The sequence below is a fragment of the Budorcas taxicolor genome, chromosome 17, assembly GCF_023091745.1.
Source record: "Budorcas taxicolor isolate Tak-1 chromosome 17, Takin1.1, whole genome shotgun sequence".
NCBI lineage: Eukaryota > Metazoa > Chordata > Mammalia > Artiodactyla > Bovidae > Budorcas > Budorcas taxicolor.
In genome coordinates, this window is record NC_068926.1 from 50,875,270 (window position 1) to 51,018,387 (window position 143,118).

At 46.1% G+C, this 143,118-nt stretch overlaps 3 protein-coding genes and 5 non-coding genes across 12 annotated transcripts; 6 read left to right on the forward strand and 2 right to left on the reverse strand.

Moving 5' to 3' along the window:
* Positions 1-35,864: 35,864 nt before the first annotated feature.
* BRI3BP (BRI3 binding protein) lies at positions 35,865-58,421 on the reverse strand. The gene is made up of 3 exons (XM_052654829.1): positions 58,153-58,421; positions 46,730-46,832; positions 35,865-38,717 (listed from the first exon to the last, which is right to left on the reverse strand). Exons 1-3 carry the CDS (start codon positions 58,354-58,356, stop codon positions 38,296-38,298), a joined length of 729 nt encoding a protein of 242 aa, XP_052510789.1. The 5' UTR covers positions 58,357-58,421; the 3' UTR covers positions 35,865-38,295.
* Positions 58,422-62,495: 4,074 nt separating this feature from the next.
* DHX37 (DEAH-box helicase 37) lies at positions 62,496-93,267 on the forward strand. 2 transcript variants are annotated; one of them, XR_008200803.1, is made up of 27 exons: positions 62,496-62,676; positions 65,668-65,837; positions 68,752-68,864; positions 70,133-70,499; positions 73,648-73,796; positions 74,640-74,732; positions 75,889-75,985; positions 76,844-76,957; positions 79,647-79,748; positions 79,912-80,026; positions 80,629-80,724; positions 80,929-81,011; positions 81,837-81,984; positions 82,437-82,513; positions 82,843-83,075; positions 84,833-84,944; positions 86,597-86,703; positions 86,794-86,982; positions 87,448-87,572; positions 87,667-87,783; positions 89,034-89,206; positions 90,004-90,118; positions 90,242-90,379; positions 90,560-90,668; positions 90,762-90,835; positions 92,513-92,610; positions 92,767-92,795. XR_008200803.1 is itself a non-coding variant. In XM_052654594.1 (27 exons), exons 1-27 carry the CDS (start codon positions 62,571-62,573, stop codon positions 92,850-92,852), a joined length of 3,492 nt encoding a protein of 1,163 aa, XP_052510554.1. In that variant the 5' UTR covers positions 62,496-62,570; the 3' UTR covers positions 92,853-93,267. The 2 variants fall into 2 exon arrangements, 1 of the variants encoding a protein (XP_052510554.1); XM_052654594.1 differs by having other exon boundaries at positions 90,574-90,668; positions 92,767-93,267.
* A 4,667-nt stretch (positions 93,268-97,934) lies between these two features.
* TRNAA-UGC (transfer RNA alanine (anticodon UGC)) lies at positions 97,935-98,006 on the reverse strand. The gene has a single exon. It is a non-coding gene; the product is annotated as a tRNA-Ala (tRNA).
* Positions 98,007-98,268: 262 nt separating this feature from the next.
* Positions 98,269-98,340, forward strand: TRNAD-GUC (transfer RNA aspartic acid (anticodon GUC)). The gene has a single exon. It is a non-coding gene; the product is annotated as a tRNA-Asp (tRNA).
* Positions 98,341-100,553: 2,213 nt separating this feature from the next.
* TRNAF-GAA (transfer RNA phenylalanine (anticodon GAA)) lies at positions 100,554-100,626 on the forward strand. Its single transcript has one exon. It is a non-coding gene; the product is annotated as a tRNA-Phe (tRNA).
* Positions 100,627-101,131: 505 nt separating this feature from the next.
* TRNAD-GUC (transfer RNA aspartic acid (anticodon GUC)) lies at positions 101,132-101,203 on the forward strand. Its single transcript has one exon. It is a non-coding gene; the product is annotated as a tRNA-Asp (tRNA).
* Positions 101,204-104,426: 3,223 nt separating this feature from the next.
* TRNAA-UGC (transfer RNA alanine (anticodon UGC)) lies at positions 104,427-104,498 on the forward strand. Its single transcript has one exon. It is a non-coding gene; the product is annotated as a tRNA-Ala (tRNA).
* A 3,042-nt stretch (positions 104,499-107,540) lies between these two features.
* Positions 107,541-114,461, forward strand: UBC (ubiquitin C). Of its 4 annotated transcripts, none has more exons than XM_052654743.1 (3): positions 107,541-107,560; positions 113,015-113,749; positions 113,978-114,461. In XM_052654743.1, exons 1-3 carry the CDS (start codon positions 107,558-107,560, stop codon positions 114,404-114,406), a joined length of 1,167 nt encoding a protein of 388 aa, XP_052510703.1. In that variant the 5' UTR covers positions 107,541-107,557; the 3' UTR covers positions 114,407-114,461. The 4 variants fall into 4 exon arrangements, with proteins under 4 accessions (XP_052510703.1, XP_052510702.1, XP_052510704.1 ...); XM_052654742.1 differs by having other exon boundaries at positions 107,542-107,560; positions 113,015-113,905; positions 114,134-114,461; XM_052654744.1 differs by having other exon boundaries at positions 107,543-107,560; positions 113,015-114,461.
* Positions 114,462-143,118: the final 28,657 nt, after the last annotated feature.

Genomic DNA, 143,118 nt, shown 5'->3' on the forward strand with positions numbered 1-143,118 from the left:
CTGACAGCAACCCAGTCAGCTTCTCCCAAGTAACAGTTTTTTGCAGTGCCGGCATTTTAGGAAGCAACCCCCTCCCTCCACCGCTTAATCTTAAATAGCTCCCATCTCCCAGTCACAACAAATAAACAGAGGTGCTAGCTTAGAACAGAGTGCTTACTATGTTAACACAAATTCCAGACTTTCCCCTTCCCCTGACCTCCAAGTTCTGGGGCCAATTCTAGCTCTGTCCACAAGTCACCTCCTTTGTGAAAGCGGCTGCATCCGTGCTAAGTCACTTGAGTCATGTCCAACTCTTTGTGACCCTATACACTGTAGCCCATCAGCCACCTCTGTCCGTGGGATTTCCCAGGAGAGAATACTAGAGTGGGTTGCCATTCTCCTTTCCAGGGGATCTTCCCAACCCAGGGATCGAACCCAGGTCTCCCATATTTCAGGTAGATTCTTTACTGTCTGAGCCACCAGGGAAGCCCAGAGAAGGGGGGGGAGTCCATCTTAACGCAGAAGGCTCATCTTGGAGGGACTCTTGTTTATATGTTTATTGCTTTAACACTGGACTGCAGATCCCACGGGACCAAACTCCCTGAATAACTGGTCTCCACAGGGTCCCCAGAGCCTGAGCCATAGTAGGAGCTTAAGAAATGTTCATTCATTCATTCAGAAATGTCCAGCAAGTAACTGGTGTTGGCTAGCAAGGGTGGGGGTTGGGGGTCACTGTGTAAAGCATAGACCTAGCCCTTATGGGCGGAGAAGGCAATGGCAACCCACTCCCGTACTCTTGCCTGGAGAATCCCATGGACAGAGGAGCCTGGTGGGCTGCCATCTATGGGGACACACAGAGTCCGACACGACTGACGTGACTTAACAGCAACAGCAGCAGCCCTTATGGGGATTTCCCAGATGGCGCTAGTGGTAAAGAACCTGCCTGCCAATGAAGGAGATATAAGAGATGCAGGTTCAATCCCTGGGTTGGGAAGATCCCATAGAATAGGAGATGGCTACCCGCTACAGTATTCTTGCCTGGAGAATCCCATGGACAGAGGAGCCTGGTGGGCTACAGTCCATAGGATCACAGTGAGTCAGACAAGACTGAAGCTATCTAGCATGCACACAGCCCTCTTGGGGAGTGGAATTCCAGATCTTTACACATAGGTTGAAGTGAAAAGCAAAGGAGAAAAGGAAAGATAGAGGCATCTGAATGTAGAGTTCCAAAGAATAGCAAGGAGAGATAAGAAAGCCTTCTTCAGCAATCAATGCAAAGAAATAGAGGAAAACAACAGAATGGGAAAGACTAGAGATCTCTTCAAGAAAATTAGAGATACCAAGGGAACATTTCATGTAAACATGGGCTCAATAAAGGACAGAAATGGTACAGACCTAACAGAGGCAGAAGACATTAAGAAGAGGTGGCAAGAATACAAAGAAGAACTGTACAAAAAAGACCTTCATGACCAAGATAATCACGATGGTGTGATCACTCACCTAGAGCCAGACATCCTGGAATGTGAAGTCAAGTGGGCCTTAGAAAGCATCACTACAAACAAAGCTAGTGGAGGTGATGGAATTCCAGTTGAGCTATTTCAAATCCTGAAAGATGATGCTCTGAAAGTGTGACACTCAATATGCCAGCAAAGTTGGAAAACTCAGCAGTGGCCACAGGACTGGAAAAGGTCAGTTTTCATTCCAATCCCAAAGAAAGGCAATGCCAAAGAATGCTCAAACTACTGCACAATTGCACTCATCTCACACACTAGTAAAGTAATGCTCAAAATTCTCCAAGCTAGGCTTCAGCAATACGTGAACCGTGAACTTCCAGATGTTCAAGCTGGTTTTAGAAAACACAGAGGAACCAGAGATCAAACTGCCAACATCCGATCAGTTCAGTTCAGTTCAGTCACTCAGTCGTGTCCGACTGTTTGACCCTATGAATCGCAGCACGCCAGGCCTCCCTGTCCATCACTAACTCCCGGAGTTCACTCAGACTCGCATCAATCTAGTCAGTGATGCCATCCAGCCATCTCATCCTCGGTTATCCCCTTCTTCTCCTGCCCCCAATCCCTCCCAGCATCAAAGTCTTTTGCAATGAGTCAACTCTTCGCATGAGGTGGGCAAAGTACTGGAGTTTCAGCTTTAGCATCAGTTCTTCCAAAGAAATCTGCCGGGCGCCAGCGTGAGGAACTCCACCCATGGCAAACGTCATGAGGAAGGAGGCTTGGCATACGCAAACGCGTGATCAAGCCTCAGGAAACTCCCTGTTCCCGAGCATCTACCCCAAAACCAGAGTCTGTTTTATGCTCTCACCTACACCTCTGACTTTACGGGGGGCTCTCCCCCATAACCGTTTCTCTTGGAGAAGGAGTAAACGTGCAGCTCCAAGGCAATAAAAATTCCTGGGCGTGACAAGAGTTCACTCAGACCCACGTCCATCGAGTCAGTGATGCCATCCAGCCATCTCATCCTCGGTCGTGCCCTTCTCCTCCTGCTCCCAATCCCTCCCAGCATCAGGGTCTTTTCAAATGAGTCAGCTCTTCGCATGAGGTGGCCAAAGTACTGGAGTTTCAGCTTTAGCATCAGTCCTTCCAAAGAACACCCAGGGCTGATCTCCTTTAGAATGGACTGGTTGGATCTCCTTGCAGTCCAAGGGACTCTCAAGAGTCTTCTCCAACACCACAGTTCAAAAGCATCAATTCTTCAGTGCTCAGCTTTCTTCACAGTCCAACTCTCACATCCATACATGACTACTGGAAAAACCATAGCCTTGACTAGATGGAACTTAGTCAGCAAAGTAATGTCTCTGCTTTTGAATATGCTACCTAGGTTGGTCATAACTTTTCTTCCAAGGATTAAGCATCTTTTAATTTTATGGCAGCAATCACCATCTGCAGTGATTCCGGAGCCCCCAAAAATAAAGTCTGACACTGTTTCCATTATTTCCATCTATTTCCCATGGAGTGACGGGACCGGATGCCATGATCTTCATTTTCTGAATGTTGAGCTTTAAGCCAACTTTTTCACTCTTTTCTTTCACTTTCATCAAGAGGCTTTTGAGTTCCTTTTCACTTTCTGCCATAAGGGTGGTGTCATCTGCATATCTGAGGTGATTGATATTTCTCCCAGCAATCTTGATTCCAGCTTGTGTTTCTTCCAGTCCAGCGTTTCTCATGATGTATTCTGCATATAAGTTAAATAAGCAGGGTGACAATATACAGCCTTGATGTACTCCTTTTCCTATTTGGAACCAGTCTGTTGTTCCATGTCCAGTTCTAACTGTTGCTTCCTGACCTGCATACAGATTTCTCAAGAGGCAGATCAGGTGGTCTGGTATTCCCATCTCTTTCAGAATTTTCCACAGTTTGTTGTGATCCACACAGTCAAAGGCTTTGGCATAGTCAATAAAGCAGAAATAGATGTTTTTCATGGAACAACAGACTGGTTCCAAATAGGAAAAGGAGTATGTCAAATCTGTATACTGTCACCCTGCTTATTTAACTTATATGCAGAATACATCATGAGAAATGCTGGGCTGGATGAAGCACAAGCTGGAATCAAGATTGCCAGGAGAAATATCAATAACCTCAGATATGCAGATGACATCACCCTTATGGCAGAAAGTGAAGAGGAGCTAAAAAGCCTCTTGATGAAAGTGAAAGAGGAGAGTGAAAAAGTTGGCTTAAAGCTCAACATTCAGAAAATGAAGATCATGGCATCCGGTCCCATCACTTCATGGGAAATAGATGGGGAAACAGTGGAAACAGTGTCAGACTTTATTTTGGGGGGCTCCAGAATCACTGCAGGTGGTGACTATAGCCATGAAATTAAAAGACACTTATTCCTTGGAAGAAAAGTTATGACCAACCTAGACAGCATATTCAAAAGCAGAGACATTACTTTGCCAACAAAGGTCTGTCTAGTCAAGGCTATGGTTTTTCCAGTAGTCATGTATGTATGCGAGAGTTGGACTGTGAAGAAAGCTGAGCGCCGAAGAATTGATGCTTTTGAATTGTGGTGTTGGAGAAGACTCTTGAGAGTCCCTTGGACTTCAAGGAGATCCAACCAGTCCATTCTGAAGGAGATCAACCCTGAGATTTCTTTGGAAGGACTGATGCTAAAGCTGAAACTCCAGTACTTTGGCCACCTCATGCAAAGAGTTGACTCATTGGAAAAGACTCTGATGCTGGGAGGGATTGGGGGCAGGAGGAAAAGGGGACAACAGAGGATGAGATGGCTGGATGGCATCACCGACTCGATGGACATGGGTTTGGATGAACTCCGGGAGTTGGTGATGGACAGGGAGGCCTGGTGTGCTGCAGTTCATGGGTTTGCAAACAGTTGGACACGACTGAGCAACTAAACTGAACTGAACACATAGGTTGACCATTTTTCAGGAACCCAGAGTGGGGGCTGGATTGATAAACCTGACAGTTACTTGATTCATTCTTATTTCTTTCAGCTCAGAGCCACGCCCACACCCACCCCATAGAGGCCTAGGACCTGTAGGGGAAGCCAAGGAAGAAGTAAGCTATAGTCAAAATAACTGGCTATTTGTCCTCACCCTTTGACTGTCTCCAGACACACCTTGGTTGTGCCTTTTCAGGCCCCTCATTGCTGCCTCATACTCTTCTTTTTTGAATTTTAAAAATTTATTTATTTATATTTTTATTTTTTGGCCACACCTTGTGGTATGTGGGATTAGTTCACCTACCAGGGATCGACCCTGCTCCCCTGCATTGGAAGCACAGGGTCTTAACCACTGAACTGCCAGGGAAGCTTCTAACAAGCTTAGAAGGGAGTGAGGGAAATGAAGAGATTCAAGAAAGTTCCTCCCATCTAAAATGAGAACAGCGAGGAGAGGGATAAATTAGGCATTTGGGATTACCGTATATACACTATTGTATAGAAAATAGAAAATCAACAAGGACCTAATGTAGAGCCCAGGGAACTCTGCTCAATATTTGATAACAACCTATATGGGAAAAGAATCTGAAAAAGAAGGAATATGTGTATATGTATAACTGAACCACTAGCTGAATCACAACATCGTAAATCAGCTATACTTCAATGTAAAATAAAAATTAAGTTAAAAAATAAATAAAATGGGAACAGAGCTGGAAGGACTTTCCTTTACTAAAAATCTTAAACTTGCTGTGGGTAACCCCTCTTAGGTCTCTGAAATTCCCATCTTCCCCATCTTACCAGATGCTTTCTTTTTTCTTTTTTGGCTGCACTGGCTCATGGTTGCTATGTGCGGACTTTCTCTAGTTCGGGTGAGCAGGGCCTACTCTCTAGTTGTGGTGCGAGGACATCTCATTGTGGTGGCTTCTCTTGTTGCAGAACACAGACTCTAGGTCTCAGGCTCAGTAGTTGTGGCACGTGGGTATAGCTGCCCAGTGGCATGTAGAATCTTAGTTTTCTGGGCCAGGAATCCAATCCGTGTCCTCTGCATTGGCAGGTGGGTTCTTAACCACACTGGACCACTAGGGAAGTCCCATCAGTTGCTTATGTTTGATTTAAGGATTCAGATGGATACTATTTATACACCACACTCCTGACCTGTGCTTCTCCAGGCTATTCTAGCTGCTTCCAAAAACAAACAACAAAAAAAAGTGAAAGAATATAGACATTTGCCAGACGAAATGCACTTGTCTTATTATCAGAGGGCTGACCTTCCATCACTGCTTTGGAATTTCCCCTATGTTTCCCCTTAAGTTCACCTATGTTCATTTTTATTTTTCCCACTGTGGAATGTGTTCACGTAGATTTTCCATGTTTCAAAGTTCTCACTATTAAATGCTTGACCTTTAACCAATAGAATAAGTTATGTTGAGTCCTCTGGAATATGTTGAAAGCAGTTTCATGTGAAAGGCATGAGTATTTGCAAAAAAACTCCAGTGATCTGGAAGAGAAGTAGCATCCACACTTGACATAGGAGCCAAGATTATCAGAGGAAAGCGCATATGTTTTTGAAACATGAATTTCATGTTTCTCTTATCACTTTCACTTTTCACTCTGAAAGGTTTCTGTTCATTTCGGTAGTTGCATCACCCATGTGCAATAGTCTAGACAAGGGGACCCCAACCTTTTTGGCACCAGAGACCGATTTCATGGAAGACCATTTTTCCATGGATGGTGAAATGTTGGGGGAGTGGCTACAGGATAATTCAAGCGCATTGCATATATTATGTACTTTATTTCTATTATTACAGAAGTTCTACCTCAGATCACCAGAAGTTGGGGACCCCCTAGTCTAGACCATATGAAGCCATCAGCAATAACTAAGGAAAGTCAGATCCCCAAGTCAGGACCCCCTCTGTCACAGCTCTTGTGTCTCAGGATTCCACAAGGACAAAGAGGACGAGAACTGAAGATTCTTCACCTGATGATGTTCGTGAAGAACCTCCCAGACAGAGGGCATAACAAGTGCAAAGGCCCTGAGGCATGCTTGGCACACTCAAAAGGTAGTGACCATATAGGGCTTTGGGAGGCTCTAGGGTAAGGACTTTAGATTTTACTCAAAGTGCAATCAGAAGCCACTTGGAAAGTGCTGAGTAGGATAGGGATCTACATTTCCAAAGGATTATTCTAGCTGTTCTGTGGTCACAGAGTGAATAGGGTTGGGTTTGGGAGGGCAGGATGGGGTGCAAGCAGAGAAACCTGTTAGGCGGATATTGGTGGGAACATGGAGCTGCTGGCAAAAGGGGAGACTGTATGTACATATCATGGATAGGAACACAGCAGACAAGATTACAGCATCTTTTGACATCTCCTCCATGGATTCCACTGGATGACTATCTCGTCATTTACTTATCTCTATTCATATATATGTGTGTATGTGCTGCATGCCTGATAACTCACTTCAGTCGTGTCCAACTCTGTGTGACCCCATGGACTGTAGCCTACCAGGTTCCTCTGTCCATGGGATTCTCCAGGCAAGAATACTGGAGGGGGTTGCCATGTCCTCCTCCAGGGGATTTTCCTGACCCAGGGACTGAACCCACAACCTGGATCTCTTATGTGTCCTACATTGGCAGTTGGTGCCATTACCGCTAGTGCCACTTGGGAAGCCCATATGTGTGTGTGTGTGTATATATATATATATACATATATATATACATATGGAGTGGGATGCCTTTCCCTTCTCCAGGGGATCTTCCCGACCCAGGGATTAAACCCACGTCTCCTGCATGGCAGGCAGATTCTTTACCATCTGAGCCACCAGGGAAGTCCCATAGGTCTATATACTTCTATATAAATATCGGCATCTGTAGATATACATCTCTCAAAGTCTATACATCTCTACATGTCTATATTCTTAAAGAGATGGGAATACCAGACCACCTAACCTGCCAGTTGAGAAATCTGTATCCTGGTCAGGAAGCGACAATTAGAACTGGACAAAGAACAGACTGGTTCCAAATAGGGAAAGGATTACAGCAAGGCTGTATATCGTCACCCTGTTAATTTAACTTCTACCAGTCCATTCTAAAGGAGATCAGCCCTGGGTGTATTTTGGAAGGAATGATGCTAAAGCTGAAACTCCAGTACTTTGGCCACCTCATGCAAAGAGTTGACTCATTGGAAAAGACTCTGATGCTGGGAGGGATTGGGGGCAGGAGGAGAAGGGGACGACAGAGGATGAGATGGCTAGATGGCATCACTGACTCGATGGACGTGAGTCTGAGTGAACTCTGGGAGTTGGTGACGGACAGGGAGGCCTGGCATGCTGCGATTCATGGGGTTGCAAAGAGTTGGACACAACTGAGCGACTGAACTGAACTGATGCGGAGTACATCATGAGAAATGCTGGGTTGGATGAAGCACAAGCTGGAATCAAGATCGCCAGGAGAAATATCAATAACCTCAGATATGAAGATGATACCACCCTTATGGCAGAAAGAGAAGAAGAGCTAAATAGCCTCTTGATGAAAGTGAAAGAAGAGAGTGAAAAAGTCGGCTTAAAGCTCAACGTTCAGAAAACTAAGATCATGGCATCCAGTCCCATCATTTCATAGCAAAAAGATGGGGAAACAGTGGAAACAGTGACATACTTTATTTTGGGGGGCTCCAAAATCACTGCAGATGGTGACTGCAGCCATGAAATTAAAAGACGCTTACTCCTTGGAAGAAAAGTTATGACTAACCTAGACAGCATATTAAAAAGCAGAGACATTACTTTGCCAACAAAGTTCCGTCTAGTCAAATCTATGGTTTTTCCAGCAGTCATGTATGGATGTGACAGTTGAACTATAAAGGAAGCTGAGCACCAAAGAATTGATGCTTTTGAACTGTGGTGTTGGAAAAGACTCTTGAGAATCCCTTGGACAGCAAGGAGATCAAACCAGTCCATCCTAAAGGAAATCAGTCCTGAATATTCATTGGAAAGACTGATGCTGAAGCTGAAACTCCAGTACTTTGGCCACCTGATGCAAAGAACTGACTCCTTTGAAAAGACCCTGATGCTGGGAAAGATTGAGGGCAGGAGGAGAAGGGGACAACAGAGGATGCGATGGTTGAACGGAATCACTGACTCAAAGGACATGAGTTTGAGTAAACTCTGGGAGTTGATGATGGACAGGGAGGTCTGCCGTGCTGCAGTCCATGGGGTCACAAAGAGTCGGACACAGCTGAGTGACTGAACTGAACTGAAATGTCTATATATGCATAGAGCTATTTTGGAAGAACCAAGGGGATGTGTTGCTGCATTAGAATAGCAGTCCTTGGGAACTTCCCTGCAGGTCCAGTGGTTAAGAGTCTGTGCTTCCAATGCAAGGGGGTGCAGGTTCGATCCCTGGCTGGGGAACTAAGATCCCACATGCTGTGTGAAGTGGCCATAAAGAAATAAAAGAAGATGGCCCATGCGTCTCATTAAGAGCTTTAATTCCAATTTTTAAAAAAAAATTAACGCAGTCCTTGGAGCCCAGAGAAGATGAAAACAAGCTGTCTAACAGGAAAACTGATTTTTCCCAAGTCCTAACCAAAGGCGTCATGAAATAAGACTCAAAGAAGAAGAAAGAAGACCTTCTGGCCTGAGAAGCTGGCACATTTCCATTCCCAGCGACGACTGCAAAGCAGGTCCTCCCAGGCTGGTCCAGAAAAGGGGTGAAGGCGTGATTTCAAATGGGGACTCAGCCAAGTTTGCTGAGTTTACCAGGCCAAGGGACTTCTTGTTCAGGCCTCCATGGCATGATTGCCTCAACCATCCCCTCCCACCCATGGGACTGTGGAAATCAGGTGAATGGTACCCAGATGTGCCTTAAGTGATCGCCCGAAGTTCAACCCCTCCACCTCCTCTCCAGCACCCAGGGGAGAGGAGAGAAGATGTGGCCACAGTCCAAGATCCTCACCAGGAAAAGGAGTCAGTAAATAGTGAGAAAGTCACCTGATGGGATCCACAGATGAGATGTTGAAAGACGCTGTAATCTTGTCTCCTGTGTTCCTCTTTTAATAGGGAGAATGTATTCAGTTATTGCTTGCAGTGTTAAAATGTATCATCTTTGGAAATCCCTGGAAGTCTAGTGATTGAGACTCCACACTTCCAGTGCCGGGGGCATGGGTTTGATCCCTGGTCAGGGAACTAGGATTCCACATACTGCGTGGTGTGGCAAAAAAAAAAAAAAAAAAGAAACAAAGCCTCACCATCTTTGTTTACCCATCCATGATCTGGCTCCCCTTGAGAATCTTCGCTCCACAAGGTCAGGGTCTTTGTCAGATTTGTTCAGTATCATAACCTGGCACCCTGAGGATGTGCCGTAAAGATACACAGACTAAATATATGAAGGATCATAGTGTATCTAAATGTCCATTCCAAATGTCCATCCATGTGCAGAACCCTCCACTTCAAGCCTTCTCTTTCCCACAGTCTAGAAAGGAAGATTTCCACTGACACAATTCAACATGGAATTCAGTCTTCCACAAACTGGTTTTGACCCACACAAAAGCCTAGAATGGGACGGGCCAGGAGCTAAGAGACTGTACAGGGCAATCACAGCATACCCCTGCCCCACACACACAGGAGTCAGGGGCTAGAATGAGATGAGGAACCTCAAGGCTAACGCTCAAGTTGCTCTGGCTGGATGTTCTTCAATAGACTGAATCATGAAGCATATTTTCTATATTCAAGGAAAAATCAGAAGACTATATTCTTACTCACTGAAGCTAATTCAAGAAGATGAAGACTAGGACTTCCCTGGTGGTCCAGTGGCTAAGACTCCTCTCTTCCAGTGCTGGGGACCCAGGTTCAAACCCTGCTCCAGAAACTAGATCCCCCGCACCACAACTAAAGATCCTGTGTGCTGCAACTAAGGCCCAGTAATATAATTAAGTATTTTTTAGGAAAGGAAGATGAAGCCATAAAATTTGTTTGTTTGATTTTTTTTAAGATCTTGATTACTTTTTATTGGTTACAAATCTTCATGACAATTTTCCATTCCCAGAAAATTAAATCTGCATGCAAAGAATAATTATTTGCTGTGATTACTGATTTTAAAAATAATACATTTCTATTTATTAGGAACTTCCATAACTATTCCTAAATTAAAATTTTTTTTTCCTAAATACTTTTATTAAACTGCATTGTAGTTGGATTAAATCACTATTCTGAAAGTGACCACAGAAACTGTGACTAATATCAGATGAAGGACACATTTTTAAGAAATTGGTAATATTACTTCACAGTATTTTCCTCATGTAAAAGTGCCAGGTTAGCACTTTTTTCATGATTTCCTTCAGAACTGAAAGCTTTCATGGAGATGTTGAACTTGACATACATTTTGAAGAAGAAATAGAAGAAAACAATAGAATGGGAAAGACTAGCGATCTCTTCAAGAAAATTCGAGATACTAAAGGAACATTTCATGTGAAGATGGGCACAATAAAGGACAGAAATGGTACAGACCTAACAGAAGCAGAAGGTATTAAAAAGAGGTGGCAAGAATACACAAAAGAACTTATACAAAAAAATATCTTCATGACCTACCTAGATAACCACGATGGTGTGATCACCCACCTAGAGCTAGACATCCTGGAATGCAAAATCAAGTAGGCCTTAGGAAGCATCACTATGAACAAAGCTAGTGGAGGTGATGGAATTCCAGCTGAGCTATTTCAAATCCTAAAAGATGATGCTGTGAAAGTGCTGCACTCAAAATGCCAGCAACTTTGGAAAATTCAGCAGTGGCCACAAGACTGGAAAAGGTCAGTTTTCATTCCAATCCCAAAGAAAAGCAATGCCAAAGAATGCTCAAACTACTGCACAATTGCACTCATCTCACACACTAGCAAAGTAATGCCCCAAATTCTCCAAGCCAGGCTTCAACAGTACATGAACCGTGAACTTTCAGATGTTCAAGTTGGATTTAGAAAAAGCAGAGGAACTAGAGATCAAATTGCCAACATCTGTTGGATCATGGAAAAAGCAAGAGAGTTCCAGAAAAACATCTACTTCTACTACTTCAGAAAATTCTGAAAGAGATGGGAATACCAGACCACCTTACCTGCCTCCTGAGAAATTTGTACGCAGGTCAAGAAGCAACAGTTAGAACTGGAAAAGGACCAACAGACTGGTTCAGAATCGGGAAAGGAGTACGTCAAGGCTGCATATTGTCACCCTGCTTATTTAACTTCTGTGCAGAGTACATCATGTGAAATGTTGGGCTGGATGAAGCACAAGCTGGAATCAAGCTTGCCAGAAATATCAATAACCTCATATACACAAATGACACCACCCTTATGGCAGAAAATGAAGAAGTAAGGAGCCTTTTGATGAAAGTGAAAGAAGAGAGTGAAAAAGCTGGCTTAAAACTCAACATTCAGAAAACTAAGATCATGACATCAGGTCCCATCACTTCATGGCAAATAGATGAGGAAACAGTGGAAACAGTGACAGACTTTATTTTGGGGGGCTCCAAAAGCACTGCAGATGGTGACTGCAGCCATGAAATTAAAAGATGCTTGCTCCTTGGAAGAAAAGCTATGACCAACCTAGACAGCATATTAAAAAGCAGAGACATTACTTTGCCAACAAACGTCCATCTAGTCAAGGCTATGGTTTTTCCAGTAGTCATGTATGGATGTGAGACTTGGACTATAAAGAAAGTTGAGCGGCGAAGAATTGATGCTTTTGAACTGTGGTGTTGGAAAAGACTCTTGAGAGTCCCTTCTACTGCAAGGACATCCAACCAGTCCATCCTAAAAGAAAGAAGTCCTGAATATTCACTGGAAGGACTGATGCTGAAGCTGAAACTCCTATACTTTGGCCACCTATGTAAAGAACTGACTCAATGGAGAAGACCCTGATGCTGGGAAAGATTGAAGGCAGGAGGAGAAGGAGACGACGGAGGATGAGACGGTTGGATGGCATCACCGACTCGATGGACATGAGTTTGAGCGAGCTCCGGGAGTTGCTGAAGGACAGGAAGGCCTGGCATGCTGCAGTCCATGGGGTCACAAAGAGTCAGACACGACTGAGCAACTGAACTGAGCTGATTTGAAGAAGGGCAAATACATAGAAATGAAAGGTAGGTGGATATTTGTTGTGATGTGACCTTGTGGAGCTGACATTCTCAAGGGGAGCCAGATCATGGATGGGTAAACAAAGATGATAAGTTTCTATTTTTTGCCACGCCATGCCATGCAGCATGTGGGATCCTAGTTCCCCTGACCAGGGATCAAACCCGTGCCCTCTGCACTAGAAGCATGGAGTTTCAACCACTGGACCACCAGGGAATTTCCAAGAGGCATGCACTGAAGCCTAGGAAGATGCAAGGCTTATTTGGTTAGAAAAAGTGTGAATAGGAGAATGGGATGAAATTTTATCAGGGACTTTTTCATAAAGTCTGTTTTCCGATAAATTGGTGCATCTAGCCATTTCTGCAAATCCAGTAAACTGCTTATTTGGCACACTGGTTTTTTGGCAAATTGGTTTCGGATGAATTGGACCACTTCTGGGATCACTCGACATAGACATTTGTTAAGTTCACATGTCATTCCCTGCAAAAGGCCTTCCCCAGGCAGCCAGCAATTCAATAAACCTTCTTCCCACTCTTCGCCCAGCTACAGATTATTTTATTCTGCTTTCTTCATAGTCTAAGATGAAACCATTCTGATTTTTTAAAAATATTTCTTTATTTGGCTGTGTTGGGTCTCAGTTGTGGCACATGGGGTCTTCGTTGCATCACAAGGGATCTTTTGTTGTGGGCACATGGACTCTCTAGTTGTGGCCCAAGGGCTTAGTTGCTCTGAGGCCTGTGGGATCTTAGTTACCTGATCAGGAATAAAACTGCATCCCTTGAATGGCAAGGTGGATTCTCAACCGCTGGACCACCAGGGAAGTCCCTTATTCTGATTATTAATTTTTTTACTTTTTTATCTTCTCTCTTCCCCCATTTCCACGAGGTTCCTTGAGAGTAGGGAGCTTTCTCCTTGTGTTGGCACATGGCAGGCATGCAGGAAATGTGTCACATGAACACAAATGTCCCTTACAGCTCATTGATCTCTATCACTGTAGGCTCACGGCAAACAGAGGACACAGGCCACTTTCTTGTGCTTTCCGGACGACATTCAGTCACTCAACACCAGCCACAACCCAGAGATTCACTGTCTACAAGGGTTTTAAGACAGTCTCGATCCTCATTAGCTGAGTGCTTCTGGTGAAAGAGGTATTCTGACAAGAAGAAGCCTAATTTAACCCAAGATTTAGACCAGCCCTACAAGTCATCCAAGACTTCCTATGGTTTCCTTTCTAGATTGTTTTTAACAGGGCAAGAAATGGTAACCAGATGAGGTGACTTTCCACCTTCTGGCTTGATTTGGCTCCTTATGTATTTGCAAAGTTCATTCTTCAGAAACCAGGCTCCCAAGGAAAAGGACCAAATTTCATGAAAAAACAGTCTCTAGTGTATTCAACACCGCAAATGTTGAAGGAGTGGGCTAGATGGTGTGAAAGATGGAGAGAAATCTTCTAAAATTTATTTTTATATTAAAACAAGTTTTATTTTTGCAGAGCAATCTTATTTTCACACACTCAGATTTCCTTTCCCTTTTTATACAGTCTCCTGTGAGCACAGTAAAAGGAGGCTGCCCTTTGCTGGGAAACCTTCCCCCATCACGTTACCCCATTTCCTTGTTGGTGGTTACAATTCAAAATACTGCCCAGATTCTCCACCCCATGGCCGTTTTTTTTCCCACCCACAGCGCTAATCACATTGTGAAAGGAAGTCCTTGGTGTGCTTTCAGCAAGCTCCAGAGCCGCACTTGGTTCTTGCCCATCGGTTCTGGGAAGAAAGAAGCAGCTCAATAAACACTTACGGGGAGATTCAGAATTGAGGGTTCAGAATTTGTCTGTCTATATTATGTCTCTATTGGGCATTTCTTTTGGCAATATCGGACAACTTAAATCCTTCATTTATTTTTATTACCAATCTTTTACTTCTGTAGTCAAGATTCTTTTGGTTTTTATTTTAAAATTTTTAGGATGCCAGGAAAGAGTTCGATGGAGCGGGGTCCTTAGAAGGAGGGAAAGGACACTCTGGATAAAGCTGTCCGGCTCTGCTCTTTTTTTTTTTTGTCCGTTTAGCACGACTGCGTTCGTGTAGGCTTCTTCCAGGATAACCTCGCCAGATCCTCCTCCACATCCCGAGATCCTCCTCCACATCCCGTGACCCTCCACTAACCCTGGGCCAGCAGGACCCGCCCTTCCAGGAGCCCGCGCCCGGCTGTGGCGGCGGAAGGATCCAGGCTGCAAGCACGAACCACACTTAGCTCCCACACTGATTGGCTGTCTGGGAGCTGGTCTCACATCAGCTCAGGCGGTCTCACATCAGCTCAGGCCGTCTCACTAAGAAAGGCGGGCCTTGAGCTCCAACCAATCGCAAGGCGTTCCGTTGCATCGAGGCCACACCTCTCAGCCAATCGTAAAGGGGTTTCAGAAAAAGGCGTGCCCAATTGGCGCCGGGCAGCGGGGCGGGGTCATCCTTGACCGCTAAGGCCGAGTGCTGTCACCTTGACAACCTGTCTCAGGCAGGTCACCCTGCGCCAACTGTTTGTCTCCCCCAGTCCCGAAATATTCACCGTTGACCTCACTGAGTCACAGCCTCGAGCTCGACACCTGTGGGGCTAAAGGAAGGGTTTGCTTCTAAACTGTCTGGAACACGCTTATTCTTTCACGTAGACGTGCAGATGCTTATAGAGGGTTCCTAATATTTGCGAGACTCAATGCACTTGGGGAATCAGAGGGAACCCGACCAAGTCGGGAGGGAAGAAAGTGAACAAATTCATCAGGTAACGCAAGTTAGTGAGAAATGTCCAAATATAATAAAATCACAGAACAGAGTGGCTGAGGGCGGAGGTGAGGAGGGGGCTACTTTTGATGTGGACATGGCCTCAGTTAACATTTGGATTCTTTAGGATTACAGTTGTAATCCTTGTTGTTCAACTGCTCAGTCGTGTCCAACTCTGCGACCCCATGGACTGCAGCTCGCCAGGCTTCCTTCGCTATCTCCCGGAGCTTGCTCAAATTCATGTCCGTTGAGTCAGTGATGCCATCCAACCATCTCATCCTCTGTCATCTCCTTCTCCTGCCCTCAATCTTTCCCAGTATCAGGGTCTTTTCCAATGAGTCCGTTCTTCGCATCAGGTGGCCAAAGTATTGGAGCTTTGTGATCTTTACCAGGAGGCACCTTTTCAACCATCCCCTCTACTTGGCTATGGGGCAAGCACAGGTATGGGACATGAAGGTTGGATTCCACAAACACAGGTGCCTACAAGGAGATTTCACGTTCTCCTTGCCTTGGCGTATTAGAAAGCAGAGACATTACTTTGCCGACAAAGTTCTGTCTAGTCAAGGCTATGGTTTTACCAGTAGTCAGGTATGGATGTGAGAGTTGGGCCATAGAGAAGGCTGAGCATGAAAGAATTGATCCTTTTGAACTGTGGTGTTGGAGAAGACTCTTGAGAGTCCCACGGACTGCAAGGAGATCAAACCAGTCAATCCTAAAGGAAATCAATCCTGAATATTCATTGGAAGGGCTGATGCTGAAGCTCAACCTCAAGCTCCAATACTCTGGCCACCTGATGTGAAAAGCCGACTCATTAGAAAAGATCCTGATGCTGGGAAGGATTGAGGGCAGAAGGAGAAGGGGACGCCAGAGGATGAGATGGTTGGATGGCATTGCCAACTCAATGGACATGAGTTTGAGCAAGCTCTGGGAGATGATGAAGGACAGGGAAGCCTGGCATGCTGCAGTCCATGGGGTCCCAAAGGGTCGGACACAATTGAGAGGCTGAACAACAACTGCCTCATTTGGTCCCACCACTCATTACCTCTCCTGAAGACTTGGTTGTGAGACACTATCAATGTGCTTCTTCAGCGCAGGACCATGATATGTGTGTGGCCAGTCCATTCCTTAGGTTCTGCTGCCTTGAGGTAAGGACTGAGGATCTGTGAGATCTTGCAGAGGTGGTTGTGGTCGGATCCCAAAACTGACAATTCAAAGCAATGCTGTGTCTTGTTGGAGACTTCATACCTTCACTGCAGAATGCCACAAAGCCCCCAGGACACCACCTTAGAAAAATGATTGAATTCCTGCTTCACCTTACAGGAATTCATTATTTCAACATTTATGGAGCATTTCTTCTTTAAATAGTAATACACTCAATAGTAATACATTCAATATCACAGTAATCCAAGTCTATGCCCTGACCAGTAATGCTGAAAAAGCTGAAGTTGAACAGTTCTATGAAGACTTACAAGACCTTCTAGAATTAACACCCCAAAAAGATGTCCTTTTCATTATAGGGGACTGGAATGCAAAAGTAGGAAGTCAAGAAACACCTGAGGTAACAGGTAAATTTGGCCTTGGAGTACAGAATGAAACAGGGCAAAGGCCAATAGAGTTTGGCCAAGAGAACACACTGGTCACAGCAAACGCCCTCTTCCAACAACACAAGAGGAGACTCTACACATGGACATCATCAGATGGTCGACACCGAAATCAGATTGATTATATTCTTTGCAGCCAAAGATGGAGAAGCTCTATACAGTCAGCAAAAACAAGACGGGGAGCTGACTGTGGCTCAGATCATGAACTCCTTACTGTCAAATTCAGACTGAAATTGAAGAAAGTGAAGAAAACCACTAGACCATTCAGGTATGACCTAAATCAAATCCCTTATGATTATACAGTGGAAGTGAGAAATAGATTTAAGGGACTAGATCTGATAGAGAGAGTGCCTGATGAACTATGGACGGAGGTTCGTGACATTGTACAGGAGACAGGAATCAAGACCATCCCCAAGAAAAAGAAATGCAAAAAAAGCAAAATGGCTGTCTGAGGAGGCCTTACAAATAGCTGTGAAAAGAAGGGAAGTGAAAAGTAAAGGAGGAAAGGAAAGATATAAGCATCTGAATGCAGAATTCCAAAGAATAGCAAAGAGGGATAAGAAAGCCTTCCTCAGTGATAAATGCAAAGAAATAGAGGAAAACAATAGAATGGGAAAGACTAGAGATCTCTTCAGGAAAATTAGAGATACCAAGGGAACATTTCATGCAAAGATGGGCTCAATAAAGGACAGAAATGGTAGGGACCTAACAGAAGTAGAAGGTATTGAAAAGAGGTGGTAAGAATACACAGAAGAACTGTACAAAAAAGATATTCACGACCCAGATAATCACGATGGTGTGATCACTCATCTAGACCCAGACATCCTGGAATGTGAAGTCAAGTGGGCCTTAGGAAGCATCACTACAAACAAAGCTAGTGGAGGTGATGGAATACCAACTGAGCTATTTCAAATCCTGAAAGATGACACTGTGAAAGTGCTGCACTCAATATGCCAGCAAAGTTGGAAAACTCACCAGTGGCCACAGGACTGGAAAAGGTCAGTTTTCATTTCAATCCCAAAGAAAGGCAATGCCAAAGAATGTTCAAACTACTGCACAATTGCACTCATCTCACATGCTAGTAAAGTAATGCTCAAAATTCTCCAAGCCAGGCTTCAGCAATAAGTGAACCGTGAACTTCCTGATGTTCAAGCTGGTTTTAGAAAACACAGAGGAACCAGAGATCAAATTGCCAACATCCGCTGGATCATCGAAGAAGCAAGAGAGTTCCAGAAAAACATCTATTTCTGCTTTATTGACTATGCCAAAGCCTTTGACTGTGTGGATCACAACAAACTGTGGAAAATTCTGAAAGAGATGGGAATACCAGACCACCTGACCTGCCTCTTGAGAAACCTGTATGTAGGTCAGGAAGCAACAGTTAGAAGTGGACATGGAACAACAGACTGGTTCCAAATAGGAAAAGGAGTAGGTCAAGGCTGTATATTGTCACCCTGCTTATTTAACTTATATGCAGAGTACATCATGAGAAATGCTGGGCTGGATGAAGCACAAGCTGGAATCAAGATTGCCAGGAGAAATATCAATAACCTCAGATATGCAGATGAAACCACCCTTATGGCAGAAAGTGAAGAGGAACTAAAGAGCCTCTTGATGAAAGTGAAAGAAGAGAGTGAAAAAGTTGGCTTAAAGCTCAACATTCAGAAAACGAAGATCATGGCATCCGGTCCCATCACTTCATGGGAAATAGATGGGGAAACAGTGGAAACAGTGGCTGACTTTATTTTCTGGGCTCCAAAATCAGTGCAGATGGCGATTGCAGCCATGAGATTAAAAGACACTTACTCCTTGGAAGAAAAGTTATGACCAATCTAGACAGCATATTAAAAAGCAGAGACATTACTTTGCCAACAAATGTCTGTCTAGTCAAGGCTATGGTTTTTCCTGTGGTCATGTATGGATGTGAGAGTTGGACTATCAACAAGCTGAGTGCTGAAGAACTGATGCTTTTGAACTGTGGTGTTGGAGAAGACTCTTGAGAGTCTCTTGGACTGCAAGGAGATCCAACCAGTCCGTCCTAAAGGAGATCAGTCCTGGGTGTTCATTGGAAGGACTGATGCTAAAGCTGAAACTCCAATACTTTGGCCACCTGATACGAAGAGCTGACTCATTAGAAAAGACCTTGATGCTGGGAAAGATTGAAGGCAGGAGGAGAAGGGGACAACAGAGGATGAGATGGTTGGATGGCATCACTGACTCAACAGACATGGGTTTGAGTAAACTCTCGTAGTTGATGATGGATAGGGAGGCCTGGCGTGCTGCGGTTCATGGGGTCACAAAAAGTCAGACCCGACTGAGTGACTGCACTGAACTGAACCCAAACTTAGAAGCTGAAAAAGGCCCAAGCCACTTACATTTTGGTTTTTTTTTGAGTATAGGAAAAAAAGTGAAGAAATTCTCAAATTGGGTTATGATTTACATGTTTATATTTTATAATATAATGCTTTTAATGTTAATTATTTTAATTCAGACAATGATATTATTTTTGTTCATTTTGGGGTTTTTGTTTGGCTGTCTCAAAGGGTATGTGGGATCCTAGTTCCACAGTTAGGTGAATCCACATCCTTGGCAGGGAAAACTCAGAGTCCCAACCACCAGCCTGCCAAAGAAGTCCCCAGACAATGTTAGAATATGTACACAGAGCAATGTTTTGTGTTAGAGGAAACTTTCGGGATTAAAGATTTTGATTCAATATGTACTTATGATAAGAGAGTATATTAAGTTGCATGATAAAAATGCAACTTTAAACAGAAAGCCTTGTGAATCTGTGACTGTAGAAATAATCACTCTTAGAAATAAATACACAGGCTACTTTGAGGCTTTTGTGAAGATGGGAGCCAGAGCCAAATAATAATAAATATATAAATATGACTGGAAATGCTAAAGTAGAAGAAGGAGGAAAATGACACTCCAATCATATAACTCCAGAAATAAAAAGATAATCTAACCTAAGCTCATAGCTTCTAATTCTGGTAGGGTTACATAACGATGCTTCCTTTTCTGTTATTTTCTCCAGTTCTGTTCTTTTAAACATTTTCTAAACATTGATTATAGAATATTTGTATAGAGCTTATATGTGAATTATCCAATTACTAAAATCAACTCTCTTTAAAATTTTTATTATTTATTTATTTTTGGCTTTATTTTGGCCCTGGGTCTTCATTACCACACGAGCACTTCCTCTGGTTTCAGGCTTCTTGTTGTGGTAGCTTCTCTTGCTGCAGAGCACAAGCTCTAGAGCACAGGATCCTCGGTAATGGCACTGGCTTAGTTGCCCCAGGGCGTGGGATCTTTGAGGACCAGGGATTGAACTCCTGTCCCCTGCATTGGCTTCCCTGTGGTAAAGAATTGGCACAGTGGTAAAGAATCCACCTGCCAATGCAAGAGATGTAAGAGATGAGAGTTCAGTCCCTTGTGGGGAAGATCCCCTGGAGTAGGAAATGGCAACCCACTACAGTATTCTTGCTTGGGAAATCCCATGGACAGAGGAGCCGGGCAGTGCTACAGTCCATGAGGTCACAGAGTCAGACTTGACTGAGCAACTGAGAACACACACACATACCCTGGCATTGGCAGGCGCATTCTTAACCACTGGACTACCAGAGAAGTCCTAAAATCTGCCCTTTTTAATGATGGTATTATTTTATAATCAGTCTTATAAACAGAGACTTGCAATCATTGAAATAAAACACTCCTGGAAGAATTTTGACACTGAGAAACAAATGTAAGGGAGGAAAGAATCCATTGTCATAATGCAGTCAAGTTGTAGACACTCAATATTTATTTATTCACAGATGCATTTTTACCCAGATATCTGATTGAACACAACATAGGGCTGGGGACAGTCTTCTTCTAACTGACTGGGGCCTTTCTGAAGATTTGGGCCACTCTTCTAAAGGACTGGGGCCTTATCTAGGCCTGAAGAGGTTTGATCATTTCATCCTTTCTTTAGATTCCTTTTATTACTCCAATTGGTTGACACAAATGCTGATTTCATACTCTCTTATGAGATAGCTTCTTGTAGCAGTTTCTTTTGCGAATTCTGTTCTTTTTTTATTGCATGGTTTATGATTTACATTTTCCCAATGCTTATGTTTTCTGATTTAATCAACATCCAGTTCAAACACTCAACCAGAGACAGGACGTGGGCCTGCATACCTCTGCCACAGAACAAACAACATCCTACTCCACCTACACCACTGAAGAGTAACCTGGGCCCTAAGTGAACTTGGCCCACCTTAGGGAGCCCTGGGATTAAACACTACTGCTCTTATTTCACTCTCGCTAATAATGCTATCCTCATTGCATTACAATGGGCATTACTACTACTACTACTAAGTCACTTCAATCGTGTCCGACTCTGCAACCCCAGAGACAGCAGCCCACCAGGCTCCCCCATCCCTGGGATTCTCCAGGCAAGAACGCTGGAGTGGGTTGCCATTTCCTTCTCCAGTGCATGAAAGTGAAAAGGGAAAGTGAAATCACTCAGTCGTGCCCGACCCTCAGTGACCCCATGGACTGCAGCCTTCCAGGCTCCTCCGTCCATGGGGTTTTCCAGGCAAGAGTACTGGAGTGGGGTGCCATTGCCTTCTCCACAATGGGCATAAGTAGGACAAATAAAATGTGGGGGGATGGGGGGAATGGGAAGCAAGTTTATCCATTAGGCTAATGATGTAAATGCACCTTTTCATTCAATCTCCATAGATTGGTTTCAAATTTTCTGCAGCAAGGGAAAGATGGGTAAAATGAAATTAACAGCCTTGTTCCTAGAAGACTATAGGCAAAACTAAATACTTAATGATGTTCTATTCTATTCTGTTATATAATAATATTATGTGTGTTATATATTAATGTTACAAAGTGCTATAGTTGCACTGAGTGCAACCACTTGCATAAAAGTCATAGAAACACAATGGGGACTTTTAAAAAATATTTATTTATTTGGCTGCATCAAATCAGTTGCAGCATGCATGATCTTTTAGATATAGTATGTGGGATCTAGTTCCCTGATCAAGGATTGAACCCAGGGCCCCTGCATTGGGATCTCGGAGTCTTAGCCACTGGACCACCAGGGAAGTCCCTAGTATGGGAACTTAAGGTCAATAAGTCAAATTGAACAAGTGCAGCTTCTGTTGATCAGAACAAATTTACTGACATTCTTCATGTCCATCAATAAAGGAATGGTTAAATACAACATGGTATATCCATAAAAATGGGATACCATATGCCAAAGAATGGTACAGAACTCTGAGATATATGTACAAAAAACAAAACAAGGTTCAGAAACTGTATATAATATGCTATTATTGGTTAGATAATGGTACGTACATACATGCGCCTGTAGTCCTTGGCTATCGCTTGCATGAGTCACAAGAAACTGATGAAGGGGTTTGCCTTGGGGAGGAGAAGGTGATGGTCACGGGAGCAAGACCACTAGATATTGTTCACCCAACCCCCTTTTGTTCCTCTGAACTGTGTACTATGTGATTACTTCTCTTTAAAAAAATTTTTTTTATTTTATTATTATTTAAAATTTTTATTTATTTATTTGGGTACACCAAGTCTTATTTTCGGCATTTGGGATCTTCAGTTGTAGCACGTGGGATCTGGTTCCCTAACCAGAGATGGAACCCAGGCCCCTTGCTTTGGGAGCAAGAAGAGTTAGCCACTGCATCACCAGGGAAGTCCCTGATTACTTACCTTTGCCAGCAGGTCTCAAACTTTTTGGTTTCAGGACTGCTAAAAATGGAATGTCTATGTTCCTCCAAATTCATATATTGAAACCCAACCCCCAATGTGAAGGGCTTTGGGAGGTGAGTAGGTCATGCAGATGGAGCCCTCATGAATGGGATTAGTACCCTTATAAGAAGAGCTAGTTGGCTTTTTTCCTGCCATGTCAGGACACAGAGAAAAGACAGCCTTTTCTGAACCAGGAAACAGGCCCTCACCAGACACCACATCTGTGGGTGCCTTTATCTCAGACTTCTCAGTTTCCAGAACTGTGAGAAATAAATGCGCAAGCCACCCAATTGATGGTATTTTTGTTATAGATGCCCAAACAGACTAAGGCAAGGAGCTTTATATATATACACTTTGACTTACTGAAGACTCCAAAACCTTTTGTTTTTGTGCTTTATTAATTAGAATTAGAATCTGTCAGAATTAACAATCAAATTAGAAATAATTACCAAATTAGAATAAAAACTGAGAACCTACACACACACACACACACACACACACACACACACATACACACACACAGTGTTGACCAAATTTCTTTTGGGTTTTTCTGGGTAGAAAATCATATAGAAAAACCTGAACAAACTTTTTGGCTAATCTAATATAAATATAATAGAGACTTCTCTGTCAGTCCAGGAGTTAAGACTTCACCTTTCAGTGCAGGGGGTGCAGGTTCAATACCTGGTCAGGGAATTAAGATCCCACAAGTCTCCCAGCCAAAAGGAAAAAGAAAAAGAAAAAAAAAATCAAAACATAAAACAGAAGCAATACTGTAACAAATTCAATAAAAACTTTGAAAATGGTCCACATTAAAAAACTTTTAAAAATTAATGATAAGTTCATTACATAGGACTGTAAACAACGTATTTTTGGAAAAATAATTACACTTTGCTAAACAAACAAAAAAAATTAGAAGAATGGCATTGTTTTCCATTTTTACAAATCTCTAATGTTTCACTTTGCCTTTGATGTTTCCCAGCAACAGGGTCTTTTCCAATGAGTTGGCTGTTTGCGTCAGGTGGCCAAAGTATTGGAGCTTCAGCTTCAGCATCAGTCCTTCCAGTGAATATTCACGGTTGATTTCCTTTAGGATTGACTGACAGAGGATGAGATGGCTGGACAGCATCACCAATTCAACGGATATGAACTTGGGCAAACTCTGGGAGATAGCGAGGGACAGGGAGGCCTGGTATGCTGCAGTCCATGGGGTGGAAAAGAGTTGGATATGACTTGGCAACTCAACAACAATGTCTCACTTAAGGAAAACAGCAGAATCTTCATCTCTGCTGGCAGAGAGAGAATGCAGCTTCAAGAAGCCAGTGCAGGTGGAGCAGAACCGACACACAGAAGGCTCTGTTTGTCAGAATCACCACTGTCACTTAAGGTGGCCGTGTCATCATCGTCTCCTGTTACCTTTCATGTTGACCTGTGGGACCCTTGGTCTTAAGAACTCATCTAAGGGAAAACTATGCAATATTGCTCTTTACAGCATCGGACCTTGCTTCTATCACCAGTCACATCCACAACTGGGTGTTGTTTTTGCTTTGGCTCCATCTGTTCATTCTTCCTGGAGTTATTATTCCACTGGTCTCTAGTAGCATATTGGGCAACTACCGACCTGGGGATTTCATCTTTCAGTGTCCTATCTTCTTGCCTTTTCATACTTTTCATGGGGTTCTCAAGGCAGGAATACTGAAGTGGTTTGCCATTCCCTTCTCCAGTGAACCACATTCTGTCAGACCTCTCCACCATGACCCGCCCGTCTTGGGTGGCCCTATCAGCATGGTTCATAGTTTCATTTAGTTAGACAAGACTGTGGTCCATGTGATTAGACTGTTAGTTTTCTGTGATGGTGGTTTTCAGTCTATCTGCCCTCTGATGGAGAAGGATAAGAGGCTTATGAAAGCTCCCTGATGGGATAGACTGACTGAGGGAGATACGGGGTCTTGTTCTGATGGGTGGGGCCATGCTCAGTTCAGTTCAGTTCAGTTCAGTCGCTCAGTCGTGTCCGACTCTTTGCGACCCCATGAATTGCAGCACTCCAGGCCTCCCTGTCCATCACCATCTCCCGGAGTTCGCTCAGACTCACGTCCATAGAGTCAGTGATGCCATCCAGCCATCTCATCCTCTGTTGTCCCCTTCTCCTCCTGCCCCCAATCCCTCCCAGCATCAGGGTCTTTTCCAATGAGTCAACTCTTCATGAGAGGTGGCCAAAGTACTGGAGTTTCAGCTTTAGCATCATTCCTTTCAAAGAAATCCCAGGGCTGATCTCCTTCAGAATGGACTGGTTGGATCTCCTTGCAGTCCAAGGGACTCTCAAGAGTCTTCTCCAACACCACACTTCAAAAGCAACAATTCTTCAGCGCTCAGCCTTCTTCACAGTCCAACTCTCACATCCATACATGACCACAGGAAAAACCATAGCCTTGACTAGACGGACCTTAGTCGGCAAAGTACTGTCTCTGCTTTTGAATATGCTGTCTAGATTGGTCATAACTTTTCTTCCAAGGAGTAAGCGTCTTTTAATTTCATGGCTGCAGTCACCATCTGCAGTGATTTTGGAGCCCCAAAAAATAAAGTCTGACACTGTTTCCACTGTTTCCCCATCTATTTCCCATGAAGTGATGGGACCGGATGCCATGATCTTCGTTTTCTGAATGTTGAGCTTTAAGCCAACTTTTTCACTCTTTTCTTTCACTTTCATCAAGAGGCTTTTGAGTTCCTTTTCACTTTCTGCCATAATGGTGGTGTCATCTGCATATCTGAGGTTATTGATATTTCTCCTGGCAATCTTGATTCCGGCTTGTGTTTCTTCCAGTCCAGCATTTCTCATGATGTACTGTGCATATAAGTTAAATAAGCAGGGTGAAAATATACAGCCTTGATGTACTCCTTTTCCTATTTGGAACCAGTCTGTTGTTCCATGTCTAGTTCTAACTGTTGCTTCCTGACCTGCATACAAGAGGCAGGTCAGGTGGTCTGGTATTCCCATCTCTTTCAGAATTTTCCACAGTTTATTGTGATTCACACAACCAAAGGCTTTGGCATAGTCATAAAGCAGAAATAGATGTTTTTCTCTTGCTTTTTCCATGATCCAGCGGATGTTGGCAATTTGATCTCTGGTTCCTCTGCTTTTTCTAAAACCAGCTTGAACATCAGGAAGTTCACGGTTCACATATTTTTGAAGCCTGGCTTGGAGAATTTTGAGCATTACTTTACTAGCGTGTGAGATGAGTGCATTTGTGTGGTAGTTTGAGCATTCTTTGGCATTGCCTTTCTTTGGGATTGGAATGAAAACTGACCTTTTCCAGTCCTGTGGCCACTCAGTGAATCTTTAATCCAATTTTCTGTTGACTGTGGAGCTGTTTTCCCTCCCTGCTATTTACCTGGAGCCAAACTATGGTGGAGGTGATGAAGATAATGGCAACCTCCCTCAAAAGATCCCAGGCAAGTACTGCCATAGTCCATGCCCCCAACCCTGCAGCAGGCCACCAACAACCCATGCCTTTGCCGGAGACTCCTGGACACCCACAGGCAAGTTTCCTGTGGGGTCACTGTTCCTTTCTCCTGTGTCCTGGTGCACAAGGTTCTGTTCATGGAACAACAGACTGGTTCCAAATAGGAAAAGGAGTACATCAAGGCTGTATATCATCACCCTGCTTATTTAACTTATATGCAGAGTACATCATGAGAAACACTGGACTGAATGAAGCACAAGCTGGAATTAAGATTGCCAGGAGAAATATCAATAACCTCAGATATGCAGATGATACCACCCTTATGGCAGAAAGTGAAGAACTAAAGAGCCTCTTGATGAAAGTGAAACAGGAGAGTGAAAAAGTTGGCTTAAAATTCAACATTCAGAAAACTAAGATCATGACATCTGGTCACATCACTTCATGGCAAATAGATGGAGAAACAGTGGAAACAGTGACAGACTTTATTTTTGAGGGCTCCAAAATCACTGCAGATGGTGACTGCAGCCATGAAATAAAAAGACACTTACTCCTTGGAAGAAAAGTTATGACCAAACTAGCAACATGTTAAAAAGCAGAGACTACTTTACCAACAAAGGTCCGTCTAGTCAAGGCTATGGTTTTTCCAGCAGTCATGTATGGATGTGAGTTGGACTATAAAGAAAGCTGAGCAGCAAAGAATTGATGCTTTTGAACTGTGGTGTTGGAGAAGATTCTTGAGAGTCCCTTGGACTGCAAGGAGAGCCAACCAGTCCATCCTAAAGGAGATCAGTCCTGAATGTTCATTGGAAGGACTGATGCTGAAGCTGAAACTCCAATGTTTTGGCCACCTGATGCAAAGAACTGACTCACTGGAAAAGAACCTGATGCTAGGAAAGGTTGAAAGCAGGAGAAGAAGGGGACAGCAGAGGATGAGATGGCTGGATGGCATCACTGACTCAAAGGACATGAGTTTGAGTAAACTCTGGAAGTTGATGATGGACAGGGAGGCTTGGCGTGCTGCAGTCCACGGGGTCGCAAAGAGTCAGACACGACTGAGCCACTGAACTGAACTGAAGGGAAAACCAATTCTCTACTCACAACGTTCTGACCTCCAAATGAGTGGAGTCTCCCCTCAATATTAGGTATTTGCGACAGTATCTACTTGAGGTTGGTGCAGACCACATAGGTTCCAGGCTCAGTCCACTAGACTGCCTCCCACCCCCATTTCAGATGCCAATCAAAAGTAGTGGGTCCCCAATGATAGTAAAGCAATCAAAGAGGTAATATGTTAAGATCTTATCATTAAAAAATAGTTGTGAGGTGAAAGTGAAAGTGTTTGTCACTCAGTCCTGTCCGATTCTTTGCGACCCCATGGACTGTATGTAGCCTGCTAGGTTCCTCTGTCCAAAAAGAGTGGATAAATGTATATGTATTACTGACTCACTGTGCTGTACACCTGAAACTAACACAATGTTTTAAATCAACTATATTCCCATAAAACTTTTTTTAAAAGTTGTGAGGTGGGGAGAGGGACAGTTTAGGAGATTGTGATTAACTTACACACTGAGAAGTAAAAGTGAAAGTGTTAGTCACTCAGTCTCCTTCAACTTTGCAACCCAAAGGACTGTAGTCTGCCAGGTTCCTCTGGCCATTGACTTCTCCAGGCAAGAATACTGGAGTGGGGAGCCATTCCCTTCTCCAGGGAATCTTCCTGACCCAGGGATCAAACCTGGGTCTCCTACGTTGCAGGCAGATTCTTTACTGTCTGAGCCACCAGGAAGGCCCTAAATATATGCTGCTGCTGCTGCTGCTAAGTCGCTTCAGTCGTGTCCAACTCTGTGCGACCCCATAGACGGCAGCCCACCAGGCTCCCCTGTCCCTGGGATTCCCCAGGCAAGAACCCTGGAGTGCGTTGCCATTTCCTTCTCCAGTGCATGAAAGTGAAAAGTGAAAGTGAAGTCGCTCAGTCGAGTCCGACTCTTAGCGACCCCATGGACTCCAGCCTACCAAGCTCCTCAATCCATGGGATTTTCCAGGCAAAAATACTGGAGTGGGGGGCCATTGCCTTCTCCGAAATATATGCTACTCTATATAAAATAGCTAATAAAGACCTACTGTATAGCATAGAGAACCCTGCTCAATACTCTGTGATGACCTATATGGGAAAAGAATCCAGAAGAGAGTAGATATATGTGTATGTATTACTGACTCACTGTGCTGTACACCTGAAACTAACACAACACTGTAAATCAACTATACTCCCATAAAAAAATTTTTTTATAATAAAACTTGAAAAAAAATTTTAGACTAAAACAATGGGTCCCCCAGGTTACCCACACTTCTGTCCAACCTGGCTACAGATCAGTTTCAATGTACCCCGCCTTGGGTTCAATAATTTGCTAGTTTGGCCCACAGTACTCGGGGAAACACTTTTCTTTACTATTACTAGTTTATTATGGAGGATGTGATAAAGGATGCAGATGAACAGCCAGTGATAGCAGTGACTAGGGTAGGGTGGGGTCTGCAAGGGTCCTAAATATAGGAGGCTCTGTCCCTGCAGAGATGGACAACTCCCTCCTGGTACAAGGATGCCTCCCCCAAATTGGGGGTTGCTGTTGTTGTTCAGTTGCTCAGTTGTGTCCTACTCTTTGTGACTCCACGAACTGTAGCATGCCAGGCATCCTGTTGTTCACCGTTTCCTGGAGCTTGCTCAAACTCATGTCCATCGAGTTGGTGATGCCATCCAACCATCTTATCCCCTGTCATGCTCTTCTTCTCTGGCCTTCAATCTTTCCAAGCATCAGGGTCTTTTCTAATGAGTCGGCTCTTCACATCAGGTGGCCGAAGTATTGGAGCTTGAGCTTGAACTTCAGCATCAGTCCTTCGAATGAATATTCAGGATTGATTTCCTTTAGGATTGACATCTCCTTGCAGTCCAAGGGACTCTCAAGAGTCTCCAATACCACAGTTCAAAACCATCAATTCTTTGGTGCTCAGCCTTCTTTATGGTCCAACTCTCACATTCATACATGACTACTGGAAAAGCCATAGCTTTGTATGAACATTTGTTGGCAAAGTAATGTCTCTGTTTTGTAATATGCTGTCTAGGTTGGTCACAGTTTTTCTTCCAAGGAGCAAGTGTCTTTTAATTTCATGGCTGCAATCATCATCTGCAGTGATTTTGGAGCCCAAGAAAATAAACCTGGGTGATGCAGTGGAAATTTCAAGGCTCTAATGACACCACTGGTTCCTTCAAAGGATGGGTGCTTTATTAGTATAAATCCCTGGGTTGGGAAGATCCCCTGGAGAAAGGAAAGGCTACCCACTCCAGTATTCTGGCCTAGAGAATTCCATGGACTGTATAGTCCATGGGGTCGCAAAGAGTCGGATGTGACAGAATGATTTTCACTTTCACTTTCTTTTCCCGTAAGATTGAAAGGGTCTTGATAAGAATAACAAGGGACACTCCCTTCACCATTATCACTAAAGAAATTTCAAAGATTTTAGGAACTCTGTGCCAGAGATGAAGACCAAATACATATTGCACTATCACACCAGGCTTCCCTGGTGGCTCAGATGATAAGGAACCCACCTGCAATTTGGGAAAGCTGAGTTCAGTCCATGGGTTGGGAATGTACCCTGGAGAAGGGAATGGCAACCCACTCCAGCACTTTGCCTGGAGAATCCCTTGGACAGAGGAGCCTGGCAGGCTGCATATAGTTCTGCAGATGGTGACTGCAGCCATGAAATTACAGGACGCTTGCTCCTTGGAAGAGAAGCTACGACCAACCGAGACAGCATATTAAAAAGCAGAGACACTACTTTGCCAACAAAGGTCTGTATAGTCAAAGCTATGGTTTTTCCAGTAGACATGTACAGATGTAAGAGTTGGACTATAAAGAAAGTTGAGCACTGAAGAATTTTGAACTGTGGTGTTGGACAAGACTCTTGAGAGTCCCTTGGACTGCAAGGAGATCCAACCGGTCCATCCTAAAGGAGATCAGTCCTAAATATTCATTAGAAGGACTGATGTTGAAGCTGAAGCTCCAACACTTTGGCCACCTGATGTGAAGAACTGGCTCACTGGAAAAAAGCCCTGAGGCTGAGCAAGATTGAAGGCAGAAGAAGGGGATGACAGAGGATGAGATGGTTGGTGGCATCACCCACTTGATGGACATGAGTTTGAGCAAGCTCCAGGAGTTGGTTGGAGAAGGCAATGGCAACCCACTCCAGTACTCTTGCCTGGAAAATCCCATGGACAGAGGAGCCTGGTGGGCTGCTGTCTATGGGGTCGCACAGAGTCGGACACGACTGAAGCGACTTAGCAGCAGCAGCAGCAGCAGCGGGAGTTGGTGGTGAACAGGGAAGCCTGGCATGCTCCTGGCCATGGGCTTGCACAGTCAGACACAACTGAGCAACTGAACTGAACTGATACTATCACATCATCATTCCCTAGGGCCACCCTCCCCCACCATGCACACCTCCATTTGTCTAATTCTAGCTCTATAATTGGAAATCCTCCACCCTCATCTTTATCTGGTCCTCTAGCCACTTGACAGTGGTTTGCAGAACAGAGGACTACTATCAAGCTGGGAAATCTGATGGTGTGTTTAACTGTCTTGTTATCAGGGTAGATTATCCCACAAGAAGACCCTTTCTAGGCACAGACTCAAGTATACTTTGAACTGTGCAGATGAAATACTGTCCTGAATTACGAGATTCATTTCTTTCCCAACAAATATGACTTGAGGCTCTATGTCTGGCATTGAACCTGTTTTAACTTGCTAAGTAGTGTCAAATTCTCTGTGACCCTATGGACCGTAGCTTACCAGGCTCCTCTGTCCATGGAATTCTCCAGGCAAGAATACTGGCGTGAGTTGTCATTTCCTCCTTCAGGGGACCTTCCTGACCCAGGGATCAAACCCAGGTCTCCTGCTTTGCAGGCAGATTCTTCACAGTCTGAGCCACCGGAGAAGCCCGTGTCTTGCATAAAGATCCCTAAGCTCACATTTCTCTCCTCCCTGGGGACCACATAAGCTCACAGAGCCAGGCATTACTACCAAGATGCTTCAATGTCTTGAGCACAAGAACCTGAGTGATTCATGCTGGCCGTATTCTGGCACTATTTATATTAATATAATTCAGTATAATGAAAGCCACAAATGCAAGCCACATGTGCAATTTAAATTTCCAGGTAGGTAGGGACTTCCCTGGTGGTTCAGTGGTTAAGACTCTATGCACTTCCACTGCAGGCTTCTGCAGGCTTCCTGGTCAGGGGACGTAAGATCCCACAGGCCATGTGGCCTATTTAAATAAAATATTTTAGTAGCTACATTTAAAAATTTTTTATTGGAATATAGTTGCTTCACAATACCATGTTAGTTTCAGGTGCACAGCAAAGTGAATCAGCTGTTCAAATACTCACATACATCCTTTTCCAGATTCTTTTCCCATATAGGTTATTACAGAATATTGAGTAGGGTTCCCTGTGCCATACAGTAGGTCCTTACTAGTTATCTATTTTATTTTTTGGCCGCACCTCACAGCTTGTGGGATCTCAGTTCTAAAAACTAACCACGAGACCACCAGAGAACTAAGTCCCTATCTATTTTATATATAATAGTGAGTATATGTTATCCCAATCTTCTGATTTATCACTTCCCCCCATACTTCCCCTTTGGTAACCATAAATTTGATTTTGAAATCTATGAGTCTGTTTCTATTTTGTAAATAACTTCATTTATATAATTTTAATATTAGATTCCACATATATGTGATACCATATATTCGTCTTTCTCTGTCTTACTTCAGTGTGATAATCTCTAGTTCTATCCATGTTGCTGCAATTGGCGTGATTTTGTTCTTTTTTATGGCTGAGTAATATCTCATTGTATATATGTACCATATCTTCTTTATCCATTCATCTGTCGATGGACACTCAGGTTGCTTCCATGTCTTGGCTATTGTGACCAGGGCTACTACGAATATTGGGGTGCATGGATCTTTATTTTAAAAAGATGTGTGCTCTTGCAAAAGGATGAACCACACACATTAACGCACTCAGATGAGTGATGTTTTCATTTCTCCTTCTGGTCCCTATTTTCTCACCAGCACTGATGCTGTGCCTTATGGCTACATTGTCTTTCAGGATGTGGAGTCCCGGCTTCTGCCTTGTTCTCTCTCCCAGCTAGGCCAGCCAGCGGGCCTCCAGATGACGTCACAATGACTTGCCTCAAACTGTCTTCTGGAGACCACTGTGAGATTTTCTTTGCAATATAAACATTCCCAGGAGCAATACTCTCCACTGGTAAGTGCATTTAATATCACCTGCGGTTTCACATGGCATGGTATGCCTGTTGTCTCTGGGGAACTGCGGGTCTTAACTGCGGGAACATTTGTTCCTGAATGTTGGCTAATGCTAAGGAAATCATTTTTAGCACCCATGAAAGCATCTCAGTTCAGGGTGGGGTGGAGAGCCGTACATCAGTTGCTATACCCTGCTAGCATTGCCTGAATTAGCAAATAAAAATACAGGACACCCCATTGAATTTGAATTTCAGATAAGCAACAGCTCTTTTTTTTTTCCCCCTTTGTTGTGTGTCCTAAATACTGCAGGGCACACACACATACTAAAAAAGTATTTGTTGTCTATCTGACAAATAGACAGGTATCTTGTATTTTATCTGGCAACCCTACCTCCAGTTAAACAATTAAATTCAAGATGGTATGGCCACTCTTCAGACTGGGGAAGAGGATCATGGAATCAGCATGACATGTCAGGACTGGGAAAACTGCACACAGGCTTGGTTGGAAGTAATGAAATATATTTAAGAAATCTGTACACAGAAATTACAATAAACATTTATTAAGATGTAATTTTCACAATATTTTAATTCTGTTCTGAAATTGGCCTACAAATATCTCTACGTAACACCAAAGCCAGTGATTTAATAAATAAGAGAAATGTATGGATTGCTTTGCCAAAAAAAATAAGCCTTATACATTTATGCCTATTTATGATATTTGTAGAATCAGTTTCCCAAGCTCATGAAACTAAAGTGAGCACACGCCACATAGGCACATGCACACACCACTATATTAAAATCAGATGGATTCAGAGTATCAAATCAAATGCCATGTAAAATGTATAACCAGATACACGAAATGTGAAGTTGACTCATGAATACACTGTGGATCATGGGTACCATACCTCACAAATGTGATTTCCAGTTGAGAGGAGGGAAATAAGTGCTAAGCTGGATTTTAAGTGAGCGCTAATCACCATCACCATCACAAAGAAATCAATTTAATTACAGTATTCAAAGAGTTAACACACATGCGGATATTAAGTTGACACTACAATAAAATCTTTAAATCTGCAAAAAGACATTAGAACATATGGTAGAACATATGGCTGAACACCACTAGCTGCCACAGATTTTCAGTAGATGGTGCAAAGGGCAATCAGGTTTTCATACGACCACCAGGGAAACACTGGTCCTGGTGTATCTCCTACTTATCAAGGAATCAGTGAAGAGCAGCGTGCAGATTTCAGTAGGCTGGACAAGCTTTGTTTATTCCAGATCCTATTTATCACATTGATGGTTGTCCAAGTCTAATTTGAAGGCTACTGTGTTAGATCCTGCAAAAGTATATGCTTCTATTATTCACAATAAGGAGCAGTGGTTGAAGTACTCAAGGGGCCATAAACAAAAATGTTGCAGAATGGTGATATATTATCCAAAAAAAGTTGGGGGAGGTGGGTGACACCTTTAGGTCTTGGAAATTCCTTCTATTTTTTTGGCCATGCTATTTCCATCAGGGATTGAACCCATGTCCCCTGCATTGGAAGCACGGAGTCTCAACCACTGGACTGCCAGGGAAGTCCCCAGAGAGCTAGATGGATGGCTGTGTGTGCTCAGTTGCGTCCCCTTTGTGACCCCATGGACTGTAGCCTACCAGGCTTCTCTGTCCATGGGATTTTCCAGGCAAGAATACTGGAGTGGGTTGCATTTCTACTCCAGGGGATCTTGCTGAACCAGGGATCGAACCGAACCAGGGATCGAACCTGCAACTCTTGCATCTCCTGCACTGGCAAGAGGATTCTTTACCACTAAGCCACTAGGGAAGCCCCATACTACACTTGGTCTTAGCCAAAAGGCCGAGAAGTGATGGCAAGAGCTGGCTTTTTGGTCAGTCAGTCAATTCAAAACCCATCGAAGAAGTGATCAGGTATCAACCTATAAGGCAGAGAGCCTTCCTCAAAAGCATCTTAAGTAGCAGCAGAGGGAATTATTTGGCAGTCCAGTGGTTAGGATGGCACACTTTCACTGCAGAGGACCTAAGTTCCATCCTTGGTTAGGAAACTAAGGTTCCATGAGCTATGCAGTGCAGCCGGAAAAAAAGGAAAAACAAAATGTAGCAGGAAGCAAGAGGATGAAATAAAGCAGGATTCCCGATAGTGAGGTGTCTTGTCCATGTTTTAGCTTCTGCACTGGACGTCTGACATGGTATTTCTAACCTCTCAAGAAGGCTACTGAAACACCACCGAAGTGGTTTGCATCTTCCCCACAAGCCAGCCCTGGTGGATAGGTGTACAAAAGTCCTTTCAAAATCCTCCTAAGTACTGACGCCACTCTGCATGTTCACCCTTAGTGCCAACAGGCAACGTCTCCAACTAGCTATTCCCTGCCAGTCAGCAGGCATAGATCCTGCTCTCCTGCTTCTTGAGCCCATGTGTGACAGGCTTCCTGTGGTCTTGAGAGGCATGGTATGCCTATCGTCTGCAGGCAACTATGGGTATTTAAAATCTCTTTCAAAGGCACTAACCTCTCTCCATGATGTCACTCGGTCCCCTTCATAAATTAAAGACCCTAGCACAATTCACAAGGCCAGCTTTCAGGAAATTCTGTTGTTGCATTTTGCTACAAGAAATGATAGGGGGGTAAAAAAAAAAAAAAAAGGCAAGCAAACCAAAAAAAAAAAAAAAAACCCAGAAGGCAAGTAATGCTGATTGGTATTGGAAAATACAAAAATGGAAAATATGAAAGGCTGAAGTGCCACAAAAGCATCTTTGCCAGGATGTCAAGGAAGAGATTGCTCCAAACATTGATCCCCAAATATCCACGGAAATCCAGCAAGCTGGAGTTAACAAATCCTTTTTCTTTGCTGGGCTCTTTTCTGCTCTTGGTATTTACTGTGATACTGAAGCATTGGGAAATTAACACTGATGAACTTGAAGATACCTAAAAAACTGAGTTTTAACTATAAGAGGGATTCACAGTAGTTTTCGTCAGGATGTTTTCATATCACACTGAATGATATGTTACACTAGTGTATTCTACAGCCCTGAAGATATATAAAAATTTCTCTTCAAGGTATGAGATATGATACAAAAATACATTTCTCATGTATAAAAAGAGAGAAAAAAGGAGATGAGGGGTACTGGGGGAGGTCAATTATCCTACAAGCTTCCAAGGAAAGAAGAAAAAAAATCCAAACTATCTGAGGATAAGAGGACGCCCAAGCAAAAGTCAAATTTACACATTAAAAGACAGGAGTTATGCATATTGAAGCTCCGTGACTTCCATCAGAATTTCAAGGACTATTCTACCCTGAAGTGATACTCTTAAGGAACTAACTTTTGTTAAAAATAAAGACATCTTTCATTTGGGTGTATCAGATTGTTCAACTGGCTTCATAGCCTATACTTAGCCAATCCAGAAAACAAGGTGCATATTATTTTAAGTATTTATTTATTCACATATTTGGTTGCATTGGGTCTTAGTTGCGACACATGGGCTTAGTCGCCTCACAGCAAGTGGAATCTTCCTGGACCAGTGATTGAACCCATGTCCTTGCACTGCCAGGCAGATTCTTAACCCCTGGGCCACAGGGAAATCCCAAGGTGTATATATTCTTAACAATAATTTCCAGTTGATGATGAGGCCTCAGTCTACCAGTACCCAGATATATGAGCCTTCCTCAATTTACTAGAAGTTAAAATGATTTTTCTGCCAGGGTCTCAAGACAGCACAGTTCCATCAGGTTTCCAGGTGTGAGGGTGGGCAAGAGAAGGGTAGATGTTGTACCCACACAGTAATTAAAACTTAAAATCTTTGTGCAGAGAATGTCAATTATCCCACTGCCTAACATGAGCAAAGCAAACACCCAGACATGCCAAAAGCAAAGAAGGCAAACACGACCTCTGTGGAGTTCTCTATAATCTGTGTGAAAAGATCTGTCTCTAAGTATCTGCTGCTGCTGCTGCTGCTAAGTCGCTTCAGTCGTCTCCGACTCTGTGCGACCCCGTAGATGGCAGCCCACCAGGCTCCCCCATCCCTGGGATTCTCCACGCAAGAACACTGGAGTGGGCTGCCATTTCCTTCTCTAATGCATGAAAGTGAAAAGTGAAAGTGAAGTCGCTCAGTCGTGTCCGACTCTTGGCGACCCCATGGACTGCAGCCCACCAGGCTCCTCCATCCATGAGATTTTCCAGGCAAGAGGACTGGAGTGGGGTGCCATGGACAAAACTGGAACAGCTTCAACACAGAAACCAAGGATAAAGATCTGCCCAGGCAAATTCTAGAGGACACGTACATAATTTCAAGAACTGAGCTGCAAATGCAAGAGAGTTTGGATCCCGTTAATGTGCACCTTAAAAACAGAAGTTTCATAAACATTCTTGAAAAACACCTGCTTCTCTTTTCCCGGTACTTGCAACTTCAAATAAAGCAGCACAGAAACACAGCACAGGAAGAGCTGGCAGGCAGCCGAGTTTTCTCTGAAAGGATACCTGGCCCGGAAAGTCTTGGTTCTACCCTATCTGCCAGGGGTCTCTGCAAACCTGTGTACAGGGGCTCTGAGAGGGCTGCCAGGACACACAGGTGACCAAGGAACGCTGATGGAGACGGCCATGAAGCCTAGTAGCAAAACCTGGGTGACCCTTTCCTTGATTTCCTGTGCTTGTTTGGTACCCAGAAAGGTCCATCTCCACTAGCCCCTGATCCAAGCCTTACAAAGCCCCCTTTGTTCAGGACCCCCACAGCTGTCTGCCCCCCATGTACTTCTCTTCACCACTAGAGACCACCTAAAATGAAGCCAGCACATATTCCAAACCAAAAGCACCTAACATATATATTGTAAAAATTTCAGATAAAACAAATCTTCAACTCTGGTGGGTTTCTGCTTATTGTTCCTGAGAATGCTTTGTAAGCAGCAACAGACTTGAAAGGTTATTAGCTGCTATGCTTGGTTTTCCTTCTAAGGTCCTGAGTCAACCAAAAACCAAAATGAAATAAGTATACAAAAAACCCTGGAGAGTGTAGCTTTCCTATATCCCCCTAGCTGGCCAATGGTAAAATTAGGACTCAAATTAGATACCTGAATGAGCTTTGATGCTCCCTCAGGCAGTTCTTGGTCTCAAACTCCAATGATATTTCTTTGTCTGGTTCTTGAATTTTCCTTTAGAAAATGGTGGAGGTTAAAATACATCAAAGTACAGAAAGGAGAGGGAATCTTAGGTTTTCTACAAATAATGACTTCTTCAGTCAGAAATCTGATTGATGGGGGCTTGGTTGAATCATCTAGGATCTCAAAGACATTGAGTTTCAACCTTGAAACCCAACAGTCCACATTCAGAAGCGACACAATTCATCAAATCAACATCAACCAAAAACAACATGAAATGAAGGTCACAGTTTTGGAACATGAAAAGGACACACTCAGACCTCACCCACCAATCCCTGTGCTGCAAAAGCAAACACTTGCCTTGAAACTTTCACAAAAGATCGAATTAGCAATTTCTTCCCCTCTGTGTAAAGTTTTAATAAACTCAACTCGATCTGCCTTTATTAAAAAACCTTACAAAAGATGTATTTAAATGCTTGAAAAAATTAACTTTATGCTCTATGCACAGATAAACTTCTCTTACTGTACAGCTAATATGGTTATATCCTTTGTTTAAAAAATATTTTTTTCCACTAATGACACTTGGTGGGTAGTCCTACATCAACGATCTTGTCAGTTCCTCCTGGAAGATGTCCTAAGAGTTGACACGTGGCCGGAAACACCCTCACAAAGCGCCCCTCTCTTGCTCAGGCATGTTTATTAAGGTTGTTTGGGGTTTGGCGTTCTTTTTTTTCTTCTTCTTTTTTGTCTCCGGAGAGAGGGCGCTGGTGCGGGGGGAGCCGGCCGGCTGGCTGGTTGTCACTTGCTGTTGGGGCGGTCAAGACTCTCCAGCACACGGGTGAGGCGGATGTTGAGCAGTCTGACCTGGTTCTCCAGTTGTTCCAGCTTCTCCTCCACGCTGGGGCCACTGGGGCTGCCTCGCCAGTAGAAGCCCATGGGCCCGGTCATGAAGTAGATGGCCACCACGAAACACAAGGGCAGCACGGCATTCTCAGGCTCGCCCTCATACTTGTGCAGGATGTACACGCAGGACATGGAAAACAGAACGACCCGCACCACCCAGAAGAAGCGGCCGAACACCACGTGCAGGGCGCTGAAGGTGAAGCCCAGGGCCAGGGACAGGAACCAGTAGGCCAGGAGAACGACGCCCACCAGCAGGAGGGCCCGGGCGGGGCTGTTGGCCACCGAGCTGGGGTTGAAGTACTGGGACAGGTTTGAGACTGCAGGACAGAACAGAGGGACAGCGGCCAGTTACAGGGAGTCACAGGGCTTCTGTGCGAGTTGGGCTGGGTGGCTCAGCTCACTGGCTGGGCCTCTTCCACACTCTGAGAAACTAAACCTGGCTGCCTGGGTATAGAACCCTGGGAGAAGACAGGGCAACACTGTTCTATCATGGGTTTAAAACACCTTTCAGGTAGGGCAGAGCCTGTACACTGGCCTTCAGCTGCCTTCCTTCCTGTTTTCCATACCCAGCATTAGGCTGGGTGCACAGCTGCCTAGGAGAAGGGTATTTCACAGCCTCCCTTGAAGCTAGCTACGTAACTAAGTTTTGGTCAAGGAGAGGTGGGCAGAAATGTTTTGGGATGGCTTCCTAAAAGTAGTGGTAATAGGCCCTTTACCTCTTCTTCTTCTGCCTGCTGGAATGTGGATGCGATGGCTGGTAGAGGAGCAGCTGTCTTGGGTCATGAGGGAAAGGAAGTCACCTATTGGGGAGTAATAAGATGGAAGGGGCCTCGGACCTGAGGAGAATGTGCTGCAAAGCCACCTACCTGTGAACTTTTCACATAAGAGAAATATAAGCTTCCATCTTGTATAAGCTGCTGTAATTTGGGGGTCTCTGTTACTCACAGCCAAACCTAATTGTAACTGGTACCCACACATGAAGTTCCATCTTAAGAATGGAGTGAAATGGAGGACGTGCATCTTCTGTGTGCCCGACTTAAGAAAATTTTCAAACAGAAAAGTTAAAAGGATGGTAATATAAATACTCCTAATCAAAATTATCTAGGTTGAACAATGTTAACATTTTGCTCCATCTCTAGTCACATATCCCCCCCTTTTTTTAACCAAACCATTCGAAAGAGGCACACATCATACTTCAGCATGCAACTTTCTCTCCCACGTTTATTGAGACATAACTGACATACAGCACTATTTAAGTTCACGGTATACAGAATGACTTGACTTATATTGTGAAATGATCAAAATAAGCTTTGTTAATATCCATCATCTCCACAATAGTGTAAAGCAAATGTGTTGCAATTAAAAATACATAAGCAAAACAAAAAAATGTCCATCATCTCATAGATAGGAAAAAAAAAAAGTTTTCCTTTTCCCGAGAACTTTTGAGGATCTCCTAACTCTAATAACTTCCAACTATACTGCACAGCAGGGTTAAATACAGTCATCACATTGCACATTACACCCCCAGGATTCATTTATCCTGTAACTGCAGTTTGTACCTCTTAACCGTCTTCCTCCAATTCCCCTATTTTCCATTCACTGTCTCTGGCAACCACAAATCTGATCTCTCAATTTATGAGTTGGTTTTGTTTTTTTTTTAAGATTCTATATATAAGTGAGATTATACAGTATCTGCTTTTCTCTGACTTATTTCACTCAGCTTAATGCCCTCAAGGTCCACCCATGTGGTTACAAATGGTAGGATTTCCCGTTTTATGGCTGAAGAATACTCCAACGTATATAGACACGCCAAAATTTCTTTATCCATTTACCTGTCAGTCAACAGTTAGGTTGCTTCCATGTCTCAGCTATTCTAAGTAATGCTGCAATGTACATGACCGGGGACAGGGCGGGGGTGGGGGTTGGCAGTGATGGTGTAGTTATTTCTTTGATGCAGTTTTTGTTTCCTTCACATATATTCCCAGAAGTAGAACTGCTGGATCGTATGGTAGTTCTACTTTTAATTTTTTTTTAAATTTTATTGATTTATTTTTGGCTGCGCTGGACCTTGGATGCTGCATGAAGGCTTTCCTTAGTTGTGGCGAGCGGGGACTACTCTTGGGTCGCAGTGTGTGGGCTTTTCACTGTGGTGCCTTCTTTTGCTGCAGAGCACAGGCTACAGGGCATGCGGGCTTTAGCAGCTATGGCCCATAGGCTTAGCTGCTCCAAGGCATGTGGAATCTTTGCGGACCAGGGATGGAACCTGTGTCCCCTGCACTGGCAGGCAGGTTCTTAACCACTGCACCACCAGGGAAGTTCTCTGCTTTTAAGAGGAACCTCCATACTGTTTTCCATAGTGGTGGACTAATTTACATTCCCACCAACAGCGCCCAAGGGTTCCAACTTCTCCACATCTTCAGCAACATTTGTTCTCTCTTTTGGTAACAGTCATTCCAATAACCAAATTAACATTTCATTGTGGTTTTGATTTGCATTTCCCTAATGACTAGCAATGCTGAATTACTGGTAATACAGTACCTTTTCATGTACCTGTTGACCATTCATATAGAAGGAATGTGTCCTTTTTTTCATAAATATGAAAACATTCATATTCATATGTTTCCTTTTTTTGGAAACAATGTTTATCCAGGTCCCTTGTCATCCCCTCACCCTTTTTTTTCCTGGCTGTACCATGAAGTACGTGAGATCTCAGTTCCCTGATCAAGGATTGAACCCGCACCCTCAGCAGTGAAAGCTCAGAGTCCTATCCGCTAGACCATCCAGGAATTCCCTTTTGTCCACTTTTTTTCTTCTTTTTTTGCTATTGAGTTGTGTGAGTTCTTTATCTGTTTTGGATATAAACTCCTTAACAGATATGTTTGCAAATATTTTTCCATTCTATAAGTTCATTTTGTTGATCGTTTCTTGGATGTGCAGGAACTACTTGATGTAGTCCCGCTTGTTTATTTTCGCTTTTGGTGTCAAATCCAGAAAATCACTGCCAAGGACAAGGTCAAAGAGCTGACTGCTTGTTTTCTTCCAGGAGTTTTATGGTTTCTGGTCTCACATTTAAGTCTTTAATCCGTTTCGAGTTAATTTTTGTGAGTGGTGTGAAATAGAGATCTAATTCCATTCTCTTACATGTGGATGTTTTCCCAGCACCACTTATTGAAGAGATTGTCTTTCCTCCGTTAAGCATGCTTGGCTTTGTCAAATACTAGCTAACCGTATGTGTATGACTTTATTTCTCAGCTCTATTGGTCTATGTGTCTGTTGTTATGTCAATACTATACTGTTTCAAGCTCCATGTTCTTTTAAAAAATATTTTTATTTACTTATCTGGCTGCACCGGGTCTTAGCTGTGGCACAGGGAATCTCTGATTTTCACTGAGGCATGCAAGATCTTTAGTTGTGGCAGGCAAACTCTTAGCTGCAGCATGTGGGATCTAGTTCCCTGACCAGGGATTGAACCCTTGCCCCCTACAGAGAAAGTGCAGACTCTTAGCCACTGGACCACCAAGGAAGTCCCTGCTCTAGCAAATTAACTGAGCAGGAGAAGGAGGTCATGGGAACTTCTGGTTTGCAGCCAGTTGCTCAGAAGCACGGGTGATGTCCTGGACTCATGATGGGCATCCAAAGCGGAGGGTGGTCTTGTGGGACTGAGCCTTTTGCCTGTGGGGTCTGATTCTGCCTCTAGGTAGACAGTGTCAGAACTGAGTTGAATTCTCTGTCACCCCATGGCATCGGCACCTTGCCAGCTGGTGGGGGGAAGTCTACCCGCACACACACACACTTCGGAAGTTGGTCCAGGAACCTTTTTCAGTCGCACACCTAGAGCAGAGTGGAGCTGGTATTTCAAGGTTGACAGAGCCCCCCAGTCCCCGCCCTGTCCTGAGGCAGCCTCCAAGAGGAATCCCTACTTCCCCCGTATTGTCACAAGTGTCACAAGGGCTCCAAGGCTTCAGAGAAAGTCAACAACTTGAAGATGGGAGACTGAAATCCTTCCTTCTGACTCTGGATGCTATTTCCCAGAAAAGTGTCCTCAGCCAGGAGATCAAGGGTGGAGCTAACTATGCTGTCATTACGGTGGACATCGAGCCTGGGAAACATGGCAAGTGCGAATCGAGATGTGCTGGGCCAAATACAGACTAGATTTCCAAGACACTAGTATGCCCCCAAATCTAAGACACCTCATTAATAATTTCCTATTGATTTCAAGATGAGATGACAATTTTTTTTTTCTTGTGGCTGTGCTGGTGGTTTATATCAAATCCACACTCCCTCCAGTGGAAGCGTGGAGGTTCAAGAGAAGTACCAAGATGGCAATATTTTTAATCTATTGGGTTAACTAAAACACCTTATTCATTTCACTGGTTTCTTTTTACCTTTCTAACATGGCAATTAGAACATTTAACGTCACATACGTGGCCGCCATTCTATTTCTACGGAACCACTCCAGGCTAAGGACTCTCCATTTTAACCAGCACCTTGAAACATTCTGAAGCAGGCAATTAAAGGATTGTGCTCACGGATGCATTCTGTACCAGAAAATCCAACTCTGGAGTCCAGTTTCCTGCAAAACCTTTTGCACCTTCAAACATCTCAGGGTAAGACACAGACTCCAGAGGTCTTCAGATGCTTTGAAACTTCATGCATCAAGGGGGAAAAAACCACAACACAGAAGTGAGTTCTTTCACCTCCGAATGTCCCAGCCACCCTTCTCATGAACGTGAGTATTCAGGGCCTCTTGGCTGTGGAAGAACTCTTTGATCTTTGATCTTCACTGTGGCATGTGGGATCTTTAGTTTCAGCACATAGGATCTAGTTCCCCAACCAGGAGGCTGACTTGACTCCAGTCTTTCATTTCAAGCCGAGTGCAATTTCTTGCAGTCAGGTTTGTTTCTCCAGGGCTCATTGGTCAGGGATGGAAATACCGAGCGTTTTAATGATCTGGGCAGGTGGTGAAAATGGATTCCAAGCAGGATTGCACGCAATTGCAGGAGCCAGGTTCCGTGTTGACTCAGCCGGAGTCCCAGGAGGGGCCCTCTGTAGCCCCAGGGGGCTTGGAGCTGCACAGCAGCCTCTCAAATGGCGATGCTGCTGCCTCCGATTCTCTGCCTAAGGCCTTTCAGAGACTGAATTCGGTGGTTCAAAGCCAGAGGGTGGGTTCCCAGGGATGTAGGGGATGACAGTGGGTACGAACCAGGGTATGGGTTTGGGCCAGCTGCCAGCTCAACTCCAAGGCCTGTCTCTGATCTGTAAGGTGGGAATGTCAGGGCTGATGGAGAGGGTTGGGGGTGGTGGATGGATTCAAAGAGATGGTGCGTGGAACTCAGAGAGTGTATTGGTCTCCTCGGGCTTCTGTAACAAATGACCAGACGTGGTGGCTTCAAGCAATAGGAATGGACCCTCACTGTTCTGGGGGCCAGAATTCTGAAGTCAAGGTGTGGGCGGGGCTGCACTCTAGCTAAAGCTCCAAGGGAGGCTCTCTCCCTGCCCCTTCTGGCTCGTCGACTGCACCCCTCCTTCTCCATCTCCGTTTTCACATTCACATGGCCATCATCTCCGTGTGTCTGTGTCTCTGTCCAAATTTCCCTCTTTTTAAAAAATATTTATTTGGCTGTGTTGGGTCTCAGTTGCAGCATACGGGATCTTCGATCTTCATTGGGACATGCGTGATCTTTAGATTCAGCATGTGGGATCCAGTTCGTGATCTTTAGATTTGGCATGTGGGATCCAGTTCCCTGACCAGGGATCAAACCGGGGACCCCTGCATTGGGAGCTCGGAGTCTCATCCACTGGACTACCAAGGAAGTCCGTTCGTCTTCTTATAAGGACACCAGACATTGGATTGAAGGCCCACACTAACCTAGGATGACCTCATCTCAGCTTGATTACATCTGCAGAGACTTCATTCTCCAATAAGGTCACATTCACAGGTGTGGGGGTCTTGGGGGGCACTTTTGGAGAGGGACACAACTCAACTCACCAAAGCAGTGAAGCAGTGGGGCCGACAGGCCTCCAACTCTTACTGACAATGGGCCTTTTTGTACCAGGGGCAGAGCCAGGGCCAAGGTTGCAGCTTGGAGAAGGCATGAAAGACCTTGCTCACGGATCGCAGAGGGGAGATGAGTAACACACACACACACACATGGAAGGAGGACAGGAGGTGGAAGAGCGCGAGTGTGAGAACTGAGCATGAGGTTCCTCACACAAGATGGTTAGGAGGGGCTTCTTGGAGGAGGTGCCATTTACCAGAGAACCAAGCATGGGAAAGATGGGAGCAGGCAAAGGGCTGGGAAGACCGTCCCCAGCAGGGAACGCACAGAGACTGGAAGGCGTCAAGCCGGTTATGTCCAGGGGCTAGGCAGTGTCCTTGGTGTGAACTGTGTCAACTGTAAGTGCATCAGGAAATCACTGGGCAGTTTTAACAAGGGGGACTTAATCTGACTTTTATATTTTGTTTTTTTAAAATCAGTAACAAAAAGAATAGTAATAAAAAAAAATCACTCCAGCTGATTTGTTGAGAAGGGACCCTGGTTAGGAGATAAGCAGGAAAGCGCTCACCCAGCAGGCCTAAGGCCACTTTCCAGAAAGGTTTGCAAGTTGGGCCCTTGGCCAGCATCTGGGAACTTGGATTTCTGGAGTGTGAGATTGGAATGCATAAGAAATTAGTGGCCTCCATCCCCATTTCTGGCACAGGCTCCTAAAACCCTTGCAATTTCCTAAGTGATAAGAGCAATAAAGGTGTCTTGATAATTCACAGCCCCTTTCACACACACCTGTGTTTGTTAATCAGGTGATTCTGAAAAGCCTCTAAAAATGTAGGTTGGTTGCCAAGGGAACCAACTTGGTTATTAGCGGGTTGAGCCTCTCGATTGACCCTCCTGACCTCTTGGGAGGAGGTGAAGGCTGAATCGATCTCCAGTGCCCAGTGAGTCAGTAGAACTCGGAACGTGGAAGCTCCGAGTCCTGCCCAGAAACCCTGCCCCATGCATCTCCTTCACCTGGCTATTCCTGGATTACATCCTTTCATAAAAAAAGTTATCTAATGAGTAAACAGGTTTCCTGGGTTCCACAAGCAGCTCGAGCAAGTTACTTGAACCCAAGGCGGGGACGGGTCATTGGTACTCTTGATCTATACCAGCCAGTCGGAAGCACTGGTGACAACCTGAACGAGTGTCTGAAGTGGGGGCAACTGTGGGACTAAGCCTTTGACCTGTAGGATCAGATGCTACCTCCAGGGAGGCAGGGTCAGAACTGAGTTCAATCTGGGCCTGGAGGTTTTGCACAAACAATGTGGTTCACGCTGATATCTGCTTTCCTTCCAGGAGCCTGGAATTTAGAAGGTGTGAGGCAGAGGGTACCTACGTGACCAGCCCCTCAATAAACACCCTGGGTGCTGAGCCTCGACTGGATGTCCCTGGTTGAGGACACCTCACATGGGGATCAAAGCGTGTCCTGTGTGACACGCCCACCCCCGTCCTGGAGAGGGCTCTAGGAGCCTGTGCCCATTTCCCCAGATTTCACCCCTTTGCTGACTGCTGTGTGTCCTTCCCTGTAACCATCACAGCTGAGGGTACCACCAAATGCTGGCTCCTGGGACTCCTTCTAGAGACTCATGGGACCTGGGGGCGGGGGGTGGTCTTGGCGACCCTGACAGACTGCTGCAGGCTTCCTGGAGAGAGGCAGCAGCCTGGACCAGGGCCATGAGCTGGAACGCAAAGGGTTCCAGCAGCTGCCTCCTGATTCCTGGACCAGCACATTGACTTCCTAGCGATCACACATTGCTCCTTCCGATGATTCTGTGAGCACCTCATTCTCTGTATTAAATCGCTTCCTGTCTGAGTAACTGGAGTAGTTTGTTACGGACCCCAACCACCCAAAGACTCCACCTCCAGTTCCCAAGGTTTGCCTGAGTGACAGTCGTGTCCGACTCTTGGCAATCCCATGGACTGTAGCCCACCAGGTTCCTCTGTCCATGGGATTCTCCAGGCAAGATTACTGGAGTGGGTTGTCATCCCCTTCTCCAGGGGATCTTCCTGACCCAGGGACTGAAGCCAGGTCTCCTGCATTGCAGGCTGATTCTTTACCATCTGAACCAACAAGGAAGCCTAGGGACAGACAAGTTGGCACTATCCACCTACACCTTCTAAGTAGCATCTGGGAATCCCAGCTACTTACAAACACAACTACAATAATAAAATAGGTTCTCTTGTATCCCCTCCACCAGTCTTCTCCTGCACCACCCGCCCTAGATACCACTCCCATAATTTGAGAAGCACCAGAATGAAACACGGCCTTCAAATGAATGCCCCCCAACACATACCGTCGAGTCCAAGAACTTCCAAGAGCTCTGCCCAAACTTTCCACACGGTTTCCACAAACATGTCCACTCCCAGCACGAACCTCTCGGTCAGCCTTGTCAGGAACTGCAGAAATGAGAGAAAAGTCATTATCGACTCGGCCACAGCTTCCTTCTCCCTAGTCCGGCCAAATTTACAGTTGAATGAGAAAACTCAGCCAGCTGATGACAAAGGCCATCCCAGGGCTTGGCCAAATCGCCCTGCGGATTAACGAAGCATGGGACTAGCTCGGGGCGCCAAGAACCACGTGAATATGGTCAAATCTCCCTCCTGGACTTCCCTGGTGGTCCAGTGGTTGAGAACCCACCTGCCAATGCAGGGGACATGGGTTCGATCCCTGGTCTGGGAAGATCCCACCTGCTGTGGGGCAACAAAGCTGGTGTGCCACAACTACTGAACCCCATGAGCCCTAGAGCCTGTACTCTGCAAAAAGAGAAGCCACTGCAATGAGAAGCCTGCACACTGCAACTAGAGAATAGCCCCAGCTCTCTGCAACTAGAGAAGAGCTGCCTGCAGCATAAGACCCAGCATAGCCAAAAATAACAAATAAATAAGAAAAATATATTTTTTAAAAAAAGAGTCTCCTTTCTACAGGTGGAGGGATTCATCAGAGAAGCCAGAAGCCCTCTGCAAAGCTGCTCACTACACTCCTGATTACTTTCAGACTCTTCCTCTGCTGACTCTTGTCAAAGTCCCTGCCTGAATTCTCATTTCTAAATGGTGGAAGGTGTTGCAACCAACCTATTTCACCTGGAGGCCGGGTGCTGCTGCATGGGAGCAACTCTAAACGGCGAGAACGGCAGTTCTCACAGTTGAGTCCCATTGTCACATCTCGGGCACGTGCAAACAATAGAGACGCACCTCCATCCCAGTTTTAAGGACCCGGGGGCCTTGGAGGGCTGCAGTAGCTCTCCCAGTATGAACACATGCAGTTTTATTTCACTTTAAGCGATATGCTATACACATGGTATAAAGTCTCACTTCCTACAACCTGAAACCCCTTCCAGAGACAGCAGTGTTAACACTCGCTTCTGGATCTTCCCTTATATGCCTAGGTGAAGAATGGCACAGACAGGGACTTCCCTGGTGATCCAGCAGATAAGACGACTCTGAGCTGCCAATGCAGGGGGCCCAGGGTTTGATTCCTGGTCAGGGAACTAAGATCCTGCATGCCCTGCAGTGTGACCAAAAGATAAAAAGGAAATGACCCCACCCCCCCACCTACTAAATGATACACTTTAAATGGAAGGACTGTATAGTATTAATATATGATTGATTCCTCAATAAGTTGCTATTTAAAAACCGGAAGGATACTAGCCTAACACTGCAAATCAACGATAATTCCTTTACTTATTTACCGGCTGCATTTCGTCTTTGTTGTAGCACTCAAGCTTAGTTGCCCTGTGGCACGTGGACTCTTATTGGACCAGGGGTGGAACCCATGTCCTCTGCACTGGCAGGTGGATTCTTAACCACTGGAGCACCAGGGAAGTCCTCAACTATACTTGTATTTTAAAAGAAAAAATTTTTAACTGAAATAATTAAAAATAATGGAACAGTTAACATTAAAAAAAAAAAATCATGTGGGAAGGACAGAAGGAAGTATTTATGTCAGGGAGAAGAAAGGGGCCCTGGACCTCTCTTAGATAAGGGTAGGTGGGTGGGGGCATTTTGGAGACTGTACCACCCCTGGAGAGAAGACACACTGGTGTCCATTTAGTTACAATTCTTTTTTTTTGTTAAGAGAGTTTCACTGACGTATTATTTACATACCACAAAGTTCTCGTCTCTAAAATGCACGATTCAATGCTGTTTTTTTTAAAAATCCCCCATAATTGAATTTTAGAACATCTTCATCACCCCAAAAGGAGTCTTGTCCCCATCCGCAGTCGCTTCTCATTCCCTCCTCCCCTCAGCCTAGGCAACCACTAATCTTCCCGTCTCCACGGTTTTGCCTTTCCTGGACTTTCTGTACAAATGAAATCAGGCAATCCGTGACCTTTTGTGCCTGGCTTCTTGCACTCAAAATAATGTCAGGCTTCACCCATGTGGCAGCGTGAATCAGTACTTAATTCCTCTTTCTTGCCAAATAACATTCCCTTTCAGGGTTCTCCACACTTTGTTCCTCCTCTCGTTATTCTTTAAAAGCATTACAATTTGTGCCCATTTGTCCATAGGTAGCAATTTCTACATTTTGTTCAAGTGGAGGAAAAGGGAAAGGACACCCTGGGGCACCTGGGAAAAAAATTAGCAGGCCATTCAAGGGCACCAGCTCCCCTAGAAAGGGTGTACGAAACTAGCTATTTTGGGAGGAAGGGACATTACAGCTTCTGCTGCCACTGACCCTCTCCGTGCCTCAGTTTTCTCAGCTGTAAAATGGGACTAAGGAAGAATGGACATTAGGGAACTTCCCTGTCCACCAGTGGGTAAGAATCCCTGCTCCCAATGCAAGGGGGCTCAGGTTCATTCCCTGGTCAGGGAACTAGATCACAGATGCCATAACTAAGAGTTCGAATGCTGCAACTGAAGATCCCACGTGCCGCAACTAAGACCCAGTGCAGCCAAATAAATAAATATTAAATTAAAAAAAAAAAAAAGACGTGGGGACCCCTTAGGTTGCCTGTGTCAGATCTGAAGACAGCTGGGCAGCAACCCAGTGCATCCAGCAAGGTTGGAGGTCTAGTCCTCTCTCCAAAGGGAGTTTTCTCCTTCCCACCAAACAACTGTCTTTGGGCAGGTGCTGGGAAACCCACTGGCCCGGACAGGACCTGGCTGTGCTTAGAGGAAAGGTCAGGCACACCTTGGGGACCAGCCGGGGCAGGAGAGGGTGATACATGGAAAGGCTCATCGTGGGCCTTTTGGACTGGGGTGGGAACACTCTGCCCCCTGGGGCTGGCATCGCTCACTGTGGTTTCTGCTCCAGCAAGTTAGTCCTTGGCTCTCGGTCTGTGTGAAGACACAGGAGCCCTGAGGGGGTGCTGTGGGCAGCACTGTATTCCTCCAAATCTCAGTGAAGATGAAATGAGGCCAATGTGGAGGACCTGGATCCAACAGGACTGGGGTCCCTACAAGAAGAGATGGGGGGCTTCCCCACAGGTCCTCCAGTGGTTAGAACTCTGTGTGGTCAATGCTACAGGTGCAGGTTCAGTCCCTGGTCAGGGAACTAAGATCCCACATGCTGTGCAGCGTGGCAAAAAAAAAAGTTAACGCTGCTTTGGATGGAAAAAAAAATTTTTAATTTTAAAAAAAAGAAAGAAAATGAGCCCACTCCAGTATTCTTGCCCGGGAAATCCCATGGACAAAGGAGCCTGGTGAGCTACAGTCCAAGGGGTTGCAAAGAGTCAGGCACCACCATGCCCATGTTTAACTGAATCTCTGCTGTACACCTGAAACTAAACCAACACTGTAAATCAACCATACGCCAATCAAAAAATTTTTGAGAGGAAAAAGAAAATGGGGACACAGACATGCACAGAGAAAAGATCACGTGAGGACACAGGGAGAAGACAGCCATCCGTAAGCCATGGGGAGAGAGGCCTCAGAAAGCAGCAGCCTGGCTTACACCTTGATCTCAGGTTTCCAGCTTCCAGACGGTATTTCTGGGTGAGCCAGCCAGACTGTGGCCCTTCTTCAGGGCAGCCCTGCAGACTAAGGTGGGGTTCAGCGAAGCCCAGAGCCTGAAGCAGTTCACAGAAATAGGTGAAAAGCCAAACCAACAGCACGGCATGTTGTTCCTACAACCTATAAAATATAGCCAATATTTTATAGTAACTATAAATGAAGCATAACCTATAAAAAGTGTGAATGTTGTACACCGGGAACTCAAGACTCAACAGCATTGTACAATCATATACTACTGTACATCAACTATACCTCAATCCAAAAATTTAATAATAGAATTAAAACAAACAAAACTTGGGCATTCCCTGGTGGTCTAGTGGTTAGGATTTGGACTTTCACCATGGAGGCCCAGGTTCAATCCCTGGTCAGGAAACTGGATCCCAATTCAAATGAAGCACTTCTGCATAAAGATGTTTTGAGTTGGTCAGGGAAATAGAAAAATGGACTTGGGAGGGTTATTAAAAAATTGTCAGGAGCTGTAATGATGGTATTGTGCAAACCATTTTTGCAAAACGTTTATCTGTTAAAAGACAGAGACTGAAATATTCAAACGTGAACCAATATGTCTTGGATTAGTTTTAAAACACTATGCCAGGCTTCAAACATTTTTTGATGGGGGAAGAGATACAACAAGAATGTCAAAACTGGGTGAAGGGTATAGAGGTTCATCATACGATTCTTTCTACCTTTGTGTCTCCTGGGCAATATTCAGGATGAAAAGCTAAAATTAAAAAGATTCAAAGAGCCAACTCAGGAGGCCCGCAGGTACAGCCAGTCCAAGGGAGAAGACACAATTACTCCAGCTCAGCATTTCATCGCCCCGTCCTAAATCTGGAGGGCGTCCTAAACTCTCCTCACCCCCATTACCCCCAAACACATTTAAACTGGCTCCCAAGCATTTTCAAAAGAAAAGCAGCAAAGGAGCAGTTTAGAGGTTGCCTAAGGATCTGAGGAACAGGAAGTAAGACAAAGTTAATGGGAACTGAAGTGCTGGAACACACAGGAGGATCAGGAATTCATTACAAAGGGGAAAAGGCACCTCTGGGAGGGTGGGTCAAAGCAATGGGACAAGATGACACCATATGTCCTGACATGCTGCCCTCTTAAAGACACAAGGCCCTCAGGTAGAATTCTTACTGGAATGGCAGGTCCTCAATCTAACCCAGAGGAAACAGATTAGATGCATCACAGGACAACTGAAAAACTAACTGGGTGTCAAAACCACAGGGAGAGGGACTTTTCTGGTGGTCCAGTGGTTAAGACTCCATGCTTCCAATGCAGGAGGCAGGGGTTCGATCCCTGGCTGGGTAACTAAGGTACCATGTGATATATGGTGAGGCCAAAAAGTAAGATAAACCACAGGGAGAAACCATGTCAGTCCCACTAGAATGGTTACACTCAAAAAGACAGACAACCATCAACAGGTGAATGGAGAAAGATGTGATATATACAAACACACACACACAAACTGGAATACTAATCAGTCATTAAAAAAAGAATGAAATTTTGCCATTTGCAACAACTTGGATGGACCTGGAGGGTACTCTGCTTAGTGAAATAAGTCAGACAGAGAAAGACAAATAATGAGACGTCCCCGGTGGTTCAGTGGTTACAACTCTGTGCTTCCGCTGCACGGGGTGCAGGTCCTGGTTGGGGAACTCGGATCTGACATGCTGCGAGGCAAGGCCAAAAAGAAAGACAAATACTGTATGATAACACTTTGGGGGGAATCTTAAAAAATATAACAAAGTAATGAATATAACAAAAAAGAGGCAGACTCACAGATAGAGAGAACAAACTGGCAGTTACCAGCAGGGAAAGGGAAGAAGGGGGGTGGACAAGATAGGGGTAGAGGTCTAAGACACAACTACTATGTATAAAGTAAGTCACAAGGATATATTGCATAGCACAGGGAATATAGCTGATATCCTATTATGATAGCTATAAATGGTATACAGTCCAAAGATATTGAATCATCCGGTTGTACACCTGAATCTAGTGTAATATTGTAAATCAACTATATTTCAGCTAAAAATAAACGGAATTAAATATATCCAAGGGGTAGTGGGGAAGACAGGAACTTATGTTGGTGAGGATGGGGAGAAACTGGAATCCTTACATACTGCTGATGGGAACGCCAAATGGTCCAGCTGAACAGAAACTCCTTGAGATGTCCAAGCTGCCATGTGCTTTGCTGTGCTTAGCCACTCAGTTGTCCAACTCTTTGCGACCCCATGGACTATCCATGGAATTCTCCAGGCAAGAATACTGGAGTGGGTTGCCATGCCCTCCTCCAGGGGATCTTCCCAGCTCAGGGATGGAACCCAGGTCTCCCGCATTGCAGGCAGATTCTTTACCATCTGAGCCACCAGAGGAGCCCGGAAATTCCATGCCTAGGTACATACTCCAAAGTAAACATATATTCATGGAAAAACTTGCACATGAATGTTCGGAGCAGCACCATTCATAGTAGCCAAAAAGTGCAAACCACCCAAATGCCCATTAACTGATAAACGGATCAAAGTGAAACCCTAAGAAGGAAGGAAATACTGACAAAAGCTTCAAAATGGATGAACCTTGAAAACATGATGCTGTGTGAAAGAAGCAAGATGCAAAAGACCACCTACTGTCCGACTCCACTCACAGGAAATGTCCAGAATGCATACGCAAATCCATAAGAACAAAGATTATGGGCTTCCAGGGGCTGGGGAAGATGGGGTGACCACTAAGAAATTTAGGGTTTCTTTCAGGCGGGGAGGAGTGATGAGAATGTTCAAAACTGATTGTGGTGATGTACAGAAATGTGGTAAAATGTACAGAATGTGGTGATGTACAACCCCGCTGAGTATAATAAAAGCCACTGAACTTTCAGTGAATGAATTGTATAGTATCTGAATTATAACTCAATAAAGCTGTTAAGAAAAAGAAGACATAAACATCAATGTCATAAAAGCACCGACTCCCATTCCCAAAAGGGTAGAGGGACTGTGATATATTAAAAGGAACTAAACTAAAGAGGCATTAAAACGAAATGCAATGAGCTATTGATTGGGTGCTGTATTTTTTTTTTAAGCTATAAAGGAAATGTGAATATGGGCTGTATATTACAAAATGTTATTGAACTAAATTTAAGTTTGGTGGCAAAGGGGCCATGGTATTATGGTTCTGTAGGAGAAAATACTCTTGCCTGGAAAATCCCATGGACGGAAGAGCCTGGTAGGCTACAGTCCATGGGGTCTTGAAGAGTCAGACATGACTGAGCAACTTCACTTTCAATTTTTACTTTCACGCATTGGAGAAGGAAATGGCAACCCACTCCAGTGTTCTTGCCTGGAGAATCCCAGGGACGGAGGAGCCTGGTGGGCTGCCGTCTATGGGGTCGCACAGAGTCAGACACGACTCAAGCGACTTAGCAGCAGCAGCAGGAGAAAATATCATCATGTCCACAATTTACTTAAAAAAAAAAAAAAAAAAAAACAACTGTGTGTGTGTGTTTGTAGAGAAAAAGAAACAGTTTGGGGAGAATATGGTTATCCCAGGTGGAGTATCTCACTGTTAACTTATTCAATTCTTCCAGCTTTTCAGAGAAAAAGTCAGACATTATTTTGATGATGGTAATGATGTCAGGGGTATACCCATATGTCAAAATTTACTAACGCGTACACTTTTGTCCCACTTTAAATGTGTGCAGTCTATGTCGATGACACCTCAATAAAGCTGTTAAAATGTTGGTGGGGGAAAAAAAGACTGGAATGTGTCAAAGTTATTCTGCTCAAAATATTTTCTTACAAAGCAAAAAAAATGCCAGCCTCTTAAAAAGAAAAAGACTAACAGTTTCAGTAATGGCAAAGGAAAACAAAAATCAGTTCCCAGTAAAGATACCACTGGATTCCGAAAAAGTGAAAAGGTCGTCTATCTCACAATAAAATAATAAAACCAAATAGTTTACTGACACCTCGTTGGAGAGGTACTGGAAAGCAACCCTCACATGTATGATAGGAATGGAAACTGGTGTAACTGGGGAACATTTCAGTAATGTCTCTCAGTACTCAAAATATATATGAACTGGAACTGTCTATAAAGGACACGGCAGACAAAGCTAGAGTTAGGAGAGAGGTTATCTTGGGGCTAGGGGATTGGACCCCTATATTTCCAGTGCGATGTGTGGGTCACATGGGCATGTTTGCTATATGACAATTCATTTCACTGTATACTTAACACAGAAAAGTGCACTTTTTATATTTCAATTAAAAAATTTTTAATGCACAGACCCTTTGGCTCAGCAATTGACTTTCTAACAATTTACAGATGAACTTGTATATGCACGCTCCAAAAAATCTAGATAGAAAAACCTTTACTGCAGCCAGCATTGGAGTGGCCAATCCAATCCAATCGGAAACTAACAAAACATGGACCATCTGGAGGAGCTGGTTAAATGAGGGTACATCTTTATACTAAACACACCAGATGAATCCTTATATCTTCTACCATTTTACTAAATACTTATTCAGTGCCTGGTATTGTACACCATGACTAGTCACATTCAGCCTGCCAATTTACCCCCTTTGCACAAAGGAGACACACAGAGGTCAAGCAACCAGCCCAAGGTCACAGAGCTAGTAAGAAGCAGAGCTGGGATTCGAACCCAAGTCTCTGGGAGAGCAAGGCCTAGGCTCTGAACCAGAAGGGCTGGGGTTAATTTCAGACAATTCCTAGATAGAGCATAGAGTGTCTCATTAAATACCCTCAAACTTGACAACCCACTAAGAAGGTCTGGCTTGTTGAAAACTATAGTTGCTAGTAGATTCAGTTTTCCTTTAATTATAATTAGCAGAGCAATTTCCCCAAGCCTGGCTGGTCTAGGCTACACTCCACAGGAAATGTCAGGGAGCTTCATTTTGGATGCTGCACTGATTGAGGGGCTCAGGGAGAGTTGTGATACCAAAAGAGCAGTGAAGGTACCAGCGTGGACTCCAGACCCACTGTGTACATGTGTGTGTGCATACTCCGTTGTGTCCGACTCTTTGGAGCCCTCCAGGTTCCTCTTTCCATGGGATTCTCCAGGCAAGAATACTGGAGTGGGTTGCCATTTCCTACTCCAGGGGATCTTCCTGACCCAGGGATCGAACCTGCATCTCCTCCATTGACAGGTGGATTGTTTACCACTGCACCACCTGGGAAGCCCCACTATGCCTGGGTTCAAATCCTGGCTCTGCCACCCAGGCTGACTTGAAGCCAGTCACTTTACCACTCTGTGCCTCAGTTTCCCTATCTGTAAAATGGAAATATTAACAGTACCAACCTTATAGGCCTGTTCTAAGGATGAAGTGAGTTATTCTATTTATAAAAGAACTTAGAACAGGGAGCACTTATATGCTAGAAGGGATGTCGCCCGATTCACAAATTGCTGATTAAAGCCAATTATGATCTTAAAAAAAAAAAAAAAAGGCATGGATTTCCCTAGGGGTTCAAACTCTGCACTTCCACTGCAGGGGGCATGGGTTTGATCTCTGGTTGGAGAACTAAGATCCCTCATGCTGCTTGGCCAGAAAAAAGGAAGTGCATTTTAAACAAATGTGCGTGCTAAGTTGCGTCAGTTGTCTCCAACGCTATGTGACCCCATGGACTGTAGCCCGCCAGACTCCTCTGTCCATGGAATTCTCCAGGCAAGAATACTAGAGTGGGTTGCCATTCCCTTCCCCAGGAGATCTTCCTGACCCAGGAATCAAACCCACATCGCTCATGTCTCCTGCATTAGCAGATGGGTTCTTTACCACTAGTGCCATCTGGGGAGCCCTTCAAATATGTTTCAATTATTAACAAATATTAGTTAGTATTATGGTCATCTCTATTGAAAGCATAAACCTTAGTTTACCTCAAAAGGAATTCTGATTTCAAGATTCTCAGATACTTTGCCAGAATACAGATGCCTTATCGATACGAACCCACATCTGAACCCCTAAATATCTACTTTGTATTTCATGTCTGTGAATCTCAGATTCCCAGATAGAATAATCAGCCTTGACATGGTGGCTTGTGCTTAACCCTCCCCCAAAAAGGCCAGACTTCTTTTTGCTGTGAGTGAGTGAAGGTAGCTCAGCCGTGTCCAACTCTTTGCGACCCCATGGACTGAAAAGTCCATGGGATCTCCAGGCCAGAATACTGGAGTAGGTAGCCTTTCCCTTCTCCAGGGGATCTTCCAAACCCAGGGATCGAACCCAGGACTCCCGTACTGCAGGTGGATTCTTTACCAGCTGAGCCACAAGGGAAAGTCTTTTTGCTGTAAAACAAATGATTTCTGCCTTCAAATGGCTAAGGCACACAGCAGGAGGTAGGTGCAGATTCACCCTGCATACTCAGGCAGTCTGGATGGCCATTTCTCTGCACTCAGGTGTTCTGTGCTCTCCCTCTGAAGCCAGCTACAAAGAGATATTCCCCCGCCCCATTTATCCATAACCTTTACAGCCTCTCAGAACACCCATAGGAGAGGACAGTCAGAAGTTAACAGCTTTCCTAACAAATTAACCTATACTTCATTTCATCCAAATAGAATATTCAGCCAGTCTGATTTGGGGTTTAATGTTTTCTTTCCCCTTCATCTCAAGCAGCAGAAAACATTTTTTTAAAACCTGAAAGCGCTGCCAGCAGGGCTAAGCAACCGAGATTTGAGCATTGGCCAGGATATAACTAACAGTATCTGACACTGATTCAGCCATGACTCTGGGCCAAGAAGGGACCAACGATTCATAATTACAAGAGGATATGATTATTATCCCCATTGAAGGAATAAAGAGACTGAGCCTCAAAAAAGTGAAGCCACTTGCCTGAAGCCATCCAGTCAGAGGTGGAACTTTTCTCCACTCCAAAAGCCCACGGCTGGTGCAGAGCAAAGAGCTTAAGAGAAGGAACAGTATGGGCTGTACTTCAGGAACCGCCTGACCACATACAACCGTCCCCCTTATTCACTTCCCCTTGCTCGGTGGACTGTTTAACCCCCAGTGGCTCACCCAGCTGCCTAGGGCAGAACGGGGAAAGGGCTCCGAAGCGCTCAACACCATCCCCAGGGGCCAGGGGCTCCTCAACAGCTCCAAAGTAAATAAAACGCTCCAAGTGAGAGGCCCAGAACACAGTAGGTGCTTAAACGGGTCACTGTGCCAGGTTGCCAAAGCAACGGAGCAGACTGCATTACTCTCATTCTTAAAAAAATTACAGTAAAGTAATAAAAAGCCTAAATATCTTCAAAGCAGAAGGAGGAGGGCCTAAGGTGCTCAGGGGAAGTGGGTCTGCGTTAAGGCTACAGGAAATTCGGGGTTGCTGGGGAGAGCGCAGCAGCGTGGGGAGAGGGCGCCGGCGAGCAGGGCGCCCCGTGGGCAGCCGCCACGGTGCCTGGCTCACAGTAGGCGCTCATTCAAACGTGTTGAATGAATGAATGAGAGGCGCGGCGGCGTCAGGGCTGCCGACGGGAGGGCCGGACCTAGTGCCCCCGCGAGCAAGGTTCAAGGAGAAGTACCGCATGGAACACAGGGCGCGCCGAGGCCCTGCGCACTAGACCTGCGCCGGAACTCGCCCCCAGACACGACGCTGGCCCAGCCCGGGCTCGGGCCACAGGCGGCAAGCCCGGACCCACGCCCCAGACCCGGGCCTCCCTTTTTCTGAGCCCGGCCGGCCTGCAGCCCCGGAGGCCGCGCACGGCCCAGGAGGGCCCTGGGCGCCAGGTGCGCGGCGGCCGAAGCAAGGTGACCGCGGGCGCGGGCCCAGCGCCCACCTTCTGAGCTGCGCGCACGTTGTCCTCGCCGAACAGGCTGCTGACGCTCTGCGAGAAGGTGTTGACCGTGCGGCGGTAGCTGTTCTTCTCGGTGCCGCCGCGGCTCCGCGCCCCCTGTGCGCCCGGGGCCACCAGCCCGAGCAGCAGCAGCAGCAGCAGGAACCCTGTCCGGGCCCGGGGTCCTCCCGAAGCGCGCGCACTCATCCTGGAGCCGGCGGGATGTCGGGTCAGGAAGAAGGACGAGGGCCGCACGGTGGGACGCCGCGGCTCCGGCGGCGATCGCGTTGGCGCGCTAGGGGGCCGCGCGCCGCACCTCTGCCCGCGCGCCGCCGCCGCCTCCGCCGCCGCCGCCGCGCCACCTGCCCCGCCCCTCGCGCAAAGGCGCGACGGCCCTGCCCACGCCTTGCCCCGCCCCCGGACGCGGGACCTGCCGACGACCTGGCGGGAGCGCCGGACAGCTGGGAGGTTACCGATCTCTCCGCCACCCTCCCCCTTGAGCCCTCTGTGACCTCGGTGGCTTTAAATCTTTCCTTTAAAAAAAAACCAAAACTTTATCTTAAACTTTTCTATAAAAAGCAACCCAAGATTGTAAAGGTGAAATAGCCCCAACAGGAACGATGACTACCATTGATCGGGAAATATGAATTATATGTATTTTGCATATCGTTGAATTTATAACACCCAATAATTGGCCGCTTTTGCCGATGGCAGGGCCACCAGCTTACTCATTCATTCTGAAATGTTTAAAAGAAAAGCATTAAGCACTCCCTCCTGCCCTTCTTGAACGAACTCTATTTCAGAGTCAGAAAATAGTTGAGAACGGGAAGTTCTTTTTAGGAAATCCAGGTAGTAAATGAAAAGGGAGTGACAGAGATTAGAAAATAAGTTTGCACCCCTTAGTGAAATGATGGATCCAGGCCATGATCATCAACAGACTGAAACGAAAAGGTGACATGTTGGTGGAGAAATTGAAAATGGAGGGGCCTGGACCCACCAGTCTTGGTGGTAGAAGTACCAAAGCCACCTGTGTGATGGATTCTTCCCAAAACACTTTGAACCCTAACTTGATGTGACCTCCACATCTAACTCACGGTTTACAGGAAACATGGGGGATGGACAGCAGAAGCTAAAGTCAGAATGTGGAACATTCAACAGGATAAATGACCTTAGTTTCTTCAATAACTAAATGATATAAAAATAAAACTTAACTTTTGTCAACCCAGAGTGAAAAGTTACCTTTTTAAATATTTACTTTATTCATTTATTTGGATGCACCAGGTCTTCATTGTGGCAGGCAGGATCTTTCCATTGCAGCATGCGAACTCTGACTTGCAGCATGTGAGATCTAGTTCTCTGACCAGGAATCAAACCCAGGTCCCTTTGCATTGGAAGTATGAAGTCTTAGCCACTAGACCACCAGGGAAGTCCCTATATCTTGTTTTGAACTTACATTTTTCCAGATTTCTGGTGAGGTTTTCCTACATTCACTGGTGTATATTTCATCATCATCATAAAAAAATATTTAAAGTAAACTTTTAAAAATTGAAGTACAGTATACAAGACACCCTAGAGGTTCAGGTGGTAAAGAATCTGCCTGCAATTCATAACTAGAGTTCAGTCCCTGGGTTGGGAAGATCCTCTGGAGAAGGGAATGGCTACCCACTCCAGTACTCTTGCCTGGAGAATTCCATGGACAGAGGAGTCCGGTGGGCTACAGTCCATGGGGTCGTGAAGAGTCAGACACAACTGAGTGGCATACAAGCAGAAAAATACTGTCATAGGTGCTTCTCTATGAATTTAAACAATACACAAGGTGACCAGCACCCAGGTCAAGAAAAGGAACATTATCAGTTTTGCCAAAAGGCTTCCTTTGCCCTCTCCTGTTCACTACGCCCCCTCCAAAATTTAGGGGATTCATTTTGCCTATTTTTGAACTTCTGTGAATTGGATCATAAAATATGATCTTTTGTGGTTGGCTACTTTTGTTCAACATTAAGATCCATGCTGTTGTGTAGTTTCCTTTTTCCTTTTACTTTATGCTGCTGTTAAGTCACTTCGGTCGTGTCCGACTCTGTGCAACCCCATAGACGGCAGCCTACCAGGCTCCCCCATCCCTGGGATTCTCCAGGCAAGAACACTGGAGTGGGTTGCCATTTCCTTCTCCAATGCGTGAAAGTGAAGTCGCTCAGTCATGTCCGACTCCTAGCAACCCCATAGACTGCAGCCTACCAGGCTCCTCTGCCCGTGGGATTTTCCAGGCAAGAGTACTGGAGTGGGGCGCCATGAATGTTCTTTATATCTTCTGGAGGTAATCCTTTGGTATATAATATTTCAGAAGAAAATATAAGAGAATGTACTATTACATACCTAATAGTAACTTTTTATTTACTTAAATAAGCATATTTAAAGAAGAAACTGTAATCTGCTATTATCCTAAGCAATAAAATCCATGAAAACACGTTTGATTTGCTCATTGTAACTTTTCCCCCAAAATCCTTTTTAATTAATTAAAAGAATGTTCATATGTATGCTATCAAAATCCTTTCATTCTCCACCTGTGTGTTTGTGGGGATTTGTTTTTGCGTTTCTGAAGAAGAGGGGAGCTTGTCCAGATTAATCACAGTTATCATTCATTCTTACCTTCGACAACTGTTACTTACCTAATTGGCAGCCAGCTCCTGTTCTGGATTATTCAAATGCTTTTTCTGGGGCAATGACTTTAACTCTCCTCTCTAAAATTCTAAAATAACTTCTAGCGCCTTCACTTTTTTTTGATGATATAATTTATTTACCCTTAGCCATTACCCTTAACCATTTATGCTTTTCGGAGAAGGCAATGGCACCCCACTCCAATACTCTTGCCTGGAAAATCCCATGGACGACGGATGAGCCCGGTGGGCTATGATCCATGAGGTCGCTAAGAATTGGACACGACTGAGCAACTTCCCTTCCACTTTTCACTTTCCCGCATTGGAGAAGGAAATGGCAACCCACTCCAGTATTCTTGCCTGGAGAATCCCAGGGACAGGGGAGCCTGGTAGGAGGCTGTCTATGGCGTCGCACAGAGTCGGACACGACTGAAGCGACTTAGCAGCAGTAGCAGCAGCATTTATGCTTTTAATAGAAAAAAAATGGAGACACAATCAGTTCAGTTCACTCAGTCGTATCTGACTCTTCACGACCCCATGGACTGCACTATGCCAGGCCTATCTGTCCATCACCAACTCCCAAAGCTTGCTCAAGCTCATGTCCATTGAATCGGTGATTCCATCCAACCATCTCATCCTCTGGCGTCCCCTTCTCCTCCTGTCTTCAATCTTTCTCAGCATTAGGGTCTTTTTCAATGAGTCAATTCTTCACATCAGGTGGCCAAAGTATTGGAGCTCGAGCTTCAGCATCAGTCCTTCCAATGAATATTCAGGACTGATTTCCTTTAGGATTAACTGGTTTGATCTCCTTGCAGTCCAAGGGATTTTCAAGAGTCTTCTCCTTTCGGTGCTCAGCTTTCTTTATGGTCCAACTCTCACATCCATACATGACTACTGGAAAAACCATAGCGTTGACTATATGGACCTCTGTCGGCAAAGTAACGTCTCTGCTTTTTAATATGCTGCCCAGGCTGGTCATAACCTTTCTTCCAAGAAGCAAGGATCTTTTAATTTTAGGACTGCAATCATCATCTGCAGTGATTTTGGAGCCCAAGAAAATAAAGTCTGTCACTGTTCCCGTTGTTTCCCCATCTATTTGCCATGAAGTGATGGGATTGGATGCCATGATCTTAGTTTTTTGAATGTTGAGTTAGTGAAGACACAGTATAGCTGTTCTATTCACAAAATAATTACAGAATTCAGAAAATACAATATTTCCGAGTGCAGTGCAGAAATGTGATGTGGTCATGAAAATGCAAAGCTGTCTAATTGATGCCTTCTTTTACTTTTTCTGTCTTTGTAATGAAAATATTTAATGCCTTTTTTACTACACAAATACTGTTGCTTGTAAGAATATCGGAAAGTACAGATAAGCTAAAAAAAAGAGGGAAGAAGACTGTATTAGGAGTAGGTTATATTTTTAAAGCCGACAAAACACTCTCATTCCCAAATTAATATTAGTAGATAATTCAGATTTAGAGGCTCAAACCACATTCCTGCGAACAGCCCTGGGCTTAAACAGAAGACTCTCGGGCACCTCAGGCCCCGCCCCTCCCTAACTTGGCCCCGCCTCGCTCCGCCCCCACCGGCCTCGCTTTTTAAAGTGACCCCGCCTCTAGCCCCGCCCGCAGGAATTCTGTTAGTACCAGCTCTCGCGAGAGCGTAGCCCGGAAGTTTTCCGTCCTGAACCTTGGTGGGAGCCCACGTGGGTTGGGCTTAGAAGTGCGCGGGTCTTGCTAGCCTACCTGCAGGAGCAGGAATTCGAGCGCCATGGGGAAGCTGCGCCGGAGGTACAACATCAAGGGGCGCCAGCAGGCGGCCCCCGGCACCTCTAAAGGCCCTCCCGAGCCGCCCCCCGTGCGGCTGGAACTGGAGGGTAAGAAGGCCCTGGACAGGGGCTGGGTTTCGGGTGAGAGACCAATCAGGGCCTTGGGACCAGGGCTGGCCAGGGGGGCTGAAGGACGCTCGGACTATGTCCTGCTTCTCCGACTCTGGAAGGCTCCCGGAGAGAGGCCCCCCACCTCAGATGATCCAAAGAAAGGAGGAATAATGACAGTTTTCGTTTTAACTGAGTTTGGAAAAATACCTGGAGTTTCTTTCCAGTGTGGTCGTAGTATAGCAACGTGGGGAATTTGGACAAGAAAATAAGGTAATTCCATTCATTTTGATGGCATCAATTATAATCTCCCTACCAGCGACCTTTAAGTTTGTATTTTTCAGCCCAGATGTGTCTGTTTAGCTCCAGGCTGCTTGACATTTCTGCTAAGACTCCTCCGTTTTGTTCAGGAAGACTGGTGTGCCAGTCTAGGAGAGTAACAGAAGATGAGATTAAGGTAGAAAAAAATCCCTGTCGTGCACAGTTTATATGCTTTTGGGAAGAGACAAGTAAAGAAAAACACAGAATATATAGAATATTTTGCATACATTCATACTAAACAGGTAAAGTACAAGAGGTGTTTGGTGGGTTGCAGAGTTTTCGTGTGGTAGACTGGGAAGGCCCCATTGAGAAAGCATTGAATCCTTAAGACCTGAGGGCCATCAGAATGGCTGAGTGGAGATGAAATATTAAGTAAGGGCAGGATGGGTAGGACCTGGTGGGTCATGGTGAGGACAGTGGACCTGCAGGGTTTAGAGCAGAGGAGGAACAAGGCATGGGCTTAGGTTTTAACAGCATCACTCTGGTGCTGTGTTGAGGAAGAGCAGTAGAGGGCAAAGAATCAGGTCGATTGGGTAGGAGGCTGCTGAGTACAGTCAGTAGGGCAAGAGCTGATGCTTGGTCCGGGACAGCAGCAGCCGAGGATGTGAGAGATGGTTGAATTCAAGATGTATTTGGAAGATGGAGCTGATAGGATTTGCTGGCTGACTACACAAGAACAAAGGAGATGTCAAGAATTAATCCCAGGTGTGGGGTCCAGTGGCTGGAAGCTGGAGAAGGCGGGGAGGGGCCCGCTTGGGAAGAGGCCAAGAGCTTGGTTTTGGATATGAGTGTTTTGAGGGCCCTATTAGATATCCAAGTAGAGGGATAGTCAGGCAGCTATTGACTCAGATGCTTAGAAGAGGCAAGTCCAGGGGAGATAGCAGTTTGGAATCATCACTGTGTGTAGATGATATTTATTTAAGTCTAAAGACTGGACCAGCTCTCACTGAGCAGTAAGTTTAGCCCAGTGAGGTGGGAGGAGACCGTTGGGAGTGTGGTTGTCCAGGGACCATGAAGAAGACCCACCATTTGTGTCGTGTTGCTATGGGGTCAGGGAGGGAGAGAAGGACCCATGGATGTAACACCAGGGAGGCCATCAGTGACCTTGATGGGTCCAGTTTCGCAGAAGAGTTGAGGATGAAGTTATTGAGTGAGTTCAGTTGTCTTGCTGGCCCTTGAAACTGAACACACTCCAAAGTTAAACTCATCCGGCTGCTTGTATAGGATCCCTGAAGCTCAGGCTGATTTAGGTATTAGGGAAGAGTGAGCCTAGGTTCTGGAGGTGGAGGGAGGGAGAACGGGGCCCAATGGGGAAGCCTACTTCTCTTCCACACTCTCCTCTTGGACCCTGAAGGCAGTGAAGTTATGGGAAAGATTGTCAAGGTGGGAATCTGGAGTCTGAATTCCCTCCTCAGAAGTTGCAGGGATTGGCTGGGAGTTGAAGTAACTCACCTGACATCTCTGTGCCTCAATTTTCTCTGCTGTCACATGGGTCCAGCAGTTACATGGGGGTGGTATTTTGGGAGAATATATTTGTAACTGAGAATGCTTTAAAAAGTAAAGACAGGCTGTGTCTTTACTGACCTGTCCTGTGATGGGCATCGTTCATTGTAACAGCAGTGACAGCTCAGAAGGTGAGATAGAATGACAGTGAAGTGAGCACAGAGGAGCCTGAGGTCTTTTAGACCCAAAGATTTGAGAAAAGTTTCTCACCCTAGAACAAGACATCTCCATTTATCCTTGAGACTTTTAGGGGCCAGAGGGACCTTATAAGATTATAAAGCAGCTTGCCTTCTGCAAAGAGCCTTCTCTGATCACTGATCCAATGTTGTTACCCTCTTTCTTATTTTTATTTTTAGCATATCCCCCCTTTTTTCTTCCTGTGACACACTGGTTCTCAAATTTTTTCCTCTAAGGACATTTTTAGCGTTCTTAAACATTGAAGACCCCTAAGTGCTTTTGTTAATGTGAGTGCTATCAAAATTTATCATATTAGAAATTAAAACAGGGGTTTAGGGGTTTGGGGTTTTTTTTTGCTTTTGATTGATTTTTGGCTTCAGTGGGTCTTTACTGTAGCACACGGGCTTCTCTTGTTGTGGCACGTGGGCTCAGCAGCTGCAGCACACAAGCTTAGTTGTGACGTGGGATTTTAGTTCCTCAACCAGGAATGGATTTGCACCCCTTGCAGTGAAAGCATGATGTCTTAACCACTGGGCCACCAGGGAATTCCCAAAAATGCCGACATTTAAAAACAGATATAACACAAGCTCAGTACTTAGTCCACTGTACACCCGGAACAGAGTATCTTTTAGAGTTATTGTAAAAGTGGTTTTGATTTCACAGACTCTCTGAAAGCAGGACCCTACTGGGAGGAAGGCACTGGTGTAGTTTATTCCCTCCTTGCTCTGCCTCCTTCTGTCTTCCCAAAACACAAGGGTGGAGGTACCCCGACTCATGGTGGAGGGTGACCTGTGGCAGATGCTGGATGGACAGTGTAGTGAAGGTGCGGCGGGCCTACATCCCCGTTCCTGTGCAGGTGCTTGGATGGCTCGCACAGAGGGCAGAAGGGCCCCCCCAGAGGAAAACAGCATTAAGATAGCATCTTGAGACCCTAGGTATCCTGGCTCTCTAGCCTCCAGGGGCTGTGGGTCAGGCATCATATCTTTTCAGATAAGGACACATTGAAAGGAGTCGATGCAAGCAACGCTCTTGTCCTTCCCGGGAAGAAGAAGAAAAAGACCAAAGCCCCTCCCCTGTCCAAGAAGGAGAAGAAGCCCCTGACCAAAAAAGAACGGAAGATGCTGCAGAGAATCTTAGACCAGAAGGAGAAGAAGAGCCGGGTAGGCATGCTGTGTCTGCACTCAGCCCTCCAGGCTGGCGAGGGATGGGGAGGGAAGGGGTCTGTGTCCCTGACATGATCTCTTCAATAGGACCATCAGGTAGAACTTTTTGGAATGAAGGACAAGTTCTTTGTCTGCAGCATCCAATATGGTGGTCACTCGCCATGTGTGGTTGTTGAGTAGTTGAGGTGTGGCCAGTCAGATCGAGGGGTTGATTTTTTTTTTTTAATGTATTTATTTGGCTGTACCTGGTCTTAGTTGCAGAATGTGGGATCTTTAGTTGCAGCATGGGGGGGTCTAGTTCCCTGACCAGGGATCGAACCTAGGCCCTCTGTACTGGGAGCATGTCCAGCCACTGGACCACCAGGGAAGTCGCAGAGGAATTGAATTTTTAATGTGATTTGGTTTTAATTAATTTAAATGCAAATAGCCACATATAACTAATGCCCCTTGTGGGACACAAAGAATCAGAACCTTCCAGCCCTCGAAGGAGGACATGCTTCTGGGGTGTCTATCAGTCTGGAATGGGTTCAGGTTTGTAGAGACCATGTTTGTTGAACGAGGAGTCAGTCGATCAACGTGCTCACTGTTTATTCTCCACCCCGCATTCATTTTATTTTTTAAACTTTATCCTAGAGCGTTTTGACCTTTTTTACTTAATATTTTCTTAAGGAGAAAATTTTATATTGAGAAATTCTAGCATATATAAAAGTAGAGACATTAGTGTCATGAGGTCCCGTGTACCAGTCACCAACTTCAACAGTTGTCGGGCCCATGATCAGCCTTGATCATCTCCATGGCCAGCCGGTTTCCTACCCCATAGATCAAAGCCCAGGCAGCCTCAATCTGTACTGTTTCTTTGGCTGTTCTGACAAATGACCACCAGCTGGGTGTCTTAAACAATGGAAATGGGTTCTCTTGCTGATCTGGAAGCCAGAAGTCTGAAATCATAAGGGTGGGCAGGGCTATGCTCCTTCTGAAGATTCCAGGGGAGGGCAGTACCTGGCCTCTTCCAAATCCTGGTGGCTCCAGGTTTCCTTGGCTTGTGGCCACATCATTCCATTCTCTGCCCGCATCTTCACATGGGCTGCTCCCCTGTGTGTCTCTCCTCTGTGTATCTCTGATAAGGACACTTGTCTTTGAATTTAAGATTCACCTGGTTATTCCAGTATCTCATCTTGAGATCCTTAATTACCCTTAACTTGAATAAGATCCCATCCTGGGACATGGGCTTCCCAGGTGGCACTAGTGGTAAAGAACCCGCCTGCCAGTGCAGGAAACATAAGAGACTTATGTGTGATCTCTGAGTTCAGAAGATCCCCTAGAGCAGGGCATGGCAACCCACTCCAGCATTCTTGCCTGGAGAATCTCCATGGACAGAAGAGGCTAGCAGGCTTCAGTCCATAGGATCGCAAAGAGTAGGACATGAATTAAGCAACTTAGCATGCACTGGGACATGGATGTATCGTTTTGAAGGGCCACCATTCAACCCATTATGTAGCATTGTATCCCTGAGTGTTTCAGTTTGCATCTCTAAAATAAAGACCATTTCCAATAACCGCAGTGCCTTTAACGCATCCAGATTTTTTTCAAAACACCATCAAATATCCAGTAAATAGTCAAACTTTGTACCATTTCGTTGCACTCCCCACCCCATGTCTTGTCTTTCCCCCTTACCATTTGTTGCAGAGATTGGATTGTCTCAAAGACTTTCCCATGGTCTGGGTTAAATTTTTTTATCTCTGTAATTTAAAAAGTGTTCTTCCACTGTCCAATTTCCTATAAATTGGTATTCGGGTCTGGGGCAGTGACTCAACAGAGACAGTTTTGCCCCCACTGAGACCATTTGGCCAAGTCTGGAGACTTTTGGAGTTGTGACGATTTGGAGGATGCTACTAGCATTTTGCAGGGTAGAGGCCTGGGATGCTATTAAATAGCCTGCAGTGCCCAGAACATCAAGAAATTATCTGACTCTAAATGCTACTGTGTGGAGACCAAGAAACGTGATCTAAAGGCTTCAGGAGACTACCTCCTGACAGTCGTTTTAAATTGGAGTATAATTGCTTTATAATGCTGTGTTAGTTTCTGCTGTATAACAAAGTGAATCAGTTATAAGTATACATATATCCCCTCCCTCTTGAACCTCTCTCCCATCCCTCCTTAGTCTTTCTGACAGGGTGACCACACAGGGTGCTGTGACCACCAGGGGACACACACCAGCCTGCCATTAGCAGCTCTGACGTCAGTCCCTGGAGCTCTTCATCCAGGGGAGGACTCACTGTCCTGTGATTGGGTGCTATTTTTAATCCTGCGAGCATCTTTGCTTGCTGTTTTGTACGTTGTTTTTTCTTTTCTCAATTAAGAAATTTGTGCACATGTGTATATATGTGTGTGTACATATATACACGTATATGAGCACATATTAAAGTATCTATAATTTCAAGAATAGTGAAACAAGCACTCGTAACTCGTTCACCCAGAGGAAGGGGCCCAGCTGGGCCCACCTCTCACTGCTTTATTCCAGATAGCGTGGGGACTACTTCCCATCACACAAAGAGCTATTCCTCCTTTGTACTAACTGCCGGGGAGTCTTGCATTATACAGATGGGCCCTACTTTATTCCATCTCCCTTTGATGGGCATCTGGCTAGTCGATAATCTCTTGTGACACACCATGGGGCAAAGAGAACCTTGTTTATCCAACCACAGACTCTGTAAGGGGACGAGAAGCCACCCCAAGCTCACATGCCTGTCAAGGTTAAGAACACTGTGACACCAGGCAATTGAAGTTCAGCCTTTGGTTTAAAAAAGACTGTGGGTGTTAGAGATGCTGTAAATTTATTTAGAGTCTCAACTTCCCTTCTAAAGAGAGGCTCATGATGCCAAATGTATAACACACTCGTTTCCTTCCCCAGCGAGCTGAGATGCTACAGAAATTGAGTGAAGTCCAGGTTTCAGAAGCTGAGATGAGACTCTTGTACACCACGTCCAAGCTGGGCACTGGAGAACGCATGTACCACACCAAAGAGTAAGTCACCAGGTCCCTCTCTGAAGCCCGTTCCTCCCTCCAGGGCTCCCAGGGTGGGGGAATGTCTTTGGAGTCATGGAGTCTTCTGGGGTTATGAGAAAATACATTTGCAATGACCCATGTGCTAAAATACGTCCAGTGGGTAGAGACCTCACATGCTGCTTAATATGCTGGGATCTTTTGCCCACATGGGGGTCTTCTAGAGCTTCAGTAACCAGGCACCACAAACCAGGTACCTTAACGCAAGAGGAATTTATTCTCGTGGCTCTGATGGCCAGAAGTCCAAAGTCAAGTGTCAGTGGGGTTGTTTCCTGCCAGAGGCCGGAGAATCTGTTCCATTCTGTCCCCCAGCTTCTGGGGGGACAGCTTCTGTCCCCCAGCAGCCCACGTCACCCCAGTCTGTGTGTCCTTGTAGTGTCCTCCATGTGTCTCTCTGAGTCTTCCATGGCCTTCTCCTATCTGGGTCTGGGTCTCTGTTTTCTGTTCTTATAAGGAACCTAACTCAGTTTGACCTCATCTTCATGACATCTGCAAACACCCCGTTTGCACATAAGATCACATTTTGAGTATGTGAGTGACCATGAATTTTGGAAGACAGACACTTCCACAGTCGATATTTAAGAACTAGGAGATTTCATGTTAAAATCCGGGCTCCTCTTCCTGCCCCAGTCTTGACCCGTTGAATGATGTGGCCACACCAGCTGGCATTCCCATAGGGCAGCTGGTCTTAGGTAGGGCCTATGTGTTCCCTCAGCTCCGGCCCCTGCTCGCTGCTCCCTCACACTTGGCCCACTGTGTTCATTTGCAGTCCCGTCCCATAAGACTTGTGGCGCATTTAATGACTGCTTATTGAATGCAAACTGCATCTCAGGCTCTCCTCTGGGCCCTAGAAATAGAGCAGTGCACAAAAATAAAGTTTCTTCCCATAAGGAGCTTGCGTTCTAATAGTGGGGAGATGGGCAGTAGTTAGATAAATACACATAAATCTAGTGCTGTAATTGCTCAGTAGAAAAGAGCAGGGCAAAGAGGATGGAGGGCGTGGGAGAGGTGATTGAGGCTGCAGAGTCAGGGGAAGTCTTCCTGAGAGGCGACCTTTGAGTCAAGTGAGGGAGAAGCTACCTGCAGGGACCATGGACAGCGGGTGCAAAGGCCCTGAGGCAGGAAGGGGCGTGGCCTCTGAGTCCTGCCTCTGATGAGCCTTCAGCAACCCAGAGCTGCCTCAGGTTGGCTGGCCCATCCTAGAGTCTGATTTCTGGCCTTCCCTGCAGGAAACCGGATGATATGGCAGCCCAGGGTCCAGAGAGGATCAGCAGCCTCAGTGGTGCCCACCGGAAGCGCCGCCGCCAGGAGGCAGAAGAGGAGTCTGAATCCTCAGTGGACTCTGAACCCGAGGAGGCTCCAACAGATAATCAGTCAGAGGCCCCAACAGACAATCAGTCAGAGGCCAGTGCAGGGTCGACCCCAGCGCACCTGCCACCAGCTCCGTCTGGGACCAGCGGCCAGAGCCCAGTGCCCAGCGGCCCAGCCGAGACTCCTGCCCCTCTGGCAGCTACTCCTGTGGCAGTCTCTGCCCTGGCCAGGCCCCCATCGAAGCCCGCCATCTTCATCCCTGTGAACCGCTCCCCTGAAATGCAGGTTGGTCACTTCGGTGTTTGATGGAGAGCTTAGGGGATCAGGTCAATACAGTGGGGGCTGTGGGTGCAGCGAGAGGGCATCCTGGGATCTGAGCAGGTTGCATCGCCTTCTGTGTCTAGGTTTCATCATCTGGAAAAGGGGAATAGCTGTGCCCGCCTTGTCAGGCTGGTGAACGAGTGCCTGGCATGTGGTGGAGCTCTTGAGATGGGTGTCAGCTGCCTTTCTCATCTTCTGGTCACTGTCACCTGCAGCCTCTGACCACGGGTCCTGGCCCAAGTGTCCACTCCTCGGGACAAGAGCTTAGGCTATGGAGTCAGTTGGCCTGGAACAGAGTGCTGATCCCTCCACCTCCCAGCTCATTCCTGGGCCCTGTTTTCTTGATCTGTGGAATGGGGGTACCTGTCTACTCACAGGGGTTCCACCTCTCTGCACTTGGTTTCCTTGTCTGGTAGAGTGAGTATCTTACTGGGTTGTCACGACAACAAGATTAAGGGATAGGAAGCTCGAGGCCCATGGAAGAATAGAATAAAAGATATTAGTGCATTGTTCCCATTAAGAATAAGTCATTTAATGAGACTGCTTTGAGGTTGGTGATGCCTCAGGGTTTGGCCCATTGTAGATGGTGGTTACTCCGTCCACCCGCCAGCCCAGGAAGTAGAGCAGTCTACAGCCTCTGGAACTTTCAGTCCAGCAGACAAGACCAAGATGGACAACGCAGTGTCACACAAGGGGAGGGACAAGGTCCATGGAAGGGAAGATCGGGTACCATGAGGGGGCAGTGTGGGAGTATAGGCTTCTCAGGGAGAGTGTCTTCTAGGGTAAGAGCTCAGTGACCAGCTGAGAACAGGGGGGCCGTCCCATACTGAGAACTTCATGAGCAAAGGCCCTGAGGCAGAGGGCTCACGGGTCTCAGAGCAGCAGTTTCAAACCACAGATCAGATCGTGGGAACATATGGGATGTAACCAGCTTTTTTTTTTTTTTAATGGAAAAGAATAGAAAATATTAGTCACTGTTCCATATGAAAAGTAGTAGTTTACTGAGAAGGCAATGGCACCTCACTCCAGTGTCCTTGCCTGGAGAATCCCAGGGACGGCGGAGCCTAGTAGGCTGCGGTCTATGGGGTCGCGAAGAGTCGGACACAACTGAGTGACTTCCCTTTCACTTTTCACTTTCATGCATTGGAGAAGGAAATGGCAACCCACTCCAGTGTTCTTGCCTGGAGAATCCCAGGGACGGCGGAGCCTGGTGCACAGAGTTGGACGCGCCTGAAACGACTTAGCAGCAGCAGCAGTTTACTGAGAGGGCTTCCCAGGTGGTGCTAGTGGTAAAGAACCCAACTGCCAATGCAGGAAACGTAAAAGACGCAGGTTTGATCCCTGGATCAGAGAGATCCCCTGGAGCAGGGCACAGCAACCCACTCCAGTTTTCTTGCCTGGAGAATCCCTGGACAGAGGAGCCTTGTGGGCTACAGTCCATGGGGTCGCAAAGAGTCGGACACAACTGAAGCAACTTAACATACACAGTTTAATGAGATTGCACTTCCTGTCACAGGTACATTTGTGTGCTTATATATGTTAGGTAGTTAGAATAGGAAAAAGGAGTCCAAAATGGTGGTGGCAAAAAGACAAGGAAAGGAGAAGCCCATGAAAATAGAACAAAGGAAGGTCCGAGGACCAGAGTGAACACCTCAGGTAAAACAAACGGCACTTCTGGCTAGCCCAGTTTATATAGGGCAGGCTCAGGGGGAGGAGAAAAAAACATATAAAAAGAAGAGCCGAACTTGGGCCTCTATTCTCGTCTTGTCTTTTGGGTCGCATGCCCTCACGCCTTGAGGATGTATTTTTCTTTACTTTCTGAATAAAACTGAGCTGTAACACTGGTCCATCCAAGGGCTTTTGGCCCTGGTCCGTCCAAGGGCTTCAGATTTTTACTGCGATGAGACAGAATCGAGGAAATTACAAATTCCCTCAACACATACAAAGAATTAGGGTGAGCTCACTGCTCAAACAGACCTTGAAGTGCCCCTGGCTTCATGCCACAAAGGTTTCCTTGTCGGTGATGTCAGAGCCTGATGCTATCCACTGGCAAGTGAGGGGTGTGGGATTCTGCTCCACACATTGATTGAGTGACCCAGGCTCCACCATCCAGCATCCCTGGTGCCCCCCGGGGTTCCTCCCTTGGCCTTTGTGGTTTTTCCACAAGCGTATTCCTGAGCCTAGGTGTATAAGTGGCCTTGTATCATATATGTTTTCCTGCACTTTGTTTTTCTGTTAATCAGCATTATGTTCCTGGGATTTCCTTATCTGTGAAGATGTATGTCACTGAGGTCCATTTGGTTTGGTTTTGAAACTGCTGTAGAGTATTCCTCTGCTTGAACAGAGCACGGTTTAAGTAGTCCTCTCTGGCTGGACATTTGAGACGTTCTTGCTTTTTGCTCCCATCTTCTCTGCTGCTTTACATGTTCTTGTCCTCTTCTTGCCATCACAGATGCAAAACTTTGGGGGACAGGGTTTGCAAACTGGAGGTCACAGCCATCATGGGGTCATGAGATGGCCAGTGCTGTTTTTTTTTTAACCAATAGAATAGAAGTAGAGAACAGAATTTTTAAAATTAGGCATGCTTCACACATAATCAGAGCAAGCAGGGGTTCACAAAACTCCTCCCTCACTATGTAATACTTGTGTGTGCGTGTGTGTGTGTGCATCCGCATACACTCATGTGTGAGTACCTAGCAGAATCACGCCTAGGATGTGACGTTGTGTCTCACATCCTGAATTTTGGTAAAATTAGCACCCGGTTGTTTGCTGAATTGACTCTTCCATAAGTGTGAACTCCCCCAGCAGCAGAGGGTTCTTGTGCCGCACAGGGGCTTCTCTGTACCAGGCTGACCCTTTGGATGCCAGGTGTGACATTCCGAAGGACCCAACCCATGTCTCTGGCCCCCTCCCCAGCCATCAAGGCTTCCATCCTCCAGGGGGGCCCACCTGTTCCCCTTAACTGGGTGCCAGCTGCTGCCTTTGTAGGAACCACATCACCTGTATAGTCTTGCTTTGAACAAAGTCCCCTTATCCCGTCTGCCCTTCTGCAGCAGCTGCAACCCCCCTCTACCCCCCATTCCCTGAGTTCTGACTTCCTCTCTCTCACCAGGAAGAGCGGCTGAAGCTCCCGATTCTCGCTGAAGAACAAGTGATCATGGAGGCAGTGGCTGAGCACCCTATCGTCATCGTATGTGGTGAGACCGGCAGCGGGAAGACCACCCAGGTGCCGCAGTTTCTCTACGAAGCAGGCTACAGCAGGTGGGGGCTGGCCACAGGGTCCCCTGCAGGCCTCTCAGGTGGCAGTGAGACGTGGTTCCCCAAAGTCGTCAGGAGCACGGGCTCCTGAAGATCTAATTTCAGTTCCGTGGTTGACATGCCGTGTGACTTGAGGCAAGCTCCTTAACCTCTCTGGACCTCAGTTGCCTCAGCTGTGAGATGGGGGCTCATCATTGCCACCTACTTCACAGAGTTGTTATGTAGAGGAAATGACTGGATTTGTGTAAAACACTTAGATCAGTTCCTAGTGGGAGCGGCGGTGTGTCATCTCCTGTTAGCCCTTTTGACCCGTGTATGTCGAGGCCCCCAAGACCGCTCAAAAGTTCAGCAATTTTCTTGGAAGACTCCCAGGTCATACAGTGAAGGACACAGTGTTCCATCAGCAAAGGAGGACGGCACATGGGGTGAAGTCTGGGGGAACCAGGCGCAGGCTCCCAGAGCCCTCTCCTGGGAGGTCACACAGGACATGCTTCTTTCCCCCAGTGATGAGTTGTGATAACGCATATGATTATCCTCTACTAGGATGCCCATAGAGACTCAGCGCCCGGGGTTCTTCGTTGGAGGTTGGTCACGTGGGCACTGTCTGCCTGGTACCTGCCAAATTCTAGACTCCCTGAAGGAAAGCAGTTGTCAGCATGAACTGTGTGGTTTGTACTGACAGTCCAAGCCCAGGGAGCCCCTCTTATCCATCAGGGAGAGGTGGGAGGCCCCTGAAATCCAGGATCCCAGACACCAGCCAGGGACGTTTGTAGGGACAGCAGCCTCGGGCCTGCTGGGTCAGCTCTTTCCTGCCTGAAATTCAGCCCTGTGTTCTCCCCCTCACAGCGACAACAGCATCATCGGCGTCACAGAGCCCCGCCGAGTAGCTGCCGTGGCCATGTCCCAGCGAGTAGCCAAGGAGATGAATCTGTCGCCACGGTGAGTGCTGTGCTTCATGGAGGAGGGTTGAAGGTGGCCCTCCAGACCCACCAAGCTGAGCCGTGACACACACCCTCATTCACCCTGGAGGCTGTTCACAGATGTCCGTATCTTTCCTATGCCATTTCATTGCATATCTTGAAATTTATAGTATACACAAAGCTGCCCCCACTTTCTTTCATCCTCTTTATTTAACTTGTTAGTGTTAAGTTTCCACAAAAGTGGAAAGACTAGTATAACGAGCCCCCCCATGTACCCGAGACCCGGTTTCAGGAATTGTCACCTAGTGACCAGCTCTGAGTCATCTGTGCCCCGTGCTCTCCCTCAGTTCTTGGGGAGCAAGTTTCAGATGTCTTATCATCTCAGCCTCAATATTTCATCGTGTAGGTCTGAAAGATCAAGCCTCTGTTTTGGGGATTTTTGTTTGTTTGTTTTTGGGTGCCCCTCGTAGCTTGGGGATCCTAGCTTCCCAACTGAGGACTGAAGCTGGACCCCTGCAGTGGAAGCTCAGAGTCCTAAACACTGGACCACCAGGGTGCCTAGTTGCTCAGTCTTGTCTGACTCTTTGTGACCCCATGGACTGTAGCCCACCAGTCTCCTCTGTCCGTGGGGATTCTCCAGGCAAGAATACTGGAGTAGGTTGCCATGCACTCCTCCAGGGGATCTTCCCAACCCAGGGACTGAACCCAGGTCTCTTGCATTGCAGATGGACTCTTTACCGTCTGAGCCACCAGGGAAGCCCTGTAACTTTTTTTTTAAGGACAACTATAAACATAATTGCAGTACCATCACCATCACTAAAAAGTGTGTCCTAATTGTTCAGTGTGTTCCTTCCGTGTTGCCATTTCCTGGGTTGCCTCCTAAAAAATTTTTAGAGTTGATTGTTTACATCAGGCTCCAGCCAAGGTCTGTGTGCATGTGTGATTAACATGCTCTGCACTTGTCTGTGAGCTCCCCTCACCCCTCACACTGGAGGCCAGGGTCCTAGAGAGGTAGGCAGAGTGGCCCAGTGTCTGGCCTTGGTAGGTGAGCTGGTGGGTCCTGCCCTTAGCCGCCTGCCTAGCAGGACCAGGCCTGCTCTGCTTGTCTCCTTGGAGTAGCCACCACCCCAAGCAGCCGCAGCTCTAGGGGACTGATCTGTAGCTTGTGCCTGCAGGGTTGTCTCCTACCAGATCCGATATGAAGGAAACGTGACCGAAGAGACCAGAATCAAGTTCATGACTGATGGTGTCTTGCTCAAGGAAATCCAGAAGGTTGGTTGCTTTTCTCATGTCACAGAGCAAGGCTGGTGAGCGTAAGAGTGGGAAGCTAGGATGTCATCCAGGGTGTGAGCAGCCAGCGTGACAAATTTTGGCAAAGCACTGCATTTACTGTTGTGTTTCTGTGTGACCTTGGATAAGTTACTTAACCTCTCTGGGCCTTGGTTTCTTGATCTGCAAGCTGGTACCTTCCTCCTAATTGCTTTAAATCATGTGAAGCATGAAAGCACTTTAGCAGAACACCTAATCGGTGTTCATTACATGTGAGCTTGTATGTTTGTTACAGTTTGGTTCACAGACTTTATGCATTAGCCAGCAGCACACTGCTACCCACTGGCTGGCTGAGGTCCCCCTGGGCAGGGGTCTCTGGGGAGGGCAGAGGTGACTCCTGCCTCCTCTGCCTCGAGGCCAGCCAAGAACACTGTGAAGGCGGCTGTGAGAGTGCTTTGGGCTCTGATGGCCCCCGTCTGTGTGGCGTGTGCTGCCCTGTTTCCCCTGGTCCCTGTCTCCTGCCTGCCTCCCCACCATCCGCATTGGTAGCTCGGCTCTAATAGATCACAGCTGGCTTTTCTCTGCCAGGCCCCAGGCTCTGTGCTGTCTGCTTTACAAACAGTAATTGTCATCGAAATTTCTCCATGACCTCTTGAGATGAGTCCTCTTGTCCCGTTTTACGGATGGAGAAATAGGCCTGGGGTCGTAGGCCACAACCCGCTGCAGGCCAAGTGCTCTTGTATCCGTGCCAGCTACCAAAGGGGTTCATTGAGTGGGTGCTTTGGGATGCACACTCATCCTGGGGTGCTCCGGTCCATGTGGCCATCCTCATCCCTGGACCCCCTCCCCACTCCTCCCTAGGACTTCCTGCTGCTGAAGTACAAGGTGGTGATCATCGACGAGGCCCATGAGAGGAGTGTGTACACGGACATCCTCATCGGCCTCCTGTCCCGCATCGTGTGTCTCCGGGAGAAGGTAGGCGGGAGGTGCCGGGGAACCCCGAGGCCCACTCAGCCCACGCCCATCCACACCCGGACTGCTGCCATGAGAGGGTCTCCTAGAACTGCCTCCTCCAGGCCAGGAGCGAGGGCTCCGGGTCTTGGTGTAAATAGATTCCAACCCTAGGTTCAGCCTCCCATCTCGTTACCTTTCCCTCCGTCAGAGCAAGAGGCTCAAGCAAGGAGCTCACGATGGGCCGGGCGACACTGTAGGCTTCCTAGCTGGCTGAGTGGTAAAGAATCCAGTTGCCAGTGCAGGAGATGCAGGTTTGATCCCTAGGTCGGGATGATTCTTTGGAGAAGGAAATGGCAACCCACTCCAGTATTTATGGACAGAGGAGCCTAGCGGGCTATAGTCCATGGGGCTACAAAGAGCTGGACTTGATAGAACACGCGTGCACTTAGCCAGACCCCACTGCATCTGGCTTTAAGACACCAGCCAGGTCTTTGAAATCCACAGAACTGGTGGGGCCGCCCACCAAGCCCGTATGCTCCATGTGCTGTGAGACACCCTGTGCCCGGCCTGGGGTCAACTTTTCCCTCCATCTCCCCCCGTCCCTCGATTGGACAGGGATGGTCATCAAAGGGATGCTGTGCTAGGATGGGGTGCCATGGGACAGTTCCCGCCAGTCCCACTGAGAAGTTGATGCTTTTTCATGCCCAGTTCTTAGAAGTGCAGAACCTTTGTCATCAGACATCAGTTCTGTGTGTGCTGTGTGCCAGGCACCGATCAGATCTCAGTAAACAAGACAGAGGTTCCTGCCTTCATGGGGTTTCCATTTAAGGGAAGGCAACTGGCAGTAAGCCACTCAGAAGCCTGTGAATTCCTGGTGGACAAAACCAGGAAGAGGGAGCAAAATCAGGCAGAAGATAGGAGGGTTGGTAGTGTGATGAGACTCACAGAGAGGGTGGCCTTTGAGTGGGGGTTGGGGGAAGGGAAGGAGTGAGAAGCAGCTGCCAAGAGGAGGAGATTCTAAATGTCAAGAAAAGCAGGTGCAAAGGCCCTGGGGCAGGTGTAGGGCTTGTGTCAGGTTTTCATTTGGGGGTTTTTTTGTTAACCTTATGTAATTGATGCATTTAAAGTGTGCAATTCAGTGGGCTTCAGTATATTCAGTTATATGCCATCATTACAGTCAATTTTAAAATATTTTCATCACCCTGAAAAGAAACCTTTTAGCTATCTCCATGGTCCTCCCCCACTCTCCCATCTCAAGGTATCCATAGTCTGTTTCCCGTCTCTACGGATTTATCTATTCCATATATTTCACATAAATGAAATCACACAGTATGTGTGTGTATTTTTTTTAAATTTATTTATTTGGCTGCACCAGGTCATAGTTGTGGCGTGCAAGATCTTTGATCTTTGTTGCAGTGTGCAGGATCCAGTTCCCTGATCAGGGACCAAACCCAGACCCCCTGCATTGGGAGCACAGAGTCTTGGCCACTGGACCACCAGGGAGGTCCCAGCATGTGGCCTTTTGTGGCTGGCTTCTTTCACTTAGCACATTTTCAGAGTTCATCCCCATTGTTGTGTGTGTCAGTGCTTCATTCCTTTTTATGGCCGAATCATCATCCATTGTGTGGCTGGACCATATTTCATATACCCATCCATCTACCGTTGGAGACTTGGGCTCTTCCCACTTTCCATCTCTCGTGAATGTCCATGGCCAGGTGGCCGTGTTTCCTTTCTCTTGGGCCCGTGCCAGGGGCAGGGTTGCCGGGTCCCCCAGGGGCTCCTTGTGTTCATCTGAGCCGCTCCTGACTGGCTTCTGCAGTGGTCACGCCTCCCGTGTTCCCGCCCACAGTGTACAGGCTGCCTTCCACGTCTTTACCCACACTTGACATTTTGCGTGTTTTTAGTCCTCAACCATTCTAGCAGCATCTCACTGTGGTCTTGATGTGTGCACTGAGGATGGTTAGACAGCTGAGGGTGGTGGAGCAGAGCGAGTGAGGTGGGAAAAACAGGAGACGCATGGGGTCATAGAGGTGCATGGGGTGGGGCCAGACAGGGAGGTTGTGTTGGGGAGGAGGCAGAACCTTTGGTCTGCACTGTGCCTCTCACCTTGGCTTTTGTTCACCAAAGACACTGAACTTCCGGGGTTTGCAATTTACAAGCTTCAGAAGACAGCTTCCACGGGCTCGAGAGCAGAGCCCACCACAGGGGGCACAAGAGGTGCTGCTGAGGTGGCTGAAAACCAGGCACACCCACTGCACCCATCCCTGAGTCAGGCTGCACCTCCTTGTCCATTTTGGGGACAGACAGACAGTCATGATGTTGAGCGGGGGCTGATAGCAGCCGTAACCACTGTTCCCATGGGAACAGCCCTCCTGTCTCGCCTAACGTCATCAGAGCTTGACTCGAGAATCTTTTTTTTTTAAGCCTTTGTTTGTTTTTTGCCATGACACACTGCTTGCACTGTCTTAGTCCCCCGACCAGGGGTTGAACCCTGCCAGGGAAGTCCCTCAGGGGGACCTTAAGGGCTCCTTCAACAGGCCACTACCATCGACTTCTACTTTTTCTTGGGTCTTTGGCATCCAGAAGAGGGGCTGAGGAGCAGGTTTGTGGGGCTGGAGATGAGACCAGGAGGGCAGAAGTCTCCCCCGACGCTGCCATCAGTGTTCCTGGCCTCGGGTGGCCGTGGGTCCCCGGGTCTCTCGTTCCCCAGAGGCACCTGCCACTGAAGCTGCTCATCATGTCGGCCACACTGCGAGTGGAGGACTTCACCCAGAACCAGCGGCTCTTCACTCAGCCACCCCCAGTCATCAAGGTACCATCCAGGCCAGGGTCTCAGGGCTGTCAGCCATAGCAGAGCTTGGGGTTGCCTGAGGGTTGGGGTAGTAGCAGCCTTCATGGTCAGAGTTCAGAGAAGTGGGCGGGCTCAGGCCTGGGCTCAGGTCATCCCCCACCCCTGACCCCGTACCTCCCGGTAGGTTGAGTCCCGGCAGTTCCCGGTGACGGTGCATTTCAACAAGCGGACGCCACTGGAAGACTACAGTGGGGAGTGCTTCCGGAAGGTCTGCAAGATCCATCGCATGCTGCCCGCAGGTGAGACCCTGGCAGGGTGGGCCGGGGGTCCTCCCCTTGCGGACCCAGGGGTGCAGGCAGCGGGGGCTCGGGGTGGCACTCGCACTCTCTGTACCTCAGTGTCTGCAGTGGTCTCGGGGCACTCACTGCACCTGTCCTGCCCCAAGGATTGCAAGGCTTCAGGGACTAACCGGACAGTGGGGCTCTGGGTGCCTTCTGTCCCCACAGATACAGAGCAAGTAGGCAGGTGTGTTTCACCTGAGTGTCCCTCCTGATCCCCCCCAGCCCCGCCCTCACAGTTCTCCCCACATCCCCACGGCACATGCTCTGGTAGTTCCATTTATCCATTTACCAGGTGATGGATACTTGGGTTGCTCCCACTTCCTGGGAGTAGACCTGCTTTCCCAGTGCTCATGTCCAGGGATTCAATGCCTGTTTCCATGGTAAAGGTTTATCTCCTCATCCCAGCTCGTTCCGTTGCTCGTCTGGGCCTCTGCAGCTTTGATTTAACCGGCACTTCCTTGCGCCCCAGCTCTCAGATCAGGGCCTGGCACATGGTCATCGCCAAGGCTGCATCTGCCATGTGAACAAGCGGGTCACGGTGGGTCTGGTTCTCCCTGCAGGCGGCATCCTGGTGTTCCTCACGGGGCAGGCGGAGGTGCACGCGCTATGCCGCAGGCTGAGAAGAGCCTTCCCCCTCACCAGACACAGGCCCCCAGGTAACCTCAAGTGGAAGCCCATCACCCAAGAGGCTGGGGGCAGGTGGCCTGGCCTTTGGAGCCTCCCTAAAGGAGCCAGTCCCTTGCTTGCCCTCCCTTCCCCATGAATGGTGATCAGTGACCCTGGACAGTGAATGATGGATCCTGCTGATTTGGCATGAGCCCGGAGATGTCTGTCTTTCTAATTGGTTCATCTTTTCCCAGAAAAGGACGATCAGAAAGATTCGGTAGAAGAAACAAGGAGGTTTAAGAAGTCACGGGCACGGGCGGAGAAGGCCCAGGCTGCGGTACGTAGAAGCCAAAAAAGGCAGCCCAGGCTCTGAAGCTGCCTTGTCCGCGTAGTGGGCACCACCTCTGTGCACCTGCACAGACGTAAAGTTAATTAAACCACATAAGGGCGTTCCCTGGTGATTCAGTGGTTAGGACTCAGTATTTTAACTACTGAGAGCCTGGGTTCAGTCCCTGATCAAGAAGCTAAGATCCTGCGAGCCACACAGCATAGCCAGAAAAAAACCCAGATAAAAGATTCAATTCCTTGGTCATTTTAGGTACTTTTCGGGTGCCCAGTGGGCCCTCAGGGCTGCTGGTGACCTTGTTGGGCAGCAGGGATCTAGAACCTTCCTGCCAAGGAGGGAGTGGTTGGCTGGTGCTGCTTCAGGGGCTGGAGGGTGGGCTGGGATTTCAGACATTCCAGGCTCCCTGTGCTGGGGGCTGGGAGGAAGCTTCTGGAAGGCCCAGCCCTGAGGCCTTGAGCTGGGCCTGCAGAAATGCCCAGGACGGGTGGGACAGAGAAAGCGGCCTTTGGGGTTTGCTGGAGAGCTGGGGGAGGGCGGGCTGGGCACTGGGGGCTTCCACCCCAGGGCATTTGCACAACTTCACTATTGCCTCTATACCATACTAGGCAGCGGTCTCAGGGCTTCATGTGTGTTAGCTCTGCATCCTCAGGGCAGCCCTACGAGCAGTCCTGTGACCACTTCTGACTCCCAGATGACACTGAGGCAGGGGTATCATGCGACCGGCCTGGGGTCATGTGGCCTCGGACTCTGCTCGCGACACCAGTCTCCACGTAGGGCCACCTGCAGCCCTCCATGCTGACGTCTTGTTTACCGTAGATGCTGCCCCAGATCAGCTTGGACAGTTACTCAGTGCTGCCAGCGGGCGAAGGCGATGAGGACAGGGAGGCAGAGATGGATGAGGAGGAGGAGGCGGCCCTGGGCTCCGACCTGGACCTGGACTCGGGGGACCTCGGGGCGGACGGAGGTGGGACCTGGCAGGGACTCGCTCACTGCCTGTTGAGCCCCAGGCCGCTGGTTCCTGCTGCCCGGGCCAGGGTCGAGCGAGGAATCCTCCCTGGGGATGACAGGGGAGCTGGGGTTTCCGCCTGCTCCACCCTTTGCTGTCTCCTGAGCTCCTGAAACCACCAAGCACAGAGGAGGCCTTCAAGTATCTCTTGTGCTGGTTGTCATGGGGGTGACACTCCCAGGCTCAGCTTTGCAGGCAGTGGGGGGTTGGAGGGGCTGCGATCAAGCCCTTGGGGGTCCCTCTGCAGGACTGGGGGCTCTCCCGAGGAGAGACTGCAGTGTGCCCACCCTCTGCCGGTGCCCAGGGTTGAGGCCTGGCAGTGGAGCTGCAGGGGAGCCTCTCTGACAGAGCAGGCAGGGGTGCCAGCAGCTGAGGCCACAAGATACAGCCGACCTCTGCTGCCCCTGCAGGTGAGCAGCCCGATGCCTCGCTCCCCCTCCACGTGCTCCCTCTGTACTCGCTGCTGGCCCCGGAGAAGCAAGCGCAGGTAACCGGGTGGGGCCTGAGATGGATACCCAGCAGGGGTTCCCAGGACGTTGAGATGGGGGCAGGTCAGGCCCTGGGTCACCTCCCCATCAGCTGTTAGATCAGCACTCCAAGCTTTTGAGAGGGTCTTGGGGTCTCCTATTTGGAGAGCATTCCCATGTTTAGTTTGGGAACAGTGGCCGTAGGCAAGGAGAGAACCTATCGACCTGGTCACCTCCAGGCCCTGCCCTGCCTGCTGACTTCCTCTGACCTCAGCCCCATGATTTCTTCCCTGACTGGCGAGACAGTGGTCAATTTTCTTGCTGCCACCCGCCCTGCCCTCCATCCTAGGTCTTCCAACCTCCCCCAGAGGGGGCACGGCTCTGTGTCGTGGCCACCAACGTGGCCGAGACGTCCCTGACCATCCCAGGAATCAAGTACGTGGTGGACTGTGGGAAGGTCAAGAAGCGGCACTACGACCGTGTTACCGGCGTGTCCTCCTTCCGCGTCACCTGGGTCTCCCAGGCCTCAGCTGACCAGCGGGCTGGCCGCGCAGGCCGGACAGAGCCCGGCCACTGCTACAGGTGGGGCTCCCTGGGGCCCCTCAGTGTTCTCAGGGCTACTGTGCAGTGGTCACCCACCCTTGTCCGGGGAAAGGGGGCCCCATGTCCCACTGGAGGCTGGCACTTGCATCATTCATTATTCTACTGATAGCAGGCACTGTGTTTATTAGCACCTTTGTTTTTATTTTATTAATAGCTTTATTGACATCAGATTCCCATGGCATAAAGCTCACCATTTTGAAATGTGCAATTCTGTAGATTTTAATATATTCAGAGTTGTACAACTATCACCACTATTAATTTTCTTCTTAAAAAAATGTATTTTTTATTTATTTATTTTGCTGTTCCTGGTCTTAGTTGTGGCGTGTCGGATGTAGTTCCCTGACCAGAGAATGAACCTGGGCCCCCTGTATTGGGAGTGTGGAGTCTTAGGCACTGGATCACCAGAGAAGTCCCACTACTGTTCATTTTCAAATATTCTCATCACTGCAAAAGAAACCCAATACCCAGTAATCAGTTTCTCCCCACACCTCCCTACCATCCCCACCCCCCAGGATCTGGCAACCACTATCTACTTCCTGTCTGTATGGATCTGATCATTCGGGACATTTTCTGTAAAGGAAATCAGACGGTATGTCACCTTTTGTATGTGACGTCTTTCACCCCACATCATGTATTCAAGGCTCATCCATAGCCTGTGTCAGTGCTTCGTTACTTTTAATGGCAGAACAACATTCTGTTGCACACTGGAGGGACCCCATCTGTTCATCGGCTGATAGACACTTGGATTGCGTCCACATTTTGGCCCCTGTGTATAGTGCTGCTGTGAACACTCATGTACAAGTATTTGAATGTCTGTTTCCATGTCTCTCGGGTAAATACCTAGGGAGTAGAATCTCAGTTATGTGGTGATTCTGACATTTTGAGGAACACGCCAGACTGTTTCCACAGCAGGCACCCCATTTTATATTCCCTCCAGCAGTGTGTGAAGGTTCTAATTTCTCCACGTCTCACCAATGCTTGCCGTTTTCCACTTCATGGAAATGAAAGTACAAGGTGGTATCTCGCAGTGGTCTTGGTTTGCATTTCTCTAATGACATTGAGCATCTTTTCACATGCTTATAGGCCGTTTGTACGTGTCCTCTTGAGGGATGTCTGTTCAAATCTGTCGTTTATTTTTCAGTCATGTCTGTCTTTTGATTGGTGAGTTGCAAGTATTCCCTGATGATCCTGATGTTAGATCCTTGTCAGAGGTATCATTGGCAGATAATTTTCTCCCAGTTTATGTGCTGGGTTTTTTTTTTTTCCTTCAATAACTAACTTTACACCGTTCTTTTCAACTTAAATTACAAAAAAGAAAAAAAAAATTGAGAAACTATGCAAAGAAAAGTAGTAAGAAATAAAGTAGTTGAGTGCCATGTGCCAGGCACAGTTCTGAGCACGCTGTGTGACACCTAAAGTATCTTCACCGGGGACTTCCCTGGTGGTTCAATGGTAAGACACCACACTCTCAGTGCAGGGGCCGCAGGTTCGATCCCTGGTCAGGGAACTAGGATCCCACATGTTGCACGCCGCAGCCAAATAAATAAAGTATCTTTCCCAGTCTCGACAGGGTAGCTGCTGTGTTAGCCTATCTCACAGGTAAGGAAAGTGAGGCAGGAAGAGGGTAAATACCTTGCCTAGTAAGGTGGTGGAGTCAAGATTCAATCCCAGGTAGTTTGGCTGAGTCTCTCTGTTTACTTTTCTTTTTTTAATCTCTGGTGCTTCCCTCTGCTCAGACTCTACTCATCTGCAGTTTTTGGTGACTTTGAGAAGTACCCCCCTCCTGAAATCACCCGGAGGCCAGTGGAGGATTTGATCCTTCAGATGAAAGCTCTCAACATCGAAAAGGTCAGTTGTAGCCACAGCCCTGCCCTCGCTCCAGTGACCTGCCAGTGTCCCTGAGTTCAGGCTGGTGTTCTTGGGCAGCCTGAGTCCCCTCATGGGCTGTTCCCCATTCCCTGTGGCCCTGAGAGCTGAGCCACGTGGTGCTCACCCAGCCCCCTGGTGGTCTCCTGTGAGACCCCTACCTTCCCAGTACTGTGCCTTTGGAGGAGAGGGTGGTCAGTGACCTTGGGACTCAAGGGATGTTCCGCCCACTTGGTCTAGGGGAAGGGTCACTCGCCTCTCCCCTGCTCCCTGAGGGGTGGTGTAGGCAGAGAAACCGCCTCCCCATCAGCTGTCACTCCCAAGCCTTCCTCCCTCGAGCCACTGGCAACCATGAGTCTACTTTTTATGTCTGTGGAATTTACATTTTGGACATTTCATAGAATCAGAATCCTTTGATACTTATTCTTTCTTATCTGACTTCTTTCAGTCAACATTGTGGATTTTTGTTTGTTTTAGCCAATTTAAAATTCATTTATCAATCAATTCAGTTCACAGTAAGATAACATCATAAAAGAGAGGCTCATGCTTTTCATTACATTAGTATGTTTGGATTTTTTTTTTCACTGTCAAAGAACCTAGCTGACAGTTTGAATTAGTTTATTTCAGAAAATATTATCAATTGATAGCTGTTTCATATTTCTGTGTTTTGATCATCCACGGCTGAACTTACCAGCGGTTGTGTTTTAAAGGTTTGTCCACACTGAGACACGTCAGAGTTTCCTTCCTTTTTATGGCTGAATCGCACTCCATTGTATGGATGGAGGGACCACAGTTTGTCCAACTGTTGATGGACATTTGGGTTGTTCCCACCTTTTGGCTGCTACAACTAATGCTGTCATGAACATTTGTGTACAACTATTTATTTGAACACTGGTTTTGAGTTGGTCACTCTTTCTAAGCAACCCTCAGGCAATCCCTGAGCCTGGTCGCTCTCTGTTCCCCGATCATCTCATTGTCTGGGCACATTTTCTCCCGTGAGACTGTTTATTCACGTGAGACTGAGTATCACTCACTGGTCATCTGCAATGAAAGCTCAGTGGGGCCAGAGCCCTTGTCTCGTTCGCATTATTTTTTTCATTTTGTTTTTATTGGCGCATAGTTGCTTTACAGTGCTGTGTTTATTTCTGCTCTACAGCAAAGTGAATCAGCTATATGTGTATGTATCTCCCCTCTTGCTTGGATTTCCTTCCCGTTTAGGTCACCACAGGGCACTGAGTAGAATTCCCTCTGCTATACAGTGGTTTTTTGTTAGTTAGCTATTTTATGCATAGTGTTGGTAGTGTTTACATGTCAATCCCAATATTCCAGTTCAGCCCTTGTCTTGTTTTATCAACCTCTGTCACCAGGAACAGCACCTGGTGCACATGAAGTGCTCAGTACATGCTCTTGAGTAAGAGACGATGTGAATGAATGAACAAAAAGAGCCTTTGGGGTTCCCCTTTTACATGGACTTTGTGCCCAGGCCCCCGTGTCCCATGTTCTGAGCGTGAATGGTGCTTGGAGGGTAGGCAGTGGGAGCCCCATCCCCTTGCCAGACCTGCCCTCGCCCCCTCCTCCAGCCAGCCCTCCTCTGCATTCACAAATGTCTCCCTCCACGGCTCCCTGTGTCCTAGGTCATCAACTTCCCCTTTCCGACACCCCCCTCTGTGGAGGCCCTCATCGCTGCTGAGGAGCTGCTGATTGCACTGGGTGCCCTGCAGGCTCCCCCAAAAACAGAAAGGTAGGGGAGGGACTTGAGGGAAGCGGGGAGCCCAGCTCCCGCCCCATTCTCCACTCTGACCCCTCTCCGAGCTAACCTTCCATCCTCCAGGGTGAAGCAGCTGCAGAGGTCCCGGCTGAGCTGCCCCATCACTGAGCTGGGCAGGACCATGGCCACGTTCCCCGTGGCGCCACGCTATGCCAAGATGCTGGCGCTGAGCAGGCAACATGGCTGCCTGCCCTACGCCATCACCATCGTGGCCGCCATGACCGTCCGGGAGCTGTTCGAGGAGCTGGACAGGTGGGGGGCTGTGGGACGGGCATTCAGGGATCTGGGTGAGTGGGGAGGGGGCGACCACCCTGGGCTGAGCAATACTGTGAAATCCAGCCTCCTGGGGCATAACTGACTCAGTGAGTGGTCTTCTATGAAATCTGTATCCTCCCTGCGCCCTGCCAGTGTGTTCCAGTCTTTACAGATCTCCGGATGGGGGGGGTCGGAGGGTGGTTTGTTTTTTTATCTTTGCCCTGCCACAAGGCTTGTAGGATCTTAGTTGCCTGACCAGGGATTGATGAACAAACCCGTGCACCCTGCAGTGGAAACCTAGAGTCATAATCACTGGTCCTCCAGGGAATTCCCAAGACCACGATCATGGTGATCAGAGACCCCACCAGGCATTTTCTGGGCCCACTCTGAGTAACTGGCAGGTCCCCTGCCCCTGTGGCCACAAGCATCAGGGCAAAAAGCCCAAGTGGCGTGTGCTCGTAGGCCAGCCGCCAGTGACGAGGAGCTCGCCAGACTGAAGGGCAAGCGGGCCCGCGTGGCTCAGATGAAGAGGATCTGGGCAGGGCAAGGAGCTTCTCTGAAGCTTGGAGACCTAATGGTGCTGCTGGGTGAGTGCCCAATGTGGGCGTGGCCTGTGGGTGGTGGGGAGGGTGGGAGGGCAGGGCAGGGCAGCAAGCAAGTGCTCCCCTCCTCTTCGCACAGGCGCTGTGGGAGCCTGCGAGTACGCAGGCTGCTCACCCCAGTTCTGCGAGGCCAACGGACTGCGGTACAAGGCCATGATGGAGATCCGGCGCCTGCGAGGCCAGCTGACCACCGCAGGTACGGCCCCCCACCACCCTCTGGCCTCCTCCCATCCTTGGGCAACACCCAGCAGAGAACTTGACCCTGTTGACATTCTGAGCAATGTCATCTACATATAGTCAGTTCTCATTTTGCGAATTTACATATTCAATAAAATTGACTGTAGTGTGTGGCACTTGTGTGGTCCTCTGAGGACATACACACGAGCAGGGCAGTGATACCTGGACGCTCTCTCATCAGGTTGTATGTCAATCTCTTTTTTTCCTTGATGATGTCCCTCTCATTGCCCTCTGTCCCAGGTCTAGTGTGGACCAGCTGCTGGCTACACCTCCTGCCCAGTGGCCACATCTAGGGGTCTCTACTCAAGTAAGGTCCAACCCTGGTTTGTTTCTCCAGCAGTGGAGGGGGCCTCTCTTGTTGAAGTTGGGGAGCAGGTGGCAGTTCAGCTCCCCACTTTCCACTCCCGTTTGGTCTGAACAGTGAGGACCAGACCTGTTTGAAACCACATCAGGGCCTGGTGTGGGTGGCAGATCTTCTTTGTCCAGCCCAGGGATCTGCTTCCTTCCCCTGTTTTTCCTTCTTCCTTCTCTTTCAAGTTAAACAACATGGGTTTCACTGAAGGTTTTCTAGAGAAGACAGATCTACATTGCAAACCTCATAACAGAAAGTCCTGGAATTCCCTGGCAGTCCAGCAGTTAGGACTTGGGGCTTCCTCTACAAGGGGCGCAAGTTCCATCCCTGGTCAGGGAACTAAGATCCACAAGCCCACTCTTCCCTCCTGCCTTCCCGGTCCTTCTTGTTTTCACCCTTCTGCTCCCTCCCACTCACAGAGCAAGGCCCAAGGCCCCATCTCCTTTCTCCCTGGTGCACAATGGGCTTCAGATCCTTCTTGTGTGGAAGGAGGAGGCCTCGCCCTGGGTCTCACGCCAGGGCTCCGCAGCACAGGGCCCTCGGGAGAGATGGTCTGTCTCCACGCTGTCCTGCTCAGAGAGCATGGCCCGTGCACTGTGTCTCCTGGGTGGGTGTGCTCCCTGCCCCGAGGCCGACAGGGAGGCGGGTGCACGTTGTCTCAGCATAGTCTGCTGCCCACAAGGAAACTGGGGTTTTGTCCCAAGGAAGGAGCAGACATGTGTGGGCAGCTGTTTCTGCCCCACTGGGGGCTTTGTCTCCCAGCAACCTCTGTGCACAGGGGCCTAGATACACAAGTGGCTGAGGCCAGGCAGACCCAGCCCGGGCCTAGCTGTCTTGACACCTGGCTCTCTTCTCAGTCAACACCATGTGCCCTGAGGCCGGGCTCTTCGTGGACCCCAAGATGCAGCCACCTAACGAGAACCAGGTGACCTACCTGCGGCAGATTGTGACAGCCGGCCTGGGTGACCACCTGGCCCGCAAAGTCCAGAGCGAGGACCTGGTGGACGACAAGTGGAAGAACGCCTACAAGGTTTGCTGCTGGCTCGGGAATGGCCAGTGGGGCAGTCATGCCCAGGGCCCCTGCCCTCCTCATCCTCCCGTCTGTCTCGTGTCCTAGCAGCCTGGGCGCTTAAGACACCTGGCTCTGGACAGTGTCAGGATGCCTGTGAGTGGCAGCTGGGGGGACCCTTGGCTCTGGGTGGGCCTGTCGTTCTCGGTCACTGGTCCCACTGCCCCCAGGAAAGTTCCCACCTAGGACCAAGGTGAAATGGCAATGTAGCCGCTTCTCCCTTTGGGCGTGAGCTTCCCCCCAACTTCATTGAACAGAGACAGAAAGCACATCCCATATTCGCCACTGTAAAATGTACAATTCAGAGGTTTCTGGTCTATTCACAGAGTTGTGTAACCATTACCATAGTTAATTTCAAAACATTTTTATTACCCCAAAAAAGACACCCTGTACCCATCACCATATCACTCCACATTTTTCTGAATCTCCACACCCCTTGAGTCTGCTTTCTGTCTACATGGATTTGCTGTTCTAATGCGTTTCCCATGAATGGGATCCTGCACTGTGTGGCCTTTTACACTGTCTTTTATAGCTCAGTGTCCCATTTTGGGCAGGTCATAACTGTAGCCTGTGTCTGTACCTCTCCCAGCAGGCTACCCACTCCATCGGTGGACACACCCTGCTGGTGTAGCCGTTTGTCTTTTGATGGATGCTGTCCTGCTTTTCTGGCCAAGAGTGTAACTGAATTCACAGGGGTCAGCCTCACGCGCTGCTCATGTATCTCCCAGACTCATCCCCACCTACCATCTCTCTTGCAGACCCCCCTCCTCGACGACCCTGTCTTCATCCACCCCAGTTCTGTGCTCTTCAAGGAGCTCCCTGAGTTTGTGGTCTACCAGGAGATCGTGGAGACCACCAAGATGTACATGAAAGGTAGTGCAACTGGCTGGACCCTCACCTGACCCCCTTCCTCTGGTGAGCTGTGTCACTGAACCTGTGTGAGGAGAGCCCACAAGCCCCTCACTGAGACCCTATCCCCTAATTCCGGGCCCCCAGGTGTCTCAGCCGTGGACATGCAGTGGATCCCAGTCCTGCTGCCTTCTTACTGCCAGTTTGATAAGCCCCTGGAGGAGCCGCCCCCCACCTACTGCCCCGAGAAGGGGCGGTTGCTGTGTCACCGGGCCAGCATGTTCTGTGAGTCAGGGTGACTTCCCAGTGGCCTTGGGCTCCAGACACGTGGTTCCCCACCCTGTGTGCCCTGGGAAGTGTCTGCGTCCTGGGCAGTGTCATCCCAGGCTGCAGGACCCTGCAGATGGGTGGGGATGGGACTGAGCGGGGAGCCGTGGGGATCCATCACGGCCCCTCGCTCACCAGCTCCTGTGCTCCAGATCGCGTTGGCTGGCCGCTCCCGGCTGTCCAGGTGGATTTTCCAGAAGGCCTTGACTGCTACAAACACTTTGCCCGGGTTCTCCTGGAGGGGCAGGTAAGCAGCCCAACAACTCCCTCGGCCTCTTCCTTGGCACCATGGGCAGGTCGTGAGCCCCGGATTCCCCACTGTCCTGTGATCTCTCCCCAGGTCTTCCCCAAGCTGGCCTCATACAAGGGCTGTTTGCTGTCCAGCCCCAGCACGATGCTGAAGACATGGGCCAGGTATGGGCTTCCCTGGGAGCATCGAGGCAGGCAGGTGGTGGAAGAGCTCTGTCTTGGGGCTCCTGTAACAGATCCCTACCCACTGAGGGGCTTAGAACAGCAGACGTATATTCTCTCATAGTTCTGGAGGTTAGAAGTTCAAAGTTGGGGTGTCAGCAGGGCTGCGCTCCCTCTGAAGGCTCCAGGGGAGGAGCCTCCTAGCCTCTTCCCACCCTTGTGGTTCCAGGCACCCCTTGGCCACCACATCCCTCTAGTCTCTCCCTCTCTCTTCCCATGGCTTTCCCTTGTCTCTGTGTCTTCTCAGGTTATCGGATCCAGGGTCCACTCTCTCCTGTTTGACCTTGTCTTAATTACATCTGCAAAGACCTTCTTTCCAAATAAGGTTACATCCTGAGGTTCTAGGCAGACATGGATTTTTGGGGAGATAACTAGCCAACCTGTTGGCTTCAGATGGCTCAGTGGTAAAGAATCTGCCCACAGTGCGGGAGACGTGAGTTCAGTCCCTGGGTCGGGAATATCTCCTGGAGAGGGAAATGGAAACCCTCTTCAGTATTCTTACCTGGAGAATCCCATGGGTAGAGGAACCCAGTGGGCTTCAGTTCACGGGGTTGCAGAGAGTCAGACACGACTTAGTGACTAAACAACAAGTCAGCCTATTATAGAGCTGCCAGGTCCAAGCAGGAGGCACCCTGTACACCTGTGCCCTGGCTACACCTGTGCCCCTGGGGGCTTCTGCCCAGTGAGCATGAAGCCACCCCCATCCCACCCATCATCTTCCTCCTCCTGCCCTTCCTCCTGGTCTCGGCTTATCCCTGCTCCTCTCTTTAGGCTTCCCTGGTGGCTCAGAAGATAAAGAATCCACCTGCACAGTGGGAAACCTGGGTTCAATCCCTAGGTTGGGAAGATCGGTCGGAGAAGGGAATAGCAACCCACTCCAGCATTCTTGCCTGGAGAATCCCCATGGACAGAGGAGCCTGGCTGGCTGCAGTCCATGGGCTCGCAGTCAGACATGGCTAAGCGACTAAGCATACACACTCCTGTCTTTCTTCTTTCTGCCCATGGACCAGTCCCAAGAAGCTGCCTCCCTCTTCCTGAGGCTGGCACCCCAGACCAGGCAAGGGGCTTGAGGCACCAGAAGCAGGCAGACAGGTGTGCACACACACCTGCACTCCCCGGGGATTCACAATGGGGCTGTGGTTCCAGGAGCCCCTGCCTACCAGGTCATTCACCCAGCACTTGGTTTTGAGCATCCACTCTGTGCCGGCCGTGTTCTCGTGCTGGGATCGAGCCACGACCATGTCCTGTGCGATGTTCCAGTGCAGGGAGGTTGAACAACTAGTACAAATGGCAGTTGGTGGCCCAGCCACGAAAGGACAGAGCAGGACATGGGAAGGAGGCATCGGGCAGGGAAAGAAAAGGAAAGCCTGACTGAGCAGGTTCAGAGGAGGCAGGGCTGTGAGGCAGGCAGAGGTCTGGAGGAAGGTTCTAAATGAGACAAGCAGCAAGTACAGAAGCAGCCTGGGTGGGTGGATCAGAGGCAAGTGGTGGGAGGTGATGGAGTCTAGATCCTTTCATCCGCCCGGCACCCCTAGTGAGATGGAGGGAAGGAGACCTCATGGGCAGGGCTGGCCTGGCAGTGGACTTCAAGATGCTCCATGTCCTGCATCCCATGCACAGGCTGCAGCCCAGGACAGAGAGCCTCCTGAGAGCCCTTGTTGCCAAGAAAGCCAACTGCCGAGATGCCTTGCTGGTGGCTTGGAGCAAAAACCCCAAATGTGAGCCTGACCAGGGCGGGTGTCCCACAGCAAGGGGGTTGGGGGGACCATGGGATGGGGCCACCCAGGGGACCTGGGGGTGGTGGGAGGGTCTGCCCTGCAGCTGGCGGGCGGGCACAGAGCCACTCTGACCCCCCCTCCCTCCCTTCTCTGCAGACCTGCTAACCGAGTACCTTGAGTGGCTCCCACAGGCCGTGCACGCTGATGTTGAGAAAGCCTGGCCGCCCACCTGTGACCACTGACACGGCGCCTGCCTGCAGGCCGAGGGGGCCTGGCAGCGATCAGGGTCCGCTGTGGCCACCCTGACTCCAGACTGCACCCAGGGACAGGTGGAGCCCTGGGACACCCTCTTGGCTCAATCCTGGGCACAATTTGCTGCCATCCTGGGCAGTCCAACCTAGGGTGACTTTTCTTAAATATTTATTGCAAAATAGAAAATGGATTTATCTCCCACACTGGTCCCGTTTTAAACATGCTCTGTGGACTACATTAGTCCCTTGTAGAGCAGCAGGGCCTCCTCTGCTCTTCGTTCCCTGCCAGTATGGTACAAGCCCCTCCCCTGCCCCAGCCAGGGAGGGCCCCCAGGGCTCCAGCTGGCTCCTGTGGAGCTGGCGGGGTCAGCTCCCGACAGTCTACGTTGCTGTGTAATAAATCCTAAGTGACAACAGCTGTATACTGAGTCTAGTACATTCTTTTGGTGAATCTCCATGTTGGGTGGGGGGGCTGGTCTGGGAACATCCTGCCTCTGCATACTTGCACACTCAACACACGCACGCGTGCATGTGGAAACTAGTCTGGGTAGATGCTCACAAACGTGTTAGTGGTGATACAGGGCAGAGTGAGCCTATAGAAGTTGATCAGTTTTCTTTTACTTAGGTTTTTGCCCTGAATCAACTTGCACAAATAGAAACACGTAAATTCGGGAATTTCCTGGTGGTTCAGTGGTTAGCACTCTGCACTTTCACTGCTGGGCCCCAGGTTTGATCCCTGGTCAGGGAACTAAGATCCTGCAAGATTTGCAGTGCAGCCAAAAAAGTAAACACATACATTCCATAATATACATACATAAAACAGAACAACAAAGATACGTGGGGGTTAATATTTCCAAAACTATTTACTTTCTCCATAGCATGGCCCGAGTGTTCCCCAACTAGGAGGTATCCCCTATTCCTCTGCCCACATCTAAGCCATCTGCCAGGTCTATATCTATTAGTTCACTTCCAGGATCTGCCCCTTGCGCTTCCCACTTCCACTACTGAGTCACCCCCACTTCCACTGCCAGGGTGCCACCACCAGCTCCCACTTGGGCCGTGGCAGTGGCTTCCTGGCTGGCCTCAGGTCCCCTCTGCCCAACTATGATGAATTTTCCACATGGCAGCCAGAGGGAGCCATTTAAAACATATCACATCCTTCCCCTGCAATAGGTCTTCCAGTGTCTTGGAAGAGTCAACCCTCTCCCGTTGTTTAGTCGCTCAGTTGTGTCCAAGTCTCTGTGACCCCATGGACTGCAGCATGCCAGACTTCCCCTGTCCTTCACCATCTCCTGGAGCTTGCTCAAATTCATGTCCATTGAGTCGGTGATGCCATCCAACCGTCTCATCCTCTGTTGTCCCCTTCTCCTGCCCTTAATCTTTCCCAGCATCAGGATCTTTTCCAATGAGTCAGTTCTTCGCATCAGGTGGCCAAAGTATTGGAGTTTCACCTTCAGCATCAGTCCTTCCAAAGAATACTCAGGTCTGATTTCCTTTGAAATCGACTGGTTTGATCTTGCAGTCCAGGGGACTCTCAAGAGTCTTCTCCAACACCACAGTTGGAAAACATCAATTCTTTGGCGCTCAGCCTTCTTAATGGTCCAACTTTCACATTCGTACATGACTACTGGGAAAACTATAGCTTTGACTATATGGATGTCTCTGCCTTGTAATATGCTGTCTAGGTTTGTCATAGCTTTCCTTCCGAGGAACAAGTGTGTTGATTTCATGACTACTGTCACCGTTCACGGTGATTTTGGAGCCCAATATAAAGTCTGTCACTGTTTCCATTGTTTCCGCATCTATTTGCCTTGAAGTGATGGGACCAGATGCCATGATCTTTGTTTTATTGAATGCTGAGTTTTAAGCCAGCTTTCCACTCTCCTCTTTCACCTTCATCATGAGGCTTTTTAGTTCCTCTTTGCTTTCTGTCATAAGGGTGGTGTCATCTACATATCAGGTTATTGATATTTCTCCCGACACTCTTTATTCCAGCTTGTGCTTTATCCAGCCCAGCATTTCTCATGACGTACTCTGCATATAAGTTAAATAAGCAGGGTGACAATACGCAGCCTTGACGTACTCCTTTCCCAATTTGGAACCAGTCTGTTGTTCCATGTCCAGTTCTAACTGTTGCTTCCTGACCTGCATACAGATTTCTCAAGGGGCAGGTAAAGTGGTCTGGTATTCCCATCTCGAAGAATTTTCCGCCGTTTGTTGTGACCCATACAGTCAAAGGGTTTAACATAGTCAATGAAGCAGAAGTAGATGTTTTTCTGGAGTTCTCTTGCTTTCTCTATGATTCAACAGATGTTGGCAATTTGATCTCTGGTTCCTCTGCCTTTTCAAGTTCTCTGTTCATATACTGTTGAAGCTAGCTTGGAGGATTTTGAACATGACCTTGCTAGCATGTGAAATGAGAGCAATTATGCGATAGTTTGAACATTCTTTGGCGTTGCCCTTCTTTGGGACTGAAATGAAAAATGACCTTTTCCAGTTCTGTGGCCACTGCTGAGTTTTCCAAATTTGTTGGCATATTGAGTGCAACATTTTAACAGCATCATCTTTTAGGATTTGAAATAGCTCAGCTGGAATTCCATTACCTCCACTAGCTTTGTTTGTAGTGATGCTTCCTAAGGCCCATTTGACTTATCAGTCCAGGATGTCTGACTCTAAGTGAATGATCATACCATCGTGGTGATCTGGGTCATTAAGATCTTTTTTGTTTAGTTCTGTGTATTCTTGCCACCTCTTCTTAATCTCTTCTGTTTCTGTTAGGTCCATACCATTTCTGTCCTTTATTGTGCCTATCTCTGCATGAAATGTTCCCTTGGTATCTCTAACTTTCTTGTCCTTGGACAAGGAAATGGCAACCATTGCAGTATTCCTGTCTTTCCCATTCTGTTGTTTTCCTCTATTTCTTTGCATTGTTCACTTAGGAAGGCTTTCTTATCTCTCCTTGCTATTCTTTGAAACTCTGCATTCAGATGGTTATATTTTTTCTTTTCTCCTTTGCCTTTCACTTCTCTTCTTTTCTCAGCTATTTGTAAGGCCCTGTCAAACAGCCAATTTGCCTTTTTGCATTTCTATTTCTTGGGGATTGTTTTGATCACTGACTCCCGTGCAATGTTATGAACCTCTGTCTATGGTTCTTCAGCCACTCTATCAGATCTAATCCCTTGAATCTATTTGTCAATTCCACTGTGACAAATAGTGGATGATATTATATCTATTACTGTGGGCAAGGATCCTTAGAAGAAATGGAGTAGGCCTCATAATCAACAAAAGAGTTTGAAATGCAGTTTTTGGTGCAATCTCAAAAACAACAGAACGATATCGGTTTGTTTTCAAAGCAAACCATTTAATATCACAGTAAACCAAGTCTATGCTCCAACTACTAATGCTGAAGAAGCTTCAGTTGAATGGTTCTATGAAGACCTACAAGATCTCCTAGAACTAACACCAAAAAAAGATCCTCTTTTTATCATAGGGGAATGGAATGCAGAAGTAGAAAGTCTAGCAATACCTGGAGTAACCAGCAAGTTTGGCCTTGGAATACAAAATGAAGCAAGGCCAAGGCTAGCATAATTTTGCAAAGAGAACACACTGGTCAAGAAGAAATACCTTCTTCCAACAATGCAAGAGATGACTCTACACATGGACATCACCAGATGGTCAATACCGAAATCAGAGTGACTATATTCTTTGCAGCCAAAGATAGAGAAGTTCTATGCATAGTCACTCACTTCCGTCATATCTGACTCTTTGCAACCCTATGAATTGTAGCCCACCAGGCTCCTCTGTCCATGGGATTCTCCAGGCAAGAATACAAGAGTGGGTTGCCATGCCCTCCTCAGGAGATCTTCCTGACCTGGGGATCCATCTCATGTCTGCCTGCTTTCCCTGCATTGCACGCAGATGGATTCTTTACCCACAGGAGCCACCTGGGAAGCCGAAAAAAGCTCTACAAAGTCAAGAAAAACAAGACCGGGATCTGACTGTGGCTCAGATCATGAACTCCTTATTGCAAAATTCAGACTTAAATTCAAGAAAGTAGGGAAAACCACTAGGCCATTCAGATATGACCTAATCAAATCCCTTACAGTTATACAGTGGAAGTGAACTCTGTTCTACTCTCATTCATTAAAAGCAAATTCCATCCCCCACTGCTCTCAACCTCAGGGCCTTTGCATCTGCTATGTCCTCTGTTTCTGCAGTGTCCCGCCACTCACACACTTTATCTATGGCAGCTCCCACATCCTCCCCCTTTAGTCTCCATGTCATTACTATTACTGTCTTCATAAGATTTACTGCTCCTTGCTTATTGCTAGCTTTCTAAACTGGAATACCAAGTCTGGGAGGGGTGTGAAATCTTGCATGCCATATCTGGGGATTCAAGGGTAATTGACACTACCGGAGCACACAGTAGGTGCTCAGTGTGTCCACTAGGTGCTTAGGAGTCCTTAAATGAATGAATGGCCAGTTGCAAAACCCTCCTTAGAAAGTTAGTGTTTTCCAACTGCTCGATGACCCGAATCACTAGGAGTGTTAGTTTAAAACCGCAGGCTCCCTGCTGACCTGAATGGGAATCTTCAGGGGAGGGGACAGGGGCATCTGTGATTGAGACCAGGGGCATTTGACTAGCACTGCCCTCTCCAATGAAACCCACTTCTTAAGTCAGATGATCCGCAGAATTTAGGTCCCCTTTCCTGATTTGCTGTATGACTGATCCAGCTGCTGCTGCTGCTAAGGCACTTCAGTCGTGTCCGACTCTGTGCGACCCCATAGACGCAGCCCACCAGGCTCCGCTGTCCCTGGGATTCTCCAGGCAAGAACACTAGAGTGGGTTGCCATTTCCTTCTCCAATGCATGAAAGTGAAAAGTGAAAGTGAGGTCGCTCAGTCGTGTCCGACTCTCAGCGACCCCATGGACTGCAGCACACTAGGCTCCTCCGTCCATGGGATTTTCAAGGCAAGAGTACTGGAGTAGGTTGCCCTTTCCCTTGCCTTCTCCGGACTGATCCAGAGGAGGTGGTTAAAAAAAAAGAAAGAGAGAGAAGAAAAAAGAAAAACCTGGAGATGCCGGGGATTGAACCCGGGGCCTCATACATGCAAAGCATGCGCTCTACCACTGAGCTACATCCCCTCCCTTAGAAGGCTGTCTTCTTGGAATGAGGATATAGGAAATCACATTTTTCTCCTCTTTTCCAAACGTGGCGTTCGTTCTGGACACTCAGAATTCAGTCCCTGAGTGCCTTTACCAATTCAAATAGGTCCACATCCCGAGGAGCCCGCTAGCCAGGGACGCCCAGCACTGAGCGGATGGAGATTGTATTGCGGAGTGGATGTGGCAGGGAAAGAATGGTATTTCTTTATGAGTCCGGCTGGAGAATGCTTAGTAAGTTGCATCCTCGTTAGTATAGTGGTGAGTATCCCCGCCTGTCACGCGGGAGACCGGGGTTCGATTCCCCGACGGGGAGGCTAACAAGACGTTTTAAAATTCACTATAATCTCCAAAATGTCTCCCTAAACAGTGTACGGATAGATAAACGAAAGCCATGCTAATCGCGTTTCTGACCAGTACATGATGTCCGTGGCCCCAAGAACATAGTGAAAAGGACCTGGTACTCAACCAGAAGCAGTATAAGCCCTCTTTTATGTAAGAATAAACATGCAGTGAGTGTATTCATATTTGTATGTTTAAGAAAATTTATTTTAACACATTATTATGGCTATAGTTTAAAATGAAAATTGCTCAGAGAACAGATTTCACATGCTATCATGACAAGAAAAGAAGTGGTTATTGTGTCAGATAATGAAAAACTGTACTGTGGTTAATTTCAGACTATATAAATGTATCTAATCACATTGTACACCATAAACTTACACAATGTTAAATAATTATATCTTAAGAAATCGATAAAATTTTAACAAAATCTTATATTGAAGTATAGTTGATTAGCAATGTCGTCTTGGTTACATTTCTGATCACAATTAATGACAACTAGAGCACACGTTATATAGCTCCTATCGCGTACAGGATAGTACGCGCAAGCACTTAGCAGGTGTGCATTCATTTAGTCCTCACAGCAAGTCTGGTGGGGGTCAGTTTATGACATTAAACAGATGAAATGCAGGCACAGAGAAAGGGTCCAATAACTTGTCTAAGGTCACATAAATCACAATCTGGTCTAGACACTGGTTACTTCTGGGGAAAACTGGGATAAGGTGGGAGTGACTCTGCCTTTCCCAAATCCTGTACTTCCGTTGACTGTAGATTTTTTCACTCTCCTTCCCTTCCTTCCTTCCTTTCTTCCACACTGGATTTTATCAAGTTGATACACTACTATGCTTTCATGAAAAGTAGCAGTAGGGTCTCCTGCCATATCTCCTCTCTCCTGAAGGAATTCTGGAGATGCTGCTTTGGTGTATGTTATCTCACTGGTCTTCTTGCTGCCACTTGAGTCTCTCCTGTCCATTCTCCACAAGAAAGCCAAGGGAGACTTTTAAGACGTAAATAATATCACTCTCTCCCCAGAGGCTTTCCCACACAGAAGAAAGTACAAACCCTTTACCATGGCCTTCAAGAAGGGCAAGACCTGGCCTCTGTCCACCTCTTTCTCCTTGCCTCCTACCTTCTGCCCCCTCACCCTCTCTGCCTCTTCCATACTGGCTTCCTTTCCATTCCTACAAATAGCCCGACTCTTTCAGCCCCAGGGCCTTTGCATCAGCTTTGCCTCTACTCCAGAGGCTCTTCCTCAGCGGGCTCTTCCTGCTCCAAGTCTTCCCAGCATTCCCTTCCTCTTACTGCCCCCATAACCAGGTATTCCACCCCCTCACTACCATTTATTTTGCTTCTTAGCATTCCTATCACAAGGAGCTATTTTGTTACCGTATTTGTGACTGGATCACATAGATATTAAGTGCTTCGTAAACACTTATTAAACGACTTCACATCATGAAGGACCTACCCACTTGCTCAACCTCTCCCAAACAGTACTCCCTACCCATCCATCTCCCAAAGGGCAGGGAAGCAGAGAGAGCCGAACCTGGATGCCGACCTGTTGATTTCTTGGTGCCTTGAAGCTGAGCAGGTGTCACGGGTGAGGTGGCTATGCTTAGAGTCTGGATCTGAGTCACTGCCCCGAGGAAAGCCACAATCTGGCCTATAAGGCATCCCACACGCCTTGGCGTGGTCAACATCCTTGCTATGCCTTGGGCTGCTCCGGGAGCTGCACCCAAGGGGAGACCTTATCCTTTTGCTCAGAGAAGAGATCCTGAGAAAGCGGAACTCTGAGAAAGGTAAGATTCAACTAATATTTTTAAGCACCTATTAAGTGCCAGGCACTGTTGTCGGCCTTAAGCGATACAGCAGTGACCGAGGCTGATGACTTCTCTGCCCGTCGTGGATCTGTCATTCTCGCTGGGGAAGGGAGGCAACAGATGGTGGACAAGGAAAACAGTACCTAGGCTAACAGTGAACAATACAGGGCTGGGGTAGTGGTGGGAGGCGTGGTCAGGGAAAGCTTCTCGGAGGCGACGACCTTGAAGGACGAGAGGGGTGAGGTGCGGGGCAATCCTGAAAGGCGTGCATTCCGGCTGATCCAGGTCCCCCAGCAGCGGATCTCCTGGTCGATGACGCGGGGCCCATAGATCACGAGGAGGAAAGAAATGCAGCCTTACGCCAGCAGTGGCCGAAATAGCTCAGTTGGGAGAGCGTTAGACTGAAGATCTAAAGGTCCCTGGTTCGATCCCGGGTTTCGGCAGTGATATTTTTTCTTTTTCCCCCCTTTCCCTCCTGTGTCGGGGGAAAACAATACGAAATTATTCTTCCGAATTAATAAAAGGATTTCATTTTCTTTGTTTAAAACAGTTTCAAGTACTATCAAAGGGAAGCCAAGACAGTATGGGAACTTCCTCACACTTCCCCGACTGGAAAAATCCGACAAGTCCAAGAATTACTTGACTCCATTTCTTTCATTTCCTAAACTATCTCTGTTAGACGTTTGTTGACGTCTGTTGGTTACTTTTTGCTGGTTATTTTTTGCTGCTTATTAATTTCTGTTCTCAGAACCCTCGTGACTAAATCACGAGCAGAGGAGGAAACGGACTTTTTAAGACGGAATTAAATGAAGTGGAACTTTGCCTTTTTGTATTTTGTAAGAAAAGATGAGATATTTAACCTTTTAGAACACGTCACTGGTTAAGGAACGCTAAGGAACACTGAGTATACCTTTAAGGGCTGAGCTGAAAAGCCGCTAACAGAGCTAGTCCTCGTTAGTATAGTGGTGAGTATCCCCGCCTGTCACGCGGGAGACCGGGGTTCGATTCCCCGACGGGGAGGCGACTTGTTTTCTACCGCGTGTATTTTAATTTCGGCGACTTGTTTTCTACCGCGTGTATTTTAATTTCGGCGACTTGTTTTCTACCGCGTGTATTTTAATTTCATTTCTTTTTCAAGCCAATGCTTCAACTTTCATAAAAATTCCTTGCTGCTGCTGCTAAGTCGCTTCAGTCGTCTCCGACTCTGTGCGACCCCATAGACGGCAGCCCACCAGGCTCCCCCGTCCCTGGGATTCTCCAGGCAAGAGTACTGGAGTGGGGTGCCATTGCCTTCTCCGAAAATTCCTTACTCTTCTCTTAAAAAATGAATCTGGCAAGCAAGCGAGATTTGGTCGGGCGGTTGTCTTGTTAACTGCTTGGTTACAGTCACCCACGAGCGCCCTCACTTCTTTCCTTGGTTACAAGAAAGAAAAAGTTCTCACATTGAAGCGGAATTTTCCATTTCCGGCATGCCACAACGCCGCTGTCAAGTGTTTGGTTTATATAATGGTTTCCCCACATAAAACTGTTTCTCTCTAAAACCAGAAGATGCTCACTCTGCTGCAAATATTTCATCTTCTTAGGTCTTGCGCGGGCTCAGAGGTTGGCCTTCAGAAAATGTTAATGGATTTGAAACAGAGCGATTCTAAACCGAACTCTTTCCTCCTCTTAATTCACTTGCAGACTGAATTTTTTAAATATAGCTATCATTCTCCCCAGGCTCCTAGTCTTCAATCATTTATTTGTCTGTTCATTTTTTTGTTTGTTTGTTTCACACTAATTCTATGAATATCTACTGAGTAGTTGTCTGCCAGGCACTGTTCATGGCACAGAAGATCGAGCGGAAAGCAAGACAGAGCAGGCTCTGCTCTTATGAACCTACCAAGTCAGGGACACAGACAATTAACACAGTGTAAAAACAGGTTCTGAGACCGATATATACTATGAAGAAAACCAAAACAAATCAAAGTGAATGCAAAGGGTTCATGGGTGCCTTTTTTATTAAAAACCTAAAAAAAGAATTTTTTTTTTTGGCCATCAGCACGTCAGGTGGCATCTTATTGCCTCAACCAGAGATCAAACTCGCCCCCCTGAAGTAGGAGGGTTAAGTCTTAAAGACTGGACTGCCAGGGATATCCCCACAGATCCTTTTAGAGTTAGTCAGGAAGGCCTTTCTGAGGACCCTGACAGTAAGAAAAAGATGATCATGAGTATATCTGCTTTCCATGCCAAGAGAATGGCAAGTGCAAAGGCCCTGAGGTGCAGGGAGTCTGGTCTGCCTGAGGAACAGCAAAGACAGGCGTGTGGCTAGAGTTCTCCTAGAGAAGAGGAGGGGAGTATGGGAGGGACACTGGTGGGGCAGGGTCCCCCAGACGCCAGATCACAGAGATGCCAGATCACTGAGAGCCTTAAAGGCCACAGTTAGGAGCATGGGTTTGATTCTAAGTTTTACACATGAGTTTTAAACGTGATCGGGCTTGTCTGGAGCAGAGCAATCAGGGACACTTACTGAACTGACTACAACCCCTCAACTGGCTTCCAAGGTCCAGAATACCTCCGCCGAAGCCACTATCCTTCTTCCATTCTTCAGGTAAGGTCGCTCTTGTGGTTGTCCCCTTGAGCTACGGGAATAAGGTTAGACAATGGCTTTCGACAGAGCCCCATTCCACACTGCACCCCAGTGCCCTCCTGTTCTTTCTCTGTTTCACCAAACAGCATCAGCAAAGCATCAGTCCACACATGGGGTGATTATGCAAAGCAATAGGCCTTTGCTGGAGTTCATGAAGTGAAGTGAAGTGAAGTGAAGTCACTCAGTTGTGTCCGACTCTTTGCGACCCCGTGGACTGTAGCCCACTATGCTCCTCTGTCCATGGGATTTTCCAGGCAAGAGTACTGGAGTGGGTTGCCATTTCCTATAACAGCATTTTTAATGATGAGAACTGGCATTTTAGAGCACGGGTCTTGTACCAGGCACTGTTCTAAACCTTCTCTGTGTGAAGGAGACGTATCATTTGACATCCCTTATATGTGGAATATAAAAAGAAATGATACAAGCGAACTTACTTACAAAACAGAAAGAGATTCAAACTTAGAAAATGAACTCACAGTTGCCACAGGGAAGGGATAGTTAGGGAGTTTGGGAAGGTCATGTACACACTATATATTTTAAATGGATAACAATCAAAAGCACATGGAGCTCTCTTCAATGTCATGTGATGGCCTGGATGGGAGGGAGCTTTGGGGGAGAATGGGTACATGTATGGCGGCCTCCCTTCACTGTTCACCTGAAACTAACACAACATTGTCAATTGGCTATAACCCAAAACAAATTGTTTCTGGAGTCAAAATGAAAATGAAAAAATAAATAAATAAAAAGATCAACCTTCTCTGCATATCATTCAATGGTCACAATCACTCTATGAAGTAGTTACTATTCAAATCTCCATTTCACAGAGAAGGCCCGGAGAGGTAAGATAATGAAATCACAGCTGCTGGGTCCAGTGTCCTGGGCACCAGTTCATTTGGACTTTACTTTGAAGAGTTTCAGGTATCCACAGCCTGGAAGAGAGATGATCAGTTGAGGACTGAGGTAGCAGGGTATTTTCAGGTGTGTTCTGCACATCATAGTAAGTGACTCTTTCCTACCAGGAAATCTCAAGTGCTGGTGGGAAAAGGTGAAGCCTCAGTTTTCTGCGTTCTCCTTGTCTCTCACCTAACCGGTGAGTGGCAACTTGTTGACTTGAAGGAAACTCCATTTTCATCAAAGTATAGTTAATTTACAGTGCTCTGTTAGTTTCAAGTGTATAGCAAAGGTCATGCATATATATATCCTTTTTCAGTTATACATAGATAAAAATATAAGTCACCGAAAGTTGGAATGATTGTAAAGAACAAGAAACTAGAGATTTCTGGGTGAGAGTACAGTGGGGGCAAGTCCTTATTCATTGGAAAGAAACTCTTTATTTTCCTTTCCTTCTTTTCTGATTGTGAGGAGCAACATTCACGAATAGGTCTGTCTCCTTCTGTTCCTTGGTTCTGGTATCAGTTAGAATTTCGGCTACTGGCTGCAGAGCTATGAACCACAGGCCTAGTTCAGAAACATAAAAGTCAAGTCCGGATTTATTTTGGTTTGTTTTTGCTAAACTGCAACACCCATTTAAATATACAAAATTTTATTTGAAAAAAAAAATCTCTAAAGAATAGACTATAGCAGAGAATTTCGGAAACCACATTGAGGAGGGAGGGGGATGTAGCTCAGTGGTAGAGCGCATGCTTTGCATGTATGAGGCCCCGGGTTCGATCCCCGGCATCTCCACTATAGTATCTCTTTTTCCGTGATTTCATTTTACTTGAATTTCTGCAGGTGTTCACCATACAAACACCTCGGACGTGATTATAACAGGAGGTATTACAGTCAATCCTAAAGGATCAGCCCTGAATATTCATTTGAAGGACTGATGCTGAAGCTCCAATACTTTGGCCACTTGACGTGAAAAATTGACTCATTAGAAAAGACCCTGATGCGGGGAAAGACTGAAGGCAGGAGGAGAAGGGGATGACAGAGGATGAGACGGTTGGATGGTATCACTGACTCAATGGACATGAGTTTGAGCAAGCTCTGGGAGATGGTGAAGGACAGGGAAGCCTGGCGTCCTGCAGTCCATGGGGTCGCAAAGTGTTGGACATGACTGAGGGACTGAACGGATTACTCCTCCAGTCACTACGTGAAAATGAGATTTTTACAATAGATGTGATCTCCCCTTGCTTAATTCCCTAACACTCCCAAGTAATTTTGTTCAGTTCAGTTCAGTTCAGTCGCTCAGTCGTGTCAGACTCTTTGCAACCCCATGAATCACAGCATGCAAGGCCTCCCTGTCCATCACCAACTCCCAGAGTTCACTCAGATTCACGTCCATCGAGTCAGTGATGCCATCCAGCCATCTCATCCTCTGTCGTCCCCTTCTCCTCCTGCCCCCAATCCCTCCCAGCATCAGAGTCTTTTCCAGTGAGTCAACTCTTCGCATGAGGTGGCCAAAGTACTGGAGTTTCAGCTTTAGCATCATTCCTTCCAAAGAAATCCCAGGGCTGATCTCCTTCAGAATGGACTGGTTGGATCTCCTTGCAGTTCAAGGGACTTTCAAGAGTCTTCTCCAACACCACACTTCAAAAGCATCAATTCTTCGGCGCTCAGCCTTCTTCACAGCCCAACTCTCACATCTATACATGACCATTGGAAAAACCATAGCCTTGACTAGATGGACCTTTGCTGTTAGAAGAGGCAAAAGGAAACAGTTACAAGAAACATGTCAAGGCAAAACCTGACCTGATGACTGAAACCACAGCAAAAGTGAGAACAATCATTTAGGGAGTTTACCCCCTGCTTCCTGGCATTTGACTGCAGTTAGAAGCTTGGAGGCCTGGTGACTCATTCCAGGACGTGAGACGGCAAGCTTGGAAGTCCTTCAAAGGTCTGAGCAACTGTGCTGGCCCTTGCTCTTTTTTCTGCTCTCAGTAACGACCATTTTTCAAAGGCAGCCACCCAAAAAGGAAACCAGCAGTTCGAGGAGGCAGCATTTTGCTTCCCGCTTCCTCCCCAACAGGCCACAAATGAATGCATGAATGGCTGTGGTGCACAAACCTTTTCAACCTATATTTGTACCCTGTATGTATTTTATCATTAAAAATAAAAGCTATTTTATTAAAAGAAAGGGATCCTGTTGCACTCTGTGGGGTTGGCAGTTCTTTGTCAGCCATCAAATCCTTTCTCTCATTTGATCTGACGTCATATTTTAAATCATAAAAACAGCTCAGCTTAGAGCTGGAGGGATCTGACTCTGCACAGCCCTCATGTTTTGAGACGAAACTGAAATTCATGAAATGACTCACCAGTTAGGGAGTCAAATACCGGTGACAGCTTTTCTTTGTAAGTAAATTCCATGAAGGTTATTTCTCCCTAAATGTCAACAAGGTTTTAAGAGAAAAAAAAAGTTGAGATTATTTTTAAAGTTATCAGACCTCACACGAAATGAATCGTATGCTTCTGTTTTACTGTGTACTTATGATTAAATATTTCTAATGGCACAATGATAAAGAAAAAAACACCATAAGGAAGAAAGAACAAGGCTTGTGCTGGGAAATGGAGCTTTCTAGAAAAGATGTCTTGAATCTTTGGGGGAAAAAATGTTTTCCAATCATTAGATATGGTTTCACAATTTAAAAAATCAAAGCCCTTTGTATGAGGTACCAAAGTAGTCACATTCATGGGACTGCCCTTATGGTCCTCTGGGTAAGACTCCACCCTTCCACTGCAGGGGGCAGGGGTTTCATCTTTGGTCAAGGAACTAACATCCCTGCATACACTCTTCCAGGAGTAAAAAACAAACAAAAAACCAGTCAAATTCATAGAGACAGAAGGAATGATGGTCGCCAAGGATTGGGTGTGAAGGATTAGCGTTAGTGTTTAATGAGTACAGAGTTTCAGTCTTGCAAGATGAAGAGTGGAGACAGATGGTGGTGATGGTTGCATGTGAACTGAAAATTGAAAGACAGAAGAATATACCACCCGAAAATATGTTCCTTTGATATTATTTTGAGCTATTGGCACTTGAAAAACAGCAAAGCGAGGTTTTCACTGAACTCCCCTTATCTGGCCAAACACAGATCCTTCAAAAGGAGCTCAGTGATCCAAGATCCTCTTCCCAAGAGTTTAACTAATCAGAGAAGGTTGGCTTTTGACATAGGGCAGACTAAAATGACACTGAAGTTCAGTGTCATATCTCTATCTATTCTTCTGTTCTCCCAGTAAAAATCATTTACTCTCCCTTATGAGACCTTTCAACCAGTCCATTCTTAAGGAGATCAACCCTGGGATTTCTTTGGAAGGAATGATGCTAAAGCTGAAACTCCAGTACTTTGGCCACCTCATGCGAAGAGTTGACTCATTGGAAAAGACTCTGATGCTGGGAGGGATTGGGGGCAGGAGGAGAAGGGGACGACAGAGGATAAGATGGCTGGATGGCATCACTGACTCGATGGACGTGAATCTGAGTGAACTCCGGGAGTTGGTGATGGACAGGGAGGCCTGGTGTGCTGTGATTCATGGGGTCGCAAAAAGTCTGACACGACTGAGCGACTGAACTGAACTGCCTGAAGAGACCTTTCTATATTAAGATGATGTGTGTGTGTTAGTTGGTTTGGGACCCCATGGACTGTAGCCTGTCAGGCTCCTCTTGCATGGAATTCTCCAGGCAAGGATACTGGAATGGGTTGTCATTGCCTTCTCCAGGTGATCCTCCTGACCCAGGGATCACACTCCGGTCTCCAGCACTGCTGGCAGATTCTTTACCAACTGAGACACCTGGGAAGCCTGTTAAAATGGTATGTAAGCCTAAATTCTAAAGTCTCCTCTCTGAGTGACACATTTTCCCTCTGGAGTATCTCACTAACATACACGAGGTGTGCATGTTAATAAACTGTTAATATTAACTGTCTTTAATATCTCTTGCTAAATCTTTCATTACAGGTGTTTTGGCTAAGAACTTAGAAGGGTAAAAGGAAAATAATTTTTCCTCCCCTACAATATACTTAACACTACTGACTTTTACACTTAAAAGTGGTTAAGAGGATATATTTTGTGAGTATTTTGCCACAATCCAGAAACAACAAATTAAAACACAAAACAAAGCAAAGACCCAATAAGTTAACTAACTGCTTAACATTCCTATACTAGGCAAAATTGGGGACTGGAACTTCAGTATGATTTTCTCACTGGTGGTTTATGAAATGGGTTGTTTTGAAGCTGGACAATCAAATACACACATGTACACAGGGAAGGGAGCAGAGTCTCTAGGGCTTCTCTTTTTCTTCCCCCAAGCAGTAGGTTTCCTTGACTTCCTTTTATGGTTATATAACTGATGACACTGTAAGGCAGAACTTTCCCATCTAGCTCTCCGATTTCACCTTCTCTCTTGGGAGAAAAACGTTTGTTGGTCATTTTGTGGACATTCTCATGATGCTGAGTTTAGTCCCATACAATGTTGTGACCTTCAAAGGGAACTGAATCTGTTGGGGGAAGGAGGAAAGGCAGGCAGACAAACAGGCAGCAGTCCAATCTCCTGCAGCCCAACACCCAGGCCCTTTGTGAGCTCAGTTCATCACATGCTCGTGCCTGCCTGCCAATTCTGCCTTGTTGCTGGGCCTGTCACTCTTCCATTGGTGCCAGCTCTGAAGCAATCCTTTCTGGGGTGTCTGCAAAGGACGGATAAGTGGGTGGAAGAAACTGAAAATGGATCCAGTGACTCATCCTGCTTCTGGCATGTTCTAGCACATTGCATTCTAGGTCAGGGGATTTTAGGAGCGTGACTTGGATTACTGAATCCAAGTGGGACATTTAAATCTTGGGAGCCCTTCTCAGCAAATAGAAAAGCAGTTGTAACAACAACAATAATCCTCTGTAGAGCAAGGTTTGTCAACACAGTGGATTACTGACATTGGGGGCTAAGTTAATTCTGTATTGTGGGGGAATGTTCACTGCAGATTGTTTAGCAGCATCCCTGGCCTTCCTCACTAGATATCAGTGGCACCCCTCAACCCCAATACCATAGTGTGACCACCAAAAATGGCTCCTGGGAATTCCCTGGAAGTTCAGTGGTTAGAACTTATGCTTTCACTGCTGTGGCCTGACTTCAATCCCTGGTTGGGGAACTGAGATGCTACAAGCCTAGTGTTGGGCAAAAAAAAAAAAAAAAGGTCTCTAGACATTGTCAAATGCCCACCCAGGGGCCAAATCTCTCATGGTTGAAAATTACCGCTCCGGAGAAATAGCAGCCACCTGTCTTTGGAGAGGTCATTTTTCTCTCCCCTCCCTCTTACCTCAGGGCTAGACCTTGGGCAAATTTTTATTTCTATTTGCTTCAAACAAACCCACAATTAGACTTAAATTAGAGACTGCAAGGGTATTGTAGAGAACTCTTCTGATAGAGACAACATCAGTGTCTTCAGTTCATAAGAATATAGTTTTCTCTTTGGAGATAACCCCTGGCCCATTCCCCCTACCCCTCCCCTCCCTCTCCTTTGAGCCCCTCTTCTCTCTCCTCTTTATCCTTCTTTCCTCCCATGTCTCTGAAATCAGGCCTGTTTTTCTCTGTACCTTTTGGATTCTGAAAAAAACTATGTCACAAAGCTTGTGACTCAGGCTTTAAACAGCATGAATCACAAGGCTTGCAGCAAAGGAACAGCCCAAAGCAAACAGGGTGTGGTTTGAAGCCAGTCCTGGTCATCTGAGAAAGAACCTCACCTTTTTGTTCCTCTGTAAATTTCTTTCTGAAATTTAGGGAGCCGGGGGGTGGGGGGAACAAAAACAAAAACCTAGAGCCTCAATGTTCTGTTCCTTTAAATCCCCTTTCCAAAAATTTAGAAATAACTTTCACAGAAATCTGTATTAGAAGTCATTGTGAAACCACAGAAGTCTGGTTTGCAGGGAGAAGGGGGTCTAAGGAGCTCCAGTTCTGTAAGTTTCAGTACAGAAAAAATTTGATGAGAGGCAAAGTGATAAATAAAAAGTGATTTATTAGACTAAGGTAATTGTAAGGCTTACAAGTGGCTGGGTGAGACAGTGCTGCGCGCCAGGTACTTAGTGGGCTACAGTTTTATAATCAAAAGAAAATTGGGGAGGGGGAGAAGACCATCTTCCTCATTCTCAAGTAGACGTAAAGCTGCCATCATCAGTACCTCCTCCCTATTGGGCAGTGTAGTTTTCTTATCCCTACATGGTCGAGTCAGGATAGTCACGGCATGATAGAGATGAGCAAAAAGGTGGTAACATATACTAAAAATGGTAAAACATGTCAGGTTTCAGTATAATGTCACCCTTTCTTTATATTTTTTAATGTGCCCAGAGGAGCATGTCCTAGGAATCATAAGTTATTGAGCTCAGTGGGCAGGATGTGGGTCTCATTCTACCATTGTTTCATCGGTTTGGGGGCCTGCCTGATGCTTCTGTTGCATGGTTTTATTGCTGAGCAAGCCTGCTTGCTTTTGTGGTTAAGCAAAGCTGCTTTCTTGAGTGAAAGACCCCTTAATTTACAAGGATCTCCCTTACTCTTTTCTCTTATAATCCCCTAGGGGATTAACTATTTAATCACCAGCTTTGTCTCTTAGTCCCTATCACCTAGGCTCTACTAACATGAAAAGTGACATTTAAAATTTTAACTTCCCAGTAATAAACTCATTCTGAAAAATGTTAAAAATTGACAGAGGTTAAAGGCTGTTTAGAAAACCGCTTGGATCTTTTTCATAACTACATATATATGGGTTACCAAAGAAAATATATACATTTTGTTTTTATTCACATTTTATGTATAATCTTTAAATTATGTAACGTTCATAATCTCAAGCAGGAATGTAGTCTTAACGGCAGAATATTTCTTAGTTGGTTGTCTCCTTTTCTATATACATATATTTTTGAAGGCGTTAGCGGTAAAAACTTAAAAACACCCTCCTCTCATTTACAGAAACAGGAAATATTCTAGAAGAGTCCGGAAAGAACAGTAGCTGGGAAATTGCAGACACGAGGAAGATTTTTCACTGTAAATTTCATGTAAACATGTTAAAGTGTTTTAAGGTCTCATCATATTCATATGGTTTAAATACGTTTAAAAATATGCTGCAGAAATGACATAGAGATCAATCACAAAATACATTGTCTTAAAAAATAAAAAAGATCTAACTGGTAATCTTTCTTTTACCCAAATGAAATTTGCCTATAGAATTAAGTTTTATGTTTGGGATATTACTTTCACCCCCAGGAATAAACAGAACTTAGATTCAATTAATATCTTTTTAAAGTCTTGGGCTTAAACAGATTTGATTTCTGAGCTCAAGTAAATATCAACAGAATTCAAATCCTGACGCCTCCCTGTTTACAAATGAAGCACAAACCAGGAAGAACAATCTGGAAAGTTCTGTCAGCTTCCAGGTCCAGCTCAAAGAGTTTTACCCAGCTGTGTGGAATTTGTGCTTTTCTTTTCAAAATTCAGTGTACACCTGCCATAGGGATTTCTCCCTTGGAAACATTTTTCATTCCTGTTCGGAGGAATTCCTGAGGGTTCTGACAACCTGTCTGAGGCGGGCTTTAGACCGTAGCCTTGATATTTGCCGAGTCATTCACCTTGTCCTGGTGCCCGCCCGGTGGAGGACAGGCTCGGCCGCCACAAGTTGGGGGCTGGACCCCCCGGGAGGCCTCGCGACGGGCTGAAGATAAGGGGGTTAGGGAAATAGTGTCGTTGCCTAAAGTAGATCCAGAATAAAGACCCCTCTTTATTAGCGATGTCGGGGGAGGGGCAGGGAGGCGTGCGCACCTGGGGACCCGGACCCTGGCTCGGCTTGAGGCGCTAGACCGGACCACAATCCGCCTAGGACGGGTCTAGCGAACAGCGGGGGCCGCATGGGCTGAGAGGAGGGGGCAACGGGCCCGGTTGGCTGGACAAACCATTCCGGACGCCCAGATAAATCCGTGCCGGGTTTTCGCGCTTGCCGCTCTCCACCTCCTTCCGGGCAAGTCGAGGGCCGGTTGCTTCCGTTGTCTACCGTTCAGCGAACGCGCTGATCCCTCCGCTCGGCCGCTCAGGACGGCCGCCCGCTCCCCAGAAGACTTGGTTCCAAAACCCCAGTCTTCATAAGAGAGCATCTTAGGAGAAGAATGAGTCGATTCTGGGGGACTGCTTTTTTCTTTAGAGGGTGGGAGGCCTGCGAAAAGTAGTCCCTTCCCGGCGTTTTTGCGGAAGAATCCACCGGGGCGGGGCTGCCCGTGACTATATAAGGAAGCCCCGGGTGTGGCGCAGGCAGTTCCGTCTGGACCGGGAGTTCAGTCTTCGTCTCCCTCTGTTCGCTGCTGGCACCAACACCAATTGGTGAGGAGGGGTCCTGGGGGTCTTGCGGCCGTGCAGCCGCTGGGGACGCGGGTGGTTCACCGGCCACCGCGGGCCGAGGGGGATCCGGGGCCTACAGTTCCCCCGGGCGCGCGAGCAGCAGGGTGGCCCTGAGGGGTAGGAACGCGGCAAAATGGCGGCCGTTCCCGATCCCTCAGTGGGAGAAGGCAGGCTCTGAAGCTGGTTCTGAGGTGGGACGCGAGGATAGGGGGGTAGGGAGGGGACTGTGAGTGTCAGGTGAACGCGAGAGGCCCATGAAGTCTCCATGGCGGCGGGGTCCAGCTTTCTGTGGGACGAGGGTTGGGTAGTGTGTGAAGGAGTCGAATATTAGGTCACGGTTTGACAGGTGCGACTACTCGATTTCCCGTCGCGGTGGTGGTGTTAATTCGCTCAGTCGTGTCCGACTCTGCAAGCCTGTGGGCTACAGCACGACAAGCTTTCTTGTTTTTCGGGGGCTGGCTATTAATTGCAGACGCCACTGAGCCGTCCTACGCCCGTGATGGGGGAGGGGACGCGCTGGCCCCTGCAGTTAGGAGACGTCAGCCCTTCTGTGGGCTCATAATCTAGGGTGGGGCCATCTCCCGGCACGTATGTGGGGAGGTGTTTACCCGTCTTGGGACACAGGGTTTGGGCCTGGGGTGGACGCTGCAATGTTGACAAAGGACAGACATCCAGTGAGGGGGGAGGATAAGTGAGGCCCGTGAATTGACTTGGGTCAGGCTTCCCTGCTTTTCTCTCTTAAGTACCTGAAACTCTGTTTTTTAGCTTGTCAGGCTTGTGAGTTTTGGGCAAGTTAGTTGTTTGGCTGGTAAATAGTGAAGAGTTAACATAAGGTGTTGGTTGAGCCGTGAATTAACTGCTAAATGGTGGGGCTCTTTTTTGTGTTATTTTTTTGTTCCAACAGACAATGCAGATCTTTGTAAAGACCCTCACTGGTAAAACCATCACTCTGGAGGTGGAGCCGAGTGACACCATCGAGAATGTCAAGGTGAAGATACAAGAAAAAGAAGGCATCCCCCCCGACCAGCAGAGGCTGATCTTTGCCGGGAAACAGCTGGAAGATGGGCGCACCCTGTCTGACTACAACATCCAGAAAGAGTCCACTCTGCACCTGGTCCTCCGCCTCAGAGGTGGGATGCAGATCTTCGTGAAGACCTTGACCGGCAAGACCATCACCCTGGAGGTGGAGCCCAGTGACACCATCGAGAACGTCAAGGCCAAGATCCAAGACAAAGAGGGCATCCCCCCCGACCAGCAGAGGCTGATCTTTGCCGGGAAACAGCTGGAAGATGGGCGCACCCTGTCTGACTACAACATCCAGAAGGAGTCCACTCTGCACCTGGTCCTCCGCCTCAGAGGTGGGATGCAGATCTTCGTGAAGACCTTGACCGGCAAGACCATCACCCTGGAGGTGGAGCCCAGTGACACCATCGAGAACGTCAAGGCCAAGATCCAAGACAAAGAGGGCATCCCCCCCGACCAGCAGAGGCTGATCTTTGCCGGGAAACAGCTGGAAGATGGGCGCACCCTGTCTGACTACAACATCCAGAAGGAGTCCACTCTGCACCTGGTCCTCCGCCTCAGAGGTGGGATGCAGATCTTCGTGAAGACCTTGACCGGCAAGACCATCACCCTGGAGGTGGAGCCCAGTGACACCATCGAGAACGTCAAGGCCAAGATCCAAGACAAAGAGGGCATCCCCCCCGACCAGCAGAGGCTGATCTTTGCCGGGAAACAGCTGGAAGATGGGCGCACCCTGTCTGACTACAACATCCAGAAGGAGTCCACTCTGCACCTGGTCCTCCGCCTCAGAGGTGGGATGCAGATCTTCGTGAAGACCTTGACTGGCAAGACCATCACCCTGGAGGTGGAGCCCAGTGACACCATCGAGAACGTCAAGGCCAAGATCCAAGACAAAGAAGGCATCCCCCCAGACCAGCAGAGGCTGATCTTTGCCGGGAAACAGCTGGAAGATGGGCGCACCCTGTCTGACTACAACATCCAGAAGGAGTCCACTCTGCACCTGGTCCTCCGCCTCAGAGGTGGGATGCAGATCTTCGTGAAGACCTTGACCGGCAAGACCATCACCCTGGAGGTGGAGCCCAGTGACACCATCGAGAACGTCAAGGCCAAGATCCAAGACAAAGAGGGCATCCCCCCAGACCAGCAGAGGCTGATCTTTGCCGGGAAACAGCTGGAAGATGGGCGCACCCTGTCTGACTACAACATCCAGAAAGAGTCCACTCTGCACTTGGTCCTGCGCTTGAGGGGAGGTGTTTTAAGTTCTCCCTTTTAAGCTTTCGATACATTACATTGCACTTTTCTCTCAATAAAGTTGTTGCATTCCCAAATAGTGTAATTTATTTATTTAGTTAAGGGTGGGTAAAAGTTCAAGGTTTTTGTTCCAGCAGATGTGTTAGTAGTAACCTGGAGGTAAGAAATGTCAAGAAAAGGTGGCCTTAATTAGAACTGTAGTGAATGAGTATAAATAGAAAATTTGGAGTTTGTAGTTAGAATTCTAATGTACACTCATATGTAGTTTTACTTATAAGCTACTGATTTTTAAAAGCACTGCGTTTGGGAGTTGTGCTTAAGAGTGGGAAAGTTTCTGGAATACCAGCAGGGAGGTGGTTATTAAAAAGGGTGGGAATGGTGGAAGAGAGCCTGCAGAAAAACCACCTTTAGTACATAGTTGCAAGTTCACCTTGAGGTGCATAGAAAATCATTTGACCAGATTTTTTTAAAAGATGTGGCAGTCTCATTAGACTAAGTTTGGGATTTAGTAATTGAAGGTATTGTCATTTTTGCTGTAGTAAAGTAGTTAAGATTCCTTTATTTTATATGAGTATATGAAGAATTTATATACAGCTTAATTGTGGTGGGTGAAGCAGTTGGCTCTTCGTGTTCTATAGTAGTGACATTTATCAAATCAGGTGCTGCTGCTGCTGCTAAGTCACTTCAGTCGTGTCTGACTCTGTGCGACCCCAGAGACGGCAACCCACCAGGCTCCCCTGTCCCTGGGATTCTCCAGGCAAGAACACTGGAGTGGGTTGCCATTTCCTTCTCCGGTGCATGAAAGTGAAAAGTGAAAGTGAAGTCACTCAGTTGTGCCTGACTTCACAACCCCATGGACTGCAGCCTACCAGGCTCCTTTGTCCATGGGATTTTCCAGGCAAGAGTACTGGAGTGGGTTGCCATTGCCGCCTTCAAAATCAGGTGCTATTGGTATGCTTTTTAAGTGATAATGAGAGCCAAGGTTTTTGAAAGTTGGAAGGAGCTGGTGGGTAGGCACTGCTGAAATCAGACACACTGAAGGATTTTAAATAAGAGGTTGTTAACTCCAAAGAACAAATTGACTCCCAATTTTTCCCTTCCACTCCCATATTTAGGGTATCCACATGTAGCATCTGTGCAGAGAAAAATGTGTCACTGAGATAGCTAAGTAAGGCCTAGGTATGGGGGACAAGAAATGCCATTTGGTAAATTTGTAAATCTTAGGCAAATTCGTTACTTGCGGTTTTTCACTTGTCATGAATGCCTGTGTATCTCATTGGATTTTCATGATTCACCCATAAAAATGAATACATAGGTCAAGAAGCAAGATGACAAGGATATCGGTACTTCACACATCTAGTCACTATGTGAATCTGGTCAATATGTGAATAGACCTGTAACCACATTTAGTCACTGTGAATAGTTTTTGTATAGTTGTGTTACTCATTGGAAAAACGAGTAGCATCTTGAAAATGGCCATTTTGTGGGGCAGGTTTTGCACAATTCCATCAGTGTTATCAAATGATGAGTTGTCTTCAACTGTGAGTGTGTCAATGGCTAGTTAGCACTCGAGAAGGTGGGGCTGGGTCATTTCACCAGGACACGTGTGCACTGCAGTTGGAAGGATCTTTGCTCTGGAGCAGTAAAGCATATGTATAATAAAGCTGTGTGGGTATTTCAGGGTGGGGATGCTTACTGGAGAAGTCATTTAAGAACACGTGGCTCCTTCCTGTCAAGTTTAATGAAGGAAATTGTTAATCACAAATGTAAAAACTTGAAAAGTTTTGAAAAACAAGTACAGGTTAATACAAACATTAAAATTGATGTAGAAACTGAAAGTTCCATATAAGCTTATTCAGGGGGGGAAATTAGTATATTTGCCTCTTACTGTTTATAGTTAAAATGTTTACACAGGTGTTTTACAAAGTCAAAGGTAGCCCACGTCAGTCCCTAAGTGTGTGTGTGTGCTCAGTTGCTCAGTCGTGTCAGACTCTGCAAACCATGGACTAAAGCCTGCCAGTCTCTTGTCATGCAACTTTCCAGGCAAGAACACTGGCGTGGGTTGTCATTTCCTACTCCAGGGGATCAGTGTCTCCTGTGTTGGCAGTTGGATTCTTGACTAGTTAACTACATCTTAGCAGTTAACAACATTTTTTGGACCACTCCAGCATGTGGGAATCTTAAGTTTCTCAACTAGGTGTTGAAACTTCGCCCCTTGAAGTGGAAGCAGAGAATTGTAACCACTGGACTGTCAGGGAAGTCTGCTACGGATAACTAAAATTAGTTTGGTGGTATTTTGGACTCCTGTATAGTAAATGCATGTACGCATATATATGTATACATATGTAAAAATATAAATAGGACCATTCATGTAGTGTTTCTCAGCTTTTTTTTTCTTTTTGACTAGGCAATTGTGGACATCTTTCTGTGACAGCATATCAATATTGCTGTCATTCTATTTAATATTCCAGTATTCAATAGTATAGATGGCCTATGATTTACTTAACCTGTCCACCAGCATATGTTTCTAGGTTTTTGCTGTTAAGATGCTGGTGAAGTATATCCTTATACATGTATTTTTCATATGTTAATACTTGGATAGTATAAAAACAAGATTTCTATTTAATGAAGTTCTTGGTGATAATTTAAAAATCAGTCAACAGTTTTATAAATACTTCTGTCATATTTTCCTACTTTTTTGAGTAAATGATACTTGTTATGTGTTACAGATATATAAACTATATAGTGCAAGATCTTCCATTTTTTCCTCCCAGTTCTCCACCTGCCCTAGTACATACTTTCAGAGTTTCCCCATGCATGTACAACAAGCAACTACTAATTAATTGCTGGTTTACAGTTTCTTGCACCATGCTTTTTCACTTTATGTCTTTTATAGTTTGATAGAGCTCTTACATCCTTTCGTTCTGTATAAAGGATAAATACACTTTTCATGTAATTTTCTTAAAGACCACGAGAGCAACACAATCCCTAGTGAATATTTACAGGACTCTCCAACAAATATAAGCTTGTTGGGAACAATAATGATAAGGTGATGAATGAGAAGAATTTCTAATATCAAGGGATCTAGTCTCTTGTTAGAGAACAGAAATGTTAGACTTGTTCAGTTTCTGAAAGTTGAATGATTGCTAAATCCGAAAGTACCCCAAAGTATGGTTTCACACATAGTTAATACTATGTAAGGATTCAGTTACATAGATGTGATCATGTGAATGTTGAATAAACCAGAAAAAAAATGAGTAGCTCATATTTTTTAGTATTCCGTTTTGTCTGAAAGCACAACAAAATCCTCGTCGTATTGTTATAAATATGGTTCTCACAGAGGTATGTGTATTGATTGGCAAGTGCTTTTTAAACTGATATCATCCTTAGTGTGTAGTGCCTGTCTGCCGGAAGAGGAAGCTACGGGGATAGATTTTTGGTTTAGTTATGTAGCTTTCAACGCCCTCAAGCGGTTGTGGTTGGCCAGACAATTTGTGCTTTTAATACTTCTCTTTCTCAGAAGGTTGCTTACTCATCAGTAAAAGTTAACTTGCTGTTCCCCTAATTCCTTTTACTTTATCCTTTTTCTGCCAGTCCTGAAGCCATCTCTTTTTCTATTTCAGCTGGAATGACTCCACAGCATCTAATGTAGCTATTATTCAACCTAGACTTTCTTACAGCATCTCATCAGGTCTGACCCCTTAAAATGATCTGCCTGCTTCTGTTAACTGCTGGTCACTTTCTTTTTTTCCATATGCTCTCTGACATTTTCCACTTTGTTTCATTCCAGCTGTTCCCTTTTCCTGATATACCACCATTACCCTATCTCTGACTTACAATCTTTATCCTTGGCTGTGGTGAAGAAAGAGCTGGGTTCCTGGGACAGCACAGAGAGATTAAGTCGTTTCTCAAAGAAGGCACGTATAGGATCGCAAGAGGTCACTGGCAGAATTTCCTGGGGCAGGAGGCTGGCTGAGAAACAAGTGACTATCAGCACAGACTTGTGAAAGGTATAAGTATTCCTCAGAAACCCCCCAAAATACCAGGAAAGGGAAACTGGTAAGTGGACTTCCTAGAGGGTCATATACAATGCAAAACAGACTTTTCATACAGGCTTTAAAGGAAATGCTGATCCCTCCACACTGGTTTACACACTCCCTGCCCCCTCCTCATTGGGAGGGACTGGATGGATGGAAAGAAGAGATTAAGGCTTTGGCTGGAACAAGAAGACATGGAAGAGGTACTAGGTGAAATGATAAGATGAGAGGTGGAGATGTGCAAATTTGAGGACAGTAAATGTGTTCTATTATATATTTTTCAGAATGGTGCACATGCATGAGGAAACAGACAAATCCAGAATGGGAGACATTTAAGTCAGCTGGTCTGGTTCATCAGAGTCTGTCCTTGGAAAAAAAGCATAAGGTTGTTCTAGATTAAGAGAAGAAATTCTAGATTAAGAGAAAGGAAATTCCTTCGTGGTCCAGTGGTTAGGAATCCACTCTCTCATTGCCAAGGCACCAGTTCAATGTCTGGTAAGATCCCCTACCTGTTAGGATACTGATAACTCAGTCCTCACCATGCAGTGGGCTCACTTCAATCTGAAATTTTCTTTAAAAGCTTTTTATGACGTGGACCATTTTTAAAGTCTATTGATTTGTTACAATACTGCTGTTTTATTTCATTTTGTTGTTGTTTTTGGCTATGAGTTGTGAGGAATCTTAGTTCCCCAGCCAAGGATTGAACCTGCACACCCTGCATTGGAAAAGGATGTCTTAACTGCTGAACCATCAAGAAAGTCCCTCAGTCTGAAACTTCTTAATGACTCTGCGACAAAGGCAAATTGGAAGATAAGAAATGTGTTCCAGATTTTATTGATGCAGAAACTGAGGCATAGGAACTAAAGGGAGGGCACCAGACAGTCTGGCTCCAGTTCCATGCTCTTTTTTTTTTTTCCTGTTACATATTTATACTGACTTTTTTGGTATTTTTAAATGTTTATGCAATTTTTACTTCCCATTTATAGTTATGAAATATTGGCTGTATTCTCTGTGTTATACAATAAATCCTTGAGCCTGTCTTATCCCCAATAGTTTGTACCTCTCACTCTTACCATCCATATCCATTCTTCCTCCCTTCCCTCCCTACTGGTAACCACTAATTTGTTCTCTGTATCTGTGAATCTGCCTCGTTTTGGTTTTATTCATTAGTTTTATATTTTTTTGAATTCCACATATAAGTGATAACATACAGTGTTTGTCTTTGTCTGACTTATTTCACTTAGCATAATGCCCTCCAAGTTCATCCATGTAATTGCAGATGGCATTATTTCATTGTTCTTATGGCTGAAGAGTATTCCATTGTATATATATATAGTATACCACATCATCAGTTGATGGGCACTTAGGTTGCTTCCGTATTTTGGCCATTGTAAAGCTGCTATGAACATTGGGGGGTGTGTATCTTTTTGAATTAGTGTCTTTGGTTTTTTCGGATTTAGACCAGGAGTGGAATTGCCCACTCTTAACTACTGTGGTCTCAGATCCCCATGGAAGCACCATGAACATTGAGGCTTTTTCTGATTTATTGCTCTGACCTTGGCTGTCAGTGCTAAGGACCTAAAATGTCTGAATCCGGGTCCAGTTCCAAGAAGCAGCGTTTTATCTCCTTGCTGGGCTGGGTGGTGGAGCCATTGCAGCAAGCTCTAGGCCTCAGGAATAGTCAGCCACGTCACGCGTGTCGGAGAAAGAACAGCTTCAGGGAAGTCTCGGGCATAACTCATTAGTGTGGATAAATGAAAGTCAAAGCCAAGTTGTTAGACGTTTGTAGCTCAATTCCAAGAAGCTAACCACATATGGCTATTAACATTTAAATTAGTTAAAATCAAATAAATGTGTTCATCTATTGCACAAGCCACATATTAAGAGTTTGGGATGGGGGGAATTCCCTGGTGATCTGGTGATTAGGATTTGACCCTTTCACTGCTGTGGCCTGGGTTCAATCCCTGGCCAATAAGATCAGTAAGATCTCTGCAAGCCTTGTGGCCTGGCCAAAATTTAAAAAAAAAAAGTTTAGTAGAGACATATGGCTAGTGGACATGCTCCCATCATGGCAGAAAATCCCGTGGAATGGTGCTGGTGTAGATGGACCATCATTTAGCTAAGCATTCTACTATTAGATATTCTTGTTGCTTCCAATATTTTGCTACTATAATCAGTGTGACAAGATTATAAAACTCTTCTTTCATTAAAGTTTTCTTTTTATAAAAATTTTTTTTCGGTCCTCAACTTGTGGTTTGTGGGATCTTAGTTCCTTGATCAGGAATTGAACCCAGGCCCTCGGCAGTGAGAGTGCAGAGTCCTACCCACCGGACTGCCAGGGAATTCACTGTAAGACCGTTCTTACACATAGATCTTTGCCCATGTGTGCGTGTATGTCTGATAGCTACACTTCTCAAGGGAACTTGTAGGTAAAAGGGCACATGCATTTACATTTATACTTTGCTAAGTCTCCCTTCAAAGAGGTTACTCAAATTTACACTCTGCCAACAAGAATCAACACCCACAGCCTGGCCAGAACTGGGGCTTCTCAACCTTTGATCTTTGCTTGTCCACTAGGTGAATAATGATATAATATTTTTAATTTGGAAATTATTTTAAGTTTCTCCTAACACCATTAGGACCTCATTCATTATTCCAGTGACAAAAGTACTTTCAATATGACAAACATTTTTCCAAGTCATTTGTATCTTAGTTGGGGACTTTGTCCTTCAGGACAGTGTCTACTGTTTATATTGATTGCCTCACCCGTCACTGGTTTTGAACTGTGTGCTGCTAATTATTAGCTATGGTGGATGCAGAGGGAAAGGCAAAATTGGATATGGAACACCCAGAGCTATGAAACTATAAAAGGGCCTGGCTGTCACTTAAAAAAAAGTATGATGCTTTTCATAAGAGACTCCATTTCACATAAAGCTTGTTCATCTGACTGGACAGATAAGGGGCTATCACCTGGTTCTTATCCTCTTGAGTGGTTGACTGACTTGCTCTTCGAATGCAAATCTGCAGAGACATATACACAGGACTGTTGTTGATTTTTAGGACTGTTGATTCTTAAACTGTGTAGGGACTTCCCTGGTGGTCCAGTGGTTAAGACTCTGTGCTTCCAATGCAGGAGGGGGTACAGGTTTGATCCCTGATTGGGGAACTGGGATCCCACATGCCGGTTGGTCAAAAAAAAAAAAAGACCCCAATGAGGTGGATGAACCTAGAGCCTATTATGCAAAGTGAAGTAAGTCAGAAAGAGAAAGACAAATATTGTATGTTAACGGATACATATGGAACCTAGAGAAAGGGTACTGATAAACCTACTTGCAGGGCAGCAAATGGGATGTAGATATAGAGAACACACTTGTGGATCCAGCTAGGGAAGGAGAGAGTGGGACGAATTGAGAAAATAGCATGGAAACATACATTACCATATGTAAAATAGATAGCAAGTGACCTTTCTAGGACCTCATATTGGAGAAGAAAATGGCAACCCACTCCAGTATTCTTGCCTGGAGAATCCCAGGGACAGAGGAGCCTGTTGGGCTGTTGTCTATGGGGTCACATAGAGTTGGACATGACTGAGCGACTTAGCAGCAGCAGCAGCAGCAGGACCTCATATAACCAGACTTGTACAGTATTTGTCTTTCTATGACTGGCTAATCTCACTGAGCATAATGCACTCCAGATTCATCTATGTTGCAGCCTGTGTCAAAATCCTCTTCCTTTTCATGGCTAAGCAATATCCTAATGTATGTATATACCACATTTTGTTTATCCATTTTTCTTGTTGATGGACATTTTGATTCTTTCCATTTTTGGCTATGGAATAATGCTGCTATGGACATGGGTGTACCATCATTATTTTTAAACGTTACACAGTTTGGGGGTCTTTTTAAATTACTTATAAAGTTCTATAGAAAGAACACATTTGAGTATCATTCTATTGGTGATGACAATTGAACAATACTCATAAAGCAACTGTTCTTGAGTAACTAATAATTATCAAGATTATAACTGTACAATATTGAGAAGTGTATAACAAAATGCAAGTATTGGAGGACAATTGCCCTATATGTGTGTGCGCGTGCATGTGTATACATGGAAAAGTGTTTAGGAAACAGGTGGAAAAATAGAAAATAGTCATAGAGGCTCTCGCTTGGGAAGGTTTTTTTTTTCTTTTCTTTGGACCGGCCAAGTGGCTTGCGGAATCTTAGTTCCCCAACCAAGGATGGAACCTGGCCTTGTAGTGAAAGCACTGAGTTCTAACCACCAGACAGCCAAGGACTTCCCTGGGAAGATTTTAAAATGTTATCTGGAAAATGAACCATCTGTGATTACCCCAATATATAGGTTTCTCCCAGATGCACAAGGGGTTGGAGCACTGGGGTGAAAGAGGGCGCTAGTGAAAAGCTTTACAACCTAAATGGAGAGTCCAGTTCTCTCCAAGGTTAGCCCAAACTTCAACAGCCACCAGGGGCCATGGTAAGGGGCTTTGTACCACAGTACTCTCCACCACTGCCCTGTACACTTATAAGTGGTTAGATGGTTCATTTTATGTTATGTGTATTTTAAAATTACAATTAAAAAAATTTTTAATGTACTTTCAAAAAACAAGCAGAGCAAACATGTTGTACTATTAAGGTTTGAGCTTCCCAGGTGGCGCTAGTGGTAAAAGAACCCACTTGCCAATGCAGGAGGCAAGAGATGTGGGTTCTATCCCTGGGTCCCGAAGAGCCTCTGGAGAAGGAAATGGCAACCCACTCTAGTATTCTTGCCTGAAAAAAATCCTACAGACAGAGGAGCCTGGTGGGTTACAGTCCATTGGGTCACAAAGAGTCAGACATGACTGAAGCAACTTAGCACGGAGCACATTATTCTCTGTCCTTTCTTGAATGTTTAAAATATTCCACAATTAGGAAAAAACTCTGAAAGTAGTTCTTTAGGATACGTGGGCAAAAAACTGTGGTCTAGAATCCTTTTAGCTTATGAAAATCCTTAGACTTTAAAAGGAGCAATAAGGCTTTGATTATCTTTTTCAAGTTAAAAGCCTACCTATTCCCAAGTGGCACAGTGGTAAAGAATCTGTCTGCCAATGCAGGAGGCAAAAGAGGCATGGGTTCAATCCCTGCATCAGGAAGATTCCCTGGAGGAGGAAATGGCAACTCCACAGAAGTTTGGTGGGCTACAGCCCATGGGTTCACAAAGAATTGGACACGACTGAGCACAGTGGGGGTCCAGTGGTTAAGAATCTGCCTTGCAATTCAGGGGACATGGGTTTGATTTCTGGTCGGGGAACTAAGATCCCACATGTCATGGGCAACTAAGCCCATGCACCACAACTAGAGAAGCCTGTGCACCACAGGAAAGATCCAGTGCAACAACCCGTCCCTGCCCCCTGCCCCCAAAAAAGAGCAACAGTATGGCTTTGATTATCTATTGCTGCTTTGTAAGCCATTCTGAACTTAGTGGTGGAAAATAATTATGATTGTTTATAATGATATCACATGGTTTTTGGGCTCAGCAGGGTGGTTACTACAGGGATCTCTCATATGCTTGGGGTGGAAGATGGCTAGAGGAATCAGGGAAGCTTCCTTACTCACTCGTCTGACATTGGAAGCTGGTTTTGGCTGAGACCTCTGTGGCAGCTGTTACCAGAACACTGCATGGGTCAGCTGCATGTGGTTGAGGGTTCCTCCCACTACAGCGGCTGGCTTCCAAGAGCCAGCCACTGTTGAGAGCCAGGCGAACGATGCATGACTTCTACCACATTCTATGCATTAGAATCAAGTACAGCTAGAAGGTACAACTTCAAGATCACGTTATTAAAGAAAGAACTGGTTGTCCTCCACCCTCTCTTTCCTTCTTCCCTTGGGCTTTAATGTGGACAGGTTGCCAGTGCACCAGCTTTGACCCCAGGGAGGGAGTGGCAGAGCTGCGAGGCAGCTGTCTACATTCAAGGGGAAGATAATCAGTTTCTACATTTTTGTTCTGTTTTTTGCCTCCCCCTACCCCCACAATGTGGTTAAGAAAAACACATAACATAGAATGTACCATCCTAAACATTTTAAAGTAAGGAGGTCAGTACTGTTAACTGTATGCACATCATTATGACAGAAGCGCAGAACATTTGCATCTTATAAAACTAAAAGTCATTAAATAATAACTCCCCACCCACTTCCACCCAGCCTTTGGTAACCAGCATTCTACTTTCTGTCCTTAAGAGTCTGACTACTCTCGAGACTTCATGTAAGTGGAATCTTGCAGTATGTGTCTTTTTTTTGTAACTCTCTTATTTCACTTAGCATAATATCGTGAAATTTCATCCATGTTGATAGAATTTCCTTCCTAATGTTTAAGGCTGAATGATATTCCATTTTATGTGTATACATTTTGTTTATCTGTCTGTCAATGGACACTTGGGCTGCTTCTATCTCTTGGCTGCTATGAACATGGATGTACAAATCTCTCTTTGAGATTCTGCTCTGAATTCTTTTGGGTGTATTCTCAGAAGTGGAATTCCTGGGTCACATGGTAGTTCTGGGCCTCCCAGGTGGCCCTACTGGTAAAGAACCTGCCTGCCGATGCACTAGACATAAGAGACACAATTTCGATCCTTGAGTAAGGACCACCCCCTGGAGGAGAGCATGGCAACAAACCACTCCAGTATTCTTGCCTGGAGAATCCCATGGACAGAGGAGCCTGGCGGGCTATAGTTCATAGGGTCCCAAAGAGTTGGATACCACTGAGTGACTTAGCATGCATGGTAGTTCTATTTTAATTTTTTGAGAAAGTACCATACTGTTTTCCATAATGGCTGTACCACTTTATATTCCCACCAACAGTTCCCAAAATTTCCAATTTCTTCACATCCTTCCCAACACTTGTTATTTTCTGTGTGTGTGTGTTTTAATATAGTAGCCATCCTAATGGATGTGAGGTGGTATCTCACTGGGGTTTCAATTTCCATTTCTCTGACAGTCAGTGATGCTGAGAATCTTTTCATATACTGGTTGGCTATTCGTATATCATCTTTTCGGAAATTTCTATTCAAGTCCTTTGTCTACTTTTAAGTTGGGTTATTTGATTTTGGGGATGTGGAGTTATAAGTCTATATTCTGGATATTAACCCTTTACTAGATGTAGGATTTGCAAATATTTTCTCTCCCATTCTATAGGTTGTCTTTTCACAACCTCTCCCATCTTTCATGAAGAAATGTCCAAGAATTTGCAAATATGTTTTAAAGTCACCACAACATGAAAGGGTTTGGGGCAAAAAATTCTTGCTGTGCTCTGATTGCCCTCCCTAGAGATAATCTCTGTTACCAGTTTATTGTGTAGCTTTCCAGAGATTTTCTTTGAGGCTTTGGGATGTAATGTCTCTATAGAAATTGCGCAGAGTTTGTATTTATGCAAAGTGAACTGTGAAGTAGACACTGGCTTCTCTGGGACAGGTTTCTCCGAACCTCATAATTCTGATTTGTAACACAGGACAGTTGGAGTGGGTGATTTGTAAAGACCCTACATCCTGAATGAACATGGGCCACATGCTGGGAAAGAGTGCTTTCTCACAAGCTTCTGGAGCCTCCTTTCACTCAACTGATGGAAGTTTGGGTTTGTCTTGGAAGGTGATTTCTTAAAGGAGAAAGCATTTACTCTGAGCAGAGTCTGAGTTGCTGTTATATGAGAATCTGAGGCTGTGTTTCATTTCATTTAAGTAAGAAAACAGTTCCTCTTATCAGTTCTTCAGTTCTGTGCTGGGCGAAATTTTCATTTCAGTTCTTATTTTTCAGAAATTACAAAGGATGTGAAATGTGGCACAAGAAGAAAACGAATCTGCTGCTCCACCCTAAAATTATTCCCCAAACTGAGATTCATAGTGTTGAATAAAAAGTTTCTCAGGCTCCAATCAGGGAGCATCATGTTGGACTCCATCTTGGATTAACAGTGCAGAATTCTTGGAGTTTTGACTCAAACCTGCAGAATCAATCTTTGGACTTGGCTATAAATATACAATTATACTTATCATGGAAGAAAAGATCCAATTTACAATAGCAACCATAATGATGAAATATTTAGTGGCAAACTTCTCAAGATATGTGGAGGATATAAATATAAAAGATGTTAAAATTCTACTGTCACATATAAAAGAAACTTTGGATGAATAGCTAGATGATCTTTGTTCTGAGAGAAGATGAATCAATTTTGGAACAATGTCAGTTCCTTAGATTTAGCCAGAAATTGATGCAATCCCAATTATATAACCAACAGAAAATTATGGGGGAATTTGAGAAAATGATGCTGAAGTATATAAAAAAAATGAATGCATAAGAATTGCCAGGAAAAGTGGGAAATGGAGAATAGTGAGGGGAAATTTGCTTTACAGAGCAGAGATTTAAAAATAGAAACACCTACTAAACACTGGAAGAGAATGTAGATTTTAAAAAAATTCTTGGTTTGGGAGCCTTTTCTTTTCTTTAGCAGACTGTCTTTTCAAACATTTTTTTCTTTCTTTCTTTCTGGCTGTGCTGGGTCTTTGTTGTTGGATACAGGCTTTCTCTAGTCGCAGTGAGTGGGAACTACTCTCTTGTTTTGGTGTGCAGGCTTCTCATTGTGGTGTCTTTTATTGTTACAAAGCACTAGCTCTTGGGTTCTTGGGCTTCAGTAGTTGCAACATGTATGTTCAGTAGTTGTGATGCATGGGCCTAGCTGCTTCTTGGTGTATGGGATCTTCCTGGTGCAGGGGTTAAACCTGTGTCCCTTGCATTTCAGGCAGATTCTTTACCACTGGACAACCAGGGAAGTCCTGGAAGCTTTATCTGAATATAACTTAAAACTAAGAATTCACAGAAATAAATCTGATCATGAGAATTTCATCTTTTACAAAATATCAAAAGCAAAGCCAACTTGGAAAATATATTCAGAATTCCTGTGTCAGGCAAAGAATTGCATGTGTCCTTCATATACAAAAAGTGAGCACTAACAAACAAGCCAGTAGAAGAAATAATCACGGGAGGTCAAAAATGAAGTTCAAAAACGGCAGATAACTATATGAAAAAATGTTCAGCCTCATTTATAATGAAAAGAAGTGCAGAGCAAAGCAATTAGTAATCTTTTGTGTATTCAGTATGTGAAAATAAAGAGTTTGATGATAACTGTTGAGGATACAGAGAAAACATTGCATATATTGTTAGTGGAAGTATAAATGGTGATACTTTTTGGAGACTGGCTTGGGGAAGTTTTTCAAAATGAAAAAAGTGTATACTTTGGATCCAACTCACAGTTGGGTATGAATACCCAGTGCCTAGGTGGCACTGATGGTTGCCCCACCAGAATCTTTTTTTTTTAATTAATTTTTATTGGAGAATAGTTGCTCCCCCCCCCCCCCCCCCCGCCCCCCGCCAGAATTGTACTCCTTCTGCCTCCTCTGGAGCAGAACTCTTTCCTCTACAAGGCATGTATCTGTGTGAATGCCTATGTGCCCATCCAGCAAGACGTAGGCAGGGCCTCCAACAAACCCCTAAAATAAGACTTTCTGGTGACTTTTAAACACAGGCTGAAATAAAAAGAATGGGAAAGCCACAGCTGATTGGAGAGTGTTTCCAGGCAGAGGGAATAGTGCATACAGAGGCTCCTGGTTGGAAGGAGTAGTAGCTGTAGGGGTGTGGGTTGCAGGACTGTATCACTTTGAGGGCTCTGGGTGGCAAATAAGAACAAATCCAGTCAAAATTGACTTGAGGGACTTGCCCGGTGCTCCACTGGCTAAGACTCCATGTTCCCAATGCAGGAGGCCTAGGTTCAATCTCTAGTCAGGGGACAAGATCCCACATGCTATGGCTAAGACCCAGCACAGCCAATAAATAAACAAAACAATTTTTAAAGAGACTTGTTACGTTGCATAACAAGAAGCCAGAAATGAGGCTGTGCCAGTGGGGGTTAATTTAGTATCTGAATATCACCACAAGGACTCAGGTACTGGTTTTTCTCAGTTGAATGTCGGGGCACAGAATTGAATGAACCATAATTCATGGTTCATAGCACAGTCTCATCATTTGGCCCATACAAAGTCTGTTTATATTCTTTTAAGAGTTAACTGGATGCATTTATATGAACTGTGCAGAATAAGCAAATCCACAGAGAACGAAAGTAGAGTGGTGGTTGTCAGAGGATGGAGGAGGGGGAGCAGGGAATGACTTTAAAATGGTATGCTGGGGTTTCTTTTTGAGGAGATGAAGATGTTCTGCAATTAAATGGTGGTAATCATTGTACAACATTATGAATATACTAAAAGTCACAGAATTATACACCTTAAAAGACTGAATTTTATGAATAAAATTGTTTTTTAAAAGAAGTTAAGGGACTTCCCTGGTGGTCCAGTGGTTAAGACTCTGTGCTTCCACTACTGGGGGCACAGATTCTATCCCTGGTCAGGGAACTAAGACCCTGAATGCCATATGGTATGCCCAGAAAAAGAGAAAAAAGAAAAAAAAAGTTGATTATTTTATTTATTTAAAAATTAAAAAAAATTTGCTCTCACTGTGCAAATGCACACAAATATATAGAGATGCAAACTGTGTGTGTGTGTTTTAAAACTTCCATTGTTTTTAACTGGGAGGGGTAAATTGGGAGTTTGGGATTGACATATACACACTATTATATTTAAAATAAATAACCAACTAGGATCTACTATATAGCATAGGAAACTCTGCTCAATATTCTGTAATAACCTAAATGGGAAAAGAATGTGAAAAAGGATAGACACATATATACGTATAACTGAACAACTTTGCTGTACCCCTGAAACTAACACAACATTGTTTATCAATTATATCCAATATAAAATGAAAATTAAAAAAAAATTCCATTGCTTTACCTTAGCATTATAATGGTTACCTATAATATCATAAGGATGCCAGATCCTAGGCCTGGGGAGGGGTTAGCAAACTCTGCTGGTTAAATACTCTCAGGATTCTGTGAGACGGGGAGGAAGGGATGGGGAATGGCTGCTGGGTAGACCTCTGCTGTTGGAGTTTGGAGTGAAGCTTTTGGAGGTTTTAAACTCTGAAAAAAATTATGGGCAAAGAAGTGATTCAAAATAACCACATGGTTTAACAGTAAAGTGGGTAAAACAAGTTTAACAGTTGTTTTTTTTTCTTCTCTTTGGCTGTACCTTGTGGCATGTGGCACTTCCCAGATCAGGTATTGAACTTGGGCCCCCTGAAGTGAAAGCCCAGAGTCTTAACCACTGGATCTCCAAGGAAGTCCTCTCTAACAGCTTTATAATAATCTCACGCTGGCCACCTTGATGTGTTTTAAAAATAATAAATACCAAATTCTTCAGAATTAAAAAAAATATTTATTTATTGGTTGCACTGGGTCTTTGTTGCTGCAAGCGAGATTTCTCTAGCTGTGGCCAGCGGGGACTACTCATCATTGCAGTGTGCGGGCTTCCCATTGTGGTGGCTTCTCTTGTTATGGAGCACAGGCTCTAGAGCCTGTGGGCTTTATTGGTTGTGGCTCACGGGCTTAGTTGCTCCACAGCATATGGAATCTTTCCACTAGGGATTGAACCGGTGTCCCTTGAATTGGTAGGCAGATTCCTATCCACTGTACCACCAGGGAAGTCCCTCAGAATTTGTAAGAGTGGAACAAGTAGCTGGGGGACAGGCAAGGGAGGGGACTGAATTCATCAGGTAGGCCTTTCTGTTTATCTTGAATCTTGTAGCACTCAGGCTCTAAAAATCTGAAGACTTGGCTTCCAATCCGGGCTTGGTCACTTCGTGGTTGTGTGACCTTGGACAGGACACCTCACTGTTTTGTGCCTCAGTTTCCTCATCTGGAAAGTAGGAATACTATGGGTTCTGACATCAGAAGGTCAGTGTGATGATTCAGTTAGCTAAGATGTAAAGCATTCAGAATAGCACCTGGCACAGTCCAGGGTCAGTAAGTATCAGCTATTGTTATGATCAACATCTGTTATGCATTGAAGTGTGTGCTCCAAGAAGCCATGTGGATCCCTAACCTCAAGCACCTTAGAATGTGACCTTATTTGTTTATTTATTTGGAGGCAGTACTGCACAAAGTAATGCTGAAAATTCTCCAAGCCATGCTTCAACAGTACATGAACTAAGAACTTCCAGATGTCCAACCTGGATTTAGAAGAGGCAGAGGAACCATAGATCAAATTGCCAACATCTGTTGGATCATAGAAAAAGCAAGAGAATTTCAGAAAAACATCTGCTTCATTGACTGTGCTAAAGCCTTTGACTGTATGGATCACAAAAAACTGTGGGAAATTCTTCAGGAGATGGGAATACCAAACCACCTTACCTGCCTCCTGAGAAACCTGTATGCAAGTCAAAAAACAACAGTTAGAACTGGACATGGAACAACGAACTGGTTCCAAATTGAGAAAGGAGTACGTTAAGGCTATATATTGTTACCTTGCTTATTTAACTTATATGCAGAGTACATCATGTGAAATGCCAGGCTGGATGAAGCACAAACTGGAATCAAGATTGCAGGGAGAAATATCAATAACCTCAGATATGCAGATGACACCACCGTTATGGCAGAAACTAAAGGAGGAACTAAAGAGCCTATTGATGAAAGTGAAAGAGGAGAGTGAAAAAACTGGCTTAAAACTCAACATTCAAAAAACGAAGATCATGGCATCTGGTCCCATCACTTCATGGCAAATAGATGGGGAAACAATGGAAACAGTGACAGACTTTAGGGCTCCAAAATCACTGCAGATGGTGACTGCACACATGAAATTAAATGACATTTCCTCCTTGGAAGGAAAGCTATGACCAGCTTGGACAGCATATTAAAAAGCAGAGACATTACTTTGCCAACAAAGGTCTATCTAGTCAAAGCTACAGTTTTTCCAGTAGTCATGTATGGATGTGAGAGTTGGACCATAAAGAAGGCTGAGCGCCAAAGAATTGATGCTTGATGTTTTTGAACTGTGGTGTTGGAGAAGACTCTTGAGAGTTCCTTGGATGGCAAGGAGATCAAACCAGTCCATCCTAAAGGAAATCAGTCTTGAATGTTCATAGGTAGGACTGATGCTGAAGCTGGAGCTCCAATACTTTGGCCACCTATGCAAAGAACTGACTCAATGGAGAGGACCCTGATGCTGGGAAAGATTGAAGGCAGGAGGAGAAGGGGCCAACAGAGGATGAGATGGTTGGATGGCATCACCGACTCAATGGACATCAGTTTGAGCAAGCTCCAGGAGTCAGTGATAGACAGGGAAGCCTGGCATGCTGCAGACCATGGGGTCACAAAGAGTCCGACACGACTGAGCTACTGAACTGAACTGAACCAACTGTGAGGCAGATAAGCTCTTAGCTGCCAGACCAGGGATTGAAGCCACATCCCCTGCACTGGAAACACAGAGTCCTAACCACTGGACCACCAGGGAAGTCCCAGAATGTGACCTTATTTGGAAATAAAGTCATTGCAGATTAGTGAAGATGAGGTCATGCTGGAATAGGGTGGGCCTCTAATCCAAGGTGACTGATGTCCCTATGGGAGAGGAGACAGACACCTTTTATCAAGTCTGTGGGTCAGCACTCTGGTACATCTTAGCTGGATGTTTTGCTCAAGGCCTCTGAAGACACAAAGGGAGAAGACAGCTACGTGATGAGATGTGTCTACAATTCAAGGAACACCGAGGAAGCCAGCAACCACCAGAAGCTGGAAGAGGAAAGGAAGGATCCTCCCCTAAGAGCCTTCACAGGGAGTGAGGCCCAGCTTAACGCTTTGATTCTAGATTTTAGCCTCCAGAATTGTCCAAGAATACATCTCTGTATTTTAAGCAGCCCCTTTTGTGGCAAATATTTTGTTACAACAGGCCTAGGAGAGCAATACTATATCTATTCAAAATTATTTGATAAATTCAAAGAAAAGCGATTCTTTATCTATTTCTTCCTATGTCTGGGATGAGTTCTCACAGCTGAGATCAGGTAGTGAAAGTGGCTTTTGAAGGTGTTTGGACTTTGTCCTGAAGGCCCTGAGAACTCCTCGGGGTTTTAAATTAGAAAATGACTGTTTCTGAGGTGAGTTTTAAGAAGCTGTCTGCCTGCGGGTGGAGGGCGGAAGAGACAGTTTAGGCCAGTTGGGGGATGAGTCGGTCATCCAGGCAGCATGATGGTGTTTCAGTGATGCTCAAAGTGTGGTCCTCAAAGTAACAGCATCAGTGTCTCCCAGGAACTTGCTAGAAATGCAAAATTATAACCTCATTAAAACCTACTGAATTTGGCACCCTGGGTAACAGGGGGCAGTACTTTCAACCCCTCCCCTGCCCCCAGCCCCATCAGGTGACTCTTTTTTTTAAATTTATTTTATTTAAAAAAAATTATTTTTTATTTATTTAAGAGACGGGAATACGAGACCACCTGACCTGTCTCTTGAGAAACCTATATGCAGGTCAGGAAGCAACAGTTAGAACTGGATATGGAACAACAGACTGGTTCCAAATAGGAAAAGGAGTACGTCAAGGCTGTATATTGTCACCCTGCTTATTTAACTTCTATGCAGTACATCATGAGAAACGCTGGGCTGAATGAAGTATAAGCTGGAATCAAGATTGCCGGGAGAAATATCAATAACCTCAGATATGCAGATGACACCACCCTTATGGCAGAAAGTGAAGAGGAACTAAAAAGCCTCTTGATGAAAGTGAAAGAGGAGAGTGAAAAAGTTGGCTTAAAGCTCAACATTCAGAAAATGAAGATCATGGCATCTGGTCCCATCACTTCATGGGAAATAGAGGAGAAACAGTGGAAACAGTGTCAGACTTTATTTTTTTGGGCTCCAAATCACTGCAGATGGTGATTGCAGCCATGAAATTAAAGGATGCTTACTCCTTGGAAGGAAAGTTATGACCAACCTAGATAGCATATTCAAAAGCAGAGAGATTACTTTGCCAACAAATGTCTGTCTAGTCAAGGCTATGGTTTTTCCTGTGGTCATGTATGGATGTAAGAGTTGGACTGTGAAGAAAGCTGAGCACTGAAGAATTGATGCTTTTGAACTGTGGTGTTGGAGAAGACTCTTGAGAGTCCCTTGGACTGCAAGGAGATCCAACCAGTCCATCCTAAAGGAGATCAGTCCTGGGTGTTCATTGGAAGGACTGATGCTGAAGTTGAAACTCCAGTACTTTGGCCACCTCATGCGAAGAGCTGACTCATTTGAAAAGACCCTGATGCTGGGAGGGATTGGGGGCAGGAGGAAAAGGGGACGACAGAGGATGAGATGGCTGGATGGCATCACCGACTCGATGGACGTGAGTCTGAGTGAACTCCGGGAGTTGGTGATGGACAGGGAGGCCTGGCGTGCTGCAATTCATGGGGTCGCAAATAGTTGGACATGACTGAGCGACTGAACTGAACTGAATGAATATATTTTGCTGTACCAGGTCTTAGTTGTGGCATATGGGATCTTAGTTCCCTGACCAGGGACTGAACCCAGGCACTCTGCATTGGGAGCATGGAGTCTTAAGCCAATGGGCCACCAGGGAAGCCCGCTCTCTTGTATGAACACCAGTCATTGGATTTAGGGCCCACCCAAATCCTGGATGACCTCATCTTCACTTGATCCCACCTGCAAAGACCCTGTTTCCAAATAAGGTCACACTCACAGGTCCTGGGGGTTGAGACTTGAACATAACCTTTTTCAGAGCACACAATTTCACACACAACATATGGAGAGACATGAAGGGATTCGAGAAATATCAAAACAAGAGAAATCTTAATGATTATTTGAGGGGAGGAAGGAGGGAAAACAGAACAAAGAGTAAAATGACTCAAATACTGTTACATAAATAACAAAGCCTGGAGTGATGCTGGTGTCTTGCTCCTCTCTGAATGAGTTCCTTAGGGTAGGGTTTCAGGAACTTGATTCCAATATATTGGGATCAGTAAACATCTTGCTGAAATAAACTTTCTGCCTGAGAGCCTGTCTCCCTTACCCGTGGGGCAGGTCTGGGGAGGGAGGAGCTGGAAGGGCACATGCCCTTCACCCATGGAATCCCCAGCTGATTGCACTAACTTCAATTCAGAACACAGTGGAAATCCAAAATCAAGATCACAGAGTGCTGGGGACACCTAAAGCTGCTCCATGTCTTAGCTGCCTCAAAGAAAGGATGGGAGGGGAGACCACGGGCCTCTCTCAAGGAGGAGCATCTAGAGGACCAGTGGATGTGGGAGTCCCTCCTTTCTGACTCAGGCTGGACTCAAAGCATTTGCTCTCCTGGCAGCTTGTTTCCCTCCCTTCTTGCAGTGCCCAGAGGTTCTGATCCCCTGAAGGACTTGGGAAGACACAGATCACTGGGCCTCATCCCAGAGGGTCTGATTCAGCAGGTCTGAGGTAAGGACCCAAAGTTTGCATTTCTGTGTTGTCCCCATTTCTGAGAATGGAGAACCACAGCCAGAGATGAATGGCTCCAAGCCCTGGTTGCATGCAGGGGTCACTGTTCTGTGCTGTGCTTTGTTGCTCAGTTGTGCTGGACTCTTCGCAACCCCATGGACTGTAACCTGCCAGGCTCCTCTGTCCATGGGGATTCTCCAGGTAAGAATACTGGAGTGGGTTGCCATGCCCTTCTCCAGGGGATCTTCCCGACCCAGGGATAAGGGGAGTTAAAAATACTAATGCCAGTGCTGGACCCCAGACTGCCAGAATCTTCAAGGATGGAGCATTACCTCTGACTTTAGAGCACCCCAGGATTCTAAAGGATAGCCAGGTTTGAGGTTAGCATCATTCTATCACTATGATTGGCTGAGCAGTAGACACAGTGTCCACAGTGTCTGGACAATAAGACAAAGGGGTGGTTGCTGGGGGACTTCCAGGTTAATAACCACTATCTTACATTGCAGAAGGTACTACAGCAGGGAGACAGAAAGAATCTGAGTTCTCAGTGGTGTCCATACTTGACCACTGAAACTGAGAACCCTGAAGCTGCACCATCTCAAGACTTCCTGAGATGTGGAAGTAATAAATGTCTTTATTATTAAACACAATGGGTTGGTGCTTTCTAGTACTTTCAACTGAAAGCATTGCAATTGCTACAGATGTGAAATCTTTTGGCAAGGAGCCAGCAGCTGTAATCAACAGCTTTATTGATTTCTTTATTCAGTGAAAGTCTACTGAGGGCATTCTGTGTGTCAGGATGGTTCTGGGTAGAGAAGAGCTTGAGAGAGGGCCTTGCTGTCATAGAGCTGCCTTCCAGTGGGTGAAGACAGACACAAAAGTAATAATTTCAGATAATGTTCAAGAAAGAAAATAGAGTGGTTTGAGAGTGTGGGAGACTGGGGCTTCCCTGGGAAGGTGACATCTGAGCAGACAACTGGATGAAGAGGAGCCAACCATGTGAACATCCCTGCAGGAAGGATTCCAGGTAGAGGACACAGCAGGTGCAAAGGCCCTGGGGTGGGAGTGAACTTTGTTCAAGCATCTGAAATGTGGATTGTGAAGGTGGCATGATTATGGCAGAGGTTTTCAGGGAAGTAGCTAAAAGCACACAAAAGCTCCACAGTCCAAGTTTCTGTCTCAATTTCTTAGGGCTTTTGTTCTTAGGCCCAAAGTGTATGAGCTCTGGTTTGCTGAAATCTGAGTGGAGTTTTTCAGGCTTCTCTTCCTAACTCAAGAGAACCACTTAACCTCTCACTGTGTGTGGTCAACTGTACACTGGTTTTTTTCAGTGAAAGCCAAGTGTTTGTGCTTCAGCCTAACTAAACGGCTCCATCTGCAGTAAGTCTCCGTCTGTTTTGCTATTTTTTTTTTCTGCCAGAGCAACATTTTCTGTCTTGCCCAGAAAACTTCAGCTCCTGTCATGCCCCCTTCCTTTCCAATACCCACCTCCTTTGCCTGGGGCCTGCTGAGGCCTGGGGCCATATCCCACAGCCTCAGAGCAAGAAGATGGCTAGGGCTTTCCTGGTGGCTCAGTGGTAAAGAATCTGCCCATCAGTGCAGGAGACATGGGTTCGATCCCTGGTCCAGGAAGATTCTGCATGATGTGGAACAACTAAGCCTAACTATTGAGCTTGAGTTCTAGAGCCCAGGAATGGCAGCTTCTGAGCCCACACACCCTAGAAGCCATGCTCCGCAATAAGAGAAGCCGTTGCAATGAGAAGCCTGTGCAGCACAACTAGAGAATAGCCCCTGCTCACTGCACCTAGAGAAAAGCCCGTGCTGCGGCGAAGACCCAGCACAGCCAAATATAGGTAAATAAATAAAATTGTTTGCAAAAGGAAGAAAGAGGATGGCCAGGCAGGAATGTTGTTGAGGCCAATGTTGGTACAAAGACTCCTTTAGAACAGAAAAGTCCTTTGCCCTTTTAAAAAATTCCATTCAACTTCAGAACAGCAAAGCTGCCAGTTTCTTTCCTAAGGGGGACATTGTTTCTGGGCACCAGGCTGAGATGTGTGTGCCAGAGGTGGCTGAAACCTAGGTACAAGCAGGTTCCAAAAATATTGTTTGGCAACCAATGGATGGCGACACTATTCTGCACATTGCAGCCAGCTGCAGAAAATCCTTTAGGCAAGATGTGGTGGTACCAAGGGGGACCACGGGACACTCACTCACAGGGCTTTTTAACTGTGTTTGCCGAGAATTTCCAAGGGAGGCGAGGGGGACACAGCCTCACACAGGTCCCAGACCTGTGGTGACAAAAGTATTATTTTCACATCAATGGGTCTATGATGCCACCTGAGAAAAATGCTCTCAGGGAAAGAAATCTGCTTCAGGGAGGGTATATTACAGAGGTCACAGAGTGGACCTGTTTCAAAGCAAATAGGATCAAGTTACTTCCTGCTTAAATCCCAGGGATAAAGCCCAGACCCCTCCCCAGGGCTCACAAGGCCCTGAAGCTCTGGCCCTGGCCCAGGTGCCCCACTTTTCCCCCTGCCACTCCCTGAGATGCAAGCTTCCTAGCCTCTTGTGTGGACCATCTGTTGTGTTCAGGCTGTGCTCACCCCAGGACCTTGTTATGTGCTGTGCTCACTGCTCTAAACACTTTTCACAGGTCTCCATTAAAGTCTGGCTCCAATGACACCTTCACAGACAGACCTCCCCTGGCCGACCCATCTCAAGTAACTCTCCTGTCGACATCTTCTTATCTTCTTTTCATGACACTCTGACTTCACCCTGCCTGATTGCTTATGTCTGTCTCTTCCACCGCTATGAAAGCATCACGAAGGCAAAGACCTCGCTTGTCTTCACAGCAGGGCCCAATGCAAACCCATTCCATGGTTTGTGGAATGAATGATGGAGCTACCTGACCCCATCTGGACCAGCCAGGGAAGGCTTTCTAAATTGACATCTAGTGGACAAGGAGGGCCTCTCCTCTGCTTAGTTTTGTTTTGTACTGTGTAGCATGTGAAATCTTAATCTTCAGATATATGAACTTATTTGATTCACACCTGCTTCTAAGTCGCTTCAGTCATGTCTGACTCTGTGCGACCCCATAGATGGCAGCCCACCAGGCTCCTCCGTCCCTGGGATTCTCCAGGCAAGAACACTGGAGTGGGTTGCCATTTCCTTCTCCAATGCACGAAAGTGAAAAGTGAAAGTGAAGTCCCTCAGTCGTGTCCGACTCTTAGCAACCCCATGGACTGCAGCCTACCAGGCCCTCCGTCCATGCGATTTTCCAGGCAAGAGTACTGGGGTGGAGTGCCATTGCCTTCTCTGATTCACACCACAACCCTCCAAAATAGGTATTATTAGCCCCATTTTACAGATAGGGCAATTGAAGTCCAGAGGAGTAAGTGTCAAGTTGAGCCAAGATTTGAACCTGGACTCTCTGGATACAGACTTGCTGTTTTTTATGACTATGCTTTCTTACTTCCAGGCTTTTGCCCTCAGAACATTGTCTCTAGGAGTCTCTTCTTTCCCAACTAATTCCTTTTTCACCACCGTATCAGTTCCTGTATCTGTCAGGTTCCAAGAAGGAAGAGAACAGTGCACCTCAAATAGAAGATTTTGAAGAGGCTTTAATACAAGGACTGTTTTAAAGCTATTAGGAAAACAAGAGGTCATGAAGATGTTCTCCCTCCTCGTGCTGAAGATTGGAGGGGAGGGAATGATTTTAGAAACTGGAAGGAGAGGGTCTGCCTTGCCTGGAAAGGATCACTACCAACCTGAGTGTTTCTGTTATCTGTTGCTGCTAAAAAACAAAAACCACTCCAAAATGTAGTGACTTTGAAGCAACAAAAACTTAGAATTTATTATCTTCTGGGTTGAATAGTTCTGGAATGCTGAGATGCCTGACAGGTCCACAAATGCTAGTTGCTAGCTGGGAGTTCAGCTGGGCTGTTGTCTGAAGGCAAGGTCCTCACTCACAAGGCTTGGGCTTCCTTACAGCATGGTGGCTGAGTTCAAGGAGTGTTTTAGGAACTTCCCTGGTAGTCTGCAGTTAAGATTCCACACTCCTAACACAGGGGGCCTGGGTTCAATCCCTGGGGAACTAGATCCTGCATGCCACAACTGAAGATCCCACAAGCCACTAGTAAGACCAGGCACAAACAAATAAAAACAATTTTTTTTAAAGGAATGTTTTAGGAGGTGAAGGCAAAAGCTTCTGATGGCTTAAGGCCCACTCTTGGAGGCGACACAGGGTCACTTCTGCCACAGTTCAACCTGTGATTGAAACCAGTCACAGTGTCAACCCAGATTCTGGGGGAGAGAAAATAGATTCACAATAAGAGGAGTAAGAAGGGGATTAGCAGTATAAAATTTTTAAAGTATTTATTTGTATTAGCATGGATAACAAGCTGTTTGTTAAATGCAAACCTTTTATTTTTATTATATTTATTTATTTATTTTTGGTCACACCATGTGGCATGTGGGATTAGTTCCCTAACCAGGGATTGAACCCACATCCCCTGCATTGGAAGTGTGGAGTCTTAACCACTGGATTACCCTAGAAGTCCCAGGGGTATCTTTAATCTATGGAAATATAGCTGGAGGAGGCTGGAGAACATCTCATTTTTTGTCACTCACCTTCTTGGGGTCTCCTAATTCCCATTGGCTAAAACCAGCTAAAAAACAGAAGACAAGGGAGCTTGCTGACCTGGTTCCTGTGGGTCATCTTCTTAAGGAAGACATTAGGGTGGAGAAGCAGAAGGTGGTTTTGAGGGCAAGGATAATATCCTGGCATAGGACCTCCCACTCTCAATTCTGCAAGAACTCTTTTTCCTTTGGTGTGCAATTTCTAATTCTAGGCCTCTGTGATTATTTATCTGTCATCAGTCTTCAGGACCGAGAGCTCCAAGAAGACTGGTGCCGTGGCTGCTTTGCCCACCATTGGATCCCCCCAGTCCAGCACTGTGCCCGTCTTTACTCTTGACTTTCAAGTAGCAATCGGGGAGATGTATTGCTATTATTACTATTTTTTAAAAAGGAAATTGTCTTTGTCTGTTCAGTCTGCTGTAGCAGAATACTACAGACTAGGTGACTTCTAAACAGCAGACATGTATTTCTCACAGTTCAGGAGGCTGGAAGTGCAAGACTAAGGGGCTGGCAGATTCTGTGGCTGGTGAGAACCCACTTCTTGGTTCATAGATGGTCACAGGCTTCCTGGTTCTCATGTGGCTGAAAGGGTGAAGGAGCTTTCTGGGATTTCCTTTATAAGAGCATGAATTTCATTCAAAAGAGCTCCAACTTCATGACTTCATCACCTCCCAGAGGACCCATCTCCAAATACCATCACGCTGGATGTTAGGATCTAATATTTGAACTTATGGGTGGGGAGGGGAAATGGGATGCAAACATTCTGTCTATAGTAGGAACATACACAAAAGTAGAGAAAATCGTGCCATGAACTCCCATGTACCTGTTTCTCAGATTCAATTATTATCAAGTTTTTTTGTTAAGGTTGCTTCATTCATTCTTTTAGTGAATTATTTTGAAGCTAGGCTTAATCATGATGGCCTTTCCCCCCTACATCTTGCAGTATGTACATCTAAGAAGTATGAACAGGTATTTCCCTGGAAGTCCAGAGATTAAGACTCCACCCTTTCAATGCAGGAGACATGGGTTTGATCCTTGGTCCGGGAACTAATCTTCCACATGCTGTGTGGTGTGGCCAAAAAAAAACCAACCAAAAACCATAATGCTGTTATCACCTCTTCAAAATTAGCAGTCACTGAAATATATATATATCTATATATTATAGGCTGCGTTGTGTAGCTTGCAGGCTCTTAGTTACCTGACCAGGGAGCAAATCCACACCCTCAGCAGTGAAAGTGCCAAGTCCTAACCACTGGACCACCAAGGAATTCCTGAAAGATATTTTAAAACCTAAATCAGGTCAGGTTACTCTTCTGCTATGAGACCTATGTGGCTAAAAATTGGACTTTTTTTTACCACGGCCTAAGGAAAACATGATAACTAAATTTATTGCACAAACTTTGAGAGTAAGAGGGGGCTGCTATCAGTAATGATGTTGGGACAAGAGATATAAACTGGGTGGTTGTGCTGAGGGGCCAGCCCTTCATGACGCCATCTCTGCTTATCTGATCCTTGCACAGATGGGACATCTCCTTGCACAGGGTCTTTGCATTTATTGGCTATGTTGCCAGAATGTCCTCCCTGGTCTGTCTCACCCTTTTGATCTCACCCCTCCACCCCCTCATTTCTCTGTGGTATTACTTCATTTGTTTCTCTCATTGGCACTTTCGCATCATCAACATCCTTATTTACTTGCTTAGGCATGTTTTGTTTTGTTTTAAAATCTCTCCTACTAAAAAGGAAGGCCAGGCCAGAGTGGGGACTGTCTTGTTCATTGTTCTGTTCTAGCCCTTTGTACACAGTAGGCCTGGCACAGAGTGGGTGCTTGCTGAATATTTGCTATGTAAATGAATGGATGGGTGTAGATCCCTTCTCTGGGCCAGTCCGGCAGGGCCAGGTGACCTCAGAGGAGCCTTCTGGGTCCTAGGACTGGAACCATCCTCACATCTCCAACTGTTGTGGGCTGTGGGAGCAGACAAAGGCTCTTCTCTTGCAATCTGGCAGAAACAGAGCAGAGTTATTAGCCCCTGGCATCTGGCTGAGCCCTCCCACACACTTATACCTTTGATCTGGAAGGTGGTTTTGTGTTGGAGGCTTAGCTCTTGCCAGGGAGGCATGCCTCAAGTGCTGAGAGGCGGGGGCAAAGGTGAAGTTCAACTCCCAGCTCTTTGAGAAGGAAGGTGTCTGGAGATGCCCAAGGTGGTGGATGATTCTGCAGGAAGTGGGGCTTGACTGAGTCTCCTAGGGGATGTGGGGGGCAGTGGTTTGGAGACCTCCACTAATATTAATATTCATACAATTGCAAGAGTCTGTGTGTTTCCAAAATGGCGTCAGTGAAGGATGTGAATACCCAGGGTGATCCCAGCATCAGCTTGGGCAAGAAACACTTTGAAGTGCAAAAGGGGAAGGTGGGAGTGCCTGAGCCTGGGTTATTGTGGTTGGTAACCGAGCCACCAGCAGGAACCATGTTGTGGATCCTCTCATAGGATGTCAAGCCAACCAGGCGTCTACTACTTCTGAAGAGCGCACTGTTGCATGGGGAGTCTGTAAACACGATCACTGTATCTCCTGCTGGTTTAAACACAGCAGGTGTGGGACTTCCCTAGCAGTCCAGTGGTTAAGGATCTGAGCTTCCACGGCAGGGGGCACGGGTTTGATCCCTGGTGGGGGTAGTGCAGCCACAATAAATCAAAACAAAACACAGCAGATGTGTTCATTAGACACAGAGAGCAGGAATCACAAGAGCGTGGGCCCTAGACAAAGGGAATTCTTCCATGAAGCTCAACTGTTTTGTTATTCATTTAATGACTTGTCCCCCACTACCCTCTGCCACCGTTACTTAATTAAACTGGGTCTTTCCTCCTTTGTTTTTTCAGTTTGCTGTTCCTGCAGCCCTATTGTATTGATAAATACAATAATAATCTACTTTCCTAAATTCTAAATAAGTGTTTTTGGATTGTAAAAAACAAAATGCAAGGGTCATTTTCACCTACTGAAGAGAAACAGCTCCTAAGAAGTCATTTGCAACAACATGAGAAATCAGCATCTTAAGGAAAATCTATCCAGACACACTTCTTTCTCAGGACCTTTGCACTGACTGTTGCCAGGGCCTGAAAAAACATTTCCCCAGATATCTACATGGCTTGTTCCTGCACTCCCTGTAAGTCTTTGCTCAAATGTCATCTCACAGAGGTCCTCCCCCAACCACTTCCCTTTAAATTGCAACCCTCCCCACTGGGAGCACTTATCCTGTATTTTTCCTTCTAAAGCACGTATCATGCGCTAATTCAGTTCAGTACAACAGAAAAGAAATTTAAAAAAATTTTAGTAGCTGAATATATATGTGTGTATATATATATTGTCCATGCTGTGCAGCCTGGGAGATCTTCGTTCCTTGACCAAGGATCAAACCTGGGCCTCAGCAGTGTGAGCTCAGAGTCCTGACTACTGGACTGCTAGGGAATTCCAGTAGCTGCATTTTAAAAAGGAAAAAGAAACAGGCAAAATTCATTTTTATAATATATTTTTATCTAGCCCAACATATCTCAATGTTATCATTTCACTGTGTAATCACTATAAAAATATTGAGATATTTTGTGATCTTTCTTTCACAGTAAGTCTTTGAAACCTGGCGTGTATGAAGGACATAGCAACTCTCACTTGGGGCAAGCATGAT

Bases quoted from the DNA above. Each gene is read 5' to 3' on its own strand.
- DHX37 (XM_052654594.1), top strand. From the start codon at position 62,571: ATGGGGAAGCTGCGCCGGAGGTACAACATCAAGGGGCGCCAGCAGGCG. The intron at 62,677-65,667 runs GTAAGAAGGCCC...ATATCTTTTCAG, and splicing joins CGTGCGGCTGGAACTGGAGG to ATAAGGACACATTGAAAGGA. The intron at 90,380-90,573 runs GTGAGTCAGGGT...CCTGTGCTCCAG, and splicing joins TCACCGGGCCAGCATGTTCT to ATCGCGTTGGCTGGCCGCTC.
- BRI3BP (XM_052654829.1), bottom strand. From the start codon at position 58,356: ATGAGTGCGCGCGCTTCGGGAGGACCCCGGGCCCGGACAGGGTTCCTG. The intron at 46,833-58,152 runs GTGGGCGCTGGG...TCATTTCTGCAG, and splicing joins ACGTGCGCGCAGCTCAGAAG to TTCCTGACAAGGCTGACCGA. The intron at 38,718-46,729 runs GTATGTGTTGGG...TCTGTCCTGCAG, and splicing joins GGAAGTTCTTGGACTCGACG to TCTCAAACCTGTCCCAGTAC.